General features: G+C 37.1%; 4 protein-coding genes and 2 non-coding genes across 6 annotated transcripts; 1 reads left to right on the top strand and 5 right to left on the bottom strand.

The window, feature by feature from the left end:
• Positions 1-12612: 12612 nt before the first annotated feature.
• LOC134797163 (striatin-3) lies at positions 12613-35214 on the top strand. The gene is made up of 9 exons (XM_063769420.1): positions 12613-13061; positions 17379-17627; positions 20286-20457; positions 21333-21509; positions 22183-22284; positions 31367-31539; positions 31862-32152; positions 33468-33725; positions 34063-35214. Exons 1-9 carry the CDS (start codon positions 12843-12845, stop codon positions 34435-34437), a joined length of 2016 nt encoding a protein of 671 aa, XP_063625490.1. The 5' UTR covers positions 12613-12842; the 3' UTR covers positions 34438-35214.
• Trnas-gga (transfer RNA serine (anticodon GGA)) lies at positions 32928-33000 on the bottom strand. Its single transcript has one exon. It is a non-coding gene; the product is annotated as a tRNA-Ser (tRNA).
• Positions 35215-37796: 2582 nt separating the features above from the next.
• On the bottom strand, positions 37797-41270 carry LOC134792222 (juvenile hormone esterase-like). The gene is made up of 3 exons (XM_063763477.1): positions 41045-41270; positions 38385-39676; positions 37797-38000 (listed from the first exon to the last, which is right to left on the bottom strand). Exons 1-3 carry the CDS (start codon positions 41219-41221, stop codon positions 37829-37831), a joined length of 1641 nt encoding a protein of 546 aa, XP_063619547.1. The 5' UTR covers positions 41222-41270; the 3' UTR covers positions 37797-37828.
• A 20161-nt stretch (positions 41271-61431) lies between these two features.
• LOC134798261 (uncharacterized) lies at positions 61432-84709 on the bottom strand. The gene is made up of 19 exons (XM_063770655.1): positions 84686-84709; positions 84256-84568; positions 83558-83638; positions 83070-83332; positions 81646-81847; positions 74209-74382; positions 73389-73539; positions 72205-72360; positions 71500-71633; positions 71188-71336; positions 70561-70710; positions 67057-67187; positions 66801-66977; positions 63503-63653; positions 63251-63397; positions 62920-63026; positions 62633-62750; positions 62101-62292; positions 61432-61661 (listed from the first exon to the last, which is right to left on the bottom strand). The coding sequence occupies exons 1-19, from the start codon at positions 84707-84709 to the stop codon at positions 61491-61493; spliced, it is 2991 nt and encodes a 996-aa protein (XP_063626725.1). The 3' UTR covers positions 61432-61490.
• LOC134798653 (U6 spliceosomal RNA) lies at positions 79378-79481 on the bottom strand. Its single transcript, XR_010145243.1, has one exon. It is a non-coding gene; the product is annotated as a U6 spliceosomal RNA (small nuclear RNA).
• A 3760-nt stretch (positions 84710-88469) lies between the features above and the next one.
• On the bottom strand, positions 88470-99909 carry LOC134797749 (juvenile hormone acid O-methyltransferase-like). The gene is made up of 4 exons (XM_063770111.1): positions 99292-99909; positions 97941-98112; positions 95077-95185; positions 88470-88781 (listed from the first exon to the last, which is right to left on the bottom strand). The coding sequence occupies exons 1-4, from the start codon at positions 99651-99653 to the stop codon at positions 88612-88614; spliced, it is 813 nt and encodes a 270-aa protein (XP_063626181.1). The 5' UTR covers positions 99654-99909; the 3' UTR covers positions 88470-88611.
• Positions 99910-130619: the final 30710 nt, after the last annotated feature.

The following is a 130619-nucleotide window of genomic DNA, read 5'->3' as shown; positions in this document are numbered from 1 at the left end:
CATAAACAGTAGCAGTAGTGAGTAGGTACTAGGTACAAAGAAATCACGGAGCGACATAACCTCCTCGTTCAAAGCTACCACGATAGGCTCAGCTAGAAAGTCGTAGAGTAACTGACTGCAAATAAATATGGGAGCGATAGCTTGCACTCCGTGGTCCATAACAATCAAACAGATGGCGATGGCGTCGCATTCTTACGCCGCTAAGGATCCGATACAAGATAATTTTAGATATTAGACAAAACAAAAAACCTAAGGTAGGGAATAAACACATTAAAAAATGTTGGCTAACGGCGTATTGCATAGAGTATCATTCTATGGAACTTGCTAACTATGTAAACAAAAGTTACTAGTAAATTCATTCATTCATCAAGTTTGATTACATAGTTAGCAAGTTTCATAGAACGGTTACCGATACGACGGTTATGTCAATTACACAAACGTGCACGGTGCGTAACGGAATGGGTAAGTAATATATAATAATAATAATATAATTTTACACTAAACAAAATATCTGCAAACAAAAGATTATACGAGTATAGCGCCAACTGCGCGCCTCTGGGCTGTATCTTATTCTTTGAACCTCGTGGCGGTGCAGCGATACAAAATTCACGTACGATCGCAGTGAGCGGGGTAAGCGGGTGATGCGGGTACAGAGCGCTTAGCTCCACCCAGACGCTCAAGGGCATTGGGCCTACCAATCGTCTTAATAATATTAACTAGATTTTGCCCTGTGCGCAGGGCCCTCAGGGCCCCGCGGTACGCGTGTTGTTTGCTGTTGGTGCTGTTGTTGACGTGTTGTTGTTGCTGTTGTTTGCGCTGTTGTAATTGCGTAGTAGCTTGTTTTCCAAAGGGAAAAGAAACAAAGTTGTACTTTTGCTAGGACAAACAGATCCGCGTGCGAGCACTTCATTCCTGTAGCTCGGTAGCAGTCCGGTTATGTGAGGGTCGCAGTTCTAACCTAACCTAACCCACTTTTCTGGTAGCAGTCCGTTTCTGTGAGGGTCGCAGTTCTAACCTAACCCACTTTTCTGGTAGCAGCCCGTTTCTGTGGGGTTCGCAGTTCTAACCTAACCTAACCCACTTTTCTGGTAGCAGTCCGTTCCTGTGAGGGTCGCAGTTCTAACCTAACTTAACCCACTTTTCTGGTAGCAGTCCGTTTCTGTGGGGTTCGCAGTTCTAACCTAACCTAACCCACTTTTCTGGTAGCAGTCCGTTCCTGTGAGGGTCGCAGTTCTAACCTAACCTAACCCACTTTTCTGGTAGCAGTCCGTTTCTGTGAGGGTCGCATTTCTAACCTAACCTAACCCACTTTTCTGGTAGCAGTCTGTTCCTGTGAGGGTCGCAGTTCTAACCTAACCTAACCCACATTGTTGGTAGCAGTCCATTCCTGCTGTTGTTATTGTTGTGTAGTAGTTTGTTTTCCAAAGGGAGAAATAAATAAAGTTGTACTTTTGATAGAAAGAAAAGATCCGCATGCGAGAACTTCATTCCCGCAGCTCGGCCTTCGGCCTCGCGTGCTTGGGAAATCGTAACTTTTCCTATTGGGTCGTGATGCAGCTCCAACTTCCTCCTCACGTGTGACGCTTCGAACAAGACTAAAATACAACCAAGCGCAAGATGAACTGCCTGTAGGCACCTTGAACTCTCAATTATATTTAATTCATGTCGACCGTGGTCAAATATTAAAATTAGTGATATGTATTTAGTTCTTAAATAATTGGATTGCGATATGCCTATTAGGGTAATTTTTTCAATTATTTCAATTTGACATTTTATATTTATTTAAATTTATGATTATGATGATGAATTTGCACGCTTGACGGGCGTGGCGCGTTGCATGCGATCCAAAGCCGGGCGCCTTCGGCACCCTCATACTAAAAGCGTAACACTCTACATATATTGTAACATCCCCATACTGTATCAATCCAAATAAATAATTTGTGATTTTCAAAGGAGTCAAAGAGCACGAAGGAATATAATCATTTTACAGATCGGACGTAGGTATATCAGTAAAGGTGAAATACTGTAAATATATCATACTTACATACTCACAATTATATTATCTAGGAATATAATATTATTTACCTACATTGAAATTGGTTGCTGACCTAGTGAAAATACTGAAATATTTTAACTGTTGATGTAGGAAAGCTAGGCGCTTTCAAGCACCTCGTAAAGTATTAGATGCTTCTGTTATCAGAAAGTGTGTTTTTATAGCACTTAGTGACTTTTTCTTACGTTTCATATGCTTTGATTCCCATTGTTTGTAAATGGTAAAATCACGTGACCGCGCGGAACACACTGACGCAGGTCCGTCTTCTACAAGCGCTGCCGCGCGACTGAAGAGGGCGTAAGTGCGTTCGCGAGTGATGGCGGTTGCGGATTTAGTAGGTATTGAAACATAGAAATTATTTTAATGATGTTACCGAGACAAAGTGATCCAAACCATCTAGATTATCTTATTACCTATACATTTATGTAAAAAACAAGCCAATAAAGTTTGTATTGTAGCTCTGAGATTGATTTATTGTTAAAAAAAGGCGTAACTTTGGAATTTTTTTCTATCGAGCAAAGTTTATCTAATCATGTTTTTGAGATCCAAAACATATCTGCCAGATCCTTAAGTATAAGATATATTTTTTTCACAATTTTAAAACATTGTTTCTTATATTTCCGATGGATTCAAAAAACTGGTTCGCTTAGCTCCTACGGGAAAAGCACGCCTTAAATTAAAAGTTAACTTCGTTAAACGTTAAAACGTTACTTTACCAAAGTTTTAACGGAAGTTAAAGTTAATCGTTAATCGTTAACTCGAAATCGTAAATATACGCAATAAGAAATGAATCTAGAAGAAATAATCATAAATTTTGATTTTTGTTAAAGACTAATCTACTAATTAACATGGTAATTATTACTAATTAATAATAGCATAGCCAATAAAAATATCATTCGCTAGCATCGCCCATAAGGTGCATGTCCCCTTCATGAACATGAGCATATTAAAATTGTCGTCTGATAGCGACGCCCGTTTTGGAGAAAAAAAATCTTTTCCCGCCGAAAACAGGCGTTTCACAGCAGCACTCGAAGGTATACTAGTGTTATATTTGAGGCAGCGCGCGGCCTTGGTGTGAGTAGGTACTTAGGTATTAACGATTAACGGACTTAAGAAAAGTTAACGGAAGTTAACAAGTCCGTTACAGGTTTTTAAAGTTAACTTAAAAGTTAATCCGTTACTCGAAAAGTTAACTTCGTTAATTAACGATTAACGGATTAACGAGTTAATGCCCAGCTATGCACTCACGTAATTGTCAAAGATATCATTGTCATCGAAATCTACTTATGACAAGGCAGTATGGCTTAGAGCTTTAGCCTGTCCAGATGGACGACAAAAAAAATCATTGTCATCGATTGTCATAATTAAATTTTTCAATGTAGACGTGTGACGTTCATAGTTGACAAAACTAAAATTTGATCCAACGATTTTGACCACTTGACAGGTTGGCGTCACCCACTTTGCCCATACTATTATATAATCTGTGCCCATACGACTAACTAAATATAGGTTCCGGAACCTATATTTAATGGCTCACGATCGTGCGCCTGGTACCATATCTACCTCAATTTACTTACATCTATGGTTAAACCCAAGTTAAACCGCTGCGCTTGTTTGTTACGATTTGATGTATAATTAATACCTAAACCAATGACCTTTTATTTATGTAGACGTGTGACGTTCATAGTTGACAAAATTAAAAATTGATCCAACGATTTTGACAGCTTGACAGGTTGGCGTCACCCATACGCCTAACTAAATATAGGTTCCGGAACCTATATTTAATGGCTCACAATCGTGCGCCTGGTACCATATCTACCTCAATTTACTTACATCTATGACCTAAACAGTAGATTTCATTGCCTAATAATATATCAAAAACCTTGTTCCTACGTGTGGGAATGATTCACAAAAATAATAGTTCGAATCCACGAAGACCTACGACGTGAAAGACGGTGCCGTGAATTAAACTTGGAATACCTACCTACTTCAAGTGTGACACACAGTGTGGCCACCTCTCCCCCAGCCACCTACGGTATACAAATAAGACCGTAAAAGGGGAAAGGCGGCCACTATTTATTATTGATTGTGGTGTGGGGGTGTAAGAGTAACAGAATGCTTGGCATACATACCTTCATCTCCTATGAAGGATTCTTTATCCTCGTTCTCTCTGATCCACTTCTCTTGGGCCAGAGGAGCCTCAGTCTGCTTTGCTTTATTTATTGGCGGCTAGTTATGTCGCCCCGAGATCTGTGGGTTAGATTGCTCTATGAACATGTTATCTCCAAACAATTAACCCCTAAACATATATCTGTACTCTATGACTAATGAGAACCATCTTACTCAGCCAGACTCAGAATACTCTAGGTCCTGTGCTCCTCCTTCCTTTTGTGTAGGAGTCGCAGTTCTAACCTAACCTAACCTACAGTTCTGGAAGCAGTTCCTTTTGTGTAGGGGTCGCAGTTCTAACCTAACCTAACCTACAGTTCTGGAAGCAGTTCCTTTTGTGTAGGTGTCGCAGTTCTAACCTAACCTAACCTACAGTTCTGGAAGCAGTTCCTTTTGTGTAGGAGTCGCAGTTCTAACCTAACCTAACCTACAGTCTGGAAGCAGTTTCTTTTGTGTAGGGGTCGCAGTTCTAACCTAACCTATAGTTCTGGCAGCAATTCCTTTTATGTAGGGGTCGCAGTTCTAATCTAACCTAACCTACAGTTCTGGAAACAATTTCTTTTGTGTAGGGGTCGCAGTTCTAACCTAACCTACAGTTCTGGAAACAATTTCTTTTGTGTAGGGGTTGCAGTTCTAACCTAACCTATAGTTCTGGCAGCAATTACTTTTATGTAGGGGTCGCAGTTCTAACCTAACCTACAGTTCTGGAAACAATTTCTTTTGTGTAGGGGTCGCAGTTCTAACCTAACCTATAGTTCTGGCAGCAATTCCTTTTATGTAGGGGTCGCAGTTCTAACCTAACCTAACCTGTAGTTCTGGCAGCAATTCCTTTTGTGTAGGTTCAGTCAACGACATGAGTATTATGCGGTAACAATTTCAGCAGAACTTTTATTCTGCTGCATAACATTCTGCGAAATTCAAGTCTGCAATATGAGCAATATGCCATAAGAAATTCGGTGAAACGTAATTTATGCTACATACAATTCTACGTATGTAAAATCGACGATATTAGTATTCAGCTATTCAAAATTCGGCCAAATGAATGTTATGCGACATGACAGTTATGCTAATTATACAATTATGCAAATGTATCATTCGGTTAAAAATGTTTCTGCGAAACCTGCTATGTGAAGTGTATTTCGGACAATCGATATTATGCAAGATAAAGGGAAGCCCTGTGGGCTTCCTCACTGTATATTACACTTTAATGCACTCGCACGCTTCGCGCCATACTGGTTTTTACCTTACAACTTGTCACGTTGGAATAACTTACCACAGTTCCACTCAGAGGGCGCTGTTCAGTGTTGCCGCTAGGAAATTTGTATTGTGACATTAGATATTCGTGCTTGTCACGACACACAGTATTGCTGTGAGGATCACGTCGATGTAAGTATAAAATTAATATTATTTTACTACAATTACATAAAAGCTCACTTTATTGGTAGGGTCGTGGTACCTATTTATTTTCTGCGGTAATGTAGCCAGAGTATCTAAAGGCAAACCGCTAAACAGAGATGGTGCCTACTAGAAAGAAAGAATATGAATACATAGCCATACTTAAAATTCAACCTGAACCTGCTTTAAAAAATATATAATATATATATATATTTATATTTCCAGGTACATGTTGCAGTTCAGTAAGCTGCTGATATCATGGTGGACAAGACTTAAGTTAATAAAGAGTTGTGAATAATAAAACATGTTTTTGTTTACCTACTTTTTTATTAATTTAGGAAATATATGCATGTCGAATACCGATGGTCCTAAAGGCGGTGGGCGCGTGGGGGTAGTACGATAATGTATTACTTCACAGCCAAACCAGTATGCTACCATTGCTACCAGTGCATGAAATAAACATACTGACTCGTTAACCATACTAGTGCCTACTATATTTCAGAACTAAATGATAAAAAGAACTAATTGCTATTAAGATGTTGACTGGTAAAATTGAAAATATAGATCACATGAAACCGTTAAAATCTTTATTTAAGTCAAACTAGGCCGGCTCAAACCCTAACCCCTGACCTGAGAAGATTTAGCCCAATATGGGACCGGCAACAAACTCAAGAGGGACATATCTTTTCAAAACAACACATAACACATCCTTTCTTTATTTCACAAAAGTAAGCTTCTAATGAAACATAAGAAATCAAAATAACACTTGAAATAAAACACTTAGCTAAATGGTTAAAGAACGCGGGATTCTATAAGCTATCAGAATAATCCTTCAGGTATAAGCCTTCAGGAACGTAGCAAGTTAGGCACGAGGTTGGCTAACGAGTACGTCCGATCTCTAGCGCGGTCCGATCAAGAAGAAGTACCAGCGGCGGAGCCTCTCTGCTCCCGCCTCAGTCAAGTTGGCAAACCTGCTCGACCAGTCTACCAACATACCGACAAAAACGCCAACTCGTGCCTACGCTCACTCGAGAGAAACCTCTCGACGTTCCAAAGCCTTCTACCTGTCATCTCAGTTCAACAACACGCCAATAGATGGCGTTACTCTCTACGCAACTTTATTTCAACAATGCGCCAATAGACGGAGTTACTCTCTACACAACTTTATTTATTTTGTTACAACCAAATAACACGTAGCTCAACATTGCTAATCGATTTTATACAGGCGTCTAAAATAATGAATTATAACGCTGCAATACGTCTTTCTGGTGTCAGGGTCCGACATGCATATATGTTTCCAAAAAAATAGTGACTTTACATATATGTATGTTTATCATGTTCTGCACGAGCATCTGACAATGATGGCTTCTTGTTGACCAACCAGAAGAGAAGTGTATGGTTTGTTATTTAGGGCATTATTTACGGTCGTAAAGTATTACGACGATTAATAATTAATATGACGTTCGTTTCAATACAAAATGCTGAACTTTGTTCTGGGCCTAAGTGCCTTAACAAAATCAACCTCATTTGTACATTACATATCCCACAGCTGTATCTAAATAGGAATCACGATGACCTGAAATAATAGGATATAATTAGCAAAATTGGCATGTTCCTAATATAGTAGTATAGTACGATATCCAAACAATGGTGACAATTAAGCCGGTAGAAAGTACCCACTGGGTGCTAAGCTACCTTTAGCAATGGACGCTTGTAACGATTTTATGAATCCAATCGTCTTACAAATTTGGATCAGCCGCAACGCTTATGGTGACGTCACATCGTGGGACTGGACAAGTTAAAATATATACCTATGATGTAGGTAACTTACATTTGTATTTTTGCTCCCCTGATTTCAGCAAAGTTATGGTTGGAGTTGGATGCTATATGGATACATACTCCAATAAAACTAAGTTGTATTATATAACTTCTTAGGCAGATTTCTGGAATCAGCTTAAGTACACAAATTTATTGCGTAGGTATTTTGAAACTAATGATTCAGGGATTCAAAATAAACGAGTTTTCCATTCCAGACGATAATATTATTTATAGAAACACGTGACACTGACATTGTCGACAGGTGACATTACAATCAACTGACAATGACAACTATTTTTGAAGTGAAAATTAATTGTTTAAAATTCGAATAGAAATTGTAAAGTTACCTTGCAGACCTCGCATCTAAATATATTTGGTCATGATATTTTGAGTTTTATTCACCAGTACTAGAGTTCACTTTTATTAGCGATTTCATCAAGATGTAGCTTTATTGAATTATATTTGAGTGATATAAAGTTAGAATGTAACTGTGAGATCCTCGTATTTCAGCCCGTACTAGATTAGAACATTGAGCTTTATTGCTTAATATAAAAGTCCAGTTTTAAATAATTGACCTGACTATGATACGTTATGACTAAAGTTCTTTGGTGAATAACATTGTCCGTGACACATGACGTCAGCGTTACGTTACGTTACGTTACGCTGCGAGTTTATCATTTTTACCCCACCTCAAAAAGTGCTCAGCGCCGCTAAAGAAGTTTTCACTTCAAAAATATGTTTTCGGTGGTGGAAGAGGGTTACAGAAGGTCGTGGTTGTTTATGATACTTACCAGAGAACATCAGATCAGTAACTTAATCAAGAACTCTTCATGCCTACAACGCTGCAGCATGCCTTCCTTGCAACTTCAATAGGGAATATTATGCAAAACTCTGCGCTGAGGGCGTCACTAGGCCAATCACATGGCCTACCGTCAAACACGAGAACACGACAGTCGAAAGTTCGGTTTCTGCCTCTCTATCTCTCTTGCCTGTTCGATCGATAGAGAGGCACATAAAGAAATTTCGATTTTCAGGCCACCTGTAAACAAACCGCCTTGATGCATCAATGTCATAGCACAGAATAACTAATAGTACTACCCTCGGGTACTACCGTACAGAAAATTCACTCCTTCACAAAAGTCAGCTTTAGGTATAAAATTATAGCCTAGTATGTTTAAGTTACCTACTCTATGGTTTACTAAACAAATTAGTGCTGCACTCTGGCAGCAGAACATTGCAGTAATACTCCCTGGCGCGGTGTACTTACTATTTTTGCCTATATGCAAGCGTCTACTATACTAAGATTGTCTCACAAGGGAGCAAAATGTACATTGAAGACTGAGCGTAGTGAGGGATCAAGTGTTAACGCCCAAAGTGAACATTTTTGCTGCCATGTGACGCATACTGCTTTTCACATCACCTATGAGGAAATTATTAGATAATTAAAAAGACATTGTAATCGATGATGTGCAATAATCGTGTATTTTCGTATTTCATTGTGTTAACATTTTATACTGGCAATAAAATGCGCTTAAAACAATGATGAGGCCACATACCAGCGTTTTCTGTGTATGAGACACACGCTGTGTTGTATGGAAGAAGTGTAGTTAGAGTTAGTCCAAGATAACTCTGCGGCGATTTTTATGGCACTGAATGTGCAAGTGTTATATTTATACGTCATAATTTCATAGATGTTTGACGTTTAAAATAACACTTGCAGAGTCTGGGCTATCAAAATCTTTTCAAGAGCTATCTTGGGCTAACTCTTAGTTTTATATGTAAAATTACTAGCTTCTTTTGATACCTGCTACGTTCTAACGAAATAAAAAACTTAAAAAATATTTTAATATTGTTTGACTACAAAACCCATATCTTTAACCGTAATATCCATATAATACATTAGTTAACAAACTCGTAAATAAATATTTACATTGTTTAGACTGAGAGCTAATAACATGCTAATAACCCCGCGGAAAAAGGTAAGCATACAATTTTGAGAGCACCTCTAGTTTTCAATTGGCTACGTGAAGTTAAGAATGGGTAAATATTATTTTATTTATTTATTTAATAAAAATACAGTTATTCTTATAAATAGGCATAGTCCCGCAAAACTCAACACTGAGTTTGACTGTGGGGTCATCAGTCTCTAGTTATTAACTTAATAACTTATAAAATTGTATGTACTTATTTAAAATTTAAATTACTACAATATATTATGGTAGTTGTCGTAAATAGCTATGAATTATGTATGTTTTAGTTTAGTCTTTACGTATAAGTTTGCTATTTTTACTTTTGTGTGTATATCTTGTTTTACTTGTGTTCGTATATTATGTTAATGAATTGCGTGGAATGTTATGTATCTAGTTATAAGTCTAGGATCCATGTTCCTTTCATACGTGCTAATAATTAATGAGATCGGCAGAAATAAACATAACTGACTCTGCATGATACACTCACTAGTTGAAGAAAGGTACCTAACGGCCGGATATTTTCCTATATAAACCCGAGCCGTTTGTAGCTTATTCAGAGATATCAGAGACATCAAGAGAGCTTCACTCACACCAGCCTGAACACTCTCCAGTAAATAAATCAAATATATGTGTTTTCATTTCACACAACACATATACCGTTAAATGGAGGTATAGCGGACTTCGAGACAGCACAGCGGCCGGCGCGTTCCAGTTTGCCGAGTTTCTACGCTTCACCCAACGAACCCCTCATCACTAAAGATACAGTCTACACTCCACAGTAGTGTTTTTTTAACATAGTTTTAAATTTAGTCTTATTATTTTCACGTCTTATGGCTTCAGACAAACTATTAAGTAAGTTTTCCTTAAAAGATAGACATACAACGTTGGGGAAATGCGTTTACGCATGCCACCTGGCCCGGGGGAACCAGGAGCTATGACGGACTAACCAGTACGGTTACCATCAGTTTGTCACTGACATAAACGCCGTCGAGAACGTAATTTACTTTCTATACATCCCGTTTGCACTAATATGCGAGTGCGAGCGAGATGTATAGAAAGTAAATTACGTTCTCGACGGCGTTTATGTCAGTGACAAACTGATGGTAACCGGACAGCCGGCCTAGCCAAGGTTACAATCGCTATCGCTTCGACAACGAAAAGCATTATGTCTCTCTATCACTCTTCCATATTAGTGCGACAGTGACAGTTGCGTTTCGATCGCTACGGAGCGTAAGCGATCGGCATCTTGGCTACGCGGCCAGGTAGGACTACCGTCTAAACCACAAACGAATATTGCCGACTCCGCCTAGAATTGTGGCAAATTCTTGTTTTTTTATGGCCTGGATCTTTAACAATACTGTGTTTACCATAAGGGCACACGGGGCTCGTTTTTAGTTTAATTCGCTTTCTTTACTTTCCAAATTCTTATGTGATTAAAATCATAGAACAAAAAAACTAGAGAAAGGGGCAAGCTATGATGGCGCCATCTATGCAAACCTTTGACAGTTTCCAACCCCATTGAATAACATTTCTGTGTTTATTTCCTTATTTGTTTCTTCAAATTGCACTAGATGGCGACCACGTCGCAATAATGAATGGTGAATAGTGACATCTAGTGATCATCTACCTGCAATCGTTATCCGAGGGGGCGAGGCCCTACCGCGAACCATAAAATTCGAAATTTCGTTAGAGTTAGACTAAGAAAAGTCTGCAGCGATTTTTATAGCCCACGCAGTGCAAGTGTTATTTATACGTCATAATTTCATAGACCTTTGACGTTTATAATAACACTTGCACGAGGCGTCGGCTATCAAAATAGCTGCAGCCTTTTCTTGGTCTAACTCTATCTGCCTTTCTATCACTCTTGGTTATTCGAACGATCGAGAGGCAGATAACGAAATTTCGATTTTCGTGTTTCCCGGTAGGCCCTCTGCTGTTTTTTCCTTACAAATTTCTGTAACCTCAGTTAAGACGAAACAGGAGCTGAGTTTTAAATATTTTAGGTAAATATACCCGTCTCGCTAACGGAAGCGGCACCTAAAAGTAGTGCGATAAGGACAAGGCGAAAAATCCTGCGTAAAAATCTCAAAAATCGAGGTTTCGTACTCCTCTGTTTCCTCCTCCAAAACTTAACCAATCGTAACCAAATTTGGAAATCTAAATGATTATGAAATTATCTGTGTCGGACCGTTTTGCTTTTTTGGCTAATTGATATCAGTTTTGAATGCCACGCCTCTCATTGCGGCCATTTTGGCCATTTTTGAAGGGCTCTAGCGCCTTAAAAAACAAAAATATCAAAAAAAGCAAAACGGTCCGACACAGATATTGACAATATTAATCTGTGTTGAAAAAATCATTGCTCTAGCTTCAAAAACCACGGAAGAAAACGAGGAGTACGTTTGTATGGAGAAATGACCACTCCCGTTGGCTCTTAAGTACTAAATATGTCTATAGTTTGTCAGTGCTGTCTTATTTCAAACATAGATAGAGAGAATCATACTATCTTTGGCTTACACTAGTACTAGCACCCAAAAGAAAAGGATGAGTATAGTTTTTTTGTTCTTATTTACTGACAAATTTGGTTTGACCAACTATATTATGTTACTAAACAAGTGTTTTCTATAATTGATATAGTTGGTCAAGCAAATCTTGTCAGTAGAAAAAGGTGGCAAATTTAAAAAACGTAGGCGCGAAGGGTTATCGTCCCATAGAAAATTTGAATTTCGCGCCTTTTTCTACTGACAAGATTTGCTTGGCTAAGTATAGATAGAATACTCGTTATTGGCACACCTCAGTAACTTAAGGCGTATCCAGATTAGTAAATTTTTCGCCAATCTGATTAAATTTCCCAATTGAATCAGGACGTGCGGACGCAAACGCCAATTTGGCTCGCCGAATTCAACCGCCGATAATGACCGACATTACCGATAAAATGAGGTGCGGACGCAAGAATACCAATTTGTGACGCCAGTATTTTCGTTCTGGGGCATTTTTTCAATTTAGAGGTCTCTAATATCACCAAAAATCTAAAATTGGTGATTAAATTGGGGATTGACGCCAATTTCATTTCTGATCAAATCGGTCGATTTGATCATCCCGTCTGGATACCGCTTTAAAATCTGAAATCTGAATTGTTATTTTCACTTTTTTAATACTTTTTTTATGTGGGAAACATTAAATTTTAGTGGTTTTAGCAGGCAACACAAACGAAAAAAAAGCAATGTAGCGGACGGACGTCGTTTCGACTTTTCTATTCCGTCATGCAATAATTTTTGTCATTCATGAATTCGTCGATAAAAAATTATTTAGATGGTGTCACCTACGTGAACTTTAGTTGAAATATAGTCAAATAATGTGTTAGTATTTAATTTCGCGTAGTTTGTCTTTGTAGTTCTATATGATAGGTCTGTGACAAGTTCGGTAATGGTGGCCATGTCATGAAAATCCCCACAGCCATGGATGATAGCTCCGTATCTCATCACAACGGAGGGCAAGTGGGATCTCAAATCGGAGTCAGTATAAACAACAAACAGAATGACGAACCTAGCCAAAGCGTCCAGTATTCGATACCTGGCATTTTGCATTTTATTCAACATGAATGGGCGAGATTCGAGCTCGAGAGATCACAATGGGAGGTGGACAGAGCAGAGTTTGAGGTGATCATTCTTGTTTTTTTTAGTACTATTTTCTTTGTTTTGATATTGAGTGACATTTCTTATATTTTGCATTTATATTGAACCAAATAAGATTTAAATTCTTTTTAACATTTTTATGTTATTGGAAGATGAATAGATACTACTAATAGGTATATCATTTGAGTATTCTAATTTGTATTTTTCTATTATTTTTGTTACCTTTTGCACATCACCTTCGTAAATGCCTACCTGCACGCAATTATTGCAGGCCAACCATATGGAATTATTGATTAGTTGATCAATCCTTAGACAACTTAAATTAACTAATTATAATGCTCAGTTGTTTTTAATTAACTAGGTACTAACAAAGCTTCAGTAAGTTTTTGATACTTTGCTATGATTTATGGATTCTTTATTTGACTACCCTCAGCTTCTTAGATAAGAGAAATTTTAAAATTTTTGCTTTTTGTTCATACAATATGGTTTCTGTAACATTCTGTATGCAATGTTAATTCTTATATGCCAACTTAACCTACTTAATTAGAGTGTACTTTCTTGTTAAGATGTTTGTAGTCAGCTGTTTTGTCAAATTAATTTGCTTTGACTTAAAATATTTCAATTTATTGCTTGAGGTTTTTTATCACCCAGGCTAAAGTAAACTTTTCAAAATATATTTCTGATTAGAGTGATTTTTTTTGTGACAACTACGTATTTAGCCATTATATTATTATTGGCCCACTGGAAAATAATGGCTATTATTCATTATGATGAGCTACGGAGCTTCAAGGAGTTCAGGACAATAGCTAATTCTTTCACGGAAGTGGGTTAATATTGTGAAATATGTCTTAAATTGGAAATTTGTGTTATGGTTAGCTAATGTCTGATAATTCTATTCTATGAGCAGATATTAATCAAAACATTTCTTTGTCTATTTATGGAAATTATAAGTTCAAACATTCTTATTTGTTTTGATAGTAATATCTTTGGATGGTGTAGTAGGAATTATAAACTTTGCAAGCATTTAGCAATACATTTTTTTAAATTTAAAATTAGAAACAAGTTCTCTTCATTGTCTTACAAATAATAGTATGCAATGATGCTAATAATATACTTATTACTATCAAATATAAGAAATTTACTTACTGTATGTTTGCAAATATACTTTATTCTATTGATATGGTTCAGGTATTAATAATTTTGTGTGTAAAATATTAATGGCAACCATATTGCATATGTAAAAATATACTGTATATTAAATATTATACCTAAAATAACTAAAACAGATTAAGCTGGCGTGTTTTGTCTTGTTTTTATCTTAAATTTATATAGGTCAAAAAAGTTTCTTAGGTGTTACCATTTTCAGATTTTATCATGAAATAAGCTTTTAAGATAGCAAATCAAATTTTGTTCAGTTAGGTATTTATATCATTAGAGTAGTTGTATTCAAATTAGTACATTGACTATGATTATGAAGTAATATTTATAGCATGCAGGCTAATGTTATTATTTGACTGTGTATGGTAGTTTCAGTGTAGCATGCCAAGTGCTCAATTTAAAACATGTGTAACTGACATACCCGCTTGTATATTTTCCTCACCGAGGTTTTCACATATCATAATTTTATGATACTGATGACTTGTAGCATGAACAGCTTCACATTGATTTTAAAAACAAATACAGGAAAACATTATATAAATATAGTATATAGTCATGGTATTCCTTCTTGAGTACATGTTTTGTTATGAATATACTTACTGGTAGGTATTTAAGCAAAATTAATATTAATGATTATAAAGCAACTTTTTTGTGATACACTGTGTTCTGGAAAATTGATTTGTATCGGACACCTCAGGTATCTGCCATCTGCTACACATTAACAATATTATAGTTCATTTTTTTGCATTAGAAAAAAGGTAAACAATCTTGATGTCTTTTAATTGAAAACCGCTTTTTAAAAATCAGTAACTATTACTTATGAAAGCAAAAAAAATGTAAATAATTGTATATGATTCATAATTGTTACATATTTGCCGTGACTTATTTTTCAAAAGTGTTTTTCAATAAAAAGACACATCAAGATTGTTTACCTTTTTTGTAATGCTAAAAAAAACGAACTATAACAATAACATATGTGGCTAAGATTTTTAATAAGGAGTGAACACAATGTGTTGTCACAATGAATATTGCAAAATCAAGCCTATTACCTTATTCAGTATTGTAATCTCCTATCTTATACCTTTAAACAAGCAATTTACTTCTATATATATTTATATATTTCGGGGATCTTTGAAACGGCTGTAACAATTTCGATGAAATATGCTTTATAGGGGTTTTTGGGGGTGAAAATCGATCGATCTGGGAAAACGCGCATTTTTGAGTTATTATATGATAGTTGTAGCTAACTGTAATCCTCTGAAAGAATTTTATACTCCAATAGATTTAGACCATGGCCAATACTAGAAATAGCTTTTAGGTAAGTCTTTCAGATATGTAACTTTCAAACAAGAAAATTGAGTTCAATCTTGGCCTTCAACAATTAGAATCTCATAATTTACCAATGTGTACTTAGTATGTACTCACATTTTATACTTCTTTCTAGTTAGGGTTCCGTAGCCAAATGGCAAAAAACGGAACCCTTATGGATTCGTCATGTCTATCTGTCTGTCTGTCCGTCCGTATGTCACAGCCACTTTTTTCCGAAACTATAAGAACTATACTGTTGAAACTTGGTAAGCAGATGTATTCTGTGAAACGCATTAAGATTTTCAGATAAAAATAGAAAAAAAAATAATGTTGGGGGTTCCCCATACTTAGAACTGAAACTCATAAATTTTTTTTTCACAAACCCATACGTGTGGGTTATCTATGGATAGGTCTTCAAAAATGATATTGAGGTTATTATATCATTTTTTTCTAAACTGAATAGTGTGCGTGAGAGACACTTCCAAAGTGCTAAAATGTGTGTGGCCCCCCTGTAACTTCTAAAATAAGAGAATAATAAAACTAAAAACTGGACAGGTGCGAGTCGGACTCGCGCACGAAGGGTTCCGTACCATAATGCAAAAAACGGCAAAAAAAAAACGGTCACCCATCCAAGTACTGACAAAAAGATAAAAAATAGTTTATTCAAGTAGGCATATTACAATGCGCTTATGAACGTCAAATAAACCTTTACCGGCTCCAACCGTACACCTCTGCCCCGAGAAGATTTAAATCCCCCCTCAATTGGAGGAGGGTATCCCAATATGGGACCGGCAACAAACTCGGCGGGACACATCTTTTCAAAACATTATTACGTCTTATAATTAACATGCATTACGAGTAATTAAGAAAAATACAATTTAAATTACTATAGAATTCATGCAATTATATCAGTGAGTACATAACTTTATACAAATACGTAGCTCTTTCAGAAAACATATCAAATTCTTACAAAAGGAAAAGAAAATAAAATCAATAAAAGAAATGAGAATACATATTATATGAATCTGACCCCGCCCGACGTTGCTTAACTTCGGTCAAAAATCACGTTTATTGTAAGGGAGCCCCACTTAAATCTTTATTTTATTCTGTTTTTAGTATTTGTTGTTATAGCGGCAACAGAAATACATCATCTGTGAAAATTTCAACTGTCTAGCTATCACGGTTCGTGAGATACAGCCTGGTGACGGACAGACGGACGGACGGACGGACGGACGGACGGACGGACAGCGGAGTCTTAGTAATAGGGTCCCGTTTTACCCTTTGGGAACCCTAAAAAAAAATATATGATGTACACGAAAATTGGTTTGAACGAGATCTAGTAAGTAGTTTTTTTTAATACGACATAAATCGTAAACCGCAATTTGATTATGTTACTTGCTGCTGCGGAACCCTTCATGGGCGAGTCCGACTCGCACTTGGCCGCTTTTTTATATATTTTTGCTCTGGTCACTTTTTGACAGCTTTTGTTAGAAAGGGGACTTCCACTTGTATTACAAGTTACAAGCTTTTGAGAAACGGGCCCCTAGTATTAAACTGCTGAGGTCAGATGACTGAAGCGGCAGAATCAAACTAAACTTCACGCAAGTAGGACTAGGTGCATAATAATTATGTGAATTCAGACAAGCTGGGGGGGAATCAAGCTCTATGGATACCTCGCCAGTGGCTGCTATTTTCATAAACAACTAACTAGGGTCTAGGATACCTCAGGCTCCTTTAGGATGCAAAGCAAGTTGTGCATATATGACCTGGAGAAAATTTACTTTAATACAGATACAAACAAGACAAAGTCTACAAATATAATGCATAAAGTATATATGACGGTATTACATATTCATATATATGTTATAATTCCAGGCACGGATCGCCTTCCTCCAAGGCGAGAGGAAGGGTCAGGAGAATCTAAAGAATGACCTCGTGAGGCGGATCAAGATGCTAGAGTACGCGCTGAAGCAGGAGCGCGCCAAGTTCCACAAACTGAAGTATGGAGTGGAGCTGCAACAAGGAGACGTGCGCCCGCCGCCGGAGGAGCCGCCCGCGGAGCCCGAGCCCGCCGAGCGCGCGCAGTGGAAACAGGGCCGGCAGCTCATCAAACAGTACCTGCAGGTAACCAGCTCTCATACCCTTCCTTTGATTTTGATATGATAAACCTTTGGGAGGCATACTCCTACAACTCGTAAGTCATTTTTGGAATTCTCAGAATGATAACTTTCCCACTCAAGGCGGAAGAGTGCGGGCCCGGGCGTGAGCGGGCGTGAGCGTGACCAAGCGGGCCCGCGACGGTCCGGACGGTTGATTGTCATATGTCATATAAAACTAGCTGATGTGACGCGGGCCCGCCTGTGTGTGTGCATTAAGCTTTAACTCTATCAACCGAGCACCAGTGCCCTGTTTATCAAAAGCTTGTAACTTTTAATACAAGTGGAAGTCCCTTTTTGACAGCTTTTGTTAGAAAGGGACTTCCACTTGTATTACAAGTTACAAGCTTTTGATAAACAGGACACAGATAGCGGCTACTTGATGGGATGATGACTTATAGGGGATAGACCTATTTTTTTTTACTTTACTACAAGTCGGAGTCAAACTATTATTATCTGTTGGATGAAAAATGTCACTGGAGCCGCATTGCAATTCATTTGTCATATGTTCATTTCTGATTACCTACTCTCTTTTTAGGGTTCCGTACCCAAAGGGTAAAACGGGACCCTATGACTAAGACTTCGCTGTCCCTCCGTCCGTCCGTCCGTCCGTCCGTCCGTCCGTCTGTCACCAGGCTGTATCTCACGAACCGTGATAGCTAGACAGTTGAAATTTTCACAGATGATGTATTTCTGTTGCCGCTATAACAACAAATACTAAAAACAAAATAAAATAAAGATTTAAATGGGGCTCCCATACAACAAACGTGATTTTTGACCAAAGTTAAGCAACGTCGGGAGTGGTCAGTACTTGGATGGGTGACCGTTTTTTTTTTGCTTTTTTTTCGTTTTTTTTTTTTTGCATTATGGTACGGAACCCTTCGTGCGCGAGTCCGACTCGCACTTGCCCGGTTTTTTTTATTGAGGTCTATCTTTCTTATGAGTAGAAGATTAAAACATTCTAGGTTATTCCTAATGCTATATGTATCATGAAGAATTCAGCAAAAATATGCTTTGTCTGTTCAATTGGCTAAATCTAGAAAGAAATGAGTCAATGGCCTTAATTAGGTTATCTCATCATCAGGATTATGTGTCCTTCGTGTCCTCACTACATACCGAATTTCCATTAGCGATATAGATCACCTCCTCGCATTAATCCGTGTATGCTATGATATCACTAAATGTTAACTAAAATATCGTTTGCTGCTTACTATCATAATTAGGCACATCACAGTTCTAGTATTCCAATAATTGGGCTCAGGAAAATGATAAGGATAGTTATTAAAATAGCATAGCATTTCTCGCATTATATTTTAGATGGCAAGTAGCCAAATTATCAGGATAGGATTTGTAATTAAGATTTGTAATACGACATGACAATTTTTACGTTATGGAAGGAGTAATATTAGTATTGATCTATGCGTGGCGCTGAAAAAACACGGATTGTGTTATAGGCGGGTACTTGCCGAAATACCAGGAAACAAATCAATACATACATTACATAGAAGAAATACACATGCTCAGTATATATATTTTTAATTACATACTTACGAGTAGCAGTTACTGGGCAGCAATTGACCAAGTATTATATCTATGGGAAGGGGAAGTGACGATAGAGTTTAAGATGAAGCCTGTTCACTCTTAGTTGACATCTGGATCGTATTGTTTATTTATGATCAGGCAATGGAAGCGATTTCATTTCCTTACCAATTCACATTTAACCTTTTGAACGCCAAACGGCGCATCCATTTGCCGTGCCACTGACGCCACGGGAGTAAAATTTAGTTTTGTCAATATATAATGCCAACCTAAAAGTGGGGTGTTTTTCATCAAAAAACGATCGACGTCAAATGCCGTCTTTGGCGTTGTTGTCACGATTTTGCGTTGACGTCAATTGCCGTCTGTGGCGTTCAAAAGGTTAAGAAAGACAGGTATACAGCTTTAGGCACATACACCGACACCTCGAGGATGTATACGTCTTCCACGCCCGCACGCTCAGTTATTAAATGAGGGAAATCGAATTAATTTGTGCATTTCCAGCGTACACTTTCCAAAATTTATCCCATAAAACACCGATACGGATAGGCAATATACATCAGTGTTTAAAACTGTGCGTTCTTAAGAGTCACAAGAACCCGCCGCCAAAACGGCGCTCTCATACAATCGAAGTTACGCCCTCATTTATAACGACATGCTGAAATTACATGAAACTTGGCATGAACTTTTAAGTACCTTATAAATCTTATAATGCAAAGAAAATAGAGCGAGTAGAAGTTAGTTATACATATATGCAAAATTTGTACTCGCTCTATGTTCTCTGTATTACAATTACTAGCGACAAAAACGAATACCAGACCGGCTAGTGTGACTTGCGGTCTCGTGCGCGACTCCATACATCTAGCCATCTAGCGCAACTTCAAGTATGGAATGGAGTCGCCGCAAGAACGCAAGTTATGCTAACGGGTCTGACAGATATAAAATGTTACTTGAATGTTTATGCTGAATTAAATGTTATTTCAGCATGTCGTTTTACAATGAAAGCGTAACTATTGTATGGCGGCGGCTAGGCTCCTGTGACTCTTAAATCTCTTAATAGATGAATTAACAACTGAGTTATTCTCAACAGGAAATAGGCTATACAGACACGATCCTGGACGTGCGCTCGAACCGCGTGCGCACGCTGCTGGGCCTCAACAACGAGGAGCAGCAGGAGGACCCCAACTGCCGGAGCTACGACAAGCAGCAGCGCGACAGATGCGACTACTCTATGAACTCTATGGTCCGCAAATATGATATCGGTGAGTTGTTCATTATAAATCTTACCTGTATCGTATGTATAATAATAATGGGGTTGGCCGGTCGAAGTATTTAGCAGATGGCGCCAGCGTAGCTTGCCCTGTCAATCCCTAGAATTGTGTCAATTTTTTTTTATGCCCTGGAAGCCCTCCCTTTAAGCCAAGCCCGCCCTTTAAGCCAAATCTTATAGAAAAAGAGGCAAGCTATGATGGCGCTATGTATGCAAACTTTTGACAGTTGCCAACCCCCATTCTGCCCATATAACGTCATAATGCTGGGCATAAAGGGATTGGGCTATAGTCCCGACGCCGACGCTGGCTTGGCTGGGACTTCACATACACCTTTGAATATCTTCGCGTATGTATGCAGGTTTCGCTGATGTACAGCGAGCTGCAAAAGTGGGTATGCACTTTTGCAGCTGGGTCTCAAATTAGGTATATTTCTTACGTAAGATTCGAGAAATTCACTGTTATATTTAGGTAACTACTGGGTATTCATATTTAAGGATTTATTTTGTAGGACCGATTTTCGGTCGTCACAAGCCTGACTATGCCATAATGCCATATTTTTGGCCACAAAACCGCAAATGACTTTAACGGAAGTTAAGCTTCAAAGAAAATAAATATTGAGTCAGGGATATCTCATTTTTGTCTTGTTATGTCAAGTCATATACCTTAATGATTAAAGTAATGGTTTCATGGAAGCAATTTCATCATGCAAGGGTTGCTCAAATATGTCGAGATCTTGGCGGTCTCTAATACACTCAATGTACTTTAACAGTCAACCGACGTATGAACACTGTGAACCTTCTCATTATATCATAGGTACTAACTTTTCACTAAAGATTATGGCTCACATTCAACACTTTTATTCGCAGGTAAAGAACCACAACGCAAAGGCCCGTCGGCCGGAGGCTACAATGAAGAAGGCCTCTCAGTGCAAGACACGGCGGTGGTCTTCACGCACTTCGAGTTCCTGGCCAACCAGGAGATGGACATGGACGAGATCGACGACCTGGATGCCAAGCAGGGGCACCACTCCGCGCCTAAACAAGGTCACTTGTTACATTTACTTTCGTATCAATCTTATCATCGCAACAGTCGAAAGGCTTCAACTGCAGGACAGCGTCTATAAAGGATCTCCAACGATTCCATGCTATCTTGAGGGATACAACTTGTTAAGGACTTTCCACGCTGTTTTACCCACCTGTAGACCACAGTTCCAAAATTATTACCATTTCCAAATTATTCGCCATTCATACATTGCGCTCGGCCAAATGTTGAAATGTCCTGATTGGCCGCTCACCGCGTCGCCGGCCGCGTGCGTCCAGTTAGTGGCCTTTGAGTCCTCAACAAAAGAAAAATAATGTATTAAAAGTTTACACCATATTCCTCCTTCCTCTCTTGATATTTTCCTCGTTTGAAAAGTTAATCAAATAGATTTTACTTTCAATCGTTTTTTTAACTATCGTCTAATTGTAAGGTTAAGATGCGTTAGTGGTTTATTTTATAGTTCGTTTTAAGTAAGTAACTGTGTTTTTAATAATATTTTTTTATTTCATTGTATTTTCTTTAGGATAAAAATTTTGCGATTTATAATTTCAATGGATCATGCACATTTTACGTTATCAATGTTTTCATGTGTCAAAAATGTGATGTCAGGATAATTCCATTATAGCTAGCAAAGTAAACAAGCACTGTGTAGTGATTGAATTGTGTTTGGAACAGGCGAAGAGGTGGATCACGAAGCTGAGGAGGTGCTCAACGAGCTCAACTCTCTGACGGAGAGCGAGGCCGACGGCGGCGGGCAGGGCGACGAGTATCCAGTCGGTGAGTCATAGACACAGATCATTTACACCCTTCAGTTCGTGCAGGGGCCAATTGCATAATAAAATACAAGCTCATACTATTATTGGTGATTTTACATACAATAGTAGTTTATACAATCATGATATAATGGAGAACTTTTCAGTCGAGTACCGTGTTAAGGCTTGCTGAGTGGCCTTATTGGGTACGAGATTTTTCAATCTTGATTATATAACTATTGTATACCACACTTTTTCTACGAGTCAACTAAAATAATACTTTAAAACTAGTAGAATCATATAGGTAAACAAACCAAGAAAGTAGAAAGTTTAGAAGTATAAGTACAGCTAAGATACACGAGTAGCCGCGATACCTTCATACTCATACCCGCCCCGGCCGCCAGGGCCCGGCGGGTTGGTCGACATCTTCTCGTAACTCACCCCTGCCCCTTCAATTTTTAGACTTTTTTTCTCGATTTTAGCCACCGTAGCCTATGGATCATATATTTCGAGCTGAGAAAGTGGGTGTGGGTGTGCGCCGCGCCTATTGACCGATCGCGGGCCTTGGGGGGGCAAGCGGAGCTATTTTCCGGACTTCATGAGCCTACAATAAATTTGACCAGAAGAACTGTCAGTCATCCACCTCTGTTTATTACAGTTGTGATAGATGCACTACGTTATTACTCACTTCAAGAACAGTTCATAACCTATTTGCACACTTTGAAATTTAACAAAAAAAGGCATAACAAAGAGAACACATGTTTGATAGCGATTGTACAATCATACGGCTATACCTAATCCTACTTCCTATTTGAGCGTGGTACGTCAATAAAGCGTTATTTAAGTGTCCTGCCGCGCCTGATGGTATTTTGTCTTAACTATTCTAATTGTAAATAAACTGTAATTGTTTATGTATTTTGTTGTAATAAAGGTACTTATTTACATGTCTTCACAACATACACTATTTAAAAACGAAATGCTCAATTCAAGTCATGCCATTTAAAATTATTTGAATGATTTTATAGCTGAATGGGTTTACTGCGATAGAATTGGCAAAACGCCAGGGGTCCAGCAACGGGTCCAACAAAAACAAAGGCACACCACAGCCATTTCCGCACAGTTCAATCCAAATATTGATTGTTGGCAAAAAGCCCTATATGAGACATGTTATATTTGTATAAATGATCAAAGCCATATTTTATTTTACTCGAAAATAAGTTATTGGAAAAGTTTGTGTAAGCGGAAATGATAGAAATCAATCATGCGGACAAATTAGTAAAATATCATATACAGGGTGGAAAGGCACGACGATCCTTCCCGGAAGTATTAGGTCGTTTAAGTGATACAGAGACTATTGGTAATGGTAAGAATCGTTAATTGAGTAAAAAATAAAAATTGCAAAAATACTACTTTTTAACTGTGGTGATAACCCTATAGCATGTGCACATGACGGCTAGATTAAGGATCTCCGTCGGGAAAGCTCGGGACTTTACACTTTTTTCCGATCGTTGACAGTATCGCAATGATGTATGAATGACGCATAAATGTCAAATAAATCAAATGCATGCAAAAATATTACAAACAATTTTATTACTTTCTTAGATAATTACTTTTTTCCAATATTTAATACTATCTTCTTTTCACATACGTTGTTCAAATGTACCTCCGTGTATTACAACGCCGCCGCAGCCCGTACCCGAGTATGTCGATGCACATGCGATATAGTGTATGCTCTTCGTCATTTATCCTCCGCAGAAAGCACCAATTAGCCTTTGTCTCATTTCGTCCGCAGTTTCACATTCCGTTTGGTTTGGTACACCATATCTTTTACACAGCCCCACAAATTTAAATAGCCACGAGCATCTAACATTTTTATTTGAAGAATATGACATTCAATAAGTATAGTTCAATGAAAATTTAATTTCAAACATCAGACGTCTTGTCTATTTCCTACCACGCAAGAAGGTTTGTTAGTTTGGTATTGAAGAAGTATTTATTCTTGATTTATTCTTAGTATTTCATTTTTGCAAGTTCATTTGATGCAACTAACACAACCTACATGTAATTTTTTATTATTTTAAATAGTTTCCAATTATTCGAAAATAAAGCCTGACAACAGTTTATTTGACCCTCGCCATTTTGCGGATATTCAATGGTACTAATTTCTTTTACTGGCAACAAGTACTCTTTGACAACGAACGTTGGATGTCATCGAAAGTCACCGATGTAAACAAACGGAAAATATCTACGAATATATTCAAATATAAACGGTTTTATTACAAAAATGCCAAAAAAATTACCAAACATGCGAAAAAATTGTAGTGAATGCAATCAAATACTTACAGCTTAAAAAAGATGAAGGATTACATAGCATTCCAATAAACAATGTTTTAAAGTTGGTTGTTGACATGACCGGTATTGACATTTTATAGTGCGGTTTTATTGAACTGGTTAGTTGTTTGGTTTAAACTTTAATATTTCATTTAAGGTTTATGTAGATCGACGATATAAATCCTATAATCGAATTGGAGACTGAACGTTTTATAATCGAGGTTGGTGGTCCTGAAAGCGACACAACATTTGATGAAAATCAGACTTCGTCAGAGTCAGAAAACGAAGAATATATAAATATTGAATATTTAGAATCAGATTTTGACGAATAGGTAAATTGAAAGAACCGAATTCTCTGTAAGCAATGTTTTGACATTATACGAGTATCAACATGAAGCCAATGCCACTACCCCGACTATACATGACGTACGCACTTTATTGCCATACGTAAGCTGTTTGCAGCGACACTATCTCAGGGTTAAATAAACTGTTGTCAGGCTTTAATTTTGTGAAACGTGTTAAGAAACTAAAACCTTTTTGTCAGTCAAGGAAACCAGAGATATTTATAAGACGATTGCGTACTTTTGAGTGGTTGTCAATGTCACCATTTGAACTGTCGTTGTAAACAATGTTGTGGTTAGTATTATTAATATTAAGGAATAACATAACTATTTCATTCAAGTATTGAACAAGTGGAACCACTAAGAAAGCGAAAATCCTGCAATGATTCTTACCGTGCTGTAAGCAGACCTAAAAATGGTTAGATGGCAACAAATTAGCATAATTTCCTGTCGAATACTGATTGTTTACAAGTAAGTTCATTGACCCTGTCACCTGTTAGGGTTAGAACAAAGTAGTTTTTTGCGTGGATGTTTAAAAGGTCATAATTTAGAAACGGTTGCCCATATTAACATAGTTTCTATGGAGAAAATATAGAGCTTAGGCTAAACTATCTCCCATTTCCGGAAAGGATCGTCGTGCCTTTCCACCCTGTATATGTTTTTAGGTTTACCTCCCTTAAACGTAAAGTGGCGCGTGGTTTTTCGCTTCAACCCTATGGTGTGGGGCAGCAAAACGAATACGGGTCTTCATCAATATTTTTTGATAAAGGAAATATTTTCGGATATAAGCCCTCTTGTCCAGTCATTATATCCAAAAAACCGATCCTACCCGTGAATAATCAGTTCTTGGATTTTTTTTCGTAGGTCCCTCGGGGGGGTCACTGGGAGTGTAAATTCAAAAAGTAGACTGAATCAGCCTCCTGTGTATATTCGAAAAACGGTTTTTTTTTAAATAACTCGGCCATTTTTTATTTTACAGTAAAACCGTGAGGACAAAAATTTTTCTTCTAGGATCGATATTTTGGAAATTAAATTTGAAAAAAGCGACAAATTCAAAATATTTTCATCATCTCGTTTATTTTCAACTTTACGGCATAAATGAAGAGGACTAAACGAGATGATGAAAATATTTTGAATTTGTCGCTTTTTTCAAATTTAATTTCCAAAATATCGATCCTAGAAGAAAAATTGTGAGGACCAAACTTGTAGAGAATCAAATTTCCTACAATTTTTTTCCTCACGGTTTTACTGTAAAATCAAAAATGGCCGAGTTATACAAGAAAAACCGTTTTTCGAATAATACACAGGAGCCTGATTCAGTCTACTTTTTGAATTTACACTCCCAGTGACCCCCCCGAGGGACCTACAAAAAAAAACCAAGAACTGATTATTCACAGGTCAAAATCTATAATGACTGAACTACTCCGAAAGAAAAAAAAAACTAAATTTTTAATCTTGGGTTTATTGCAAAAAGTCTTCCCTTAGTAAAAAAGACTTAGGTAGGTACCATCACACTCCGCGATTGTTGCGCCATTTAGGGTCCTAGCTAAATTGGATGTTCAATACTTCCGCTATAGAATTTCCAATTTAGCAAGAACATGTCCATAGGGCCTGTCCATAAATTACGTCATCATTTTTTGACGATTTTTGACCCCCCCCCCCCCCTAAAATCATCCAAAAATCATGCTTCTAATGACCCCGTTTCCTGCTACGTCATGCTACCATCATCCGATGTCCAGACCCCCTCCCCCCCTTATTTGAAATGACGTAATTTATGAATAGCCCCATACCTCTCTTTTGGACGTATTTTAAGGTGTAGTAAATGAAGCAAGTTGTTGTATGGAGACCCATGCATTAATTTCTCAGTCGATGAAATTTAGCTTGGTTATTGTATAGTATGAGCCGAAACTAACATTTAAATATCTAAAAAAAAAACACTCCTAAGTTAGGTATTTATACGTAAAATTACAAATCAGTTTATATATTGAACCGAGTAATTCCTCAGTCCAAAATTATTTTACCAAATAAGTTATTTGTATCAGTGTGAGATACTAGAGAAAAATCTAAAACATATGTCAAACATGAGAATATATTTTTATGATAATTCCTTTTTTTGAGGCTCATTTTCATCGGAAAATTGCTCTGTCATTTTTTTCTTCTTATATGATCTTAGAATATAATTTGGCGTAGTGGGTAAGAAAATCCAAAAAAAATGCGTACCCAAATGTATGTATTATAGAACTATTAAAAACAGAGAGTAAAAAATTTCTCAGCCTGATTTATTTTTAAATATATACTAAGTAGTCACGTATACAATTAAATCCAAAATACCCAAAAGAAATACCATCCAGAACACCGAAATTTTTGAAGTGAAGATAAATCCATCTCGCGGTTACGCAATAATGTACCGTCTTCCTTATAACAAGTCGAATTAAGCAGCAGTTAAGTGCAGATTAGCGTCCTTGTGCTGCTAGTACGACCCGACCGCGTGACCCGCAGCCCGCACTTAAGAAGGGAGTTGTCACTGGTGTGTGATTCTTTACACTACATTAAACAACTGTACTGATATTCGGAACCTAATAATAATATTGAGAGTGGCAACACTGTAGTTGATCGTATTGTCCTTTTCTACTAGCATATACGTGGTGATGTGTGGGGGCATTGTTTCAAGTTTCAAGTTTCTTTATTTGGCCAAGTAGTAAAAGAACGTTACATCTAGCAAGTCAAATACAGGTCATTGCTAAAACTAATCATGCAATGTCTTAATAGGTAGTTAAAATTATATAAATCAAAATTTATTATTAACATAGTAAATTATCAAATAGGTACGTCAATTTCATAGAGTGTAAAGAAAAGTATGCTTAGAATTATTTTATATAAGAAAGTCATTATTTTTCATTTTATCTGTAAATTCATTGATTGAGTAAAATGGGTTACATTGAAAGAAACGTTTAAGTTTACTTTTAAATTCTATACCTACTTATATGTTAAATTCGTTATTTGTAAAGGCAATAGGTTGTAAAGGGTAACTTTTAGGGAGATACCTTGCTTAAATGTTTTTATTAGCTTACGCGTGTTATATGTGTGAATGTCCTTCCGTGTTTTAAAATCATTTTTACTTCTATGGATTTCTAACAGGCTATTAAATATAAATAATGAAATTATTGTCATAATTCGACTTGTTATAAAGAATTCTCTGGCTGAAGTGCCTTTGCGTAAACTAAATATGGTTCTTATAGCTCGTTTTTGTGATATAAGTATATACATATTATATAAGTATACGTATACGTATAAGTATACGTACCCTTCAGTTTTCAAGTGATTTGTGTTTTCGAATACGAAAGGATCGGATATTTCAAAAGACCTATCCAACGACATGTTACACTCTAGGGTCGAAACAAAAAAAAAATGGTCAGATACATTTTTCTCTTTTTATTTCGTTTCACACCTATGTTGTCAGATGTCATTTGATAAGAATTTAAAATTGAATACTTTAAATTTTTTTTTTGATTAAGTGAATATTTTAGGAAATAATCGCTTCGAAAGAAACAAAATGTAAGTGAGTACTTTTATTTTCGTTTCAACCCTGTGGTGTGGGATGTCGTTGGATAGGTCTTTCAAAATGAATAGGGGTTTTAAGAAAACATTTTTTGATAAAGGGTATGTTTTCGGAAATAATCCCCTTGAAAGAAATAAAATGTGTGTGACATTTTTTTTATCATTTCAACCCACAGTGTGGGGTGTCGTTGAATAGGTCATTCAAAATAAATAGGGGTCTAGAAACAACATTTTGTGATAAAGTGAATTATTTCGGAAATAATGAATTAGAAAAAAAAATAAGGTTTTTGCTTCTAACTTTTGAACCATCGGTCCAAATAATATGAAAAAAATAGTGCTTAAAAACTTATACAAATAAAATTAAAACAAACTTGATCAGTTAAGCCATTTATGAGTTATCGCTAAAAGTCTTCCCTTCTTATTTTATTTAAGAGCCTGGCAACCCTTATTGCGACCGGATTTTCGCAGGCAACCCTATACCATTGTATTTGCAATAAAATTACCATCATTTTGATGTATAATTCAAGCGTCAGACAGATGAGTGGAATTATCGATATAAAATCACCTCTTTAAATACTGCAACCACACAATCACAAAACAGATAGGTACAGAAATCAATATACATACAAAGTGCGCTCGAGCAACGCACACATAGACACTGCTCACGGACACGATATCTCGGACCGGTTGGGACCACTGCGAGTGGGAGTGCCATCCGCTTGAGACACGCGTCTTTTTTGTGCAATAATGGAGAAACAAAAAAAAAGTTATTATAACTGTTCAGTGGACGGTTGTTTAAATTCAACATTAAACGGTGAATTGTCGTTTTTTAAGCGACCAGTGGTTTCAGAGAGGTAATTGTTCATGAGAATGCGAATTTATTACACTTTAAAATATAATAATCGTGCATTTCGCCAATGTCGTAATCGAAATATTTTCTGTGACAATTTTGTAATATAACAATGACATTAAAATAAAAATATTTTAGTTATTATTAATTTATATTTCTATTCTTCCCGTTTCATCCTCAACAATAAATCAAACAACTAGATACGAGATACGATACGATAGATACGAGTGCCATTACCACGATAGTTTTTTGTGCATAAGCCATAGTTGACAACCCTAGAGCGACCGCCGAAAAGTGAAGTATGTACATACATGTGATTGACTTCTGTACCTATCTGTTTTGTGACACAATAGTGACCGGAAAAAGATAGGCAACCTAGTTGATTCATGTTGTACAAGTTGTATACTTTCCATTGGAACTTATTTCGTTCGTCAGACAAATCGGTGAAATTTGACGAAAAATTAAAAAAAATAAAAAATAAAAATAGCCTTGACCATATTTCTTTATTTATATTCTGGAACATATTTCCTTTCATATTTTCATAGTTTCATCCGTCAGACGTATTGGTGAAGGTGTCGACCATATATCTCGGATCTTAGACTAAGAGTTTGGATGTTCAGAAACTTTATATAATTTTTATTTTGCCATTAAACATTTTATTAGTTATTATATAAATAAAACGTTATTTAATACGATGTTTCACTAAAAAACTTTTTTTATTATTTGGCTGAATGGAACTATCATTGCCACGTTGGCTGCCGTTAACAGAAAAAATAATAAAATAAGAAGTAAAACCGACGCCCGCCATTTTCGCTTAAAATTTAGTTATATTCAAATAATTAACTTAAATAGCAGCTGTAAGAGTGTTTTGTATGAAATGAGTTAATGTGATAAATTTTTGCAATGTAAGTAAATCAACTCTGAACGTAGTTTATAGTGCTGTATAATATAGAATATCATTAAAGTTCAAGGGAAAATTCGTAACTGAAAGTGTAATACTCATGTAACCAATATTTGTTTTATTTAGATTTTTTCGCAAATGTATTAAAAAACGTCGATCAATGTATTGAAATGTACTATTTTTCATAATTTCCATACATTTAACAAAAACTTTGACTAAAATCCGGAGGCAGTAAAATTAAAGCTAAAAATAAAATAAAAATACGTGCAATAATTAATTACCAAATGGCACCTTTTTTAAACTGTGCCCCCTATTAAATTAAACAAAAGTAAAAATGACCCACCCTATATGCTAGAAAAGGACAATACGACCAACTACAGTGTTGCTACTCTCAATATTATTATTAGGTTCCGAATATGGTAAGTTATTTAATTAGTGTTTTATTTTTGTGTAAAACGCTGTCATTTAGTGATTTAGGCCGGGAGGTACCGCTCCCGCACCCCACTTGTACACCCCGCTCCTTACACACTGCTCCTGATATGTTTAGTTTTTAATACGCTCGTTATTTTTTTGGATGTTTTTTTATAGTTGAATGGAAAGAAAACTGTGAACTTAATTCAATAAATAAAATGGATAGAGAAATTTTCCACAGCGAGTAAAAAGGCAATTTCTGAAAATAGTATAGATGCATGGTAATTTTTTTAGATTTTCATTTTGTAGGTATAAAACGGCAATAAAAAGGCATTCCAGTGAAAAAAATTTACTGAGCAATTCTCCGGTCCAAGACACGCCTAAAAATTATATTTTATAAATATTGGTATTTCTGCTGGGATATTTTTTTTGATATTTCATATATTGTTGCAATACGTTACATGAATATTATTGAATATGTCCGGTGAAGAAAGTTTGAACGGAGCATTTTTCCGTAAAAAGATATTAACGATTTAAGACTTTAGGTATTTACTTTAATTTTATTATTATTATTCTTTGGAAATTTATACAATACTCTTTATTTATTGATACTTTATCATACTGTAAAGATTTTTCTGGCCGAGGAATTACTGCGGGGTCCACTACCTTTATTTCCTACACTAATACCCTAATCCTGATGTTGGTGTTGGTACAGTAAAGTTCCCGGGCGGCGGCGGCGAGGCGGACGAGGAGCCCCTGGCGCTGGGCGAGCTGGCGCAGCTCACCGTCAGCAACGAGCCGGAGGCCTACGACGTGCAGGGCGCCAACAAGGAGTCCTTCCGCAAGACCTGGAACGCCAAGTACACGCTGCGCTCGCACTTCGACGGGGTCAGTGCCTCCTACAACCTGTCTAGTGCCCGCGAATTTGTTTGCGTGCTATAAGCTGGAGGTCTCGGGTTTGAATCCCAGCAAGAGAATTTATTTGTGTTGATCACGAATGTTTTTTCCTGACTTACGGATGGAACTAAGACGATTAACTATGTGACAAATATCAGTAGTATTACTAATGTGTTCCATAGCCAATAGTCATGAAAGCAGCTAATTGGTACTACAATCGGCGTATCGGCGTCGATATTCGGAGTAGCTTTCCATTTAGTGGAGGACATATTTTTATGGATTGGACAAGTGCAATATAATTAGTTGTGAACAGGTGCGAGCGCTGGCCTTCCACCCGACGGAGGCGGCGCTGGTGACCGCGTCGGAGGACCACACGCTGAAGCTGTGGAACCTGCAGCGCACGGTGCCGGCCAAGAAGTCGGCCGGGCTGGACGTGGAGCCGCTGTACACGTTCCGCGCGCACTCGGCGCCCGTGCTGTGCCTGGCCATGGGCGCGCCGCGCACCGAGGAGTGCTTCTCGGGCGGCCTCGACGGCACCATCCGCGTCTGGAACCTGCCGCCGCCCACCGCCGACCCCTACGACCCCTACGATCCCCAGGTCCAGGTCAGTATAATCCGTCTTACAGTCTACCCGACATCACTATATCTAATACCTTTAAACGAGCAATTCTTGTATATTTATTAACAAGCTTTTATTAGGTCGACCTGTATGTAACTATGTCATGGAATCTAAGGTAACTAACTTAACCATCTTCCAAGGATCGTAGCGTCATGAAAATTGGCAGCTGTATGTAGTTCTGATGACAATACAATAATATGGTACTGTCAAACTGATCTGATGATGGAGACAGGAGGTGGCCATAGGAACTCTGTGATGAAACAATTCTGTTAGGGGTTTTTAGAATTGTCTCGATGAGTATTAGTTGTCTGTCGTAAGAAAAGTACAGTCAGCGATAAAAGTTTGTACCAAAAATGAAATTTTTGCCAAAAATCAATTTTTTATCAAGCAGATACGTCTGCGAGCGATATTCCAAATTTTATATTAAAGGAAAAAATGGAAAAATTTACTCTTCCGGCAGGACTTGAACCCGCATCCTCCACAATCCGTGTGTTGCTCTTAACCAATTGAGCTACGGAAGCCTACCAGGACATCGCAAATCTTTCCATTCCATTCTTTATGTAAACACGCCTTTGGGGTGGCGTATAGCGACATCTACCGAAAGACAATTACATCTTTTAACGGCACCGGAGTCTCAAGTTGCATTGAGAATTCACCAGTAACAATGTGCTAACCCATACTAAATCAATTTTTTATCAAGCAGATACGTCTGCGAGCGATATTCCAAATTTTGTATTAAAGGAAAAAATGGAAAAATTTACGCTTCCGGCAGGACTTGAACCCGCATCCTCCACAATCCGTGTGTTGCTCTTAACCAATTGAGCTACGGAAGCCTACCAGGACATCGCAAATCTTTCCATTCCATTCTTTATGTAAACACGTCTTTGGGGTGGCGCACACGGATTGTGGAGGATGCGGGTTCAAGTCCTGCCGGAAGCGTAAATTTTTCCATTTTTTCCTTTAATATAAAATTTTGCCAAAAACTTATTTATATATATATTTCGGGGATCTTGGAAACGGTTCTAATGATTTCGATCAAATTTGGTATATGGGGGTTACTGGGGCCGAAAAATCATAGCTAGGTCTTATCTCTGGGAAAACGCGCATTTTTGAATTTTTATATGTTTTCCGAGCAAACCTCGGTCTCCCAGATATTATAATACTTATAAACAGTATTTTCGACGAGTACTTACATTAGAAGGTATCCGTTTGCCGTCTGTCGTCGATAGACAAAGTGACATTTTATGTTCCCAATGCATTCGGCATGTGATAATGTGTAACGCGCGGGTGTACTCGACAGGGTCCCGTGCTGCGCGAGCACACGGACGCGGTGTGGTCGCTGGCGGCGGCGCACGGGCGCCTGCTGTCGGCGTCGGCGGACGGCACGGCGCGGCTGTGGGCGCCGCGCGCGCCGCGCCCGCTGCTGGCCACGCTCCGCGACGACGCGCTGCCCCCGGCCGCCGCCGCCGCCGCCGCCGACTTCGCCGAGGCCGGCGCGCGCGCCGCCGTCGTCTACCGCGACGCCACCATGCTGCTCTACGACCTGGAGACCGGACAGGTACCCGAACCATACGAGACCGGCCGGCCGGTGAAACGAACCGAGACACAAGTAATAATGTAGTATTCACTCCGCCTGACCCGATTATAAGCCTAACTGATCAAAACCCATTTGTGCATTTACATATTCCTAAGGTCGCAGACTGGAGCGGTGGCGCGAGCATTGTTTCGCTCGGTTGTTCGCGTGTTCGATCAAAATATTCAAAATGTATCAATTTGGATGAATCTGCTTTGAATGTTGCCCGTTCCGCCGGTCGAATGCGTCCAGTCTGAGCCCTAACGGAGTCTAAACGGCGAGAATTGCGCGGGTCGATTGATATACGTGGTGTTTGCCGCAGACGGTGCTGCGCGTGGCGATGGAGAGCCCGGCGACGCGCGTGCGCGCGCACCCGACGCTGCCGCTGCTGGTGTCGGCGCACGAGGACCGGCACATCCGCTTCTGGGACGTGGTGTCGGGCCGCTGCGCGCACGCCATGGTGGCGCACCTGGACGCCGTCACCGGGCTCGCGCTCGACCCCAACGGGCTGTTCCTGCTGTCCGGCTCGCACGACTGCTCCGTGCGGCTGTGGAACCTCGACACCAAGACCTGTGTACAGGAGATCACCGCGCACCGCAAGAAGTTCGACGAGAGCATCCTCGACGTCGCCTTCCACCCGCTGCGGCCCTACATCGCGAGCGCCGGCGCCGACGGCCTCGCGAAGGTGTTCGTCTGAGCGGCAGACGTCGACTATATATTATATATATATTACATGTATTTCGTTTGGATACGAGCTAGCCCGCTCGCGCGGCTCGGCCGCCGGCGTGGCCGGTGTGTGTCAGTAGCGGCCCGTAGTGGAGCGGAGCTCGGCCCGTCCGGTTCCGCCGGACCGCTCTAGCGTATTTAAATTGTAACGTAATGGACGCGCTCGACGCTCGTTATAAGCGCGTAGTGAACACTCATCTATGTATAGACATTTGAAATCTATTATAATATATTTTTAGACTTTCAGTATGTGGATTTTAGGTTTTTATTGCGACTTTTTCACCGATTTTATGATACGCAGTGAGAATATTGTTCGTTTCTTATGCAACTGTAAGCGAGACCTTGTAATAAATATAACATGTGGATACCGACGATGTTTCCTTGATACGTTTTATTTTGTGTCTGTACAGTTAGATGTTACGCACTATTTGCTAATCGTTTTGCAGAAACGGATGGTGTTTCTTTAGGCTAGCATATTTTATTTAAATTGATTGGATATCAATAGAGAAATGTCTCTTTTTGTTTTGTGACATGTATCGAGTAACGTGCTCTCATTGTAACTCATGAGCGATCGAACAAAAATTGAGTAGAAGTACTATATCGGAAGTAACATAAGTAATGTTTGTTGATAACGAGTACTGCGATGTAGAATATATTATAATAAAACATAATATTTCCTTTATTTTCCTCGAATTCATACTTGTACACATACATCCAAAATTGATAGTAAAAAGCAACATAACCGACAGTATAAGTTGTTTTTTTTACCTTTTCGGTCATTCCTCTCCCTTATATGTAATTTGTAAATTATTGTTGGCTATGTTTGAACATAAGCTGTGCCTGCCGACCGTGCCGGTTGTAGAACTAGTTTTTTGTAAACCACGACATTATTTTAGGCATTAGTACAAAAGAAATTCAACCACTGGATATCAATGATGATGAAAACGTCTCACTCTCAGTCGCAAATGCACACTGGACCAAGAAATTAGACAGGTGTAATACCACCCTTAGCAACATTTTTATAACCATATGTGGCGTTCCATAAAGAAGGGTCCTTATGCTTCATGTGCATAAGGACCTTTCCAAAGAAAAGGGTACTTATGCTCTTCTCTGAGGAAAAGCCACATTATTATTATTAATAAAGCCTTTATTATACGAACTGTTAACATTTCATTTAACAATTTTATGTGTATGTATATTTCTATATGCATGTTCGTAAGGTCTTTTTGACCTAGGCCTCTTCCGAATCGCCTTTTTCTAATACAGGGTGATTCAGGAGACGTGAGCAGGACTAACACTGCGCATTTCGTAAATTATAAGCAACTGCTTCGTATCAGTATTAGTGAGGTTAACGTTAATATTCTAGTCGTGTTGAAAAAAAAAGTTATTAATTTATTTACGACATGCATGGTCACCCTAAAATTTGAATACTAAACTATAAGTGTAAATAACATTATTTGCGGTATTTGACGTCTGTCACTCACAACAGCAATACTACGTAAAATGTTTTGCACATCGAAATCACAAAGGAAAACAACTGCACTGCGAACGTTTACGTTCTACGTCTTTTTTTTTTTAATTTTAGGGTTGGTCGGACACCACCGTTATTAATCGGTAGTCGTCTAAGTAAATCGATATGAATTTTTCATTTTTCTTTTAATAAAAATAAGGAAAAGGTGGATAATTAACTGTAAATATGGATATATTTATCGTCACTTAACAGACAACAAATTTGACACAGAAATAACATAAATAAACTTTAAAATAGATCCCCAGTTAGTTTCAATTTTGACAATGGGTGCGACCTACTCGGTCGGTGTATTTAATACGACCGGTAGCTTGCGGGAAAACCATATAATTCTAGCTTTATTTAAATCTCAAATAAAAATTCATTATACGTCACAATTCGATACCTCCGTCTACGTGCCATCCAATCGTAATCGCTTGCTGTGACAATCGATTTGCGTTAGTTACATCTCTATATACGTCAGTCATAATGTGTCAAATACCGCAAATAATGTTATTTACACTAGGTACCGATATTCTGTGTCAAATTGAATGTCATCACTGTCATCATCGATCTGGTTACTTTTGAAAACTCGTATCTCACTCAAGTTTGACAGTTTATTTTCTTCGTAATCAAAATGCTGTCATTACGGTTAAAGAGGTTTTATGTTTATTAATTATGTCTTGTAGGGTGACCATGATTGTAGAGAATTAAATTTGCCCTCACCAAAAAGTTAAAAAATAGGAAAAAGTGTGGTTGTTTCACCTAAATACGACGGTGATCGATCAATTATCAGTTACTGAGTGTGCAGGATTAGTCCTGCTCACGTCTCATGAATCAGCCTGTATATTTAAGTATTTGTCCAACATTTTTTTCCATTATTGCCATTTCTTTCCAGTCTTTTCCTATTGTTTCTATTAGGTCTTTTTCCCATCTTGTTTTTGGTTTGCCCTTTTTTCTTTTACCAATTTTTGGATTCCAATTTGTTGCTATTTTTGTCCATCTGTGGTTTTTCATCCTGGCTATGTGCCCTGCTCAATTGTATTTTTGTTTCAATATATGTATTGCCGCATCTATAAATTTTTTCTTCTTATCTCTGTGTTTCTAACTCTGTTTGATAACTTTATGTTAAGGACGCTTCTCTCTAAAGAAGCTTCTCACTTCTCTCACATATAATTTCGTAATTTCAAACTAACCTTGACACAAACATGTTATGTATTGAACGAATTCCAAGATTTCCGAGTATTATTGAGATTATTAAGAGATTTTGAGAGAGAGATTTTGGATTATTGAGAGTTTTTCATTAGGCAAGGGCAAGTCAAGTGTGGTACAGTCAAGTAGTCCTTAATTCGCTGACATAAGAGCTATGGGACATATTTTTGAGATGATTTGTGCACCCATATAAAATTACATGACTACGTGACTACTATCAATAATAGCGGTAGGTATATAAGGGTTAAAATTGACCTCTTATCGGCCAGTGACTGTAGCTTAACATGAACGTTCGTAAACATGGAAGATTATAATAGCTACCCACAATCTTTTGTAAGTTATTGTAACATGTTTTGCTGACTGTACAATCAGTTGATTCCCCCTGCAAACAAATTTCTATGTAAGGGCTGTCAACTAGGTATCTCTGTAGCGTAGCTGTTGTTGACGTTGTTCATTCCAAAACATATTTCATAACTTTATGTAACACATTTTGACAATAATCTCCTACAAATTAACGGTTAACACCTGAACCCACTGTGTTCGGTTATTTAGGTTTAATTGTTGAAATTGTCAAGGAAACCGAAATCAGCATTTTATTGAATAACATTTTTTATTTTTTAAGTATACCTACAACCTAGCCTAATTAGGTACTTAAATCTGTCTCGTTGTAGATTTTCCTCCAGAAATCAATGCGGTCTGGATTCGGCAAAGAGTCCATAGTAAGGTTCTTGTCTATTATGATATATCTCAGATTTGTATCGTCACTAGCTTGCCAATCTATGTCCAGTGCCGAAGATTTTAATGAAGTCGGGTTTCTGAAAAATAATGTTTACGGTCAGTATTGGTACTTTTAATAAACAGCAGACGAACAAATGGGAAATGGTAGGTACCTTATGGCTGGCGCTTACGTCGCATAGCACCGCAATATTATTGGAGCGGCGTTAATAATAGAGCGTAAGCGCCAACCGCCATAAGGTACCTTTACCTGTGGGATGTCACAAATGAAGGCGCCGCTGATACTGCTCGAAATTGTTGTAGTAAGTATAAGTACAGTGTCAGCGGACTGTAACTCAAGAACCGTAGGTAGGACCAAATTAGGTTTTCCGGTTTTTCTCTTTAAACTTAGTAAAAGTTTAGGCAAGCTGGAGTGAATCGAGTTCTACATACTTATAGAAGTTCCGCAAATGTAAGTTGCTTACCCGAACTTCGCAAAATTAGTCCACATACTAGTCATTCTCTCAACTGTCTTTGCGTCACTTCCTTTTAAAGGCAAAGGCCAATAAATGGCTGGATTGAACAAATAGAACAGCTCGTCACCATGGGCCGCCCCCTTCAGATCCTTCAGGCCCAACAAGATCTTCGCCAAGTTTCTGTAAGAATCGTACTTGAAGTAATAATTGTAGATAGGTAAATGATTATGATTCAGGAAGTACTCGGTTATAGCCACTGATGGGTAATGGAACATCACATCAGATATTAGATCTATTAAATTATTCACTGAACTATTATTAATAGTATAATTTCCGAAGTAAAATGTCTTGATTTTGTTTGCAGTATCTTTTCTCTCTTTTATACTAGAAAAATACATGTTGTCAGGCAAAATAGCAGCAAAGTTAGCATTTAAACTTTGATACACTTTCTTGTTTAATTGTGTCACGTATCGAATGCCTTCCTTATTGTTATAGCCAATGATCATAGATACTTTATTGTACTTCCCCGATTCAAGTATGTCTTGAGGATTCATGGCCAGGAATGGTTTGTTATTGACCCCCTGCTTTTCAACACACGGTCTAAAGACATATTTTGATAGTAGATTTGAGGAGGTGACTGATGCACTTGCAATTAAAATATCGTTTTTCGTGGAATTTGTGAAAATCCTTAATAGATCAAACGGGTTTTTCGTGTTGTAGCCCATCTTGGCAGCAACTAATGATGCACGATCTATTGGGTCATTTGGCAGAGCGAAAGGCGATAGAGCTGAGGCGCTTTGCATTATAGCTCTTCGAAACAGACCTTTAGCTGCGGGCGATAATATCAAATAGCTGACTGATGCTGACCCTGCACTCTCACCGAAAATAGTCACTAAGTCTGGGTTGCCGCCAAAATTCTTAATATTATCCTTGACCCACTTAAGTGCAGCCACTTGATCTTTCAAACCTGCGTTTCCTGGCGCACCCTTTATTCTGAGGCACAGAAAACCGAAGGGGCCTAGACGGTAGTTGACAGTGACGACGATAACTCCTTTTTTCACGAGCGGTTGAGGGTTGTAGAGATAGGCGCTACTGCTGCCCGTCTTGTAGCCGCCGCCGTGAATAAACACCATGACAGGGTAAAGGCGCTTGTAGCTGACTTGGCCGGGGGTGTACACGTTCAGGATCAGGCAGTCTTCAACACCCACGGGCAGCTGTAGACGGTCGTGGTATTGAGCGCAAACGACGGTGGTGTCGGACGCGTTGAATACGCCCAGCCAGCGCGGTGGAGGGCCTGCCTCCTATAATAAAACCATAGAAATAGGTAAATAAAAACAAATCATAAATATAATACGAGTACCTACTATTCTCGTAAGTACATTTATTTTAACCACTTTACCACACAACGATTATTTTTATTAGTTCGGGAATGCGTTTGACTCAAAAACCAAAAGTAATAGAATAGCATACATTTTGTAAACTGTTTTAAAATTTTCTATTAATGCCCTTGTTTCCTTCATTTGACTAGTGGTAAAATTTATAACTTTGTTTACTTATTTGTAAAATATGTAGTTACAAAATTATGAATTAAAAATTGGTGGTGGTGAAGTAAAAATTAACTCAAAACAAAAACGGCCGTTTTAACTTTGGACGCATAGATTGACGAATCCAGCAACATAAAAACTAGTTTGATGTAAGTACTTATTCATAAGGTCTTAAATACAAAATACAGTAGGTACGTAGCGGTTACTTTTTTGAAATATATTTCGTTAAAAATAAATAATCACGATTATTTAGCAGTGGCGCTAGTGTGCACGTTGATGGGCTCTTAATGTTAGAGTCGGACCAACAAAAGTCTGCAGCGGATTTGATAGCCCACGCAGTGCAAGTGTCATTTATGCGTCATAATTTCATAGAAGTTTGACGTTTAAAATAACACGTGCACTGCGTGGGCTATCAAATCCGCTGCAGACTTTTCATGGACTGACTCTACTAGGTATCCAGAGAGGAAAAATGAAGACTATAGGTACGTTTGTATTACTTGTATGGAGAAGCGCGGTCACGTGACGTGCTCTAAAACGTTATATACTCACTTACTTTTTGTTTCCCACCGTTAATTTAGTATGGATTATGGTGGGCAACAAATAAATTCGACCAATCATAGTGACGCATTGTGTATGTTTTGTCCCTCACGGAGGCACGCGTATATAGTCTGTTCGGAAAGAGAAGAGTCGTGGAATGTATTGGGCCCCATACATTCTACGACTCTTCTCTTTCCGCACAAACTCTACCACTTCTATAGGATCCTACCTTCTATGGTCTGGGCCCAGGCGGCGTAGCACGGTCGCGTTTTTATCGCTTGTCACCATGCCTGTCACGTTCTAACAAGTATGTAAGTGCGAAAGGGACGCGCATAGTGATAGTCGATAAAAATGGAACCGTGCTGCGCCCGCAGGAGTATTTTTTTTCTCGATTTTCATATCGGTCCCATGGAAAACCTTATGACCATCGACATACATTTGATATTGGGGATCACGACCCCGAAATAAAATGTATTCTAACGTAAGCGCATCCAAGTAAAGACGTCATCAGCGTTGGCATCCTCTGGAGGGTAAATAAAATGGACTTTTACGCACTGGTTTTATTGGGCCTTCCTTTCATTCCATTACCTGGAACCTGTCATCCACCGTGCCATACGGTATTCCCAAATATTGCCAATAACCCTTTTTCATCTCCAACCCCATCAGTTTCCCCTGAGGTATTTGTAGCACTGGTGTATTTTCCGCAGCACCATGTATTTGGAGCACGAACACTTGCACTACACATATCACTAGGAGTCGGGTCATGGCAAGTTGAGATTAAACTTTTCGATGATTGTGCTAGCTTGTTGTGTTGTGACCACATTGACTAACTTTAATGACACGCGACATTCTTTCTTATAGGATTCTGTTCGTGCCAATAATCGATTCCATTGTTGTATCTAGGCAGTTACTTTGTACCTACAGCTAAGAGACGAGTTATTTATTGCGAATATTGCGATTTTTTAGCGTAGTGGTTACAACAGGCTTTAATGCCCCCAGTAACTAACCCCCGACTAATAACTAGTTTTTAACCCCCGACGTAAAAAGTGTGTTCCCTGTGTTTAGGTGTCTGCTAGGTACTTTAGCTCTTAAACAGGAGAACCGATTTGGATTGAGTTTTTTTTATTTGAAAGGCTGTTTCCTAGTGGTGGTTCTTAGACAGTATTAGTAGAGCGTTAACACAGGCTTTAGGTTAGTTCTCGTTCATGTCGTCTCGGATATGGGTGAATATGGTATCGATGTATGCAGTCATGTACCTAGTTTAATGTAACCGAAAATTTTCAACTTGATGTACGTTTCTTATTTGTTGATATATCTGGTTAATATTTTTTTTATCATGATATAGAGGATATTCACAATCATTAGGTATGTACTTTGGCAATTTTCAATCTATTCAGCCATTTTCAATTTAGAGCAGTTCGAAGTCAACTGTGGATTGTGAAATTTTTGATCGTTTTCTAATAATTAGACGAAGTATTGAAAATGGTACAGTATGTTTATTTGTTATCTACTCACAAAGCCCTTTCATTTGGTACCCCACATTACCATGTGTTTAAAAGAAAATAAAAATAAAGTTTGTACTGCCGACTTTATGACGTCACAGCAACTACCCCCACCACTTTCGCGCTTGTCATCTCATATATTTGTGTTTAGGGCATTACACTGAATGCATCGATACCATATTCACCCATATCCGAGACGACATGAGCGAAAATCGATTTCTAAAAGAATTTTCTTTCGTTAGACGCTTTACTATATGTTAATAAGTTATACCTATAACTCGCTTATTGAAATTAATATACAAATATTCACTTCTTCGAGAAACGGTTTTATAATCCCCTATTCTTTTGGGCGACCCTATTGTCTGCGTGATAAAGTTATCCTGACTTTACGTACAGTCAACAACACTCCCAGCTGTACATCGGTGGTCTTTATGCCTTTTGTAATAAGGTCCACCGATGTACAGCTGGGAGTGTTGTTGACTGTACCTAAGTATAATTTTTTTACGCCTTTTTATTTTACACTTCACGCCGGCAACGTGATTGATATAACTTACTCGTAGTTCCCATGCCAAATAACACATTTTTTTGTACTTTTAGGTCCTTACTAAGGCCAAGCGCGCACCAGTACTTTTTGTCGCGCGATAATTTAGTCGCAGAAATGTAACGTATGTGTTTATATGGCAGTGCACGCATATGACAAAAAAATCGCAGCGATTTTAAAATTGTGATTTGTCACATTTTTCCGCGACTACTCGCGACGCGATTGTCGCAAAGTGAATAGCAGCATACGGAGTTGTATGGCCCCGCGCGCACTGCGATAATAAAATCGCACCCGGACCTCAGTCGGCATTTCGCTCTTCGAGCGTCAACATGTCGGAATGAGAAAATGAGACGCTAGATGTTGACCATTTAATTATGGAAATAGACGGGGATCACCTTTGTGTTATAAATGCTCAAAGTCATACAGCGATCGCATATTAAAGACACGTTTCATGACAAACGACTGGTACGAAATCCATGTAGAGAATGAACGAATCGTCGACTTTTTCATCGCAGTGCGCGCAGTGAATTTCCTGCGATATATTACAGCGCGATTCTAAAATCGTGTCGAAAAAATGAAAATCGTGGTGCGCGCTTGGCCTAACGATCACTGAGATAAGCCACGGATGTACTAATACAGGCGGAGATGGCGACACTATATGCCTTCCACGCAACTCTAAATCATCGGCTCATAGATGCCTGTCATGGGAAAAAAACTATTGATTGTAGGTTTGTGATTATCATCAAGTAGATACGTACGAGTACATAAATAAATGCGCATTGGAATGATGGAAACAATGCAATCCAACAAGTTGTCATATAGCTAAGTAGGTAGGTATCTATTAACTACTTTTCAGTTCAAATCAGTTCAAATAACTTTACAGTACAAATGGTCCTATTTTCCCGCACTAGTGCGGGAAACAGAACTTTCTGTGCGTATGTCAAAAGTTTAAAGGGCCATATGTACTGTAAAACGTACTGTTATATACATTCATAATTATTTTGCTTACCAGGTAAAACTAAAATGTAGGTGAAGCATTGACAGCAATATTACTGTATAAAAATTCGAATAACAGTAAAAACATTGTCACTCGTAATTTACTCTTTAACATAGATCTAGTAATATCCTAAATCTTTTAGTGTGTAAGTTTGTGCAGTGTATTTTGGGTTTAATAAACTGTTTGGGTTGTATTCAAGAGTTTTCTTCGAAACTCCAACGGAGGCTGCCCTATAACAAATTCGTGGCAGCGGTGGGATGACATAAGAGACTGTCAGGTCCCGTCATTCCGAACTCAAAGGACAGCTTCCAGATCAACGGTTAGTCTCAGCACTGTCGCTGAGCCCGCATCGCAACCCCGGATCGACGATCAGCCTCGGCAACCCAGCCGAGCCCGCATTCGGAACACAAACAACATATCTACCCCGCTCGCACTGCTCCAGGTCGACGATCAGTCTAGTGACTCTGTTGGATTCACTAGCCCGCACCTATCCCATCTTGGACACCTGTACGTTTCGAGACAACGTGACACCTCTACTACCTACGTATTTCGCCGTGTGCAACCTCAATACGACGCATCGTGTGGCCGGTCATCAACCCGTTGTTACCTAGTATGTTTCTGCGTTTCTGTACTGTTATAGTACGATACACGTGCGACTCCCTTCGGTCGGGTTTTAATTTATCGCCACTCGTTTATGTTTATGAATGGTTACTTATATATTAGGTATCTTAAGCTAATTATCGGAGCAATTTATTGATGTTAATATTATTCCATAGTAATACTGGATTATTACTAAAACTGAAATGGTTTTACATTGAATTTTAAACTAGGTACGTAATAGGTACTACTCGAATTACTACTTTCGATGTAGGTAGTTTGGCGTTGGAGCTCGTATGCAAAAGAGCGCCTATAGTCCGAGACTGAAACGGTAGGTACCTTTCACCTGAGTTAAACACTCTACTTTTAATATATATATATGTCGTAGTCAGATCGTATAATCCGCCGTATTACATTACGGCTAGCCGTTATCAAAAACAGGGGCGTTTTGAAATGGGGCGGTTCGACGATTAGCCGGATTGTCATTGCGATACGTTCTTCAATAAGGCGGCCAACGTTTAGCCGCATCGTACTACTATTTTAGATTGTAGAGTGACCAGTTCTTTCGGTCGCCTACGTAACCGGAGTTTGACAATGTTTGCAATTTAATTTATTTTTACCATGGTCCCACCGCACTACATGTGTTTCTTTTCCAAAACATTTCCTTCACAACTTAAATAGACGGAGCCCCGCAAGCGGGGCTCCTATTTCTGGGCGGTTTGCCCTTTGGGCATCTGAAGCTACCTAACGAACCTAACCTACTTACCTACCTACGCTTTTTTCCCCAAAGTGTAATGTTTTCACGGACGTCTCACTAAATCAATAGGTAGGTAGGTTAGGTTCGTTAGGTAGCTTCAGATGCCCGAAGGGCAAACCGCTCAGAAATAGGAGCGCCGCGAAGCGGGGCTCCGTCTATTTAAGTTGCGAAAGAAATGTTTTTGAAAAGAAACAGTCCGACGAACTCCAGATTTGATGGACGCCCCAGCGTTTGTCAGGCAGCGCCACGGGTGTTAAAAATGGGAACTAAAAACTGTCAAAGCGGCGGCTAATGACTCGCTGTATTACATTACGGCTAGCCGTGTTGAAGAACGTATGGCGCCGAATACATTCCGGCGGATTCTCATTCAGCCGCATTCAATCCGGCTAATCGTTAAACCGCCGCATTTCAAAACGCCCCTGTTTTTGAAAACGGCTAGCCGTAATGTAATACGGCGGATTATACGATCCGACTGCGACATATATATATCCAAACGACGTTCCAAAGCCTTCTACCTGTCATCTCAGTTCAACAACACGCCAATAGATGGCGTTACTCTCTACACAACTTTATTTATTTTGTTACAACCAAATAATACGTAGCTCAACATTGCTAATCGATTTTATACAGGCGTCTAAAATAATGAACTATAACGCTGCAATACGTCTTTCTGGTGTCAGGGTCCGACATATTATATATAAAAAAAAAAAAAAAAAAAAAAAAAGCCTCTTTATTTCCTTAATTTTACATACATGCATCATTCCATAATCATAGTTTGTATAATAATATTAAGTAATATGAATAAACATGTCACACTAAAATACATAATTCATTTCATTTTTTTTCATTAAATTATTATTATGAATAAGTTCATGTGATTACATATATATTTAATTAATTTATTTATTTTTGTTTTAAGGACCTCTTAACGAGTAAAGGCCTCCTCCAAATTTTTCCATGCCTCTCGGTCGTTTGCCTTTTTCGTCCAGTCTTTGCCTGCTACTTTGTAAATCTCGTCGCTCCATCGTTGTTTTGGTCTCCCTTGACCTCTGTTATTGATAGGTCCTGCCCAGGTTGTTATTTTCCTAGTCCATTTTGTACTGTTCATTCGTATTATATGGCCAGCCCACTTCCATTTGAGCTTTTTACAATGAGCTAAAGCATCTATCACGTTTGTCTTTCGTCTTATTTCTGCATTTCTTATCCTATCTTTTAGTTTTAGGTTGAGTGTACTCCGTTCCATTGCCCTTTGGCATACTTGTATTTTATTTTTTGTGTCATTGTCAAAAATCCATGTTTGGCAGCCGTAGGTAAGACATGGAAGGCTTTTTTCTTGAGTTTCATTGGTAAGTTTGATTTTAATATATCTTTGTTGCTCCAGTATTTGTTCCACGTTATGTTTATACGTCGGTTTAGCTCTTCTTGGCGTCTGCATTTATCAAAGGATACTTGTTGGCCTAAATATATATATTTATTCACGTATTCTAGACATGTGTTGCTCACTTTGATGGGCATTAATAATATATAATATGTCGGACATTAATGTTGAGCTACGTATTATTTGGTTGTAACAAAATAAATAAAGTTGTGTAGAGAGTAACGCCATCTATTGGCGTGTTGTTGAACTGAGATGACAGGTAGAAGGCTTTGGAACGTCGAGAGGTTTCTCTCGAGTGAGCGTAGGCACGAGTTGGCGTTTTTGTCGGTATGTTGGTAGACTGGTCGAGCAGGTTTGCCAACTTGACTGAGGCGGGAGCGGAGAGGCTCCGCTGCTGGTAGTTCTTCTTGATCGGACCGCGCTAGAGATCGGACGTACTCGTTAGCCAACCTCGTGCCTAACTCGCTACGTTCCTGAAGGTTTATACCTGAAGGATTATTCTGATAGCTTATAGAATCCCGCGTTCTTTAACCATTTAGCTAAGTGTTTTATTTCGAGTGTTATTTTGATTTCTTATGTTTCATTAGAAGCTTACTTTTGTGAAATAAAGAAATGATGTGTTATGTGTTGTTTTAACTTGTTTTGAAAAGATTTGTCCCTCTGAGTTTGTTGCCGGTCCCATATAGGGCTAAATCTTCTCAGGTCAGATATGTAGGGTTGGAGCCGGCCTAGTTTGACTTGAATAAAGATTTAAACGGTTTCTTTTTACTTTCATATCGCTCCCTTGAGTTAAAAATAGCAATTAGTTCTTTTAAACATTTAGTACTGAAGTATAGTAGGCGCTAGTATGGTTAACGAGTCCTAATGTTTATTTCATGCACTGGTAGCAATGGTAGCATACTGGTTTAGCTGTGAAGTAATACATTATCGTACTACCCCCACGCGCCCACCGCCTTTGAGACCATCGGTAATCGAGAAATATATATATTTTTAGTTCCAAAATAATCAAAAAACAATCAATTTTATTTTGTTAACGGTAGTTTATTATTGCATTGTCAGCAGATCTACATACCCACAAAGTTGGGGAAAATCAACTTGCAAGATTTGACAAACATTGCAAGTTAATAAAAAGCTTATAATTAATAAACTCATTTAAGAAGTTTCGGCAAGCTTATTTTTACTCTTTTCTGTACATTTATAAAACATATATATCCCACTGACCCGGGGTTAAACGGTTAAACCGTTAACACAGTGTCAAATTGTACCTACTGGTAACAATGGTAACTTCAGGTTTAACTGGTTAACCCGGGGTTAGAGAATGGTGCAAGTGGCCCTAAATAAAATATAGTACATTGTACAACGTGGGGGGTAAATGAGAGCTGGAGGGATTAAATACTCGAGCTTACAATATTCTTACCCCCGGAATTCCACACAATGTTTTTCGTCACACTAGCGAAGAAAAACTAAATTTTAAGTGTTTTTATTTCAAACAAACGTCCGCCATGTTGTTATTTCTTGACAGGTTAGGCTTTGAAGGCACAGACTTTCGGCATTCAGCCACGAATGAAAATTGTGTAAAAATCAAAGAATATAATACTACAATAGTTATTTGTTTTACAAGGGGGCAAAGTTGTTGTTAAACCGCTCGTGCTAATATTGATACCAGAGCAAGCGAAAGATTCCAAAATTGAACCACGAGCGTAGCGAGTGGTTCGAAAAATGGAATCTTGAGCGTTGCGAGGGTTTCAAAGCACGAGGGTTAAACAAAATTTGCCCCCGAGTGAAACACAATTTTTTTCACCACACCAACCCGAAGCAAATATTAAATGTAAAACATCAAACAAAATCAAATCCAAATGAATTTGATTAAATATTTATCATCCAAAATCATCAATTAAAAGTCAATTCTACCAGCAAACATAAGAACTCAAAATTTGCTTTTGTTACTTTGCCTCACATGTGAATAAAATGCAACTTTGCACCAGGCGTGGCTCACTCCGCGATTTCATCGCTTTGCAACAAGCAACAAGTAGCTAAAAGTACATCCGTTCCACACCAATTTTGGTGGCTAGCCATAAGCCGCGCGTGGCGCTGTCGCCACCTAGCGACCATATCTGTCGATCGTAACAGACGCGTTTTGTTAGAGAGTGAGTCTTCTGTACCTAGTAGGTACTATTATTTATTCTGTGTTTGCACTTCAAAAACTGATAGCAGTTTTTGAAGCGAAAAATAAGCCTTTCCGAGCTGGTGTGGTGAAAATATTTTAAACGGCTACTAAATTAATCAAATAAATATTTTTGAACATAAACAAAAGTATTAAAGTATAAACGTCAGTATTTTAAAAGTAAAACTCCCTTATACCTTGACTTTAAACAAATACCTACTTGGTTCGTCTGAAATAGTGACATAATTAAATAAAAAAGAAAGCTATAATTCCCTAGGGAATTATAGCTTTTTTTTCACAAATATGAAATAAGATCTTTTTTGAGCAAGTGTGATGAAAAATATTTATCATTGAAACACAGTCGTTGTTTATACGAGCGACGCTACTACTATACCTATCTACCCATAATGTGGAAAGCTTTGTTACTTAACCACGCGTAACTGATTGTTAATTGTTCTCCGTGCCATTACGCATTTTAGGGTTTCTTAAAAATCAGAAAAAGGTAATTCGTAAACATACACGGTTTTGCATCCATAGATTATAGGTAGGTACTAAAAGAAACATTCAGAATACCAACGATAGTGAATTCAGACTTTGAAGCCAGGGTTAGTGTTAGTAGTTACAGTCAGCAATACTAACATACACATTTCTATGCAGGGAAAAGGTAGGTACCCCTTTTCTCTGTAACTGACTGTACCAATACATAAATTAGGTATATAATATATAGATTAGGTACACAATAATTGAACTAAAATTGTTAATCTTAATATAAAATTAGTATTTAAGTAAAAAATGTATTATGTGTCGGTCTATAACACTAGAAACAAACATAAGCTTGCCGTGCCCGCCCACCGCCTCCGTAAGGTTAGTACGTCTTTCGTCGGGAACTGTACACGTTTTTATAACAAAGTCCCCACTGATGTAGTGAATTTACCACTTCACAAATTTAAGTCGCACATTAAGCGCTCCTTGTTAAGTAAGGCGTACTACACTGTAAATGATTTTATAAACGATAGAGATGCCTTTAAGCAGGTAGCTTGATTTCATTAGTATAATAAGAGCTAAATAAATATTGTTTTTTTTTTTACATTGTGAATTAAATATGCTAGTGTCCAGTAGAATTGACACATGAGACAATGATGTTCTCGCTTGATTAAATTGTTTAATTTAATTTTAGTTTTGGACACTTGGAGACCTTATACATCTCTAAGTATTTATTTATATATTTTATTTTTGATTGTACATACCTATATTTTTAATGTTTCTGACACTTAGAGACCTTTACATCTCTAAGTCAACTTAGGCTAGTAATTATGTGAAGCTATACTGTCTTTTTATGTAACATACGAGCACAAAATGCCGTGTCTTACAGCTACTCGTACATGTTATTACTATTTTAATATTATTATAGGCCGGTAGCTTGAACATGTCATGCTCGCTTAAAAGTCTTTGCTTACGGTGGCGTCGTTGATCGGGTCGCCACTTTCCCGAATGAAGGTTGAGGGAGGCGATGGCTGAGATACGCGTCATACTCGTGAACGGGTGCTGTTTGTGGAGACTGGTCTGTTTAAGCTAACACAAGCTATTATACTTAGTAACTTTATTTTTATTAATTAATTACAGTGAGACGCCTCATTCTGCTCTCGTATGTTTCTTTTCTCTTAATGAATGTATTAATTATACAGGATATTGACTCTTGGAGACCCTATACATCTCTAAGGATAACTTGATAAACTATATAATCTTATAGTTCTGACACCTAGAGACATTTACACCTCTAAATATTATAGTTTTTTTTTTTGTATTTTGTATCTGTATTTTTTATGTAATTCGACATTAAGAGACCATATACATCTCTTAGTAATTGTAATACGTTAGATTGAATTCTTAGTTTTATTTTATAAAATTGTTGATGTTATTATTTTTGCATGTATGTAAATTCAATGATGACGTGTAAAAGTGCCCTTGTGGCCTATTTGCTGAATAAATGTTGATGTTTGATGTTTGATGTGTTGCAAGAAATAAAAGGCTTTTTTATTTTTATTTTATTATTACTAGCGACCCGCCCCGGCTTCGCACGGGTAGAACCTTAACAAATTATACACCCAAAGCTTCTTCAAGAATCACTATTGATAGGTGAAAACCGCATGAAAATCCGTTCAGTAGTTTTCGAGTTTATCGGAACATACAGACAGATGCAGCGTATTGTGATTATTGTTTTTAAGCTGGTAATCATGGTAAGTAGGTAGGTATTAGGTACATCTTTTTTATTTCCTTGCATAATGCGCTGTAAAAGGTTGGTTTATATGTATTATTAGGTAGGTACGAGCGAATAGTCAATTCCCAACATGTCTCCTTGCCCACATCAATAACTATTTAAGAATAACATGCATTAATTACAACGAGAGTTATTCTACTTCGTAACGGAACCCTTCACAGTGTTTACTAGAGTCGTAAATATTTGATTTCATTAGGTTGTGATTTCATCTTTATTGTTAGAAAACTACAAAAGCAACCTGAAACAGTATCCTCCCACCATTTTACATCGAATTATTGACAATAACGTTCGACAGGTTTATAGTTAAAGGAATAGCAATGTTGAGCGGGTAAGTGTACGCTTGTATTTTAAATAATTAGGTATTTATTTGAAGCTAGTTTCTTTCATTTCTTAAAAAACTATTCCACTTTTATTTATTGTGAAATTTTGTTTTTCCTACTTAGAATTACGTCAATTTCTTATTAAATGCTCATTTGTGTACATTACTGGGTAATGTTTAGCTGTGCTCGTCTTCGTTACACATCCCTCATGATGAGAATCTCGTGAAAGCTGAGAAGGAAAAATCCAGCAAAGCAAGTACTAATTGGCACCTGAGCGCGGGCTAGTCCAACGCTCAAATAACCAATAGCGCTCTCCGATAACGCGCCTTTGTTACGCATCTCGATGACACATTTTATACTGGTTCTGTAGCGTTCGACTCGCCGGCACTCAGTAACCGTAGAGCGTCGAGGGACCACACACAGCCTCGCAATAGTTACTTGTTTTACAAGGGGGCAAAGTTGTTGTTTAACCGCTCGTGCTAATATTGATACCCGAGCAAGCGAAAGATTCCAAAATTGAACCACGAGCGTAGCGAGTGGTTCGAAAAATAGAATCTTGAGCGTAGCAAGGGTTTCAAAGCACGAGGGTTAAACAAAATTTGTCCCCGAGTGAAACACAAAATTTTTCACCACACCAAACCGAAGCAAATATTAAATGTAAAATATCAAACAAAATCAAACCAAATCAAATCCAAATGAATGTTATTAAATATTTATCATCCAAAATCATAATTTAAAAGTCAATTCTACCATCAAACATAAGAAATCAACTCAAAATTTGCATTTGATTACTTTGCCTCCCATGTGAATAAAATGCAACTTCGCTATCAGTTTTTGAAGAGCAAAGTAAGCGTTTCCGAGCTGGTGTGGTGAAAAAATGTTTGATAATATTTTTTTTTGTGAAAACTTCTTGTTGCTATTTTGAGTAGGAAAAAAAAATTAACCATTCGATTTATAAAGATGGTCAAGCAAATCTTGTCAGTAGAAAAAGGCGCGAAATTCAAATTTTCTATTAGACGATATCCCGTTGCGCCTACATTTTTCAAATTTGCCGCCTTTTTCTACTGACAAGATCTGCTTGACCAACTTATACTTTGTCAAGCCATTTCTGTCAGTAGAAAAAAGCGGCAAATCAAAAAAATGTAGGCATGAAGGATATCGATCGTTCCATAGAAAAATTTGGATTTCGCGCCTTTTCTACTGACAAACTTGCTTGAAACCAATGTCAGGAACTGGGAGCGAATGCATGAGCATTGGTTTAGAAAAAAAAAATCGCCATAGGTGAGTTTTTTAATCGAATTCAAAAATTTAAATATATTTATTCCAGATTTTAATATTACAAGAGAGGCAGTACAGTATTTGTATTGTTTGTTTGAATATTTTTTATATTATGGTAACATCGAGCTGATCTGATGATGGAGACCGGAGGTGGCTACCTTCTATGGCTATAGAAGCTCTGTGATAAAACAACGTTAATTTGCTTGGGTTTTGTTAGAATAGTAGCGTTCGGTAGACCTTGGCATGTACCTACGGGTTAAATTCCGAACACATATTATTTTAAATTTAATATTCGGACTTTACCCAAAAACTTAAGTTTAATTAATCATCTATAGTCTTCGAGCAACATCGGCTTCCGACACGTCGGAAGGGAGGGGCCCAAGCGATATCTTACCGTACAAATCTTTCTGCCATTTTTTGCGGGGGGAAAGGTGCACACAGTCGCACTTCTCACACACTTACATACAAAATCCAATCTGTAATGATGACACAAATACATAGAAAATGACAGACGTCAAAGACAAATCTTGCAAACCTCGATCTCTTTTTGTGTACGGATGAGTCACAAGTGTCACAACACGCACACTAACACATTTTCGTCGAAGTATTTTATGGCTACAAATATAATGACCACCAAAAAATACTTTGGTACCCTAAATAAAAAAATCATGCTTACCAAAAAAAATTAATGAACACCAAAAAAATTAGGCCTAAAATTACAAAAGTACCACCGTTTTAATTACGACTGTACTTCAAATTGTATTCGAATACCAAATATATTGAATGACCACCAAAAATCATTAATGATCACCAAATCTTGAAGACCAAATAAATGCGATATTTTCACCTAAATAAACCACTATGATTACCAAAAAATGTATACATATTACCAAATAAAGTAAAATGATGCCAAAATTACTAGCCCCTCCCGCTCAACCCCCCGTACCCCGCACCGCATACCTACCTAACCTAACCTACTCTTCTAGTAGCATACTGAAATGCTACTAGAATAGTGGGTTAGGTTAGGTTTGAACTGCGACCCTTACAGAAAAGAAATGCTACTAGAAAAGTGGGTTAGGTTAGGTTTGAACTGCGACCCTTACAGAAAAGAAATACTACTAGAAAAGTGGGTTAGGTTAGGTTTGAACTGCGACCCTTACAGAAAAGAAATGCTACTAGAAAAGTGGGTTAGGTCAGGTTTAAACTGCGACCCTTACAGAAACGAAATGCTACTAGAAAAGTGGGTTAGGTTAGGTTTGAACTGCGACCCATACAGAAACGAAATTCTACTAGAAAAGTGGGTTAGGTTAGGTTTGAACTGCGACCCATACAGAAACGAAATGCTACTAGAAAAGTGGGTTAGGTTAGGTTTGAACTGCGACCCATACAGAAACGAAATGCTACTAGAAAAGTGATTTAGGTTAGGTTTGAACTGCGACCCTTACAGAAACGAAATGCTACTAGAAAAGTGGGTTAGGTTAGGTTTGAACTGCGACCCATACAGAAAAGAAATGCTACTAGAAAAGTGGGTTAGGTTAGGTTTGAACTGCGCCCCTTACAGAAACGAGATGCTACTAGAAAAGTGGGTTAGGTTAGGTTTGAACTGCAACCCATACAGAAACGAAATGCTACTAGAAAAGTGGGTTAGGTTAGGTTAGAAAAAGATGACGAAGTGGATTAATTAATTTAATAGGATAACGACATATTAAATAATTGCACATTTTTAATTAAAATGTAGTTACAATTTTGGTGTCAATTTTGGTCATTTACTATTTTTGGGTTTACAATGATTATTTTGGAATCATTTGCTTTAATAGGATAGCAAGATTTAAAAATTTGGTTAGAATTTTACATTAAAATGGATTTCTAATTTTGGTGGTCATTTACTATTTTTGGGTTTACAATGATTATTTTGGTGTCAATTTATTTAATAGGATAGCAAGATGTAAAAATTTGGTTATCATTTCACATTAAAATGGGGTTTGAAATTTGGTAATCATTTACAATTTTTGGGTTAATAATGATTAGTTTGGTGTCATTTCCTTTAATAGGATAGTAAAATGTAATAAAATTGGTAATCATTTCACATTAAAATGGTGTTATAATTTTGGTGATCGTTTATTATTTTAGGGTGGTAAAGTAGATTTTTTTGGTATTAAATTTTATTAAATCTGGTGATCAGTTAAATAGCAGCCGTATTTTATTGTATTCTGAGATATGAGAAGTCGGATTTGTCGCTCGACCGATCCGCAATTTGTACTGGGCGAGCAAAATCGATAAATCCAACAATTACATGATACTAAAATCTAATAATTGTGTTTAAATGTAATTAAACATAAAGCCTGACAACAGTTTATTTGACCCTCGCCATTTTGCGGATTTTCAATGGTACTAATTTCTTTTACTGGCAACAAGTAGGTTAGGTACTCTTTGACAACGAACGTTGGATGTCATCGAATGTCACCGATGTAAACAAACGGAAAATATCTACGAATATATTCAAATATAAACGGTTTTATTACAAAAATGCCAAAAAAAAAATACCAAGGATGCGAAAAAATTGTAGTGAATGCAATCAAATACTTACAGCTTAAAAAATACGAAGGATTACATAGCATTCCAATAAACAATGTTTTGAAGTTGGTTGTTGACATGACCGGTATTGACATTTTATAGTGCGGTTTTATTGAACTGGTTAGTTGTTTGGTTTAAACTTTAATATTTCATTTAAGGTTTATGTAGATCGACGATAAAAATCCTATAATCGAATTGGAAACTAAACGTTTTATAATCGAGGTTGGTGGTAGAAAGCGACACAACATCTGATGAAAATCAGACTTCGTCAGAGTCAGAAAACGAAGAATATATTAATATTGAATATATAGTATCAGATTTTGACGAATAGGTAAATTGAATGAACCGAATTTTCTGTAAGCAATGTTTTTGACATTATACGGGTATCAACATGAAGCCAATGCCCACTACCCCGACTATACATGACGTACGCACATTATTGCCATACGTAAGCTGTTTGCAGCGACACTATCTCAGGGTTAAACAAACTGTTGTCAGGCTTTACATATGATATGTAAAAAAAATATTACATGTGAGATGTAACATACATATGATATGTAAAAAAAATATACTCCGCCTGGTCCTCTCTTCCGACCACGTGACTGACACAAGCCTACGTCATCATGCGACAGCGCTATATAAAGTGGCAATGTTATTGTGACATAGGCTTGTGTCACTCTGCGAAGAGAAGACCATGTTTTATTAGACTATGTCACAGCCATACGAAACTGATCTGTCAGTGTCAAAAGTAACATTATATTTCAACCCAAAACGTCACTTTTGACACTGACAGATCAATATCTTATCGCTGTGACATCTTATAAGCATTGTTCAATCGGGTAAGTGCTTACTTACACAATGCTTACACATGCCTATTCTATTGCAGATATTTGATGGCGACCGCGATGTGTTACGCCATGCTATGGATTACTAAGCATTTAAATCAATCCCTAAAGGACAATCCGAACCAAGCAAATATTGCCTTAGAATCATCTCCTGAATAATGAATAAGCTGTTACTATGTATATACCGTGTGTACAATTTTACTGTATTTAATAAAATATGGAAGTTATAACTGGTTAAGTTCATAGCTGTTAGTAAGTTGTTAACCCTTAAATGCATAGTGTTGCCAAATGTATACAAAGCATTAGACAGCTCGCAGATTAAAAAAAAAGGCTTACGTTCTTGAACGCACCTTTAATACCAAACGTCAAGTAGTAGGGTGATGATTTAAGGGTTAAATTTACGCAATATTTTTAATTTATAAAAATTACATTCGTTTTAAGACGAAAAGTCGGAAAGCTTGGAAAAATCCAGAAGTTGATAATTTTTAGTATATGATTTTGAACGGTGTTTTCGGGGTTTCTAATTATTTTATATTTAAAAACTTTATCATAAGCCCCCTCCAGACTATGCGCGTGAATCGCACATAGTCGAGTGTGGAGTCGATTTCGCTGTCTGCGAAAATCGACTCCACACTCGCGTTCGCGGCTTCGCCCGCGATTCACGCGCATAGTCTGAAGGGGGCTATAGGTATATTACTCTGAGTAGGCATATCACAAATAGTGTACCTTTCTAATGGAAGTAAAACATTTCATATATCTATTACTGAAAATTACATATTTACATAAATATTATTTAGCCAATTCAACTTCTAACACTGATTTTGCAGTGAAAATCGAAGTTATATTTTTTTTACTATTTTTCCTAGAATCGGCAAACAATTATGTGATACATATATTAATTTCGGGCAAAAAGAAAAAATCATGCATTTAAGGGTTAATAGAGATACGAATGGCTTTAAAACTAGGTACTTATAGCCTAAGCAAATTATAAAATTTTGCGGAAATAATTCGTGTAGTTTTTAAAATTGGTACAGGCATACCTTGTGGTGACCAGATAAACATACTAAAAGTCCTCGAGGGTAGGGGGTGTGCTGAGGGTGTAGGAGAGGGTTGAAGGTACCTTTTTTCATATTTTTGCTCATATCTCGAATGTCTGTACGAATAGCATTATAATTACTTCGGACAAAAGTTTTTACATTAAATTTCCTACAAATTTGGTTATATTTATTTTTACTCTGCGATCAATACTTTAGGAGCTACAGGCTGTTAAAGTTAAATAAGAGATAAAAAATAGACGGTTTAAGAAAACGTCGAACACCCCCTACCCTCGAGGACTTTTAATATGTTTATCTGGACACGACAAGGTATGACTGTACCAATTTTCAGAACTACACGAATTATTTCCGCAGATTGCCCAAATACGTGGCTATTATGCCTATGCAAAAAATCTTGTGCCATCATAGACATCATGTATGTGTATGAACACCTGGCCCGCTTAGCAACTTCTGTTGCTGACTGTACATAAAGCACACATTACTTTTGCATCCTGCATCCGATACATCCGATAGCGAACGATCGTCTACTTTATGATTATTTTATGATGTACACGGATTTGTCAGTGTCTATTTTATTAGAAATTGTAAAAGGTTTCATATCTATAAATATCAATCAATACTGGCCACTTACAAAAGATGGCTAAATAATAAGGGAAAGTTTTATAAAAGTGCAAAAATTGTAGGGTAGCCCTTATAAAGCGTCAGTTTTATTGTTTGGTAAGTTTTTTGGTCAGGGATAGGTAGTCAAATGAACGAGCTAGCAGTTCGAAATGGTACTTATAGTAGATTGTTAACCAAGGGTTGAAAGGCACCATTTCCGTCTCGGACTATTACTACCTCGACAGAAATGGGTGCCTTTCACCCGAGTTAAACACTCTACTTTTCATATCGAATGCGAGGAAACCAAACAAGACAAGGCAATTTCGCAAAATCAGTAATTGAAGTACCTAATACTTCGAGCAACACCGGCTTCCGACACATCTCGAAGACCTAATCTTCGAGCAACACCGGCTTCCGACACATCGGAAGGGAGGGGCCCAACCGATATCTCACCGTACAAATCTTTCTGCCATTTTTCGCGGGGGGAAAGGTGCACACAGTCGCACTTCTCACACACTTACATACAAAATCCAATCTGTAATGACGACACAAATACATAGAAAATGACACACGTCAAAGACAAATCTTGCAAACCTCGATCTCTTTTTGTGTACGGACGAGTGACAAGTGTCACAACACGCACACTAACACATTTTCGTTGAAGTATGTTATTGTATTCTGAGAGATGAGAAGTCGGATTTGTCGCTCGACCGATCCGCAATTTGTACTGAGCGAGCAAAATCGATAAATCCAACAATTACATGAGACTAAAATATAATAATTGTGTTTGAATGTAATTAAACGTATGATATGTAAAAAAAATATTACATGTGAAACGTAACACTTTCTTTTTGTAAATTTGATGTCCCCGACCTCTTTTTATAACAAAAAACCGAGCAAACAGGCATTTTTGTGCAGCAGTGTTCACGCGCGCGTCTGGACTCGGTCTAGTGAAAAATCCAAGTGCAACTAGTTTTATTACCCGCGCTAGATTAGATTGACGCGCTAATCTTGTACCTCGGCAGAGGGGAAATAGTGCGAATGCCGCCTCCCTTCCGTGTTGCTCGAAGACCTAATAGAGCTACGGCCATGATTTTTTTCCTTAGGACTTACTTGCAATCGGAGACTTTACATGTCTGAAGATTAATAACCCCTAGCGAAAATCATTTAGATTGCAATATTTACGAAAACACACACTTTTTAACAAACTGCAGTAATTTTAAAATTATTTGTTCATGCAGCAGGATTGCCTCTTACTTTTTAATTTTATTCTTTTTTGTTCTAAAAGCCGCAACAGACTACCGGACCGCATCGCGACCTTGGTGCGCCGCACCACGTAATAACAATAACAAAATAAAAGTATTTTAAATATTAAATAACAATTTAATTAATAATATAAGAATTTTTTATCTTGTATTTTATTTTGTTTTCATGAATATAGTGCTAAATAACTTTAAAAACCAATTTAATATCGTACAAAAACGTTCAACGGTGGCTGTATAAGATTCTGCCTTTGCTCATTTACGCAAGTGTAAGGTTTAAAAAAATATTTTCGGAGTATTCCTTTTGGTTCCCGCCTTATGAAATCGAGTAAGTAGAATTCAACGAAAGAAATCAAGAATAATTTGTTTTTAACAATTTACTTACATCATTTTTTATAAAAAAGGATCAACGTGGGATTAGTAAAATTAAACAATTACCAATTGTTCCAGGCGAGGAAATAAAGACACTATTTTTCCATTTTGTTTCCACCCAGTTGTTCGTGGGACGGGGACGCAGAGGAGTACATCACTTTTCTGCGCTAGAGCATAAACGTATCACTTTCTGCGCACCTTTTAGAACAACAACGACCCACTTTTAGAGCATGAAATATGAAAAGTCTTTTTCTGGGTTATCCAACTTAGCCATCTTAAAGGGTCGCTTCATTGAAAGGCTTTTATCGAGGAAAGGGTTGTCCATTTTTCCACATTGACTAAACCACTAGTTAGACCAGGAACCGATGCATTAATTATATTAGAAGTCGTACAATTACAAATTTACAATATAATGATAATGACTGCAAGTAGTGGTTTAGTAGGGTGGAGGCTCAAAAACGATCTGGCCCGGGGGCGGGACCTCCTTCATGAAGTTTTTTTCAATAATTATCTGCAGGCGCATCATCCAGCGCATGATCGCAGCGGCTATTAAGAGGCTACAACAAAGAAAATATAACATAGGTATAAATACTGAAGTAATGATATACACAGTGTGTACATTCAATACGGGCGAATATTTAAACGGTGGTTAGCATAGGACCTAAGAAGTATATTGAGATAAATATTGTTTAGAAATACATTGAACATTTTAACAATACTAAATAATTTTGTAAATGGCGCAATGTAATAGGTACAACACACGTTACGGGATACGAGCTTTTTAAAGTAACTGTCAACGCTTGTTCACAGTTACTATTAAAAAGCTCGTATCTCGTAATGTTCATGTCATGTCATATTATGTCTCTTAAATGTTTGCAGTACATTACTGGGCGATTTTATTTAAAGTTGTCCCCTACACTTTTTTTTCAAATTTGGGATTTTTTATGTTATTTCTACTCAGAATCATGAGCTCTTTTGATCCTAATAGGAGAAAAAAAGTGTCCCAAAATTTCCATACAATTTTCGATCTTTCCATTCCGCGACCGCCATACAAAGTCTATGAAAAATGGTAACGGAATGGAAATAAAAACCTTGGGACACTTTTTTTCTCCTATTAGGCTAGAAAGAGCTCGTGATTCTGAGTAGAAATAACATAAAAAATCACAAATTTAAAAAAAAGTGTAAAGGACAACTTTAAATCAAATCGCCCTAATGCTAGGTAAATAAAAAAAAACCGGCCAAGTGCGAGTCTGACTCGCACACGAAGGGATGGGTTCCGTACCATTATCTATAAAAACGGTCACCCATCCAAGTACTGACCCCGCCCGACGTTGCTTCACTTCGGTCAAAAATCACGTTTGTTGTATGGGAGCCCCACTTAAATCTTTATTTTATTCTGTTTTTAGTATTTGTTGTTATAGCGGCAACAGAAATACATCATCTGTGAAAATTTCAGCTGTCTAGCTATCACAGAATTACGAGATACAGCCTGGTGACAGACGGACGGACGGACGGACGGACGGACGGACAGACAGCGGAGTCTTAGTAATAGGGTCCCGTTTTACCCTTTGGGTACGGAACCCTAAAGGACAGCGGAGTTTTAGTAATAGGGTCCCGTTTTACCCTTTGGGTACGGAACCCTAAAAAATTTGGGGGTCATAAATTGATATTATACTTACTCGTACATTTTCCTTTGACAACTGTAACTTTTTCTATGGATTTGGTTACTGTGTTGGAGCCCACGCAGTGGATCTATGTATATAATATATTAGCAGTGTATGTAAGCAAAGCGTTTATCGAATGATGAACCTGCGTTCCACAGTCTCTTTAAATACGCTAGATGACAATAGGTATGCAGGAGGTATGCAGTCATCCCAGGTCTATGACAATGTTTACCGCTTTTTACAATACCACAACATATTAGGTGGAATGTATAAATAAAAACAAATACCTCCTTGCTGCCGGCTATCGAGGTGTTCCGCCTCCGCAGTTGCGTTGCTGCACTAAAATACCAACACTGAATGTTGTGAATTGCGACATCAAACATACCTATTTGTATGTCTGTAAATTATAAAAGTTATTATATTATAGGTAGAACAGCGGTTCTTATAACTCTTTGAACGCTATGCCTATTATGTATACATATAACACGCCATTGTAAACGTGTGTCGAAGTTAATATTCAACTGCAACCGTGCGTGTTTGTGGACGTCTTTGGCGGTAACATTTTATTTCAAGGAGTAATAGAGTTATTTGTTTTACAAGGGTAAAATTGTTTTTTAACCCCTCGTGCTACCCGAGCAAGCGAAAGATTCCAAAATTGACCACGAGCGTAGTGAGTGGTTCGAAAATGGAATCTGGCTTTCAGGGTATTATATTTCATAATTATATTTCATAGCTTTACTCGGGAAACAAGATGTACCTAGTAGAATTGATAAAACATAAAGCATGGACGAAATACTTTATTATAAATGTTCAGACACATTAAGTACAATCTAAATAACGAGTAACAGTGTTAAAGAAGCACAGATTTAACACATTCACATTCTAAATGAGCGCAGTCAGGTTTGTGGGTGGTCTCGCAGAGGTTGCAGTGACACTCCTGGAGCGCCGAGCCGAGCAGGTTGCACAGGGACCGCTGGGCTCCGGACAACTCACAGTTCTCGTCAGTCCATTTGTAGCCAAACTGTGGTAAGAAACAACTATGTTTTGTTTTGTTAATTTTAAGTTATCGTAAATTGCTTTTAACTAATCCGTATAACTCCTAAAGCAGACATTCGGCTATGCTATTTTAAGCTATATGTGAAGCGCGTGCTGACTTTCTCAAGTACGCGCTTCGAAAACGCACCTTCATATTATTTAACAGATGTCAACAGTCAGATAACTTAACCATGACCGCTAGTGCGGCGAGAGAGCAAATAGACAAAACTTGTCTAAAAGTCAGCACAAGAACGTACATAGTCTACCCACGCGAATTGCTACCTAAAAGAGCGCTACTTTACTCGCAATCGCAGAAGTGTCCATGACACTGCAGCTGGGTTTGGACCTGGGAATTTGCGCTAGAAACCACGTCCTCGCGTCGTTGGTGTAAAACATCTTTAGATACAGTTATCATTGGCACTCACAGAAGTAGCCATAGCCTTGCAGTGGGCTCGACGAGCCTTGGGCTTGACGAGCTGTGCGAGCAGCGCCCAGGCGCGCGCACAACGGCGGTCCCACCGCAGCGCCTGCTCGGCGCAGGCCACCGCGCACGCCGACATCGCTACTTCGGCGTCCGCGTCGCCGGCGCCGCCGAGCTTCCCAGCCGCCACTTGGCGCTGTAACATACCGTGTTCTTAGTTCAGTCACGGACTTTAATTGTTGAGCCATTCAGGGTTCACTTTACATTGGAGATTTCATACCTTTAGTATTATTAACCAATTTAGCTTGAACCTTAAATGGACCAGCAATTAAAGTCTGTGACTGTACCTATCGACGTGCTGTGACGCCTGTGACATAAAGTTAGGAAAGAACTCCGGGATCCAAAATTTAAGTAAATAGATCTGTAGCTAACTGTATAAACTGTACCGAACACCCTGCGTCTCTGCAACTCATGGCCCGGCCGCGCACTCAAGAAACCGCAGACAGGTTATAGGTACCTAATGTTTGTTCTTATACCATGAGCCAGTCGTCGGCGAGGGCCATCCAGGCGTAGGCGCTGGGTTGCCGGCGCAGCAGGTCGACGATCACGCTGCGTGCTCGCTGCGGCTCTCGGCCCGGTAGTGCGCTCAGTATACTGTCCAAACATAGTAAGTAGTTATAGATACTTATTGCACGGACAAGAGAGGGATTACAGGCATAAATCTAAAACAGCTTACAAACATGCAATACCATTAAAATTGTAATCAATCTACAAAACTGTAACATTTTTTGGAGCAAAATTGTTAATGAATTTGTGTACCAACCTGTATGCGTTTACACAGTTGCCAGCTTTCTCGAAAGATGTCAAAGCTGCGTTGTGAATTTTCTTTTTTTTCAAGCATTCCGCTTGTAAACTGTGCAAATAGTCAATCTATAACATAAACATAAATAAGTATAATATATAAGCTATTTATTTAGTGTCGTCGGCGTCATGTTCTTCCACTATTTTTTTCTGGAAGGAACTGACTAAGGTTTTTGTGCTTAGTAAGAGGCGTACTCTACAAAAATATAACGAAGCCAAATGGTTGGACAAATAATAACTTAAACTACCTGTGGCTCCAGTATCTACTACAGTAGAGTGAACTGAAGATTAACCTCTCCAAAGGAATCAAATCCTTCTTTGAGAAGACAGAGCGCGTTGTCGATGTCACCGCGCAGTCGGCAGGCCAGCGCCACCAGGTGCGAGTACGCCGGTGTCATGCCCTGACATGACAGCGCTCGTGCCAAGCATACTTCTGCCAGCTGTTGAAGATAAATACAAAGAAAGAAAAATCTAACTAAAACGTGTCTCTCTGAGAAAGATTCAGTCCGTACATATTTGCATATGAAATGGACTCAAATATATACCGGCATTGCACGTAATCTCAATAAGAGATCAGCGGCCTCTAGAAATTGATTTGTGGCAGGCAGAAGAGGTGTGGAATACCACCAGTCGCCTAGTTCCTTTTCCCAGCCTCGCTCAGGTGCTAGATCCACTGCCAGATTTTCAGTGCGGGTCCTTCAATTGAACAAATAAGATAGTCAATATACAGAGCATAAAATACCAATGGTCAAATAAACCAATTTCTTAAAAAAAGTACATGATAAACAAAGCCCGGATTGACGGGAGAAATTAAGTGCTTACGTTTCAATAGTGCGAGGACACAATGACATATTTCATAAGTCCATGTCGATAAAACTAAAGGAACGTTCTAAATCTACTGGGGGCAAATTTAAATAATTCATGGTGTTGATGAATTACTTCTGTACTACGCAGTTCTATTTCTTTTCCAGATATCAAATCATTTAAGGTTTTTAAAATTGAAGCACCAACGTTAGATCAGTTAATATTATGTAACAACCTGACATGTAAAATAATGAGTTTTATCAATTAATTTCTGTTTCTGATTAAAAAATTGTTCGTATGGATGTCACAGAATAGTCGATATTTAATTAAGCACTAGGAAAAGAGCATTTTTTCTCCCGTCAATCCGGGCTTTATTGATTAATCACGTTCATGATGCTGGATTGGCTGTTAAAAAATTACAAACGGTTAATACCTACATAGTTATTTGAAGAGATCGGACAGGTCATCGCAAAAACAGATATGGAAATAGAACAAGACTCTATAGAGTCGATACTTAAGATTATGATTATCTAAAGCGGATATTATCGTAATTTAACATTTGACCTTTTTTAGTTGCATAGGCACAGTTTTGTGACAATTTAAATTAGTCAAATTATTTTCTTATGGTGATTTCTAAATATTTTAAATATGGTATAAACATAAAAACGATTAATAAGTGGATTAAGAACTATCCCGAGCTCTCTTATAATGAAGATCACAAAGAAATATTGTGTAAGTACAGCATATGACATTCGAATTAAAATGTTAAAGAAAGATAATATTAACAAACATGTTAGCTCAGCAAATCACAAAGAGAAGGTAGTACCACCAGCAACATCTTATTATACATTTTGTATAGATTTGTTAATGTTTCTAATCTCTGTTAATATTCCATGGCATCAACTCAATAATCCACGCTTCAGGGCATTTTTCAAGAAGTATTTATGTTGCAATTGCAAACAATGGGAAATACCTGATGAATCCTATGTTAGAAAAAAATACTTGGGTGTATATTTCAAAGAAAAAATGCAAGAGTTAAAGAACAAAATGCGGGATGAATTTTTGTGGATATCTCTCTATCGATGAGACAAAGAATAGACATGATAAAAATGTTGTCAATATTATATTGAGAAATTTGCCACTGAATGGTCCTTCTTATTGTTACTTACTTGCTTCCAAGATATTAGATGTAGTGAATGGAGAAACGATGGCTAATTTCATAGTTGAGCACCTTACTTTGGGATAATAATTTTGAGAACAACACCAAAAATTGTTGAATTTTTCCCCGGATAGTACGGCATATATGCTTAAAGCTGGGAAGTTCTTAAAAGAAACATTCCGAAATATGTTACACTTTACTTGCATTGCACATGGCCTCCACCGTGTTTGTGAGCAAATAAGATGCGAAATTCATAATGTGGATTTATTTATAAGCAATGTTAAAAAAATATCTCGAAAAGCTCCGAATCGTGTTAAGTTACTAAAAAGTATGTATCCAAAGACACCACTTCCGCCTAGACCTGTAATAACAAGGTGGGGTACCTAATACGTGGCTTGAAGCCGCAATATTTTACTACAACAAGTAAGTATTTCGTTGAAATCTCAAATTTTATAACCCAATTAAGCAAAAAAGAGGCAAAGTCTATTAGTAAAGCCCAGAGTGCACTACAAAACCCAAAAGTAAGACAGGACTTAGACTTTATTAGCACTATATTACGAAATTATACAAATTGCTTTACAACAGGTACAGAGTACACAGCTTTGTCTAAGTGATGTTATTAATTTTGGATCAAGTTCGTATTGTCTTAGATTGGGTAGCATTCGAAACCGTAAAAAACAAAATGGAAAATGTATTAGACCGTAATCCCGACTATAAAAATATTCGAGATATTTGTCAAAGAATATCCCAGGAACACAAAATTAGACCCCTTGATATTCTTTTCAACGGTGCTTTACTTACTTCGGTGGACACGGAGCGGTCGTTTTCAATGTATAAATGGATCTTATTCCGATAAAAGAAATCGCTTGAAACCCGAAAATGTGGAAAAGATTATTTTTCTTTATGTCTACAATAATTTATAGGACATATGTTCCATGAGTGTATTGTTAGCAATGTGAATTTTGGGTTACCGTTGTAAATGTAATTGAAAAATATAATTAAATAATACTGTACATAATACGACTCTATTAATCTTGTTCTATTGGCGTGTTGCGATTGTTTTGCGATGACCTGTCCGATCTCTGGTTATTTGTTTTACAAGGGGGCAAAGTTGTTGTACCTCTCGTGCTAATACTGATACCTGAGCAAGCGAAAGATCCCAAAATTAAAACGAGCATAGCGAGGGGTTTGAAAAATGGAATCTTAAGCGTTGCGAGGGTTCCAAGGCCCGAGGGTTAACCTTTTCGACGCCGTGTTAAGCACAAAACCTGTCACTCATGGCTCCTCTACACGATGGGCCAGCGCCGGCCACTCCAAGGGACGCAGCCATGCGGTAGAATGAGATAGCAATATCACTTGCTCCCTCTAACGCATAATGCGTCCCTTGGAGTGGCTGGCGCAGGCCCATCGTGTAGAGGAGCCATCACACGTAGACGCCACGTCACCGAAGTGCCAAAACTGAAATTGAACTTTATGCATATGCACGTAGATCTATGTTGCTCTGTGGTCTGTGACCGATTAATCGGTCTTTGTCGTTGAACCTGCGGTGCGGATATATCGGTCATTGGCGTCCAAAAGGTTAAACAAATTTTGCCACCGAGTGAAACACAAAATTTTTCACCACACCAACACAAGGAAAGTGCTAACTGTAACTTATCAAACAAAATCAAAGCAAATCAATTCAATATGAATGTTGTTAAATATTTATCATTCAAAATCATCATTTAAAAGTTAATCCTAGCAACCAACATAAGGAAACAATTCAAAATTTGAATTTGTATACTTTGCCCAACTTGTGAATAAAATGCAACTTTCTCATCACTTTTTGAACAACCATGAGAGCCTTTACCAGCTGGTGTGGTTAAAAATATAATGCTTACTCTTTCACATAATGCTGGATTTGATCGGCCATGAGGAACTCCTGGCGCTCGACATAGAAAGCCTGCGCTATGACCCAACCGGAGGTCCAGAATGGATATAATGCTAAAATTGCCGCGAAAAACAACTCTGCTGATTCCGGATCCTCTTGGTACAACATGGAACCTTTCGAGAGTAGCCTGCAAAAATAGCAAATTTATATTTTATATAAAATCTACCCGAGAAGACTGATAAAAACAGATATTGATCATGTCTTACGTTAGCGGGTGCCGGGGGTCCAGTAGCAACGCCTCATTGATGCACACTCTGGCGAGGTCAAAATCCTCATCCATCAGGCAAGTGGCCAGTTCCCGCCAGCTGTTCGCATTGTTTTGATTCTCTGTCACCAACTATTATTAAGGAAGACATTGTCATAGATAACGATTACATACACCATAAAGGTTATAAGTAAGACGTCGTCGAATTTGATGAGTCAACATAAAAAAAACCTACGATCACTCTTGGGGATAAAAAATATTGCCACGGATAGTAATCATCGGTATTCTTAAATCTTAAAATTTTCTTGTGTCCTTGAAAAATGGTTTTCCAAGAATTTATAGGATTTTACTAAAGGCTCTAGCCGCAATCCTATAGTGAAACTGCCCCTGGCTGAAATGTATACCTTTCTTAGGCGCGTTTATTTGTCTTATTATAAGATATCGTTTTACCAAATTTCAAGCCTAGAATCCCCTTGATTTGGCAAAAAAAAAATTTTTTTTTTAAATCGTTTTTATTTTTTTGTAGCTAAACTAGTAGTTCGATTGTTTTGAAATTTGGATGTTACATGCAACTAATAATAGTTCATTTTCAAAAATAAAATCAAGATTATAACTTGTTTATAAAGGCTTAAAAATATGTTTTTAATTATTTAAACTTTTTTTTTAAATACTTGTGAGATAGCGACAACCTCATTTTTTTGTTATTTAATGCAAAATATACTATTGCATAAAATATATTTTTTGTAAAAAAATCCATTTGGGGCAACAAGGTGAAAGTGTCTTACTAATGCATACAAGCCGTCCTTCTTACGTACTTTAGGGTGGTTCACGTTTGTATGGGAAAAATTCAAACTCTAGCTAGAAGAAGCGGCACCACCTTATTTGGTTACACTTATTATGCTGATAATGTACACCAAGTTTTGTAACTTTATCTCAACTACAAGGGGGTGCTCAACCACTTTGAAAATTTTCAACGTTGTATGAAATCCAAAAATAAATAAATTATATTTTTTTTTAGATTTTTATATAAGTAGTTGTTTTCATATTATTTGTAAATGTGATTTATAAGTTATTAAGTAAAAAAAAAAAATCATTAATTAAGAATTTTTCAGGTGAAATTAAAAAAAAAAAACTTGAGAAATAGGGGATATTACTGCAATGTTCTGCCGCCAGAGTGCAGCACTACCGACTCAGTAAATTCATAGACTAACTTATACATACTGTGCCTTAAACTGTTTTTTGACAAGTTTTCACAGACAATAAAATATGACATTGATGCTTCAAGGCGGTTTGTTAACAAGGGCCTACCGGTAAACGCGAAAATCGAAATTTAGGTATCTGCCTCTTTATCGCTCGAATATGCAAGAGTGATAGAGAGATTAGATAACGAAATTTCGATTTTCTTGTTTCGCGGTAGGCCATGTGATTGACGTGACGTGTGATGTGTCAATGTGGTTTGTTTACTGTATGTGCCACAAAGGTGCCACCTACGCAGAGCTTTGCCTAATATTCCCTATTATGAAAAATATAAATAAATATATTTTTTTACTTCATAACTTATTTATATTTTTCATAATATTTAAAGTTTTTTTTTAATTTCACCTGAAAAATTCTTAAAAAATATTTTTTTTACTTAATAACTTATAAATCACACTTACAAAAAATATATTTTATGCAAAAGTATATTCTGCATTAAATAACTAAAAATTGAGGTTCTCGCTATCTCACAGTATTAAAAAAAAAAGTTTAAAAAATTAAAAAAAAATTTTAAGCCTTTATAAACAAGTTACAATCTTGATTTTTTTTGAAAATGAACTACTATTAGTTGCATGTATGTAACATCCAAATTTCAAAACAATCGAACTACTAGTTTAGCTACAAAAAAATAAAAACGATTTAATTTTTTTTTTGCCAAACCAAGGGGATTCTAGGCTTGAAATTTGGTATAGTTCGACCACAGAAACTTTGCAGCGCTAGATAAAAAGTTGTTTTTAAAAATCAGTATGTGACAACACCACAGAAAATGGATTAAATAGTCTTGAAAACTTCTACCATACTTGTGAAATTTCTACCATATTTACCGTCTATGAAAAATTTAAGCTGTGCATTTATGGTTAAAATTTAATTCCAACAATATATGTCACTATTAATATGTATACATATACTAAATGTCGATAAATAATATTGAGAGATTTGGGAGATTATGACACTTTCATTCTTCATCAAAATTATTGAGCTTTTGTAATATCCGCGACGGCCTAGCAGTAAATAGGATAGCAGTAAATAGGATAGAGCCTACCGCAAACACCGAAGTTCGCAAATTGCGAGCATCTTTCTCTTTTACTCCCATTAAGGCGTAATTATATTGACAGAGAAATTGCCCGCGAATTGCGAATTTTCTCTGTTAATATAATTACGGAAAACCTTCGGATTTCGGATAAACCGAATAAACCATTAAAACAATAAACATACATTCAAAATAAATTTAAGCTTTAACTAGTAGGCATGGGTATGCCGTAAGCACAAGCATGGAGGTTGTGGGTTAGAGGACTTCGATCTCAAAACCCAGCTCGAATCAATGGGTTTTTCGAAATGTTAGAGGAAGTTCATAAGGTAATAGCAAAGACATATGTAACTTCGTATAAATGAATAAAGTCTAAGGAAAAACGTGCCTCGGAAATCAAGAAATAGTTATTCTCGAATAGATGGCGCACACACCTTTGGCCTATGGTCGGCTAGATGGCGTGACGACACCGTTTCATATTTAACAATTTTAACACATACATATTAGTGTATGAACATGGGTCAAAATGATATAAAAATAATAAAATAATTTATCCATATATATAATTTTTTTTGATAATTTTATACGTTTTTATTTTAAGTTTTAGTAGTGTGTCGATAGATGGCAGTAAATTTCCTGTGACTACAAAATTTACTATGACAGGACCCCTCTATACTATCTATTCTCTTTGGTAATAGTATGCCTATACCTATTAGGTGTGTTCAATTTGCTGTGAAACCTTAGTCTAAACCAATATTATAATATATTATCTATTTATGTAATAGATATGGTGCAAGTATTAAAATGATTCATTCCACTTATCCGTCATCAACTCTAAATTTTGTAAACATTGTCGTTTTTGAGCTTGAATCACCTAGTGCTGTTATTTTACTAGTGTAAAATTATTCGTCACGCGGAAAAGTAATTCCCGCACGCCGATTTTGTAAGGTTTCACCATGTTTTTCCTGTTCATCACAAAACACAACGAATATTTAAACGATTTTGACAAACACATACCATAGAGAATGACGTTTACTGACTGCTATAAAACATTGCCATATATAGTTTTTTAATTCGCTGTCAAATTATTGCGCTGCAAAGTTTCTGTGGGCGAACAAACGATATCTTATAATAAGACAAATAAAGGCGCCTAACAAAGGTATACATTTCAGCCAGGGGCAGTTTCACTATAGGATTGCGGCTAGACCCTTTAATTCATACCTGCAAATACAGCTCCGTGGCATGTGGCATGTCTTGCAGATGGCGGGCGTGCCTCGCGGCCCGCAGAGTGTGGTTCTGCTCGGGCTCGCTGCCGAGCAGAGCCTTGGAGGCCTCGCGCACCAGGCACGAGTGCGCCATCATCACCATCTCCTGCCCAACAATTGTAGTACACAAATCGCATCATTGAAACAGGGATCCGCGGTATACAGTTCTATAGATTTACCACTTATCTCAGGCGGTTGGTAAAGAAGTTGCGCGGTGACTTTATACCTAGTAGAAATTAGCTTAATTTTGGAAGTATAACATACTTAATAGGTACTTTTTTACTTGTTTAACATAATACAAATCAGCTTCATGTAGTCAAGCCTTCAACCAGTCTGTAGCTGACCATAATAATTTCTTTTCAAAGGCTCAATTAAACAGTAGATCAATAGCAGTCTGATTCAGATATTTTTGGCTTTCCATTTCTATTCGAATTTCAGATGGAAATATCCTTATTGTACCTACTTCAAGCATAAGGACCCTTCTGCCACATTTAAAGCTCGTTACAAAATAGCCATGGAGACGGGCAATGAATAATAGCCGAAGCGTTGCGTTCAACACAGGTTGAACTTCCAGAATACGTACTTCAAAAGTGTTGTCAGAGTACACAAAATCCTGCACGACGAAGTTGTTGTTGACGTAGATGGCCGCTTCCTGCCAGAATGAGGTGGACAACTCAATCCGCGTGCGCGTTTTACTTAGCTGGCGATTGATTGAGCAGAATTCTGTTATACCTAGAAATAAATTACAAAATTTGCACTAGAGAACCCCTGCCTATTGGCTATCTTAGTAATATATTCTTTGTGAGACAACTATTGTTTCATGAATGCTTTCAACACACTTTCTTACATGTGTGATCGTCATTTAAATATTTTATCAACTATGTTCCTAGCATACCGAAGTGAGGTAGCCCGCGCAGAACTTCAGCACCGCTGGTTACAGTGTCGCGCCAGCCCCTGTTCTGCTGGCCGCGGCCGGTACACGTAGGCGTCGTGTCTGCCTTCTCACCAAGCATCTTGTCGATTTCTGACCTTAAGTGAAAGTTTTTGTTAATACAAAATAATGATAATGCATTATCATCTTGTAGGATACAAGAACATTGTTCTCTTTTGTTTCTTAAATGATATCCCGAAAACAGTTATAATTATATCTTCGTGGCAGCAAATATTCGAGCGTTAGAAGCGCAACCCTTAAAGGGCTGGTTTCACCAACACGTCTGTCCTGATAAAGCGTTCTCTAAATTTTATTGTAATTAAGGGATATTTTGTAGTTCACTGTTGAGTGACGTTGATCAGTCCGCTAATTGTGATGGGTGCAACTAGCCCTTAGGGTCATCATTTACCCCTCAACTTTCATAAACGTGGAATCACATTTACATAAAGGGTTAATTAACTCGGAGCGTAAACGATATTTGATATTGAAGATAATGATGATGATAAATAAACCTGCGTAAAAAAGCTGTAAGTATTTATATTTACCCAGGTTACTGTCCCAATCTTGCAAAATATGTGCTTGTAGCAAGTAACAATATTTACTTAAACGGTTTTTATTTATCAAGCATAATATAATAAAAGGGATAATCTGCATAAAGATTGTGCTCACTCAGGAATGAAAGGCGGTATGGTCGGCTTGACCAAGGGCCTGCCCAGCGTCACCTCGACGATGATGAACGCGGGGCAGTCGTCGGCTCCCGTCGGCGGCGGCTGCGGTATTGTATCATCCGTAAACGCATCAGTTACAGAAGTCACCGTTGTTTCTCTGGTATAATTAAAAGACATCATTTATCTAAGAGGTGAACCTGCAGTATTCCTGTGAATGTATTTAATTTAAAGAAAACACTTGGTTTAATATCTTCACATGAAATCTTTATATTACTATGCTACCTAGAAAGTTTTTCATTCTTATCAACTAAAACTAGATGTAAGTAAGAACTACTGGGATTCATAGACAAATTTTGGATGTTTTTAATTTAGGTAACATCTAAATTATGAGCCAGAGATCGGACAAATTTGCGACATTGCTCGCAATAATGTAGACATGACTCCAAAATTGATTAAATAATTAATCATTTAATTAATTTCTTACCTGAGGTTTAATTTTGATTCCTAATCAATAAATAACACAAAGATTTCTTATAATGTAAATTTATTAAAGAAAATAATCAGCATGTTTTTAAAATTTTCTGTAGGTAGGTACTCATTTTTTATATCAAAAATATATTTAAATTATTTAAGTGCTATTTATTGACTAGGGAACAAAATTAAATCTCAGGTAAAAAAAATAATTAAATGATTAATTATTTAATCAAATTTGGAGCCATGTCCACATTATTGCGAGCAATGACGCAAATCTGTCCGATTTCTGAATTTATGACTAATGTCTTCAATGAATTTTAAGAATATTTGTTCGAGAAATGCCTTCCTGCATAAAAAAAACCTCTGTAAAAGCAGCGTCATAAAAGTGAACAAGAGAGCAAGTTTTTTCAAGTGCAAACTTCTTTAGCGGCGCTGTGTAATTTTTGTGATGAGGAAAAAATGTTAAAACTTGCGTCAGGAACCGTGACCGTAAGATTCGTAAGACGTAAGACGGACACGTGACCTGATCGAAAAACTGTTACAAAGTTATTGAGTTTTCACTTCTGCCGGCACTCCCGGAGTACAACCCGTTGTTTTTTTTTTTGTTAGGAGTCTCAAGCAAGCGAAAGATTCAATTGAGTATTTTTTAAAGTGTAAGTAACATATTTTAAATTATTTTAATTGTATGTAGTCCATATATACAAAACTTACTTGATTGCCTGACGCGCGTCAGATCGCGGAGACGCCACCATAGAGCGCGGTGACCTCTCGTTGTAGTTCAAGAGTGGTTCGCAACCGCATTTTTCCAACATCACAAAGCTGTTTAACCATAGTAGAGGAACCGCCAGCCGCACGGTGGTCTCTTGCAATAAAAATAAATACAATTACATTAACAATATGTCAAAATATTATGAAATCTGTATTCATGAAAAGCGCATATTATTTCATATTTAGGAGTAGCTTTTCGACAGAGTAAAACATCGTAAGAGAACCGGACTAACCCCAAAAAGACCTACTCATGCATTGTTTTATTTCAATTATTTATATCATAGATACGTACCCCCTTATTCATAAACGTTTACTAGAGTTGATAAGCCGATAATAATCGTTTGTCCCTTTCCAACGTATTGGTATGATGGAAAGGGACAAACGATTATTATCGGCTTGTCAACTTTAGTAAACGTTTATGAATAAAGGGGTAAATTGATGGCTCGATTGCCCAATTTCTACCCAGTCTACCTCTATCTGGTTGATTGGACTCTATCTGGCTTCGTACGAAAATGGTAGTTGGATTGTGCAGATTCTGAACTAGTTTTAACAGCTATGGTTAATAACATCAAATTATGTAATAATATTTTCCATAATGTCAATATCCAGAGAGGAAAATGGGGACTACGTTTGTTTTGTATGGAGAAATGGCCGCCCCCTATACTCTTAACATCTTTCGGGTTCCTCGCAAGCACGTTGTATATCAGCTTAAAATACTCATTAAAATGATGCAGTTTAAAAATCCGTTTGTAGTGTGAAATACCTCCAGGGTATAGGAGTTTGGATAAATCCAGAAAGCCCATGAAGCTGTACCCGCCCTCCTCGTTGGTCATGTGAAATTCCATCGGCCACTGGTACCGGCGCAAATGGTCATAGAGAAGATGCTCTTCACCTGCTAACACCAGGCTACGGTGGAATGAAGCCCAAACCACGGCATCTGTAAGGAAGTTATGACAAGGTCATGCTGCTGCTTGGCTGTTTGGTCAAATTATGACGGGCCGATTCTAACTTTAAGGTACGTCAATTAATAGATCTAGAAACGATATGGATTAGATGTGTCAGTGTCAAAAGTGACGTATTTGGTTGAAGAAACGTCACATTTGACAATGACATATCTAATCCATATAGTTTCTAGATCTATTAATTGACAGCGTTTTACACAAAAATAAAACGCTAATTAAATAACTTACCATATTCGGAACCTAATAATAATATTGAGAATGGCAACACTGCGTAGTCGGTCGTATTGTCCTTTTCTAGCATATACGTCCTTCTCTCTCCCACACTGCCACCACTCAGGCAGGTTGCTTTGACAGTTAAACAAGGCAAATTTTCAAGTCATTGTCTCAAAATTATTCATATTTACACCAGGCAGGATTAAAACTTTAGGTTCCGAATATGGTAAGTTATTTAATTAGCGTTTTATTTTTGTGTAAAACGCTGTCATTAAACAACTGTACCGATATTCGGAACCTAATAATAATATTGAGACGTGTTTGTTATCGCCTGGTGGTGGGAAGACGCCAAGCCAATGTGATTATACATGTAGTTATTATGTATATGTAATATTATTATATTACGAGTGTTTAATTAATTATGTAGTACACCCTTTATTTTAACACTTGTGAGGAGAGAGGTATTTAGTAAAGCATACATTTTGATATAAAATTATATTATGATACCAACTTTACATTTTATACCGGGTGTGGCCTGTAACACGAGCAAAGAATTAAAACATAGATTGTACTCCTCAAACCGTGACACTTTTGTTCAACAACTTTTAAAAATTATGAAGTATTTAGACTCCCTATTTTTCATACAAAATAAATATTATCTTCAATGGACGCCATCGCCACGTCATATCATTGTGATTGACGTTGCTTGTCACGCCTTAAACATAACAAAATTCGCAATACATTGCGTCTTAGAATAAACTTTAAAGTGTATTAAAAATCAAACCACAAGTTATTTTTAAAAGTCGCTGAACAAATGTTAGTCAGTATGAGAAGTACAGCCTACAGTTTAATTTTTTGCTCATGTTACAGGCCACACCCGGTATATGTACTTAATGTAGGTACTTATAAATTTTCAAAGAGGATAAGTGAGTCACCACAAGGGTGCTATACTTAATTATATGTATGTGAAACTAGGTAAAAGAAGATGAGATTTTAAGTCAGTCTACTCTTCAAGGAGCATACAGCATCTGTGATAAGGAGTGATGTAATTAAAATATGAAGAGATAAGAATTATTTATAAAGTACTCGAGTAGTTTTTATTTATAACTCCCAATTATTAACAAATTTGATAATAATTATCTAGTAAAGTAAGCAGTTGCAGGAATATAACAAGGACAAGACCTTTCTTATTTCCAAAATCTCTCGGGATTAAGTAGACGAATATTGTACATATTCGTTATATCACTATCACTACCCACAAAGTTAGTATTGGGTACCTACTTACTAAAATGTCATAGGGAATTACTGAATTCCTTTCATGACTGTGAGCCATTGTGAGCTATATACTTGGCTATAGCTATAAAATGCATTTAATCCTTTGTACGCTTTACTAACGCGAACGCGAGCTAATGTACCTAAACAAACCTTACTTAAAATTGTGAAGGTTACTTTGAGAGCTTAAGCCATAACATAACACTCATGTTGGCATGACTAGTAATGATAATGACGCTTTTTGGTGCTCTTGGCGTTCAAATGGTTAATATAGAAATGCCACAGAACCTTATCAATGATATTTGTATAGGTGCAGGCTCATTCTGATTATATTCATGTTTAGCTATCATCAAGTGACCTAAATTGTACTCATTAATTTCTATATATGCAGTAAGTTTACCTTATCTGGTGCCTACTAGTAGACATAAGCTTGATTGGTTCTGAACGCTTAAGTGGCTTAATTTATGTAAAGCATTTATAGACATTGCATAGTTCTGAATATTCAGTTTCCTCTTTCCAGTGTGTAAATTATTAAGAATAAGGTACTTAATTCGAAACCTTAGCTCATCGCATGTGTTTTAACCAAAATGCAGATTTGTGTGTTTATTTAGTGATTTTACATTATTTGCAATAACTGTGCGGAACCATGGGGTCCCCGACCTTTTGCCGGGCACCCGTGGGCCCAAAGCCAACAGTGCAGAGGCTCTTTAAGAGGGACCTATTTCATCCAATGCTAGAGTCAACACTTTGTCGAATTTATTTGATATTTATGTATACTTATCCTCCTTATGAACTAAGGATAACTGTAACTTTTTGATATCAAATATACGCAGAATTGTCAATTATTTTATATTCTGAAATTATTATATTACTGGATTTGGGCCAGTGTGCTTTTGTATACTATATCTCTGGCCTACGATATAGGCTAGTCTATTAACATCCCGCCTCCTGGAAGGCAGTATACAAACTTCTTAGATATATATTCACGGTAGCGCTAAGTGTGTGGACCTAGTTTTCCGACACTTGACTGCATGAGATTATTGTGAACATTTTTTCAGGTCTCGAGCAAGAAGGGTAGGTAGGTTGAGGTCCTTAAATTGTGGATTTGGTAGGAGCAAGACACAGACGGGGTGTAAATTAATTAATCCACCATGTTTCAAGAGATTTTTGTTCATTGATGCCTTCAGGTTACACTGTACAGACAGACTAACACTTTGGCAGAGTTTTGCTAACATATAATAAATGACTGCATTTGTTTGGGTGTACATGTTCCACATCAAAGACATATTTATATATTTCAATCTATTTTTGAAAAGTTCGCGTTTCAAAATAGCTTCGCCTTTTCGCAAGGCGTGCTCCTGTTTCCCTATTTTATTGTGCAAAGCGAACAGTATCACAATGTTTTAATTATGTATAAATTGAGAACTAGAGGGTCATGCCCTAGACGTGACCGCCCAGAAGTTGTGCTAGAACCGTTCGTGCAAACCATTCAGTCACTGTTTTTAAAAACCTTTTTGTAGTGGGTACATTCCACGGTCTTAAATTTGTTAAACGTGTAGTATCAAACTCATGTCATGATAAGATAATGTCAAGTCATGATAAGTGAATTAAGTGATAACAGTATATAGTCCGTGCATAGAAGCACTTGCCCTTGAGGTTAGGGCATGGGTAGTTTAAAATAAACTTAATCCGTGCATAGGAGCACTTACGATACAGGTGGTTTAAAACTTCCTAGGTCACAATACAGACACAAGGTGTAAAATACATAATTGATAAACGCCCGTCAGGCCAGTTTTGTATATTTTATTTCAAACATGCTTGTGCAGCACCGCCAGCACATGATAATTTTCCTATAGCATGGCAGTCAGGGATATAAAAGTTAACCTTGGTCATGTCGTGTACATAGGTAGGTACTCGTAAACATGTTAACTGAAAGTCTAGTGCTCTCGAGGAAAATATAATTTATGCAACTGTGAGCTGCTCTTACATTGAGATCATATGTATTTATTTCTAGTCTGCCCTAGCAGGCCTAGACTTCAAAGGTTTTTTAGATATTCATAGGGCCGTTAATCGGACCCTTTGTACCCCTTGAGCAGGCTGTTTGTTTCACACCATGAGTAATATAATTTGAATTATATTGTAAACATAGCTTATTTCAGAATAGAACCGTAAGCACTGTCGTGAGCTTACATAGTCTGATTAAATTAGAGTCCACAGATTGTCTGGACCTTGGTGGATTGACCACTCCTGATTCTAATTATCAATTTTCTGCCTGGGCTTATAATCGAAATTAGGTGACTAAATCTCTTAGTATTCTCTATGCCGCCCAAGTTATGAGGCTAAGCGTCTCCAAACCACAATTTTATATTAGGGTGCAAAGATTTTTTCATCTTTAAAATAAAAATGAGTCGAGATAGGCCTGGAATCTTAGGTTATTTTATACCTTATAATTTTAGAAATGTAATGTAAATGGAAAGCATTTTTCACTTTTACCACAGTTAATTAGCCCAATTTTGGGCTTAGCCAATAGGGTGTTTGGGACCCTTTTAGAATAGATTGGTAAACAAAAATGAAAACTAATAACAAAGCCTTGCCTATTTCGACTGATTTTGTAGAACCCTTTTTACTTTCTCTAAAAGGAGATATTTACAAATTCATTTTTGTAATATTTTTCTGATTGTGGCTTACTTGCTCGCATGTGTTATGACCATATCATTTATATTTCTGTGAATATGTCTGACATGCCTTGCGCAGGCTTACATAGGTTATAATATTATCATCAATAACTTGACGTCAGTTTGTGAATGAATCAAAGATTCTTTGGCACACCTTACACAGGTGGAGACATGGCAGCCTTGCGCAGGCTTAGATAGGTACATAATATATTGGTTTCATCACAAATAACTTGACGTTAGTTTGTGAACGAATAAAAGATTTTCTTAGGCACACCTTACGCAGGCATGGAAACATAACAGACGTAGGTTTAAGAATATCATTCAAATCGAATACCCTGAGTTTATGGGTAATATTCCCTTAGTTGCGGGTTCCTTGCTCGACAAGGTGAAAGGCTTTATGCAGGCTTTTACAGGCACTTTTATAAAGTGTCATTCACGGTGACGCGCAGATTTGCCAAAACTAAACTTTAACTCTTCAGTTAACTAATATAATTTGACAATATGAACCAATCAATCTAAAGATTCCCGTATCGTTAATGCCAAGTGTACTATTTATGTAGGTAGGTAGGTAGGCTTAAGAATTGACCCTCTTGTATGTAGTTACGTAACGAATTAATAATCAAGTTATTCAAATCCAAAATAACACAAGCACATATAGCAACTACATGCAAGAGTTATTTTCCTTAACCTTTTAAGCTGTAAGTACCTGCTAAGTTATTTATTTAAGTAGGTACCTACATTTTAATCTACCTACATTTTAACAATTTTTTCAAAATTAAATATCTAGTTGGAGAGATATAAGTTGGTAGATCAAGAGCGAAATACTTCACGATTTCGCATGTCATTCTTGCGCAGAGCCATGCTAATCTCTCTCTATGTCTAGTCAGATTTAAGTTTATGTACTGCCGAAGTACTCACTTTCCACAAAAATAAATGCAATGTTTGCGATGTAGGTTTGTTCGTTACCTTGTGTCCCTCAGAGCGGAAATAGACGACTCCTAAGCGGGTACACTTATTTATCAGCAATTTAATTCACAAAAAAATAATTTTGCGATATTATATTAACCCGGAACGGGATAAAAAGACAAATTGCTGATAGATACTTGGGCAGATAAAACCTACACGTCTATAAACTTCTACCTCAATACAAAGGTTCTACTTAACACGTATTAACTATCCGATCCTTTCGTATTCGAAAACACAAATCACTTGAAAACTGAAGGGTATGCCTCCACACATCACCATTTAAGTATTATAATTTCAACCGTTATTATACACACACAAAGATTTAAACTAACAAGACTCGGATGAGACTTAATGTAGGTATAAAATTAAATTCTAATGGTGACACGTGCACGCTTTACCAGCTCGATGTGTTTTCTAACATATGTGTTTTAGTATTTTCATTGGCATAGCCACGGTGCGCGCAGGCAGCCTTTGAAAACACTTGCACATCACTATTCCGGATCGTTTTTATTTGCTAGATAGTTTATCGGACAACTAAATTTAAATATTTATTTCGAACGGCAAAAACCGTTAGAAACTGTTTTTCAATATAGTCAGCTAATCTGGGGTACAAATTCAAAAACTCACCAGCAGTTTAGCTTCACGACCTTCCAGATGGAAAAACAGCAAGCCAATGATTTGAAAATTTGCCTTGTTTAACTGTCAAAGCAACCTGCCTGTGTGGTGGCAGTGTGGGAGAGAGAAGGACGTATATGCTAGAAAAGGACAATACGACCGACTACGCAGTGTTGCCATTCTCAATATTATTATTAGGTTCCGAATATCGGTACAGTTGTTTAATGACGTATTTTAAAGTTGGAATCGGCCCGTGAGTCTGTCGCGTCGAGTGATGATACCTATGACCTTAGAGGATATAACCAAACGGAGACGCCTTGTCTATAATTTTCGGTACAAAACAGTCTGCCGATTTTTGCGGGGGAGGGGCACATCAAATGTATACGTAATGTAAAAATAGCCATGTCAGATAAACGTCAGTCCATACAATGTGTATGATCATTGGCCGCCTATTTTCGACAGAGGGGAACGTCTGTTAATGGCTACTCCGTTTGGTTATATCCTCTAAGCATATGACTGTTCATTTTTATATGGAGTAGCTGTCACGTAAAATGTTTGTAGACATTTTTTGGAAGTTTAGCACATTATTTTATTTAGAAATGTAGCATTTTAGTAATAAAAATCGGTACAAAACATAATTTTCACTTCTCATGCTCAAAAAGTGCACCTTTATGTCGTGCGTAGACGACATAAAATCGCATTTTATGCTCTAGAGCATAAAGTAAAATTTTCTTCTAAGACTAAGGTAATCGGTCTCAACAGCTAAACAGTTAAAACATATTGCACAATTTTACTGAGCAATAAAATTGTGTAGATGACAGACAAAACTTGTTATATTATTTTATTTTTGCTACAATTTATTAGAAATCCGTATTTTCTGTCATTAAATTTAGTAAATCACATAAAATAGGAGTCGATTATCGTTCAAAAATGCTCCGAAATGTTTGACTTGGCAGAAAACCAAGCGTCTGAAATTCTGATCACATGTTGAAAATAAAAAAAAAAAAATTAAAAAGTTAGTTTGCGGGAATTGGTTATGTATTATGTTCTTTCGCTTTACGACAATTTCGTGGTGTAAATTGCCGTGAAAAATGTGTTTTATTTTCCTCGCAATCGAAGTGAAAAGCAGAGTGTACAACAAGGGCATAAATGTCAATTTTTACCCTCGTCTACTATTTTGGTCTTCGCTTCGCTCAGAACAAAAAATTGCCTCGGGAAAAAATGGGTCACTTTATGCCCTTGTTGTACAATCTACTATTCCTCAGTTAAGCCCAAGCATAAGAGATTTGAAAGAACCGTCATAGGAATCATCTTTCGACGCGATTAGTTATAATATTTTGGGATGATTTTTCAATGGTCAAAATAATTGAATTACTTGCCTACTTTAAGCGCAAATCGTTTTATCTTACGTGTGATTAAAATGAGGTATCAGAGTGTTACCTACATATATCGAGGAAAATTTGTGGAGAGAGAGATTTCAATTTACATATTACTTACTACGTTGGTCCTTCTGATTCAAGTAATAATTTAAATTAATGTTTTCATTGTTTTGCACATCATCCAGGCTAGAACATATTTTTTCTTCACATTTCCTAAAAGAATCTTCGCACGAAATGCTTCCCCATTTGGGGTAAAAACTGTTAATAGAAAATCTTTTCGGATATGGAGTGCCCTGCTTGAACGTTTTGATACCCGAAGTCTGGAAAAAATGGTAGGTCTATATAAAAAATCTTGTACTTGTACCTAATAAATTATAATAGTGTTGTACCTGTACCTGTCAACTGACTGGTCAACTGTCATACGCTGTTACATATTACGTTTACAGTAAATATGGTGCTACTTTCCGTGCCTATGTCAAAAATATAAAGTGACCTATGTACTGTAAAACGTTGACGACACCTGCGAATAGGTAATTCGCAACTCGTGTCGATTTAATATACTGCCTTCGGTCGTGTTTTAATTTATTACCACTCGTTGCGAATTCCCTACTTTCCGCACGTGTATCGTAAATAACTATTATAGCATTGATGATACATATTTTTCGAAAAATTTGAAAGAGTTCGGAAGAACTAGAAAGAAGTCTTGAAGTAGAAGGGTCTTGTTTTTGTAAACGCCTAATCATCTAAGTACTCATTAATAGCATTCTAATAAGATACCTACAATAAAGATACATCACCAGTGCCTTTTTGATACTATTATATCTTATTGACTGAGCAAAGCGAAGTCTCCGTTACAACTTAGGGTCAAAATGCTTTCGTATGTCATTTTCTATAGCTCGCATAGCATAGCAGTTCTCGACCGCTTCTCGTGAAATTTTGTGAGCAAGATCGTTAATCATATAGTTTTTTTTAATCAAAACTGTTATTGGAACTTATTCAAGTTGCTATTAGCTTTCATTTATCTTCACTTGGTATACTTGTATCTAGTCTTTTGATTTGATCCACTTTCCGGTGGTTGATCGAACAGATATATAAGTCTAGTATATTTCAGTAATTTTGATTATATTTTTATAATGTGCCAATGTGGAGCTGATCTATTGATAAAAATGCAGTTGGAAGGGTACCATAGGAACTCTTCTTGACGAAAAAAGGAACAATAATTCGGTAATAACACTATACTCTGTATCTTTAGGTATTTAAATAAAAGTAAACAAAATCTACCCTCAAATGGCTCCTTAAGCCAGTTGAGGGTAGATGAAAACATTACATGATCAAATAATGTAGGTTAAAGTCAGGTCGTTCAGTGACTGATCCAGGCGGTTTTGTATTTAGTTGGTTAACCAATAAATGTTATAACTACCCGAAAATGTACAAATTATTTTTTACTTTTTTTTGAATACCTAAAGATACAGACTTCTAGAAAGGGCTCAAGGAGGAATTGATAGGTGTGTACGGGACATTGACTTGTTAGTCGTTACTTACTGATTCTTCACTTAATTGTATTTTAGAGACAGCAATATAATCGACAGATGGATCGTATGGATTAATAATATTATAAGCAGCGACGACTGTCATTTTCAGAGTGTTGGCAGCGTTCAGGACCTCGTGGTGGACCTTGTTTTCAGGGTTTCGGACCATTTCGACCTCTAAATTGATCAGGGGTAAGTTATCCCAGCTCTTCAGCTGCAGAACAGTCGGCTCGATCATTGGCTCCATGCGTTTTGAAATACACATACAGGTGTCACCTGTACCATAAAATGATGATCGGTCTCTCAAACTAGTACTTTTTTTTTACTTTTAGAAAATAAAGCAATAGAAGTACGCTTTAAAAGCCTGGCTTAAAATGTAGCTTAAAAAATAATGAGAGAGATTTAATATCATTACATCGAATATCAGACATTCGTAGCAAGGAGTTTGCTACGAATGTCGTCTACATACGATAATTGGCGAAATATTTTGATGAAACTTACCTTGAAACAGCGGTAGGATATCTATGTTGCAGCAACTTGGACATGGCATACATTCCGATTGATCAGCGACCTGAATTTGAACTGGAATAATACACAGCAGCAGGTGGGAATAAGTTAACAAGTTACATCAAACAAATCAGTAGAATTTATATATGAACGCTTTACACGGCTTAGGTAATGTGACGACTGTAAAATCGATACAATATTATAACTAAAATGTAGAAATAAATAAATAAATATAAGGGGACATCTTACACAGATCAACCTAACCCCAAACTAAGTACTATAGGTGCTAGGTGACGATATATGTACATACTTATATAGATAAATACAAACTCATATACGTACATAGAAAACACCCATGGCTCAGGAACAAATATTTGTGTTTATCACACAAATATACCGGGATTCGAACCTACGACCATCGGCTTCACATGCAGGGTCACTAGGCCAGACCTGTCATCGTAAAATGGTTGTACTAATGAGTTTTTAGGAGCTTATGTAGGTACGAAATATCATTTGATATTAACCAGTTGCTTTTCGGTGAAGGAAAACATCGTGAGAAAACCGAACTAATCCCAATAAGGCCTAGTTTCCCCTCTGGGTTGGAAAGTCAGATGGCCGTCGCTTACGTAAAAAGTACTGCCTACGTCAATTCTTGGGATTAATTGTCAAGCCAAGATAAGTTGTGTACATACCAATTAATGGGTTATCGGCAAATAGACACATTTTCGCGTAGTCTGAAGGGTCAAAGCTCAATGTACCACTAATAACTAGACTATTGAATACATCTTCCTCTTCAGGATCTCTTGCTCCTATCGGCATAATCATCTCATTGATCAGAAGCTGGTCAAAAAACGTAACTCTGACGCTGTGAGGTATGCGCTCCAGGCTCGTAAATCGAAGGTTTTTAATGCGAATTTTTAGTTCATCCAGTGGTGGCAGCACTATTTCTTCTTCTTTTACTTGAAGTATGGAAGAAAGTGCCTTGGGTTTGAGAGCAACTGCACTCTGTAACAGTTGACATGATTATATGGTAAAGTATATTTCGCTGTAATTTTAGAAATAGTGGAATGTATCGTTATTATAACGTACGTGGAGTGTATAGTTATTATAAGTCCTACTTACCCTAGATACCTTTCCCTTTTTCATTTTAATTTACTTTAAAATATCTAATTTCCGTAACTTATTTCAGAACTGTCATTGATACTAAGTATTTATGTCAAAATGACAATCGGTTGTGAAATAAAAATGGTAAAACCGGGGTCAAAACTATTTCATGCCTCATATGCCGCTGACGCGGACGCGGTGACGCCGTCTCTCTTATAGGGACTGTACCTTCGAGCAACACCGGCTTCCGACACATCGGAAGGGAGGGGCCCAAGCGATATCTCACCGTACAAAGCTTTCTGCCATTTTTCGCGGGGGGAAAGGTGCATACAGTCGCACTTCTCACACACTTACATACAAAATCCAATCTGTAATGACGACACAAATACATAGAAAATGACACACGTCAGAGACAAATCTTGCAAACCTCGATCTCTTTTTGTGTACGGACGAGTGACAAGTGTCACAACACGCACACTAACACATTTTCGTTGAAGTATGTTATTGTATTCTGAGAGATGAGAAGTCGGATTTGTCGCTCGACCGATCCACAATTTGTACTGAGCGAGCAAAATCGATAAATCCAACAATTACATGAGACTAAAATACAATAATTGTGTTTGAATGTAAATAAACGTATATGTAAAAAAAAATATTACATGTGAAATATAACACTTTCATTTTGTGAATTTGATGTCCCCCGACCTCTTTTTATAACAAAAAACCGAGCAAACAGGCATTTTTGTGCAGCAGTGTTCACGCGCGCGTCTGGACTCGGTCTAGTGAAAAATCCAAGTGCAACTAGTTTTATTACCCGCGCTAGATTAGATTGACGCGCGAATCTTGTACCTCGGCAGAGGGGAAATAGTGCGAATGCCGCCTCCCTTCCGTGTTGCTCGAAGGACTGTACCAAAGAATACAATGGCTACAAATATAATGACCACCAAAAAATATATTGGTACCCTAAATAAAGAACTCTCTTACCAAAAAAAAAAAATACTAAACACCAAAAAATAAGGTCAAAAATTACAAAATTACCAGCTGTTTTAATCATAACTGCACTTCAAATTGTATTCAAACACCGAATATAATGAATGATCACCAAATCTTGAAGAGCAAATTAATGCGATATTTTCACCTAAATAAACCACTTTGATTACCAAAAAATGTATAGGTACATATTGCCAAGATGCCAAAATTACTAGCCCCACCTGCTCAATCCCCCGTACACCGCGTAGACGGCAGTAAATTTACTGTGACCACTCTATTCTCTTTGGTAGGTACTTAACAATAAAAGATGCATTTTATCTGGTTTTTAAACTAGGCGAATTCCAAAAAAGTTTAAAGGACATTTTAGATCAGGAATATATTGTTAAAATGTGGTTAAAATATATCGGTTTCCTCGTGGGCACGTGGAACAGCACAACCGAGATTTAAACCAATGATTTTTAACCACGACGCACTGCCTCGTCGTCCTAAGCCGAATAGCGCTATCTCAAAAACAAATGATTTTGAAAATTGAATTCTCAGTTATAGGAACTAAAGTATAAGTTAGCAATGAATTTTCTTTTCAGATAGCGCTTTTTGGCTTAGCAGGGCAGCGCATATATTATGGAAGGTTAATATAAGTATGTATTTGATTGCTTAATGGAAATAAGTAAGCCCTTTCTGTGCTAATTTTCTAAACAAATCCGTTTTCACAACTTAGGTTGAAGTTTTATTCTTCTATTGCATTTGAGAGCCTGGCCTTTCTGTTATTAGAGCACCGTACATAACTTTGTTCACGGTGCTCTTATGGGATCACTTCGGTCTTGCAAATCGGTTAAATGCGTTTTTCTTAACATTTTATTGTGGCATTTATTTGGTCGGTCCACCTCGTGGATCTTGCCACAGACTAACAATTACCGACACCCTCTGTTTGGCACAGGCATGTTAAAACAATGTTGTGAATTTTTTTACATGTATTTATTATCTAAATGTATACAGAACAATTCTTAAACCAATTTATCCAAATGCATAATAGTAGATGTAGATATCTACTATTATGCATTTGGATTTATTTATAGTTAGATAAAAAAGTATTACAATTTAACAATCAATTCTTAAAAATTAAATAAATTAATCTTAAAGTTAATTAAATAACAAATAAGTCATATATTTGTGTAATAAATAATAATACAGATGATTCATTAATGTAGGTAGGTATGTAGCATTTTACGGTAAACCAAAATATGAAAATGGCCTATCAATGTCAGGCACCCTTGTTCATTTTAATACCGAGTTGGTAAAATACATACTTATATACTTACTGTTGTAAAATCACAAACTGAACGCGCATGCTCTTATGTTTTAATCGCAAAATCATAGGAAATGTTGATTATCAAAACTTATAAGTTAGTAATTATTACGGTAGTGTTACAGGGGATAGGTGTAGTGTACTTCCAGCTGACATTGGTTGTAAGTCTTAAATTTCGTCTTCCCCATACTTTCTTATCCTACCCCTAGTTACTACCTATACCTAGGTTTACATTACATACACAGTAGGGTGGGTCACTCGTGTATGGAGAAAAAAAAAGTATTAGTTATCCTTCGGGCACAGTTACAAAAAGTTGCGTAATAATGCCAATATACAGTATTTCAAATTATTCTGTAACCGGAATTCATTTTCTGCCTCCGGATCCATTTCAAAGTTTTCGTATAAATATTATTATATTTTGTATGGTCTGCGGAGTATATTTATGTATCGTCTCTTTATTCAAACTTTAGCTAAAAAGTTATACCATTATTAGCTCGAAATAGCATGGTAAAGGTTCAGAGCCAATAAATAAATTAAAAAGTACTCAAAATGAAACATTTTTTTTTCATAATGTCCATACATTTAACAAAAACTTTGACTAAAATCCGGAGGCAGTAAAATTAAAGCTAAAAATAAAATAAAAATACGTGCAATAATTAATTACCAAATGGCACCTTTTTTTAATTGTGCCCCCTATTAAATTAAAAAAAAAGTAAAAATGACCCACCCTAATACACAGTCATGAACTCGTGACTTAGAGCATTTAATAACTAGAGTGGCCATTAAGAGCTTACCCCTCTGCCGAAAAACTTGCACAATTGTGCAAACTTTTGTATGGACTGACATGGCTATTCGTACGTTTACGTACAAATCATGTAGAAATAGCAATACATTTGACGTCCTCCTAAAAATCGGCAGACTGGGGGGCTACCGCGAAAACCGAAATTCGCAAATTGCGGGGATCTTTCTCTTTCACTCCAATGAAGGCATAATTAGAGTGACAGAGAAAGATGCACGCAATTTGCGAACTTCGATTTTCGCGGTCTTAGCCCTGTTTTCGTAAAGAAAATGACAGCGATGACATCTCCAGTTACTAAATGCTTTAAGACTCGTGAATGTCAATTGTAATACTGTTACATTTGTACTTCAAGGAACGTCCTATTACGTAATTTCGGGAAAATATCCAGGTACAATGATAAGCTAGTTGACCTTAGTTAAACACGCCTAACATTTAATTAACAAGTAGCGGTCATTTTCATTCACCAATCATCACTTAGACGTTTAAAAAATGTACATCGTCTCTTAGAGAATATAACCAAACGGAGTGGTCATTAACAGGCGTTCCCGTCGAAAATAGGCGGCCAATGGTCAACAACATGTCAACCACATGTATGGACTGACGTTTATCTGACATGGCAATGTTTACGTTATGTATACATTTGATGTGCCCCTCCCCCGCAAAAAACGGCAGACTATTTTGTACCGAACATTATAGACATGGCGTCTCCGTTTGGTTATATCGTCTAAGCATCCTCTGAAATATGCTTTAGTGAAGTACTCGTGATCATAATTTATTTTTAATGTGCCGATTTCTGTCGTTAGTCAACTAGCCTATATACGACAATGAGCAGAAGTTGTGTCGCAGCGATCATTTAGTACCCATGGCCACGATGACCTTGTAGTGGCACTTTATGGACTCGTGTTGGTTGTTGTTGATGTCCATCATGCGCATGTCGCGCACGACCTGCAGGTAGTCACTCAGGTACTCTGGCCACAGCTCCTCCGGAATGTCGAATGGTGTTACGGCTTTCACGGCTTCTGCAATAGACAAATATTATACACCCCATTGAAATAACACATAAGAAACATTAGTTCGTGACATTCACAACCATGTACAGACAACAAAATGCCGAGAACACTGAAAATTAAGTGTGCATCACGAAATTGACCAACTCCGCAAAATGCATTTTACCTACACGGGCATGCATTTTCTATCTTTTAGGAATACAAAAATGGAATTTGTGTGTCTGTGGCATGATTTCTCTCCTAAAAGTCTGATTTAGATTTAGAATGTTTTGTTCGGAAAGTATATGGAGATCCTTAACTATGTACATATTATTCAATATCAGTTTACCCACAACACACGACATGCCAAATCAGTTAGATTCTGTCCTTCCTGTTTATCTTTACTACTATGACGTTAAATAGGTGATTTTATTAAAAACATTTAGATTACAATAGATTAAACATACAAATTATAAACTAAAATTTACTACTATTGTTCACGGAAGAGGAAGAAAAAAGGAAGAGGGTCTGGTGACCTCTCGTTATCAATCAATACTTAACAATGTACTTTTTCGTCCGAAAATAAATACTTATAGTCATTGAAGAGTTCATTATTCAATTGGGGCCTAAAGGAGCAGAGCCCGTAGGTACTATTTTGGTTCTACTAAGTGCACTATGACTATATACCTAATCTACTTTATTTTCTACCCAGAGACCGGTCTAAACAGCAGTAAAATGTAAGTGTAACGTAGATATTTATAATAATAAAAGACTACATTGTAAGTTAACGTGGTTTATTAGTGAGCGTGCGAATATGACAGGCGACCACAGATAAGATACATTCAATAGTCTATACTTTGCATCTCCCTTTCTTTGTTAATAACTAAAAGCTAAAAATAAGAAAGAACATAAGTTTAAAGTGACTTTGACTTTGAACTTACAAACAGACATATGCAACAATAAAGTTATATACCTATACTAAAGTTATCTAATTAAAATGTCTTTCTTAAAATCAATAAGCAATTTCTGAAATAGTTAAAGTAACATGATAAAGATATTATAATAATTTAAGTAGGTATTGTTAAAGATCAAGCCTATTTATTAGTTTTATTATCCTGCCAGATCTTGATGTTTGTGGAGCTGGAACAGTCACTGGTTGAATGGGTTGAGTCTGCCTCTGAGTCTGAGCCTGATTAGAAGTGCCTGGTGATGCTAGGGGTGAATTCAGGACCTCTGGTAACTGAGCTTCTTCTGGAACCTGTAGTATGACTGGTTCATTTCTATAATTAGTTTCTGGTACTACCACTCTTTGGGTGGTTATGTCTGCTTGTGTCTTGTGCAGATGGCTGTAGTTTCTTCGAAATGTTTGGCCTTTCTTTGTTTCGATTATGACTGATCTCGGTAGATCTTTTGGCTTTTCTACCACTTTTGCTTCACAATGTCGGTGACCAACTTTGTGTCTGACTTTATCATTGATGTCAAAATTGACCGGTCTTGTAGTATGTTTATTACTATACATCACTTGTTACTCTCTTAATCGTTGTAGTTCAATTGTGACTCCTTGCATTATTCTTAGTTTTAAATGATTATCAGTTGTAGGTATTTGAGATCTAGTTACTCTGCTGAAAAGACGTTGGTTAGGTGAGCCTAAATTATCATTTCTCGGTGTATTTCTCCAATTTAATAAAGCCAGTTGAACATCGGACTTGTCAATGCTACATTTTCTTAGTAAGTTCTTTGCTGTTTGAACTGCTTTTTCAGCAAGCCCGTTGCCTCGATGGTGATGTGGACTGGATGTAACATGGTTAAATCTCCATTCTTTTTGAAAGATCTTAAATTCTCTAGACATATATTGTGTTCCGTTGTCGGTTTGTAGCTCTTCCGGTACTCCATGTACAGAAAACCATCTTTTAAGTTGTTCAATTACTTCACATGATGACTGACCTTTTAGTTGTTGAAAATCTAAATATCCAGAGTAACTGTCACAGATTACTAGGTAAGTTTTTCCTTTCAATTCAAATAAATCTGATGCAATTATTTGCCATGGAAGTGTAGGAATCTTATTTACTAGAACTGTATCTTTGGTGTTGTCTCTTTGTGTTTGTTCGAAGACGGAGCAGCCTCTGACTAGTTTTAAAATGTCATCATATTGTCATTTCCAGTAAAGAAATTGTCTGGCTCTTCTTAGACAGCTTTGTATGCCTAGGTGTCCTTGATGAATAATCTTTAGCATTTTGGGAATTTGTGATTTTGGCACTACAATCTTGTCACCTTTGAAAATAATTCCTTTGAAATAGCTTAATTCTTCTTTAAAGTTAAAATAATGATGTAGTTCTTTAGGGAGTTCATTAACATTTTCTGAAAATCCTTCCATTATTGTCTTAAGGAGCAACTGTAGATGAGGATCTTCTTTTGTGTCAATAATCAATTGTTCTTTGGCGTCTAATGACATAGGTAGTATAACTGCAATTTTTAGATTTTCTTCTGGTTCATATTTCAGGTTAGATGCATCACAGTCTCTACTAAGAAAGTCAGCTAAGGGTATTTCTGTGCCCTTCTTGAATATAACATTTGGTGAGTATGGTGCAAGGTTAAACAATATGCGTTGCAACCTTGCTGGAGCGGATTGTATATTTTTCTTGAATATTGTCTCAAGTGGTTTATGGTCTGATTCCACTGTTAGTTCTTTACCATAAACATATTCATGGAACTTCTTACAAGCAAACTGTATGGCAAGTGCTTCTTTTTCTATCTGTGGGTAATTCTGTTCAGATTTTGTTAAGGCTCTTGCTGCATAGGCTATTGGTTGTCCTTCTTGAAGAAGTGCCGCTCCAAGATTCTTTGAACTCGCATCTACTGATAAGGTTACAGATTTATTCACATCATATAGTCTAAGTACTGGAGGGCTCTGAAGTACTTGTTTTATTTTCTTGAGAGCTTCATCATGATGAATTTCCCAGGTGAAATTTGTATCTTTATGTAACAAATCTCTTAGTGGATTTGTTAAATCTGACATGTTAGGAATAAATTTGTTTAAGTATGTGATCATCCCTAGTAGTCTCTGTAGCTCTGTTTTGTTTGTTGGTGTTTTCATTGCTTGTATGGCTTCTACTTTGTCTGGGTTTGCTTCAAGTCCGTTGGCTGAAACGATATGACCAAGGAATTTAATTCGTTCTGCTTCCAGAATGCACTTGTCATTGTTAAGTTTAAAGCCTGATTTCTTTAGCACTTCAATGACTTCATTGACAGTTTTGCGTAGTTTTTCTCTAGATGCATGTATAAAGATATCATCAATGGATACTCTCACATTTTTGAATTTGTTGAGCAAATTTGTTAATATTTCTTGAAATATTTCAGGTGCTGATGAAACGCCAAAGGGGAGCCTCTTGAAGGAATATCTTCCCCATGGTGTAGCAAAAGTTAGAATTTTTTGAGTTCTTTCTGAAAGTTTAATTTGCCAGAATCCTTTTGTGCAATCTAATAATGCAAAGAACTTAGAACCTTTAATGTCGGCAGAGATCTCTTCTATAGTAGTTAGTGGAAAATGACGTCTCAGAATATTTTTGTTTGCATCAGAAGAATCTATACAAATTCTTATTTTGCCTTTCTGTTTAACAATTACCATAGGACTTACCGCAGGAGTAGGCTCTGTTTCTGGTTTTATGACATCTAACTTCACCATTCTGTCAAGTTCTTGCTTTACCTCTTCTCTTATAGCATGTGGTATTCTTCGCGATGGTTTTATCTCCAGCTTTGGGTTCTGTATGAGGTCTATATCATATTCATAGTCTTTATAACACCCTAAACCTTCAAATATGTCTTGACTTTCCTTCACAGATCTGATTCTGGCGACAAGTCTTAGCTTTTGGCAGGACTTACGTCCTAGAATTTATGTGCGTCTTTCTTTGATGACTTTGAAAATAATATTTACCCACTCATCTCTTAGTTTGCATGGCAAGTCCACCTCCCCTAGAACCGTCATTTCATTCTCTGAATATGATATGCGATTTCTAGTCCGGCTTGGTTTCAAAGTTGCCTTTGTTTGGTCCAGCAAGTATTTAGGTATAACATTACATTCTGCACCTGTGTCGAGTTTGACTTTAAATTTCACACCGTCAGCTTCTATTTCTTCATACCAGCTTTTCTCTCCATCAGCGCTTACTGCAGATATGTATAAATCTTCTTCAGAATCTGAGCTTTCTTCTAATGCATTCACTCTATTTTTCTTTTTAGTATTAGATCTCTTCTTAATTCTGCACATGTTAGCAAAATGACCATTTCTATTGCACTGTGTACATGGTTTGTTAAAAGCTGGGCATTCTTTGCGGCCATGGTTTGTACCACATCGCCGGCAGTCGAATTTCTCATTTTGCTCTTCTTTTGCGTTTTTACTTTTCACTGTCAAGATTTTTTCTGTTTTATTTTTGCCTTCGAACTCGTCCAGTTGTTTAGAAGCTTGTTCACTTGTTTTGCATATAGTTATCGCTTTTGTCAAGTCGAGTTTATTTTCTGTTAATAGTTTCTCCCTTACTTGGTTGGACCTTATTCCAAATACTATTTTGTCTTTTAGCATTTCATCCAGCAAAAGAGCAAATTCGCATTTACTGGCTTGCGTTTTTATTCTTGTCAAAAACTCGTTAAACGATTCGTCCTCGCTTTGTTCAATCCGAAAAAAGATGTACCTTTCAAATGATATGTTTGTTTTCGGCGCAAAATACTCTTTAAACTTTTCTTTTATGATTTTCAGGTTATCTTTGTCCGTTTCGCTGAGATTGAAATTTCGATCGCATCTGGGCCTATCACAGCCATAAATGTTGCTGCCTGGACATTGGCTGGCTTTTTATCTAGTTGAATAGCAGTGGCATACCAATCGAATTGTTGCGACCATTTTTTCCAGCTTGCAGATATGTCGGAGTCAATTTGTAGGTTAGCTGGCGGCTTTATACCAGACACTGCGTCATTTGTGGACATTTTCACAATCTTTATCACTATAGTTCTCTTCGTTTACACTTTTTTAAGATTTATTTTGTATTCAGATACAAAATAAATCTTAAAAAAGTCACCATGTAACGTAGATATTTATAATAATAAAAGACTACATTGTAAGTTAACGTGGTTTATTAGTGAGCGTGCGAATATGACAGGCGACCACAGATAAGATACATTCAATAGTCTATACTTTACAGTAAGCTTGTTACATCATGCCACAGTGTTTAAGGGTATAAAGACATGGCCGAATATGAACTTATCGCTATAAAATGCCAATCACATAACCGGCCAAGTAGGTACATGTTGTCGGACCAGAGTTCCATAGTTTTCCGTTCGCTATATAAGAATGAAAATGGATTATTATTGGGGCACTAACTTAATTTCATAAGAACTCATAAACGTCTACCCTACCTACTACCCTACAGTTTACTACTAGTCTACATACCAGAACGCCTAGTGTTAATTTCATTCGATAGCGTCACAAGCGTCCGCGTTTGCATTATGTCTATTTTTAATATTTTTATATGGGATTTTGAACAGCGCGCAAAGCGGGACGTTTTCTAAATGTAAACTCAAAATCCCATACATGAAATCATTGAATGAAATTAAAAGGTAAAGGTACCTGCAGATAAATATTCAATCATAATACCTACCTCAAAAATTTACAAAAGATTCTGTGAAAAAACCGATTGTGGCAAGTAAACTGATGTTGCCACTATGTTAAAATATGCCTTTAGCTCCATTTTATTGACCGAGCGTTAGTGAAGGTCTCCAGTCTCGAGATCTACAGCTCGCAGAGCCACTATATTTTACATGTATGTACCGCTTTAAACTTTAATGTATGTAAACATAAAACTTGTGAGTGCCATTCAAAATTTAGAACTTTTTGCCTGTGTGTGTTAAACAGTCATTCGTTCCATTCTCATATTTTTAGGGTTCCGTACCCAAAGGGTAAAACGGGACCCTATTACTAAGACTCCGCTGTCCGTCCGTCCGTCCGTCTGTCTGTCACCAGGCTGTATCTCACGAACCGTGATAGCTAGACAGTTGAAATTTTCACAGATGATGTATTTCTGTTGCCGCTATAACAACAAATACTAAAAACAGAATAAAATAAAGATTTAAGAGGGGCTCCCATACAACAAACGTGATTTTTGACCGAAGTTAAGCAATATCGGGCGGGTTTTTTTGCCGTTTTTTGCATTATGGTGTGCGCGAGTCCGACTCGCACTTGCCCGGTTTTTTAATTGCATGAGTTACGACTGTTACGAGTATAATCATCACCTTTCGGAAATCATTATATATAATAAAATACTTGGAAAACTCAATTTCTACGTACTTTTACAATTATCCAGGCTACTGAATGTGAAGAATTTGTCCTGGTGTCTAACTTCGACGTTTTTGAAGCCGATTCGCGTCATAAGCGTTTTGACTTCGTTTTCTGGATCCTGAAATATTAAAACAATCCAAATTAAACATATTTCCTACGACTACCTACTTTAAGCTCTTGAACTTCAACACTTGAATACTTCACTTCACTCGCTCTTAACAAAAAATATGAAGACATGATTGGTTGCGTTGTTTTCGAATTTTCGCAAAAAGTCAACTTTTAAGTAGGTACCTAAGTGAAGCGAAGACACTTCGTTACTCATTTTAGTTTTTAGGGTTCCGTACCCAAAGGGTAAAACGGGACCCTATTACTAAGACTCGGCTGTCCGTCCGTCCGTCCGTCCGTCTGTCACCAGGCTGTATCTCACGAACCGTGATAGCTAGACAGTTGAAATTTTCACAGATGATGTATTTCTGTTGCCGCTATAACAACAAATACTAAAAACAGAATAAAATTTAGATTTAAGTGGGGCTCCCATACAACAAACGTGATTTTTGACCGAAGTTAAGCAACGTCGGGCGGGGTCAGTACTTGGATGGGTGACCGTTTTTTTTTTGCCGTTTTTTGCATTATGGTACGGAACCCTTCGTGCGCGAGTCCGACTCGCACTTGCCCGGTTTTTTAAGTCCAGGTGTAGGTACGACACTGAGCAATAAGCATTGTCCGACACATATTTTGTATTGTAACTATGGTCAAATATGTATAATAAGAACAAAATGAATTAAAAAAACAACTATGATATCAACTCGTTTTGGCTTTCTTTGCAATCATATCGCATGTGCAAAAATTTGCTATGGTATATTTTATAAATGCAAAATTATGGATACGTAACATATTTACAAATTAAATTAGAACTGTGAAAAAAATATTTTTATTTATTACTAAATGCTTCAATGACATTTACCACCTTCAGTATCGTTTTAATACCATTGTGTATTACCAGAAAAAATAAATAATAACAAGGTCATTTACGGTTACATTTAAGGTTGCGCGATAAATGTAAATATAAATTGTTGTCACAGATGGGAAGGCTATCCCATGTTCGCTTGTTGGTGAAACAAAGTTATTCATTTCCGCAAAATAAAACTGCCTAAGTGCGTTACGGACCAAATTAATTAAAGGTTCCTTCGTACAATACGAAAACTGTATCAAAAAAAATTGTGCAAAATGAAAATAAAAATGCCCATGACATGTAGGAGAGGGCCGCTGACTGACAGATGAGCGCAATGAAAATTTGCCGTTTTGCCTACGAAGACCAATTGCTTCACTAATCTCGGATCACCGGATTGATTCCCCGTTATACCTACTTGAGGATACGCAAGGATACTTGAATTTTGTATGCGGTATACATATCATAAGGATATTTAAATTAAGTTTTGTTTTTCAATCAGCATCATAATCAATTTTCGTATGTTCAGTTGGAGTCAAGAATCATCATCTTCCTCGCGTTGTCCCGGCATTTTGCCACGGCTCAAGGGAGCCTGGGGTCCGCTTGGCAACTAATCCCAAGAATTGGCGTAGGCACTAGTCTTTACGAAAGCAGTTGGAGTCAAGAATAAATTTAAATATTTTATTTTAAAATGTTTGGTTGTTAGGTTATTTATTTTATACCTAATATACACTCACAGTAAATAGTACACCAAACGAAAACCAAAAATTGCCAATCGGGGGAAATAATTAGTGTATTAGTCGAGTATTTTGGCATAGTAATAGGGAATGGTGTATTAAACAACATACTAAAAGTACCGGAGGGTTGGGGTGAAGCTAACGGGTAGGGGGGGTTTTAAAGGTAAGGGACCTTTCATTGTTTTTCGTAAATAACTCGTAAACGGTGGCCTGTAGCAAAAAATGTTCTTTTATATACATAATCTACATAAAATTGTCTACAAAAAAGACCTTGTACCTACGCTTTCTGCTAGGACCCATATTAAAAAAGTTTTTAAAGCGGGAAAGTTGCTTATAATCAGTCCTAATATCGTTCATTTTAGTTTTTCGTAAATAACTCGTAAACGGTAGCCCATAGCAAAAAATAGTCTTTTACGTAAATAATTTGTATAAAATTTCCTACTAAATAGATATACCTTCGTTTGGTGGTCTAAAAACAATGATAAAATGTAGTAAAAATTACAAAATGTAGTCAACTGATTGGACATAATGACGTCAACTAAAGTCGTCGATAGATGCCCGCCGAGCGACGACGCGACTTCGATATTGCCGGTGCTGGTAGCCGCTAGCTGCGGTAGCGCGATGCGTCCGTTGCACTGCGTACGATGCGGATTAGCAGTGGACGCAGTCGTATTACATATATGTATGAGTTTATATACAAAGCGTACCGAAATCCGTTGCATTGCGTGCGATGCTTGCGATGCAACTGTGTATGTACGCTTACCTCTTATATACTTAAGCTGTATTGGGTTATACGTCTACGCACACGTGCTTCACACGCAAGCGGTGTGGCCTGGCCTTTATCTGGATAATTTTTGTGTAAGTTAAGAGTAATTTTCATGATTGGACTTGAAAGTATGTCATTTCCTTAAATCTGATGTCATTGTGATTTAATTGGATTTATAATAATTAATGTCTTGTGAAAGTTATCTCTGAAATGTGATGAAAGCTCACAAAAACCTACTGCAGCGGGAAATCAATCAGATAAACATGGCGTCTAAACTAATGTTACCAGTGTATCTCTTTGTTTGGGTTTTTTGGACTTTCCGAATTACTTAATTCCCGGAATAATTTCAATTAACCTTACAGCTCTCTATTCTCTCGTATTTTCAGTTTATAATATGTAATTTGGAGATCGTTAAAAATACCTGAGAATCGTGATAGGGTGAGGTGAAACTGTCGACGTTGTTCAAGTAGGCGCTCCACCGGTCGCGGCGCGCCAGCACGCGGAACACGTCGTATATGGGCATGTGGCCCAGGAACAGGAGCAAGCAGCTGCCGCCCTCGTCCAGCAGCCGGTATATGTTGCTGAACGCCGCCCTGGACAGACAATTCATTAGGTTAGGGCCACTTGCGCTATCCAGGGTTACCCACTAACGCAGTATTAACCGGGTAAACCCGGCGTTACCTGTACAATTAACCCTGTGTTAACGGTTAACTCCAAGTTAGTGGCTAACCCAGGATTGTGCAAGTGGCCCTAATATACAAACATTTAGCCTAGTTGGTTTGGTTGCGAGCTTGCCTGTGAAACTGGTGGTTCTCGGTATCTAGATTCGATAGACACCAACGGTTTTCTGTGAAGTTCCTATACCGGTAATGGGATTTTTTTTTATGAAAATGGGTATTTTGTTCCTAAATTATAGATGTTTCCGATGATCCCGGGTTCGAATACTGGCAAGGACATGTATTTGTGTGTTTATCACAGATATTTGTTTCTGAGTTGTGGATGTTTTCTATGTATTTAAGTATTTATCTTTATATATAAATAAACATCTATAATTTAGGAACAAAATACTCAGTACCCACAACACAAGGACTAGGTTGATTTGTGTAAGAGGTTCTATAATATTTATTTATTTAAATATGTATTTAAATTAAATATATATAATATATCTGTTTAGTATTCTCTATATCTGCAACTAACGACCCGCCCCGGATTCGAACGGGTGCAATATAGATGTAGATACTAGAACATCGTCATAGAGTCAGACCGTGAATAGTCTGCAGCGATTTTGATAGCCCATGCAGTGCAAGTGTCATTTTAAACGTCAAACTTCTATGAAATTATGACGTGTAAATAACACTTAGACTGCGTGGGCTATCAAATCCGCTGCAGACTTTTCTTGGTGCGACTCTATTTCAACCAATTTACACTAACTAAACCTAAACGTATTATAAATCTAAACTTTGCTCCTGAAGAACTCTATCTATTGATGAAAACCGCAATCAAATCCGTTCCGTGGTTTGAAAGATAAGGTAGAAGCGTACAGGCAGACATTTTAAAAGTACTAGATATGCATGTAGCTATATATAAATCGTCATACAGTACGTATACTACATAATAATGCACTTGATTGATTTGTGTAAAATGTTCAAGCGCGACCTACGGGTATATAAGAGTTAAGGACATACTGGTAGGGTTATGTAGGGTAATTGGTACTCAATGTAATTCATTTGTAAAAATCATTGGTTGGCACAAACAATATGCTAAGGACTTACTTTTGCCTTTTAATCCAGTGCAGCGTGAAGAAGGAAAAGGCGTGGTCGAAGCGGCCGCCCAGCTCGGCCGGCAGCCGACCCTGGATGTCCAGCGGGATGAACACCGTCCGCTCTCCTCCGTAGTGTTCGTTCGCATAATTCACCATCTTCTCACTTAAATCTCCACCAACTATCGCGTCGACGTCTTCAGGAAGAAAGGACTTCAGTATCTCAGTGGTAGTACTTCCATCCCCGCAACCTATGTCAATGATTTTAGCACCGTATTTTTTCCACTTAATTATCGCTGCAAATTCTTCGAGGCAATCTAATGTATCCTTCTTCTGTAATGCGTTGTTTTTCGTGTACAGTTCGGCGTTATTCATTTTTTCGTGTATTTATTTGCGTAGTCGGGCTGGGAGTCGCGTGCGCAGGCCAACCGTGCTTGGTGCGGTTTCGGCGAGAGTCTCGGCGGAGGCGCGACGTATGTATTTATATAGTGGTATGTTACTCCGTGCCCTCATCCACTCCTACGAAATCCGCAAGAGTGCGTTCGCTCTTATCAGTACGCATGTGAGGTTCTGTAGGTGGGTTCCACAGATAAGGTTTTTTTTTACATCAGGTGTAGGCACTTCTCTTCCTCTGTAACATATCGATACCTTTGGGTTCAATTGGCGTAAAGGACAAAATGCCACCTTTCAGGAGACGCGAAAAACTGCGATTTTTTGTTTAATGTTGATATATTTTTTTTGTTTATTCAGCTATATTTTTGATGTGTATTAGAAAAGTACTCAAAATATTAGTCTCTTTAACCTAAATTAGTGATCACATCTATAAATTAAATACGAAAGAAGTTAATGTCCTTTAAAATTGGTCAAAAACACTATGAATGTCCTTTACGATCACGACATTTTTGATAATTTAGTGAATCTTGTTTAGTAGGGGGTCGTAAGTGACATACTCAGACTTTTTTATTCTAAATTCGGGGTGTATTCAATACCAACCACGGTACACAATGTTAACTGTTTTCAGCATAGTTTACAGTTACGGAGCTTAAAAATTTATGAAACGGTAGTTAATTATGCTAGGTATATCCGGATTATAGTTTTAATTAATATTTTTCTGACAATATAGTAATAGTAAAGAAAACAATATTTTTAAACAATTATATAAGCTAATATTCGGGAATTAGGGTAAAGTAAATGTCCCAGTACTTAACACCAGCCGCCTTATATTATAACAGGGTGTGTAATGCTTAATATAATTATAAAAAAACTATCATACATTTGTTATAACGCCACTTGATATATTATTATATGTTATAATGTAATTGTTATTATACGTTTCCTTTATTATATTGTGATTTCATCGAAACTATCATTGATATAATGCCTAATGTTATATGAATGAAAACAATGAAAACATTTATTTTCAGGCAACTATTGGCCCATAGATAAATACCTTAAAACTAGCATACATATTATTACAAAATATATCTTAAAACTAAAAAACACAATTATGGCTGCGATGCAGTTCGCAACCCCGCAGTGTCAGGGAGCCGGCCGCGGAACCGCCGGAACTTGACACCCTTCGGCCAAAACTCCTCCTTGGTGAAGGTCGCTAGATGTTGTTAGATGTATATAATTTTCAAATTGTATATAGACATATTTTATAATGACATTTGTTATATTATAGTTTTGTATAACGTAATACTTCATACAATTTTATCAAGTATAAATACATATATTGTATAACATTTTTTGTCATATTTCATTTACTGATAACTGATAACGTAAAGTTTTACATACTTTTTATAACTAGTACCCACACTACTGCTTTTGCTATCTATTTTATTCTAGGGAGGTCGCAGTTCTAACCTAACCTAACCAATTTTTTCACGGTTTTCGTTCTGCGGGGGCCGCAGTTCAACCTAACCTAAACCACTTTTTTTCCTAGAGTATTTTGTTCTACGGAGGGTCAAAGTTTTAACCTAACCTAACCCTCCTTTTGTTAGGTAGTTATTCGTTTATGCGGAGTCGCAGTTCCAACCTAACCTAACCCATTTATGTCATGCAACTATTATGCCACATAAATAATTATGTGATGTCACTTGTTATAACAAATAATATGCTTTAGAGTATATAATAATTATGGCAATGTATATTAGACGAAGTGTAAATATACCTTAAGACCATTATACCAATAATAACATTATGTATACCGTTAATTAGGTATTACGGTAGTATGCCATTTATTACGTTATTCAAAATAACGATATATCAAACTATAATATATGAAAAATAATTATAACAAATGTAATGCACCCATTATAACAATCAGAACATAAAAGCTTTTAATCATAACAAGGGAAGCATTAGATTGGCTAGCGATGATTAGAATTAGCATATCAAGCATTTGGACGTTTACTTAGTGAATATAAGTCTATAATTATTTAAAGTAAGTAATAATATTGTTTCAATATGTCAAGATGTCTTATTTCAAAATACGATACAAGAAGATATTAAATCGAAAAACTATTAATTCCTATCTAAGTAGTAATTTCTGTATTATTTAGTCCCCGTTACCTTTAGCTGCAATAATTTCTAATTTAAAACACTTAAAAATATCTTCTTTTAAAACGATTATGAAATAATTAAGTAAACGAATTAATAAAAACCGATTTGGTCATCAAGTATTAATTACTTCTTCGTCCAGATACGTTTCAAACTTTCTAAAGTGCTTGAAACGAAGTTTTTTCTTTATTTCAACGAGTTATTGTAGCCGAGCTCATGCAATGACAGAAATAATTAAATTATACACAAACAACCACTTCCACTGCTCCGGGACGAATAATAACAGGCATAACATAACCCTGGGCCTGGTCAAGCTGCATGTCCGATGAGAATCGGGATAGCGAGGCGATGGGCAGTCGCTGATACACCTATCTCGTTCTCCTAATCAACAAAAAATGCGAATCGGAAAGGTATTATGCACAGGCTAGTACGTTGTCGCAGGACTATAAGAGATTCCACTGCGAGTAAAATAACGATAGTTGCTGAAAAAACCTGAGCTGAGGTTTCTAATTTGAAGGGCAAACATTACACTTTAAGTAGTAATAAAGGACCCATAAAACTATTATATAATTTGGTATTGTAGACCTTTACGCCCATGAATAAAGATAACTGCGGATAAAACTCTTAGCGTAAATGCTTTCAAATTTAAGGACAAACATTACATTTTAGTAATAAAGGTCCCAGGAAACTATTTATTTGATATTATATACCGCTACGCCATGTTATTTGTTTTGAATTTAGAGTTTAGAAACTAATTTGTGGTAGTAAAAGACACAAATATTAGAAAAGTCCTTTACAACCTAGTTCGCTTCATATACTTATGGTAAAATCATTTTTTGGACGGGTTGTAAAGGGCAAGTAAAATAATAAACTAAAATATTATGTCCTTTATGACTATCTTCACCATACGATATGAAAAATCATCAAGACAAATGAAGGGCTTAAAAGACGATAAAAGACATGTGAGTCATTTACAACAATATTTATATTTAGCGGTAACCTTTACGATAACATCTTTGAACATGTAATTTATAACTGGTCATTTACGCCCCCTGAGCTAAGCTGTTTTTGCAAAATCATAGTAAAAAATTGGGTCGTAAAGGCAACTTTTTAAGAGATTTTAACTATACAGAACGAAAGCGCTTGGAATTCTGAACAAAACTGTATATATAACTAATTTTCGCCAAAATGTCCTTTACGCCAATTGAACCCAAAGGTATCGATATCAAAGGTGCTAATAATTATGCATTAAATGTACCACAACCGTATGTTAACAACGTATTACACCGTATGTTACCGCGTATTACAACTTAATTATGTTACATACAAGCAACGTTATAAACACAGTTTGTCCCAAGAAAGCCACAATAAAACATAGATAGCTAGTCGGAATTAAAGGTAAAAACAATGAAATTATATCGCGGTAGACCCGTTTGTGTAATTAAATATAGATAGCTAACTCATAACTACTCATACTCATAAGTATATAACTCTTATCTGCCTTGCCTAAAGATTGACTGGTAGAGAATACCTTATGGCATTAAGTTCGCCTTTTGTACAATGTGTTTTTCCTACGTGCAATAAACATTAAATAAATAAATATACTCATAAGCTCTCACATCCATGTGTGATTATTCGTTTTTTCAGTGGTATAATATATATCGTACCTGTATGCTGTATAATTACAATATTTGTGAACTACAGACGATCGAAAGACACGTGCCAGTTTTTTTAGATATTTTTTTTTAAGTTAGTTAGTTAGTAATATATATATATATATATGTAGGTATATGTTCTAATTATGAAGTATTGGCCTCCGCCCGCGCCCCTTTGGGGTAAAATTTAAAAACAATCTTTTCTTAGTGGATCTCTACAATTCGAATTTCAAAGGTTGTACAACCTACCCCAAACGTAACAATTTTACCTATATAAACTTTTTACACAAATATTTTTGGTACTTCCTTATACTTGTTAAAATATATATACCGGGTGTGGCCAGTAACTCGAGCAAATAATTAAAACATAGATTGTACTCCTCAATCGGTGACACTTTTGTTCGATAACTTTTAAGAATTAGGAAGTCTGACTTCCTATTTTTCATACACATTAAATATTATGTACGCCATTATCATTGTGATTGTCGCTGCTTGTCACGCCTTAAACATAACAAATTTCGCAATACATTGCGTCTTAGAATAAACTTTAAAGTGTAGAGCTACTAAAAATCAAAACAAGTTATTTTTAAAAGTTCCTGAATATTGTTGGTCAGTTTGAGGAGTACATTCTACTTGAATTTCCAGGCTATACAAGTGAATTAAAAAAAAATCTGTGAATTCAGTTTTGCTTATTTAAAAAAATAAGCCCTTCCTTCCTTTAAGTAAAACGAGCTAACTTAAGGTTTTAAAGCACTTTCCCTCCAGGGGCCATTAATTTTTTTCACCTAATATGCGAGGAAATTAGGTAGAGTTAAACCAAGAAAAGTCTGCAGAGATTTTGACAGCACACGCAGTGCAGGTGTTATTTTAAACGTCAAACTTCTATGAAATTATAATGAATTAAATAACACTGGCACTGTGTGTGCAGTCAAAATCTCTGCAGACTTTTCTAAAATAATCATTATTCATCAAGCGTCACTCAAACCGAACCTTCACATCAAAAACGTCAAAAATAATACCTCTCTTTAATTATTTTTTAAAAGTTAAAGGCATCATACTGCCATTCAGTACCATTAAATATTCGTTCATTCAATTGAATTGTGCTTTATTAAGCAGTATTCGCACGATCATACACAAACTATGAAAAATGCTGGGGTGTCCATCAAATCTGGAGTTCGGCCACAGATTAATAAATAGTTACTACGTAACAGATACTTCATTCCCAAACAAAAGCGAAAATACCTACGCTATAATAGCCTACAAAACCTTAATAATAATACCTGCTGCTCAGGACAAGAAGAAATGTACCATAAGTACGCGCACAAAGAATCGAGACTGTGTTGCCCGCCGTGCGAGTCACGTGCCAACGCGTCATCGTAAGAATGCGCTAGGGTTGTAGGTACCTACCTATGATGATTATTGTAATAAAACAAATGTCGCGAATCAACCATATTTTTTATTAGTCATACAAATATGTTTTAGTTTTATATAATGATTTATAATTTTTTCCCTTCTCGGAATTCTCTGTTATTAAATGTTATAGTTGAAAATATCCTAAATCGCGTAAATAATTTTAATAAATACTCAGGAGCAAAGCAACGGAAAATCAACGGTTTTTAAAAGTTGTAATACGGTGCTACCAGGCCGATTAATTATTACGTCGTCAAAATTATTTAAAAATACTTTTTCTAACCCTTCAATATAATTATTAAACGTTTCAGGTGGGACCTTTAGCCCGCCATAAAAAGATGAATCTTTATTATAGGCTTTTTTCCTTTGTTTTTTGACTTTTACACCCATTTACTGCACAATAATTACGTGGTTTCGGCATTTCGAAGCGTAAGCCCGGGAAACGTGCGGTGCGAGCGCTCAGGCGGGCGTTCGGCGGCCCTCTGTCGGTTGTATCGTCGACGATACGCCGAGCAGTAGGCATATAGCGCGTGGCCTTGAGCGTGTGAAGGAGGCCTGCGGGCTTAGCACGGTTCCATTTTTATCGACTATCACTATGCGCGTCCCTTTCGCACTTACATACTTGTTAGAACGTGACAGGCATGGCGACAAGGGATAAAAACGCAACCGTGCTACGCCGCCTGGTTCGGCGGACTTATTAAAGGCGCGTGGGACGGGCGAAGGCTGCTCTTCCGCAGCGCTGGAGCCACCTAGATCCAAAAGCCTCCCCCGTCACACATGCCTGTAATAATTCCGCTGAACTCCATATTTAGCATTTTTCATAGTTTTGATGTGCAGCGCCACGCGTGGTAAGTCACAGAACTAATTCGACCAAAATGCCGCAGCAATCGCAGCATATTGCAAACGGCGCTGTTAATGTCATAATCCTAAAGGTATTTTTCAAAATGCCGACTTTTTACAATTTGCCTTCGGCATATGCATATATCTTTTTCAAATAATATGTATAACAATATTTTCCAGGGGGCACGGCAAAGCAAACATCAGCGTCTTCGAAAATATTTTGCAGGATTTAAATTTATAAATAAGTTAAAGTCTTATTTATGTAAACTTTTTTGTATCGTATAAAATCACTTAACTCTCCATTATGCGTGGTCTGGCACGCTTTTTAGGGTTCCGTACCTCAAAAGGAAAAAACGGAACCCTTATAGGATCACTCGTGCGTCTGTCTGTCTGTTTGTCCGTCTGTCACAGCCTATTTTCTCGGAAACCACTGGACCAATTAAGTTGAAATGGTACACATATGTAAATTAGTGACCCAAAGATACACATGTAACGTAAACAAATTAATTTTAAACATGGGATGATTGCACTTTTGGGGGGTAAATGAGAAAGTAAAAAAAACAACGGGTTGCACTCCGGGAGTGCCGACAGAAGTGAAAACTCAATGACTAGTCCAAAATGTCTGCAGCACTATGTATAATTGACCGATCCTCCTTTCTATTGAAAAACTTTAGTTCCGAAATTGCTGGCCAGTGAGCTTAAATTTGTAGGGTTAATTGTTTAAAATTCGAATAGAAATTGTAAAGTTACCTTGCAGACCTCGCATCTAAATATATTTGGTCATGATATTTTGAGTTTTATTCACCAGTACTAGAGTTCATTTTCATTAGCGATTTCATCAAGATGTAGCTTTATTTAATTATATTAGAGTGATATAAAGTTATGTAGAATGTGAGATCCTCGTATTTCAGCCCCTACAAGATTAGAACATTGAGCTTTATTGCTTAATATAAAAGTCCAGTTTTAAATAATTGACCTGATTATGATACGTTATGACTAAAGTTCTTTGGTGAATAACATTGTCCGTCACACATAACATAACGTCACGCAAGCGCCCTGCGCCGCCTACATGAAACAGCAGGCTCAGGCATACATTTTCGCCGTGCGGTAGAAAGAGAGGAGAGACGCCTTACGTGTTACGCCTTACGCTGTCTCGAGTTTATCATTTTTTTCCCCACCTCAAAAAGTGCTCAGCGCCGCTAAAGAAGTTTTCACTTCAAAAATTAAGTTTTTCAAACTATATAGTGTTATACGTATATCAAATGAAAGAGCTCACTTTGAGTATTTCAAATATATTTTATTTATAATTTTTAAATACATAGGTTAGAAGTTATTTAAGAAAACCTTTCCCCTCCCCCCCTTTATAACCGAAACTACAGAGTCTAAAATTTTGAAAAAAATACACAAAAAATAGTTCTTTACCTATAGATGACAGGAAAACCTATTAGAAATGTGCAGTCAAGCGTGAGTCGGACTTAATGTACGGAACCCTTGAAACGCAAGTCTGACTCGCACTTGGCCGGTTTTTGACTGATGGAACCGTCGGACCTCTAAAATTTGTTATTCAGTAATTTTACGTTATTCTTATTAGTTAGGTGTACAAAATTGCAGGAGTTGATGGATTTGAAGTTGTAGGAGGGTAGTAAAAATATAGGTAATATATTTGCGGCCCGAAAGCCCCGAAGTAATAAAACTTATTAGTTATAATATTAGAATTAAGACATTCGTAAAATATACTATAAAATAAGTTGACCAAATAATTTAATTAACTATTTATTATTTCAATATATTTTTTGACATTACAATCCTGAATTAATTTATGTGACTAGCTGACATTTTATTGATTAATTGATAAGTTTAAATAATTATTATATTACCTTCTAGACTTAAATCGTTAAATAAAAACGTATAAAACTGTAAATAAGCATGTATCTACTATTGTGTGCCCTTACAGGGTGTCATGAACTGGCCTTTTAAATTGTAACACCTTATTATGTACATGACAATGCAATATTGAATAAATGACTAAATGACTAAATGAAGTCAGGTACCTAGAGCAGCCAGCATGCCGACCTTTTTCTTCGGGAACTTGGCTGACACGCTGCCCTTCATACGTATGTATATTAGATACATTTTGCTAGCTTCAAAGTGACCTGCGTTTCTTAAGATTTGAGAAGTTTGACGACCGGTCTGGCCTAGTGGATAGTGACCCTACCTATTAAGCCGATGATCCTGGGTTCAAATCCCGGTAAGGGCATTTATTTGTGTGATGAACACAGATATTTGTTCCTGAGTCATGGGTGTTTTGTATGTATTTAAGTATTTGTATATTATATTTATCGTTGTCTTGAGTACCCACAACATAAGCCTTCTTGAGCTTACCGTGGGACTTAGTCAATCTGTGTAACAATGTGAAGATGAAAGTGGATGACCGCTCAAAATCGCAAATGTAGTCCCCATTTTCCTTCCTAGATATTAACTTTGTAGAATAGTAGATTGATAACCGAGGGTGGAAAGTGAACCATATCACCCGAGATATTTTGGCGCTGAGCGCCAATAGTTCGAGGGGAAATGGTTACTTTCACCCGAGTTAAACACTCTACTTTTCATTTTGACTATGGGGAAAGTTAAACACAAGAAAATATTTTGACGGTTAAGAGAATTAGGGACTGGAATTGGGGCCATTTACATTTTGATCGGAAAAAATCTAAAACCATAGAAAAAACGATCTTAAATTGGGACGACTCTGAAGCGGCCTTAATGTATACGCACCTTTAAAAAAATTAAACTGAATGAATGAATGTAATGTAATGATAGTATTTTATACATTCATCGTCATTTGTATAATTTGGGTATGTATATTGAATTATTAACAAATATTTATGTTTATTTCATACATGTAAATATTAAATACAAGTAGTATATTTTTTTAATAATGCAATGCAATTGACATTTAATTTCGATATAACTTGGTCTGAACATGCGGAAGCTAGTTAATATGAGAGCTTTTAATTGAATAATATGGCATATATATGGCTGTTAACCGTTGCTCGAAGTACAAATTAAAAAAAAATACTTTCCGCCTTAGGGTGGGAAAAAGAATTTTCCACGGTTTCCACCCGGCTGTCAGCCTATGAAAGGTGAATTTTCCGAATAGGAGAGATGAAAATTTATTTACACAATTTGATGTGTATTAACCACAGATATGTCCATTTGTTTGACTTTTTCAAATTATTAAGAATTAGAAGCTTTTAAAAATTTGTAAGTATGAAACTTGTTTTCACTTCTACCTTTTATAAATACCTAATACATAAATATTATGGGACAAGCTTACACAAACCTAGCCCCACAGTAAGCTCAATAAGGCTTGTGTTGTGGGTACTACGAGTAGACGACGATATACCTAAATGTATGTATAATAGATGGATATAGATAATTACTTAAATACATATATTATAAAACATCCTTAATTCAGGAACAAAAATATCTGTGATGAACACACAAATGAATGCCCTTACCAGGATTTAGTACATATACCTATATTTAGTACATATTCAGTTTTTGAAGTGAAAACTTCTTCAGCGGCGCTGTGCACTTTTTGAGGTGGGGAAAAAATGTTAAACTCGAGACAGCGTAAGACGTAAGACGTAAGACGTAAGGCGTAAGGCGTAAGCGTAACCCTCTCTTTCTACCGTGCGGCGAAAATGTATGCCTGAGCCTCCTGTTTCGTTTAGGCGGCGCAGGGCGCTTGCGTGACGTCACGTGTGACGGACAATGTCATTGTGTTTTTCATTTTTAGGGTTCCGTACCCAAAGGGTAAAACGGGACCCTATTACTAAGACTTCGCTGTCCGTCCGTCTGTCCGTCCGTCCGTCCGTCCGTCTGTCACCAAGCTGTATCTCGTGATCTGTGATGGCTAGACAGCTGAAATTTTCACAGATGATGTATTTCTGTTGCCGCTATAACCACAAATACTAAAAAAAGAATAAAATAAAGATTTAAGTGGGGCTCCCATACAACAAACGTGATTTTTGACCGAAGTTAAGCAACGTCGGGCGAGGTCAGTACTTGGATGGGTGACCGTTTTTATAGATAATGGTACGGAACCCTTCGTGTGCGAGTCCGACTCGCACTTGCCCGGTTTTATTGATTTAAATGCAATCTAGTGAGTTTCCCTCAAACTGGTATTAATATAACTGTAGTACTCACAGTGATGTGCTTAGGGGTTTCAAGTAATGCGACGAAATAACGCTAGATGGCGTTAACCTCAATTATGCTGCAGACATTTTGCACTAGATGGCGCTGTTATTAATATTTTGAGTTACAATGTCGTTGACTTTTCACTTCTGCCGGCACTCCCAGAGTGCAACCCGTTGTTTTTTTTTTAATTGGCGTTGCCATGATTGTTTGATTGGTCTAATACGTAGAGCTTACAGAACCACTAGTTTACTGTTGAATAGGTTTCTCTAAGTACCAGCAAGACTATTAGCTGAGCACCCCTGCATACAAATGTGTATGCGGGGGCGCCAAGCGTATAGCTTTGCTGACTGTACATAAAAAATGGATTTGGTTATCAATTACTGAAAGGAGAAATGCGATAAGATCGTCCATTGTTTACATGTACTTACTTTTAAATTTGGATCTTGATTTATATTGTTTTCTTTTATTGAAGTGCAAAAAAGCATGGCTGAGTGCAAAGCATGTAAGTCCGATTTTTGATATAGGAGTGAGAGTGGAAGATAAAGATAATATAAGCTGAATCCATCACTACCAATATAGAGAAAATGAAAATTATGTCTAACGACGAATATAAATATACTGCCTCACCGCGCATAACAAAGTTCTTTCAATAGTGGTAGAAGAGCGGGCCGCAATATTTCGTACCGACATGACATCACGAAGAAATGCACAATGGTTTCCCATAAAAGTGATGCTAAGTCCGAATTCGATAGTCTGCCACGGCGGAACTGGCCGAAAGTACGGAAAAGAAGGCCACTTCCGGTGCGAAAAAGGGGCCTGATTTAATCCATCTGACACCGGAATAATAGTTATGGCAGCAGTTAGAAATTTACATGTAGACACAGAAAAGCGAAGTCTGTCAGTATTTTTTTGGCCGGAACTGCTTGGCAGACGCTCTCTCAAAAGTGACCATCGGGACCCCTAAATATACCCATCTGACACCAGCATGAAACCAATTCCAGCCGGTAGGTATGAACCTTCCTTTCAGGAATATATAAGTCTGCCACGGCTTTTTCGGTCGAAACACCTTGACAAACGAGATTATGTAAGCAACATCCGTGGTAGCCTCATTATGGAATTGTACAGATTAGCTCATAGTCTAATAAAACATGGTCTTCCATTCCCAGAGTGACACGGGCCTACGTCACAACAACATGGCCGCTATATATAGCGCTATCGCATATTATCATATAGCGCTGTCGCATGATGACGTAGGCCCGTGTCAGTTAGGTGACCTAGAAAAGACGGGAATGGAGTACCAGGCGGAGTATATTATTATACCATGGATTAGCTTAAGAATTAGCTACCGAGATTTTTACAGCTGATAGTACTCGGCTCCTGGAGTATATTTAAGTACGAAACATTATAGGTTTTATGATGTATTTTGGAGAAAATTCTAAAATAAATTTGCTACGTAAAAACACTCTGTTAATGAGATAATTAAATGAGACCTCATTTAACAGATTCTAAAACTCTTTTACCTAACAATATACTGGCCACTTCACGTTGATAAATCAAATGACACGTTGACAATGACATTTAAGACAAACAAACAGTTTCCTACACATGATGATTATTTTTTAGATATAATTATAATTTATTTATTTTGTACGGTATTTTAATTTATATTTAAAGTTAACTGTTTTAGTGTAAAGTACCATGTCGTAAAATATCGGTAGCTAATTTGTTATGGCTTATTATTAGCCGGGCAAAAAAAAATATTAACCAGGAACTTTCATTGGGCATATATTAATATAATTTGGCTGTGCATTAATATTTTAGCGCCAAAAAATTATATTAGCCTCAAATATAAGCATCATATTATTAAAAAAACTGGCAGCAAAATCAAGCCACCAAAAAAAATTATAGGGAACTTAAAGTGATAGGTTGGCGACTAAAATAATAAATTGGCAACTAATATTGTAAAGCGATCATAAAATTTAGTTGTCCACACCTAAGTAATCAACTATAGTCATAACTGAGCATGTTGTTTCAGCTAGGTAGTATTTTAACACGAAAGCAGTTAAATTTAATGAATATTGGTCACTTTTTACACAAAACACCTCAAATTAATTTACCAATACGTAATGGTCAGTATACTTATAGTCGAAATTTCTAATCATGAAACGCCTAATGGCCATTATACAATTTGATCTTTAAATTTTTAATAACTAATTTCAATAGTTACCGCTGTGTTCTTCTAGAGTCAACAGATAGGTGCGACGACGAGCAAAGCGAGGAGGAGCGTGTTAGGTTGACCGTGTAATGACCAAACAAAATATTTTAAAAGAACTTCATTTATGAAATTAATAGATAGCCGTTTTCTTTTTAAAATGTGCTTCATAAATGGTCTCCAATATAATAATTCAGTTGCCAAATAAATACTTGGTACTTGCCTAAAAATAATCAAAAGCTGTAACGGCATTAAAATACAACTCATATTGATATATTTTAAGGCTCCGTTTTTATTGCCAAACTATTAATTTTAGTACCCATTTCTATTTTTTTAAACTACCCAAATTCGATTAATTAGTTGACCGGTTAAATACGTGCCATTTGTTATCATCTTATCCATACTTATCCTTATAAATAAACGCGAGCGGGTTTGACGGTAAAACCAAAGGAAATTATGCTCAAACAAAAGAGCGTAAAAAAATAACACTTTTGAATCGACAACATATATCCGCAAAATTTGTATTGTCGCGTATTTTGCATCTAAAAGTGAAAAAATTTCGACAAACAATGCAAAAGTTAAATTTGTTGGTTGACATTTGACAACTATGCGTTGCGTTTAGAAACTGCAAACATGCCTACAAGTTAGGTTGGTTGTTGTTTTTTCTAAAAAGAAAGACGACTGTTACTGTTTATTTGATAACTTTCCGGTATGTATAATGGTTATTATTTGCATTAAGTTTCGTTTCATATGGATATGTATACCGGTATATCACATTAAGTTTTTTCTTTTAAAGCCGTAACAGACTATGTGACGCATGTATCGATAGTGTGTAAGGTGAATCGCCGTACGTGCGATAAGGACGCAGCTATAAATTAGAGCGTGAAAGAGATATTTTGACCGCACTTAGGTCGCGGTGCGATGAGGTAGTCTGTTACGGATTTTAGGACGATAGGGTGGCACGCTACACTACCAACACTGTCAAGCCCAGACGTCAAGTTAAATATCTAACAGCACAGCTGTTTTAAATACTTTTAAATTACTAATTTATTTTAAAATACGTTATCTGGTGCTCCAGACGTGATAAAAATCTGTTAAATAGTGTATAGTGTGTGTGTAAACAATTAAAAATAGTCATCGAACATAGTGCAAAGTGCAAACGCCATCGTAACGTAACGAGATTTGAACTTTAAAGCGAGTGTTCCATGGGAGTATTGTGTTTAGTATAAACATCGGTCACTCAGTTGTATTTTAATATTTCAGAATGGCTCCAAATATTCTTACATGTCAAGGCACTACTAGCTACCTGGAAATGCAAGTGAAAGCAACCTTGAAGCAGCTTGAGCTCTTCAGGAAGGATTGTGACAAACTAATAAGTGAGCGAGATGAAAATGACGTTGAAGTAGCAAAAGTAGTTCAAAGAAACTTTGAGTTTAAGTGCCAGCTGACTGTAACCCACTCTAATTAAGTACATTGACAGTGTGAAACAGTGCAAAAAACTACAGTATATTGTGGACATATTTAATAACTGTGCTTTAGACTATGATTTGAGGTGTATCGGTGAATTGGAAAGTGAACTGCATAAAGCTAATTTATTAATAAGTGATCTCCGGAGTCAATGTAAGTTATTTATTTATTTATTTTAAACTTTATTGCACAGTAAAAAATATACAGTGACAAAAGGCGGACTTAATGCTACACGGCATTCTCTACCAGTCAACCTTTAGGCCAAACAGAGAAGCATAGTTGGTGCGGGGTATGTAAAAACACTAAAACTTGATGCTATGGTACAAATATAAATGTAATACGAAGATAAAATAAATATATATACAACAACACTATATATTTATATGTATACAATAATTCTAACAAATAATAATAATAATACTATAGTAGTAGTACCGGTAGTACCACGGAAGCGAAAAACTACAGACCCATCACATCCTTGCCTACACTCTACAAGCTCCTTACATCCATTTTGAGAGCAAAAATCAACGCGCACATTGTCGCAAACAATATTCTGGCTTCCGCTCAAAATGGATGTAGGGTTGGGTCCCGTGGTACTAAAGAGCTCCTCCTCATAGACATGACCATCTGCCAATAAATCCGGCGGAACAAGGGGGCCCTCTCAGCCGCTTGGATTGACTACAAGAAGGCCTATGATTCGGTGCCTCATTCATGGTTGGGGAGGGTCTTAGAGTTGTATAAAGTTGATGCAGCTTTGAGAGCCTTCCTAAGCGCGTGTATGAGGCAGTGAACCACAGTCCTTCGTCAACCAGGAGGCGAGGATGACCCCCCTGACCCGCAGGATTTTATAAGGATTGCGCGAGGAATATTTCAGGGCGACAGTCTGAGTCCCCTATGGTTCTGCCTAGCTCTCTATCCCCTCAGTACCCTGCTGAAGGATTTGGGACTAGGTTGCCGGCTTCGGAGAGAGGGTGAAATCATTTCTCACCTTCTGTACATGGATGACCTCAAATTATTTGCACCAAATAGCCAAGACTTGTCGGAGCTACTGAAAACCACCGAAGGTTTCAGTAGTGCCATCAACATGGAGTTTGGTGTCGATAAATGAGCGGTTATGCATGTACAGCGGGGGAGGGTTGTAAATTCAACAAATTTACAACTCTCTGAGACAATGTCTTTCAGATCTATCTCTGAATCAGAAACCTATAAATACCTTGGCATGTCACAGTCGTTGGGTATTGAGGACGAGGGTATTAGACGGTCGGTGAAGGAGCGCTTTTTCAGTCGGCTCACATAAGTCCTTAACAGTCTTTTGTCAGGAGGCAACAAAGTGCGCGCCTTCAACGCCTGGGTAATGCCCCTACTCACATACTCCTTTGGCATACTAAGGTGGACTCAGACCGAGCTGGACACCCTGGATTCCCGATTGGATTGGATGTTGGATTGGCTGGTCCGGTCACTGCTCACCACACATCGCATGCTACACCCACGCTCGTCAGTTATGAGATTGTACATCCCACGGAAGTGTGGAGGCCGAGGCTTCCTAAACGCCAAGGATCTCCACAACCGCGAGGTGTACAATCTCAGGAATTATTTCCTTAACAACGAGTGTGGGATGCATCGTGATGTGGTGGCAGTAGACAGGAACTTCACGCCGCTCTCCTTGGCAAACGAGAACTGGCGCAAACCTGTGGTACTAAGTGCTGCGGATCGCAAGGCGGCATGGGAGAGTAAGGTGCTACACGGGCGGTTCTACAAGGCCCTCACGGGACCCTATGTGGACCTGCTCGCGTCGGTGAACTGGTTACGATTCGGGGACCTCTTCGGAGAAACCGAGGGTTTTGCCTGTGCAATTGCGGACGAAGTGATGATGACGAACAATTATCGGAAATATATCCTGAAGGACGGTACGGTCGACATTTGTCGGGCATGCCGCCGTCCCGGAGAGTCACTCAGGCATACCATTTCCGGTTGTTCTCATCTTGCTAACGGCGAGTACTTGCACAGACATAATCTCGTAGCCAGAATTATTCACCAGCAACTTGCTCTTCTATATGGCCTTGTGGACCACGAAGTACCGTACTACAAGTACTTACCTGCGCCTGTTGTCGAGAATGGTCATGCCACGCTCTATTGGGATCGATCTATCATCACAGACAGGACTATTGTAGCCAATAAGCCTGACATTGTGATAATAGATCGATCGCAACGTCGGGCCGTGCTCGTTGACATCACCATCCCCCATGATGAGAATCTCGTGAAGACCGAGAAGGACAAGTCCAGTAAGTACCTAGACTTGGCTCACGAGATAACCGCCATGTGGGATGTTGATTCGACGATCATTGTCCCGATAGTCGTTTCAGTGAACGGTCTAATAGCGAAGAGTCTCGACCAACATCTTGAGAGACTCTCGCTAGGTGGTTGGATCAAGGGTCAGATGCAGAAGGCAGTGATCTTGGACACGGCGCGGATAGTCCGCCGGTTCCTCTCTCTACAGCCCTGACCACCGGTAGCTTGGGCCTTGCCCCGCTGCTGGCGGCACCCTAGGTTAGGTTTTTTTATAATGTGTTTATATGTATTTTTTATCGTTTTGTAAGTGTTTTTATATTTTACTTTTATATTCATATTATAAAAACCCTAACTTAAGACGAAAAATAAATAGAGAGAATAATACTATGATTTAATTATGAGACTTTTCAAAAAGATACTTGCGCAGCTTGCGCTTGAACGTTAACTTAGTATCTGCGGCTTGTCGTATGCTGAGAGGCAAATCATTCCAGAGACGGATGGCTTGCACGGTGAATGATTTGGACATAGCACTAGAACGGTGATGCGGGACAGCTAAAACAAGTTTACGAGCAGTGTAAGTTGAATATAAGATTAAATATAATAAGATATATAGATAGTATATATAATAAGATATATTTTATGCTGATTCAAATAAAAGTGTAAATAATAACTTCAGAGTTTTACTTTAATAAATTGACAGGTGACAACTAAAACAATATTAATTACTGCTACAATTTCAGAGTCATAGTGAAGCGTAGTACATAGTGCCAAAACAAGGTTGATTTTTAGGGTTCTGTAGCCAAAGGGTAAAACCGGGACCCCTATTACTAGGACTCCAATATGTTATTAGAACAAAACAAATTATTTTCAGAAAATATTTAATTTAGGCTTAGGGATGGCCAGGCTCCATAAGCCTTCAGTAAGTAGTGCATAAGTATACTTGGAAAAATTCGACCGATGCCGCCGTGGCCCGGTGGCAGAATGGCACAGGCACCTGCTGCGATAGCAGAGGACGCTGCTTTGATTCCAGCCTGGGGCACTGGAGGCCTTGGTCACTTTTTAGGGTTCCATACAGGCTGTATCTCATGATCTCATGAACCGTGATAACTAGACAGTTTAAATTTTCACAAATGATGTATTTCTGTTGCCGCTATAACAACAAATACTAAAAACAAATTTAAGAAATATTTAAGTGGGGCCAATGCTAGGCTGGATAAGACCGATGAAATGAGTAAATTTTTATTAATATGTTTTAATATGACATGTTGGTGGCAAACAAGCATACAAGGCTGTTAATGCCGATGGTAAGTGGGATATGACATTTATTTCAGTTTACTTCATTGTCCGTCTGTCTGTCTGTCACCAGGCTGTATCTCATGAACCGTGATAGGCCTAGGCAGTTGAAATTTTCACAGATGATGTATTTCTGTTGCCGCTATAACAACAAATACTAAAAAGTGTTCCGTTCTTGGTGGGCGAGTCCGACTCGCACTTATCCAGTTTTTGTTTATTTTTTTTTGTAAACGAATTTAATATTAACGGATAGGCTTTAATATTAAAGAATGAAATCGTAGTCATAATTTCCATACTTTCACTTTAGTGACATGAAGGGTAGGTACAAAAGGGTTCCCTCTTTTGAGATTGGAAAGTGGGTTAGGGTATAAATGCGGCCTTCACAGAACCGATCTGCGACCAGAAAAGTGGGTCAGGTTAGAACTGTGATCCTTATAGAACCAAACTGCAACCAGAAGTGGGTTAGGTTAGGTTAGAACTGCGACCCTTACAGAACCGAACTGCTACCAGAAAAGCGGGTTAGGTTTTTTAATTACATATTTGTTTTTAGATATATCGGAATAGTAAGTTCTTAGAGTTATAACTGTATGTTACGGATTTAAAGTTTTCTGAGGTGAGTTAGGTTTGTAACCGCCTTGATGAAGGTTTGAAGTCTAAAAGTAAATAATTACTTAATTCAAAATGAGTATTACCTATTATTATTATTTATTTTACCCGAGCGAAGCCGGGTTTTCATCTAGTAATATTATAAACGCGAAAGTGTGTCTGTCTGTCTGTCTGTTACCTCTTCACGCTTAAACCGCTGAACGGATTTAGTTTAAATTTGGCATAGAGATATTTGGTATTCATTCATTTATTTTATTCACTGACAATATACATTGTGTTTGAATGTAAGCAACAATGAGGTACCTTTTACTTGAGAACGACACGAATAGATAACAACCATGACTCAGGAACAAATATCTGTATTCATCACACAAATAAATGCTCTAACCTGGATTCGAATTCGAACCCAGGACCATCGGCTTTGCAGGCGTTAGGCCAGAGGCCAGACAGGTCGTCAATAGATTAATTAAGTATCTCAGTTTGTAGTTGTAAAACCACATCCTGAATGTTAAAGGCACGTATTTAACCGGTCAACTAATTAACCGAATTTGGGTAGTTTAAAAAAATAGAAATGGGTACTAAAATTAATAGTTTGGCAACAAAAACGGAGCCTTTAAATATATCAATATGAGTTATATTTTAATGCAGTTACAGCTTTTGATTATTTTTAGGCAGGTACCAAGTATTTATTTGTCAACTGAATTATTATATTGGAGACCATTTATGAAACACATTTTAAAAAGAAAACGGCTATCTATTAATTAAAAAATGAAGTTCTTTTAAAATATTTTGTTTGGTCATTACACGGTCAACCTAACACGCTCCTCCTCGCTTTGCTCGTCGTCGCACCTATCTGTTGACTCTAGCAGAACACAGTCGTAACTATTGAAATTAGCAATTAAAATTTTAAAGATCTAATGGTATAATAGCCATTAGGCGTTTCATGATTAGAAATTTCGACTATAAGTATACTGACCATTACGTATTGGTAAATTAATTTGAGGTGTTTTGTGTAAAAAATGACCAATATTCATTAAATTTAACTGCTTTCGTGTTAAAATACTACCTAGCTGAAACGACATGCTCAGTTATGACTATAGTTGATTACTTAGGTGTGAACAACTAGATGACAACTAAATTTTATGATCGCTTTACAATATTAGTTGCCAATTTATTATTTTAGTCGCCAACCTATCACTTTAAGTTCCCTATATTTTTTTTGGGTGGCTTGATTTTGCTGCCAGTTTTTTTAATAATATGATGCTTATATTTGAGGCAGATATATTTTTTTGGCGCTAAAATATTAATGCACAGCCAAATTATATTATTATATGCCCAATGAAAGTTCCTGTTTAATATTTTAGCTGCCCGGTTAATTATAAGCCAATGTTAAACTACGTAATTTTTACGTCAACATCATGAAATGTCCCGTACATAGGATAGTGATTAGATACACCAAAGAGGTGAAAAAACACGCCCAGAGCGTAATAAAATCACGAGAGCGAATTAGTTAAATTATATTTTATCCCTTTCTTACAAAGGCATAAGTCAAAATGACAGATAAAGACGATTCATAGCTAATTCAGTATGAAGTATGTGCCAAGAGAGTATCCATATCATATTTATCATATTAAATATTTAAAGTATTTTAATTTAATATAATTATTACAATTTTATTTAATAAATATATGTTATTAATAACATATAATATATTATAAGCATAAAGTAATAAATAAGCCTGCAGTCATGCCCGTAATCTTTACAATTCCATGATGCGGGTACCACGAATGTTGCTTACATAATCTCGTCTGTCAAGGTGTTTCGGCCGGAAAAGCCTTGGCAGACTTATATATTCCTGAAAGGAAGGTTCATACCTACCGACTGGAATTGGTTTCATGCTGGTGTCAGATGGGTATATTTAGGGCACCCGATGGTCACCTTTGAGAGCGTCTGCCAAGCAGTTCCGCCCAAAAAAATACTGACAGATTTCGCCTTTCTGTGTCTACATGTAAATTTCTAACTGCTGCCATAACTATTATTATGGTGTCAGATGGGTTCAATCAGGCCCCCTTTTTCGCACCGGAAGTGGCTTTCTTTCCCGTACTTTCGGCCAGTTCCGCCGTGGCAGACTATCGAATTCGGACTTAGCATCACTTTTATGGGAAACCATTGTTCATTTCATCGTGATGTCATGTCGGTACGAAATATTACGGCCCGCTCTCCAACCATAGGGAATATTAGGCAAAGCTCTGCGTAGGTGGCACCTTTGTGGCACATACTTACAGTAAACAAACCACATTGACACATGGCCTAGGGGCTATTCATAAATTACGTAATTTCAAATTAGGGGGGGGGGGTCTGGACATCGGATGACGGTAGCATGAAGTAGGAGGAAATGGGGTCATTTGAAGCATGATTTTTGGATGATTATAGGGGGGGGGGGGGGGGGGTCAAAAATCGTCAAAAATCGATGACGTAATTTATGGACAGCCCCCAGTACCGCGAAATCGAAACAAGAAAATCGAAATTTCGGTATCTAATCTCTCTATCACTCTTGCATATTCGAGTGATAAAGAGGCCGATAACTAAATTTCGATTTTCGCGTTTACCGGTAGGCCCTTGTTAACAAACCGCCTTGATGCATCAATGTCATATTTTATTGTCTGTGAAAACTTGTCAAAAAACAGTTTAAGGCACAGTATGTTTATGTTAGTCTATGAATTTACTGAGTCGGTAGTGCTCACTCTGGCGGCAGAACATTGCAGTAATATCCCCTATTGTAAATCGTGTTTTCGTGCAATAAAGTACATAATCGTGTAATAACGGATTTTTTAATTTAACGTAGGGTTGTTGTTTGGTGTATAATAACCATTCACATTTGCAAGCGTAAAATCTTTAAGATTTTGGAACAATTTTTGTCATTATGACTTTATGAGCATTGTATGGTGGCTCAGGGCTATTGTAGCCAATTAAGTCAGTATTTAAAAAAATAACATTATGGGTCAATGATACACAAATCGACCTAATTCCGAGGTAAGCTCAACAGGGCTTGTGTTGTGATAAGAGGGCCATCTTAAGACGCATATCATGCATACGAAAGATATATATGCTGTCAACGGATAGGCCTCGGAAGCTCAGTTTATAGAACGGCGAACTGATGGTGTCCTGGAGCCACGAGTCCACCATTTGTACATTATTTATGTATTTTGTGCAAGAAAGTTTAAATAAATAAGATTAGACACTTTCAACAGATTCCGTATGATATAACGAAAAAAAAATGTATGGCAACTATGTAGGTAAGTACCATATTTTTCAGGATTCTTTTGCATAGGTACATTTTGGCGCAGCCGTGAGTGATGTGACGTCACAGGATTTTGTTTGGGGCGTTTTAAATTGCGGTACGCGTGCCACATTTACTTATTGGGCTCTCTATCGCAGTAATATGGAACGGTGATTAGAGAAACATGCAGCTTTTCGTTGTCGTAGCGCAAACGATTGTCATCTTGGCTGGCTGGCCTGGCTTGGACCCTAAGGTACAATAGGTAGATAGGTAGCAGGTTTATTAGATATATGTATCTAACAGATATAATATGTAACAGTAGAAACATCTGAATCTCAAGGGAAGTAGAAGCGATTGACATCTTCCAAAAAAATCATACTGAATCTCATTAGGGACAGACGGACATAGATATATTATCTCCGGTGGAAAAGTCATGTCTTATATCATATTGCTTTGATATTGAGGTAGGTATGGTGCACGTGATATGCACTAACAATAATAACAGTTTACCTAATATTAAATCAATTTCATATTTATTTCCACAACACAATGCCATTTCGTTACATTTAATTTAGTGAAATAAAAAGAATAAATACTTACATTTAATTTAGTGAAATAATAAAAAGCGCTGGTGGCCTAGCGGTAAGAGCGTGCGACTTGCAATCTGGAGGTCGCGGGTTCAAACCCCGGCTCGTACCAATGAGTTTTTCGGAACTTATGTACGAAATGTCATTTGATATTTACCAGTCGCTTTTCGGTGAAGGAAAACATCGTGAGGAAACCGGACTAATCCCAATAAGGCCTAGTTTTACCCTCTGGTTTGGAAGGTCAGATGGCAGCCGCTTTCGTAAAAACTAGTGCCTACGTCAAATCATGGGATTAGTTGTCAAGCGGACCCCAGGCTCCCATGAGCCGTGGCAAAATGCCGGGATAACGCGAGGAAGAAGAAAAAGAATAAATACTTAAGTACCAGTAAAAATATACACTTGTCTCGAGATTTGTAAATTGGAACTACTTGGCTAGTCAATTTTATTCATAACACACAAAATACATTAATAATAGAAAATAAGTCATAAATCATTATTGAAACATTAAATTTATTAGAATCAGGTCCGAGACTGTTCAAGTTTGGGTCTATTTTCACATTTTAGAACGAATCTATGTACTTAGATCTGTTCTTAAACGTGCCTTTTGTTAAACAGTTTCCTCATCGGTAACAATATGTTAATTTTTTTTCGTTGTTATCTGCATCTATTGGTACAACACATGTTGTTAGTCCAGGAGCCGTTTGCATTAATCTTCGCACCTTTTTTAATTTTTTAATTTGAATGAGTAAACGCAGACTCGTAGATACTCGTGTCCACTAATAAATAGGCAGTAATTAAGAGGGTCATATTATAGGTACTTGTAAGAATAAATTAAATAGCAAATTCCCTTCTACAACAAATCATATCACAAAACATAAGTTTCATGATCTACCAAAATAACTGTGTTATATCGGGTGGAACAGAACGAAGGACTTTTATGCAAACTGGAAATTGTTCAGGCAACGTACTTTATTTTTCACTTATTAATCACGTCAATATTTATAACCGTTTCTGAGATACAGTTTGTTAAACATTAGTGCAAGAATCTGTATGTTTCAACCCTAGCAGGTAGATCCTATTGAATGACATGACATGTGTCAATTTAAAATGTAAATAACTTTGTAGGGTTGTCACTGTTATATAATATTTCATTTTAATGATTTTATTTTACTTTTAAATCCAGCTTTACTGTTATAATAACTCGATTATAGATCACTTAGATAACACTATCCTTTCAGCACAGTCTCTAGAAATGTTTCACCCTGTATAAGAGTACTCTGTGTGGTGTTATTGGCCCTAAAAATATTGTTACTTAGAATATAATAGAAATAGTACCTATTTCTTTATGATAGAAATTGTACCTATTTCTTTACGATAGAAACTGTACCTATTTCTTTATGATAGAAACTGTACCTATTTCTAATCCCACAGATTACCAGTTTGCCTGACGATATCAGACTGACAGTTGATCGGAACTGTCACCTTCTGCGTTTAACTGACAGGCTGATATCGTCCGGCGAACGGTAATCTGTGGGCCACTTTAGTGAGTATGAAGCTCCCGGTGTAACAATAATTTTCCTCCACTACGATTTGTAGCTAGGAAATTTTGCCGAGCTTCATTGTCAAAGGACATGTAATTATCACAGTCTTCGATCTACATCGTGCTCGTTTGTGCCTTCGTTCTTTTGTTAGCAAAATAGTAAATCGATGACCTTCATCTTCGTTTCCATCGCGTCACAATGGCGCCAACGTGGATAACGTGGTCTGATGAAGCTAAAACGAACCATATTTCTCTCTAAGCCAAAACGTCTCAAGAACATTACTTTTTACGTTCATACACTTTTTTAGCTTCGTACAAACAGCACGTTGCACGTTGCACAATACTGAGCTGTTTTACAGGTCACGCTACGTAAACAGAACGGGACGCTTATCATGTAAAATCAATGATCTTATATAGTTAGTAGTTTCTACATTAGAAGACTGCCGAAACGACGGACAGACAGAGACAGACATGGTGAAACTATAAGGGTTTATTTATTTATTTATTTAAACTTTATTGCACAGTAAAAATTGTACAAAAGGCGAAGGAGAGATTGTAGGGCTAGTTGACTATGGAACTCTAAAAAAACCAAAAGCACATCTGTAGATTCCGTAATCCGTTATAATTCTGTTTATATCCTATTCGACCGCAAAGGAACTATATTTTGGATAAGGCCTGTAGCCTGAATTTTCAGTTACCAAGAGGTATTAAGTAGCTATACAGATTTGGCAGGGCTTAATAATATGTTCTTAATTACATTTAATTAGAACTTGTTAATAATTATTTATTGCAAAATTAAAGTCCCTTAATTTTGTCACTGGCCGCTTACTTTACTTGTAGCAGACATACAAAAATTTGAACACGAGCATTTAACCCTTTTCAAGGCCGCACCAATCTTCAAGGTTTTCCAAAAAAATCCAAATATAATCCAATTAATCCAGCTTTGATGATTCATTTGAACACGTGTGTTAAATATAAATATTACAATTTTAAGTAAAATATGTAGTATATATATAGGTACGGTAAAATTACAGGTATCGTCCACCATTTTGTAAAATAAGATAATCAGCTATTAAATCATTCAAATTTAACTTTTTAAATCATAAATAAATGAAATAGTAAATTGTGTCATAAGGGAGAAGAATGATATATTACGGCGAGGGCGTGCATTGAATCCTGAACGTAGTGAGGGATTCAAGTGTTCACGTTCAAGGCGGAAATTATTTTGCTACCATGTGATGTGACACATGGGTCTCTATTCTTTCCCAAATAGTTTAAAGTCATAATGTATTGTTTGTCCGCATTTTCGTTAGTCATAATTGTTTTTTCTCAGAAACGCGTAACTTTTCAGGATTGCCATAAAAGAAACCTAACCTAACCTATCTACAGAATAACCTTACGAAAATCCTGAAAAGTTAACGGTTTCAGTTTTATGACTAACGATAATATGACAAACAATACATTATGACTTAAAACTTTATGGGAAACAAAGGGACCCCGTGCCACATACTGCTTTTCACATCACCTATGAGGAAATTATTAAGTTTCAAAATATTATTTAAGCTATAAAAATAGTAAGTACCTATGCAAAAAGTGATAAAAATAGTGTCCTAGAACAGAAAAGTGCCACTTTGATCCGTCCTAGCAGGGAAGAAAAAGCCCTTTGCTGAATAGGAGATGTGAAAAAGTTGTTAGATAGATGTTGGGTATAAGCAAAGACATATGTAACTCCGCATAAGATGAATAAAGTCTAAGGAAAAAACGTGCCTCGGAAGTCAAGAAAAAGTCATTCTCGGACAGATGGCGCATACACCTTTGGCCTATCCTCGGCTAGATGGCGGTGACGACACCGTTTCATATTTAACAATTTTAACACATAGGTATCAGTGAATGAATATGGGTCAAAATGATATAAAAATAATAAAATCATTTATCCAAATATATTAATTTTTTGATAGTTTTATACGTTTTCATTTTGAGTTTTGGTCGTGTGTCGATAGATGGCAGTAAATTTACTGTGACTACAAAATTTATGACAGGACCCCTCTATACTATCTATTCTCTTTGGTATAAGTTAGGTCTCTCAACTTTGTGGGCTGCGAGACTTACATTTTATTAGGTATACCTACCATACGTTACCTACGTCTTTGATAGTATTTTATTTTAACGACATAATACTATACACGTGCGTAACGAGTCGTTTATTCTCGCTTCTACGTTTACGCAAAGTGGAAAGGACCGTTTATAAAACAATAAGCAAATTGATAGAAACATTTCAACATGACCACTGTTTTTTTGACCTCCTCCTGTTTAAAAATAGATTAAAATGTAGGTTACGTCACCCGTGTCAAAAAATTTATCGATTGACACCTCATTCACATAGTGTAGGTACCTTGAAGGTCCGTGAAGAGCGGCTCCCAAAGAGAAGCTCCTTGGTGCCAGTGTGGATGAGGAGGAGTTCACTCTGGTGTCAAGAAAGAAGAAGGCGCGCTCGGCGCCTCGTAAGACTCGGTGTGGTACCACCGAACTAGTTCATTCGATAGCTTGCAGGTTACACTGAGTAAGGCGCTGTATGTGTCGCGCTTGCATTACACCGCCATGGCTACTGAAGTGGTGGAGTATGACACCAGAAGACCGGCTACACGGTGAGAGTGTTCCAGCATATCGATTGCGCCACTACGTGCGCAACTCTTTTGTGGAGCTCATGCCGCGACCACTGCAGAGGACCATCGAGTGCGCCGACTTCTGGCTTCTGTTTTGGAAGTTCCGAGGCAAAGTGCCGAATCCGACACAAGACTAGGATTCAACGGAGCCACGCCGTTTTATTGCCTAATTAGTCGCTTAGTTTTTAAGTTTATAAAATGCCCGTATCCCTACACGGGCCCTAAGAGTATGAACAAATGTGTGGGATATATACAAATCTTATGCTCTACTTTTTTACCTAGAAGTAAAACATCATTTGAGCTATAGAAACCTTGATATTCGCAAAAAACTTCCGACGCGCACACGAGATTCTGTGACTTTTAACGCAACCCTTTGAAGACTATATTGGAGGTGTATACGAGTTACCAGCTTATTATCTCTTGTTCCGAGATTGACCTCTTTTTCGGCATAATTTGCCTGGGCCAATTGCTGTCAATAAAGTTCACACTGAATTTCAAATCAATTGTGCGCGATCCGCCGCGAGTCAATAGTATGCGATGCCGATCCCAAACATTAATCTTGACCTGTGTCACTAAGGTTGTGCTTTACCGAGTCACACGTTGGTTTGCTTCATTGTTTTTTTCATAATCATCACGTATCCTCCAAGATGATTTAAACCTTGTTAAGTATCCAACTGTGTCATTGCGTCAAAAAATTGCAAATCGGAAAAAAAAATCCAGCCATGCGAGTACTTAATTCGCATTTCGGGGTTATGCAGGGTCAATTAATTCCAAAAAGTATTTTCTAATATGTAATCAGCAACGAAAATACGTCTTATTACTGTCACGGTAAGTTTCAAATCGGACTGCTTGGGCATATTAAAAATTGTAATGCAGCTCACAGGAACCAGACGCATTCAGCGATCTTCTTTGACCGACACCAAAAAGTGCATTGCCCTACGTCGTGCGGAGTTTTTGGCTTTATTTGTGATCGTTTTTTGCGTTGTCGGTATCTACTGGGTCGAGTTAGGTGTCTTGACCTAGCCTAATGTTATTTGTATTGTCGACGGTCGGCTGTGACGTAGGGTTATGTGATCGCATACTCGTTTTATGTCTAATTCATTATATGTACAATCGAACAAACTGATTAGTGACCCAACATAGAATGTTTTCACAGTAAGTGGCAAATAATTTTACTTTTTAAATCAATGTTATGCCAATGATGTACTTAGTAAATGTAAAAAGGTTTCACAGTAGGTCAGGAATAAAGCAGGTACAGTCGCCATCAGATATATCGGAGCGGTCAAGGCGCTCACAAATATCTGAACACGCCTCTATTGTCAAGGCGTTAGACTGCGAGAGGAGTAGTTGAGGAGTGGGAGTAAGAGAGGTAAATTGTGGCGTTAAAGTAAATGTATTTCTTCTTCTTCTTCTTAAATTATAATACCTTGTCTAAATAGGTATATTATGACATTAAAAACCAAGACTTATGACATTTCATGTAAATTCATGTGCATGTATCTACTTCTAGCAGTCGGAGCAAACGGCAACGGGAGGTCAGATAAATATGGCGACAAGTCAAGTTTTCAGAGTATCAGTAAGTATCTCTTAATTTAGGAGTTTGTTTTTTTTTTGTTAATTACTTACGGAATAGTTGCGTTAATGGAATTACCCCATAATAAAATCAAAATGAAAAACTTGGTTGGCGGAAGTTAACAAAGCTAAAGTTCAGTTCTAAAATAAGATTTCTCGACTAATCTGATACACGCACCTACCTACATATAAAGATAAGTACTTATATGCATAAACCGAAAGATGTAAGTCGAGTTCCAATGCACTTGTTCATAGCTATAGGTACCAATACCAACATTGAGTGCACTGCTACAGGTTTGGGCAATGCACGACGTAATCTAAACTTGAAATTCAAGGACACCCGAAAACCGGCGAAAAAAAATTAAAGTCGCCATTCATATGCTATATGCAAGTGCATCGCGTTTAATGCGCGCAGTACATGAACATACTTGATCCTTGCGGTAGGTTTAAGTACCTGTAGGTATTTACCAATTTGTTTGGAAACTTGTTTGTTAGATTTGTATAAAATAATATTTTATTTCATTTTAAAAATAAGTAAGAAAGTAAGTACGTAACTTACTTTATAAATAAATAGCAATAATACAAGTGAATTTTCTATTCTTAATGAACTACACAAAATTGACTAGGCGCCACAATATAGGTACATTTTTTAAATAAGTACGTACCTACCCATGACTGAGAAACAAATATCCGTGCTCATCACACAAATAAATACTCTTCCTGGGATCGAATCCCGGGACTTCATAGGCAGACAGGTCGCCAAAACAAAAAAAAAACATAACAAAAATAACTCAATATAAGGTAATTTCATGCAAACAAAGTTGCATACTCAGCTGCAGAATAATAAATAAATATCAATTAATCACAACACACACAACCACAATCTTACACACACAATCGTCCAAACCTTGTAAGTAAGTAATATGAAATAAAACCTACATAAGTTTCACTTTCACGATTTTTTGGACCCATTGTTCAATTTTTTTTGGAAGCAATTATTTTTGAATTTATTTACTTTACTATTATGGTTGTTAAAAGACAGTCGTCCTCATGATGTTTACAGAGGGTATATATATGTTTATATATATGTATATATTTACGTATGTATATTTATTTATTTATGTATGTGATGAATCAAAGTCCTTCGTACAATCAATTACTTTTATTTTACTCCAACTTCTTACTTCAACACTCTTTAACAATATTTAGTTAACAAGCCGTAACCTTCGTGCTACATGTTACTGGTTCAAGCGCCAAGCGAGAATGATCCCTCCATCCCATCGTAAGTTACATTTTATACTTTTCCCTCATTAGAATTGGCGGGTAGGAGAGAAGGGTCATTTTCGCGACTACCCACAGATTAATTAACAAATATTCGGGTAAACACAAATCACATTTTTAATCACTACCCACTGAATGCCATAAGTTTAACATAACTCACGCAAAATAATTATAATTTATTCTTGAAATCTTATGAAATATCACACTCGGCCATCCGACTGCGTGCTACCTCCGGTGCACGATCAACAATAATATCACACTCGGCCGTGTTGCCTATTGCCTTTTCAATTCTATTAGTTAAAAGTAGTCTGTTTATACAATACCAATACTCTTCATTGTACACCAGAATACAATAAAATAATACAAAGAATTACAGCAATTCAAGTAGAGGTAAACTTCAAATGATTTAATTTACTCATGGTAGCAGGTATTGCAGATGTAAACGGTATTTATTCTTCAGACTAGTATTATTGTTGCATAAAAAGGGATATTTAAATACCTACTTTTACTACTAATCATGTAAAGGTTCACGAAATACATCGTCCACACTGTCAACCCCTCTACTTTTACTAAAATTTACATCCCCATACGATAAGTTATTTTACCTAATTACACGCAGGGTTATAGACATTATTATCGGCACGTGCTTATAGAATATAAGCCCAAATTTCATTGCATTGATTTTAGTACTGTAACATACTTATTTTCAATTAAGTTCTACTTAAGTATAACAAACATGACGCGAGCAATAAAATTTTGCCTGATATATTAGAATAAGAAGGAAGAAACAACTACCACAGCATGAGCGATAATAATTGACATCAATAATCGAATTATTAGACCTTCCATAGTAAATGTAGGAACTTTTTTTTTCAAATTACAATACTTTAGTTACAAACTTGATGACGTCCTCCACTGTAAGTCCCTCTTGAGCGTCGCCTTCTTCGTACTGGTCATCTGAGAGAGGCCCCGTCGTCAGCGCCTGCTGTGGTGACGGCATCTGTCTTCAGGCACCTCCCGCTCGGCTGTCGCAGTCCACAGCGTCCTCTGTCGTAGATTCACCGTCGCTGATTTTCAGCGTCTACCGCTCGCGACTCTGCATCCGTCGTGCTCGTGACGACAGTCTAGGTGATCTCGGGGTATCAATATCGGAATCCATTTTACCCTGTAATTAAATTTCAGTGCGCTGCATGATTGGTTGTTAAACTTTGTTATCACTCTACGCCAGCGAGTTGTTAAACTCTTTAAACTCAAAATAAACTGTTTAACTCAAAATAAAACTCTTTAAACTGTTTAACTCAAAATAAAACTCTTTAAACTGTTTAACTCAAAATAAAACTCTTTAAACTGTTTGACTCAAAATAAAACTCTTTAAACTGTTTAACTCAAAATAAAACTCTTTAAACTGTTTAACTCAAAATAAAACTCTTTAAACTGTTTAACTCAAAATAAAACTCTTTAAACTGTTTAACTCAAAATAAAACTCTTTAAACTGTTTAACTCAAAATAAAACTAATTGAACTGTTTAACTCAAAATAAAACTCTTTAAACTGTTTAACTCAAAATAAAACTCTTTAAACTGTTTAACTCAAAATAAAACTCTTTAAACTGTTTAACTCAAAATAAAACTCTTTAAACTGTTTAACTCAAAATAAAACTCTTTAAACTGTTTAACTCAAAATAAAACTCTTTAAACTGTTTAACTCAAAATAAAACTCTTTAAACTGTTTAACTCAAAATAAAACTCTTTAAACTGTTTAACTCAAAATAAAACACTTTAAACTGTTTAACTCAAAATAAAACTCTTTAAACTGTTTAACTCAAAATAAAACTCTTTAAACTGTTTAACTCAAAATAAAACTCTTTAAACTGTTTAACTCAAAA

Source organism: Cydia splendana, chromosome 1, assembly GCF_910591565.1.
Source record: "Cydia splendana chromosome 1, ilCydSple1.2, whole genome shotgun sequence".
NCBI classification, from domain to species: Eukaryota; Metazoa; Arthropoda; class Insecta; order Lepidoptera; family Tortricidae; genus Cydia; species Cydia splendana.
Note: the sequence above shows the minus strand (reverse complement) of the source record. Positions and strands in the feature narration are given on the sequence as shown.

Coding starts and splice junctions, on each gene's coding strand:
- LOC134792222 (XM_063763477.1), bottom strand. CDS start 41,221: ATGACCCGACTCCTAGTGATATGTGTAGTGCAAGTGTTCGTGCTCCAA. Junction 39,677..41,044: donor CGGTGGATGACAGGTTCCAG/GTAATGGAATGA, acceptor GTTTTATTATAG/GAGGCAGGCCCTCCACCGCG. Junction 38,001..38,384: donor ACTAATTTTGCGAAGTTCGG/GTAAGCAACTTA, acceptor ATTATTTTTCAG/AAACCCGACTTCATTAAAAT.
- LOC134797749 (XM_063770111.1), bottom strand. CDS start 99,653: ATGAATAACGCCGAACTGTACACGAAAAACAACGCATTACAGAAGAAG. Junction 98,113..99,291: donor CACTGGATTAAAAGGCAAAA/GTAAGTCCTTAG, acceptor TTGTCTGTCCAG/GGCGGCGTTCAGCAACATAT. Junction 95,186..97,940: donor CACCCTATCACGATTCTCAG/GTATTTTTAACG, acceptor TTAATATTTCAG/GATCCAGAAAACGAAGTCAA.
- LOC134797163 (XM_063769420.1), top strand. CDS start 12,843: ATGAAAATCCCCACAGCCATGGATGATAGCTCCGTATCTCATCACAAC. Junction 13,062..17,378: donor TGGACAGAGCAGAGTTTGAG/GTGATCATTCTT, acceptor TTATAATTCCAG/GCACGGATCGCCTTCCTCCA. Junction 20,458..21,332: donor GGTCCGCAAATATGATATCG/GTGAGTTGTTCA, acceptor TTTTATTCGCAG/GTAAAGAACCACAACGCAAA.
- LOC134798261 (XM_063770655.1), bottom strand. CDS start 84,709: ATGAAAAAGGGAAAGGTATCTAGG. Junction 73,540..74,208: donor CAAACTCCTATACCCTGGAG/GTATTTCACACT, acceptor TTTTATTGCAAG/AGACCACCGTGCGGCTGGCG. Junction 70,711..71,187: donor ACTCTGACAACACTTTTGAA/GTACGTATTCTG, acceptor ATTGTTGGGCAG/GAGATGGTGATGATGGCGCA.